Source organism: Microplitis demolitor, chromosome 7 (assembly GCF_026212275.2).
Source record: "Microplitis demolitor isolate Queensland-Clemson2020A chromosome 7, iyMicDemo2.1a, whole genome shotgun sequence".
In the NCBI taxonomy this organism is placed as follows: domain Eukaryota; kingdom Metazoa; phylum Arthropoda; class Insecta; order Hymenoptera; family Braconidae; genus Microplitis; species Microplitis demolitor.
In genome coordinates this window covers 7,140,231-7,284,409 of record NC_068551.1, presented here as the reverse complement: position 1 = coordinate 7,284,409, position 144,179 = coordinate 7,140,231, and the positions used below count along the sequence as shown (strand labels likewise).

At 30.6% G+C, this 144,179-nt stretch overlaps 3 protein-coding genes and 2 long non-coding RNA genes across 12 annotated transcripts in view; 4 read left to right on the top strand and 1 right to left on the bottom strand.

Annotated features, from left to right (window-relative positions):
* The window catches only part of LOC103571372 (uncharacterized), a 56,329-nt gene extending 4,892 nt beyond the window's left edge, over nt 1–51,437 (top strand). Inside the window, exons 2-13 of one of the 3 annotated variants that reach the window (XM_053740586.1) lie at nt 16,384–16,426; nt 30,477–30,637; nt 33,110–33,279; nt 37,567–37,672; nt 43,389–43,489; nt 45,008–45,263; nt 47,203–47,373; nt 47,511–47,632; nt 47,698–47,905; nt 47,980–48,194; nt 48,337–48,545; nt 48,657–51,437. In XM_053740586.1, coding sequence (XP_053596561.1) covers nt 30,625–30,637; nt 33,110–33,279; nt 37,567–37,672; nt 43,389–43,489; nt 45,008–45,263; nt 47,203–47,373; nt 47,511–47,632; nt 47,698–47,905; nt 47,980–48,194; nt 48,337–48,545; nt 48,657–48,852 — 1,767 coding nt within the window. In that variant the 5' untranslated portion in view covers nt 16,384–16,426; nt 30,477–30,624 and the 3' untranslated portion in view covers nt 48,853–51,437. Of the gene's footprint in view, nt 1–16,383; nt 16,427–25,229; nt 25,279–30,476; nt 30,638–33,109; nt 33,280–37,566; nt 37,673–43,388; nt 43,490–45,007; nt 45,264–47,202; nt 47,374–47,510; nt 47,633–47,697; nt 47,906–47,979; nt 48,195–48,336; nt 48,546–48,656 lie in introns of those variants that run through there. The other 2 variants (XM_053740585.1, XM_008549510.3) reach the window with 2 other exon arrangements.
* A 5,265-nt stretch (nt 51,438–56,702) lies between these two features.
* On the top strand, nt 56,703–60,662 carry LOC103571371 (serine/threonine-protein phosphatase 6 catalytic subunit). The gene is made up of 7 exons (XM_014442611.2): nt 56,703–56,829; nt 56,998–57,093; nt 57,209–57,416; nt 58,497–58,576; nt 58,652–58,757; nt 58,867–59,028; nt 59,525–60,662. Exons 1-7 carry the CDS (start codon nt 56,761–56,763, stop codon nt 59,713–59,715), a joined length of 912 nt encoding a protein of 303 aa, XP_014298097.1. The 5' UTR covers nt 56,703–56,760; the 3' UTR covers nt 59,716–60,662.
* Nucleotides 60,663–70,285: 9,623 nt separating this feature from the next.
* Nucleotides 70,286–122,062, top strand: LOC103571369 (uncharacterized). 2 transcript variants are annotated; one of them, XR_549046.2, is made up of 4 exons: nt 70,286–70,375; nt 80,055–80,102; nt 92,561–92,641; nt 121,897–122,062. It is a non-coding gene; the product is annotated as an uncharacterized LOC103571369 (long non-coding RNA). The 2 variants fall into 2 exon arrangements; XR_008403959.1 differs by lacking the exons at nt 92,561–92,641; nt 121,897–122,062 and adding an exon at nt 80,946–81,018.
* Nucleotides 70,371–132,991, bottom strand: LOC103571368 (hormone receptor 4). 4 transcript variants are annotated; one of them, XM_008549506.3, is made up of 11 exons: nt 132,902–132,991; nt 78,687–78,791; nt 76,726–77,649; nt 76,098–76,650; nt 75,807–76,017; nt 75,283–75,744; nt 73,762–73,896; nt 73,296–73,559; nt 71,064–71,256; nt 70,717–70,844; nt 70,371–70,594 (listed from the first exon to the last, which is right to left on the bottom strand). In XM_008549506.3, exons 2-11 carry the CDS (start codon nt 78,784–78,786, stop codon nt 70,514–70,516), a joined length of 3,051 nt encoding a protein of 1,016 aa, XP_008547728.1. In that variant the 5' UTR covers nt 78,787–78,791; nt 132,902–132,991; the 3' UTR covers nt 70,371–70,513. The 4 variants fall into 4 exon arrangements, with proteins under 4 accessions (XP_008547728.1, XP_008547729.1, XP_008547727.1 ...); XM_008549507.3 differs by lacking the exon at nt 132,902–132,991 and adding an exon at nt 84,679–84,775; XM_008549505.3 differs by lacking the exon at nt 132,902–132,991 and adding an exon at nt 80,742–80,965.
* On the top strand, nt 132,503–136,006 carry LOC128668203 (uncharacterized). 2 transcript variants are annotated; one of them, XR_008403957.1, is made up of 3 exons: nt 132,503–132,825; nt 132,910–133,527; nt 134,608–136,006. It is a non-coding gene; the product is annotated as an uncharacterized LOC128668203 (long non-coding RNA). The 2 variants fall into 2 exon arrangements; XR_008403958.1 differs by lacking the exon at nt 134,608–136,006 and having other exon boundaries at nt 132,506–132,825; nt 132,910–133,316; nt 133,383–133,458.
* The last annotated feature ends 8,173 nt before the right edge of the window (nt 136,007–144,179 follow it).

The window sequence follows — 144,179 nt, the reverse complement described above, 5'->3', positions numbered from 1 at the left end:
TTTCACTGATTTAACCAGTGAATTAAGGTGATCGCTTGGACCACTGATAGACTCAATGAATTTCACTGGTTAAACACTCCGGTGCAGTATATAAATATAAAGAAAATAGGTTATAAATTATTAGTTTTGATTAATTTTATTTTATTATGAACGTATTTTTAAAAAAAAAAGTGAAAAGTTGGTGTTATTAATTGAATGATTCTTAATAATAATTATATTTAATTTTAAATTATTTAGTAATTATGTAAATTATATTCAATAGGAATGATACAAATTAAAAATTTCTAGAGCTATTTACTTGTTTACATTTTTTTTTATTTACTTGCATTCACTCAGGTTACATACACTTATGTAGAGAATGCTGCTATACCTGTGTTACGTCTTGAAGTCGTGTCGGCTTGTTATCTGCCGGCGCGAATTATTTGAATTGGACGTGACTGTAGATCTTCGGATCCATGGGTACCCTGGCGGTTTAGAATCACGGTAGAAACGCCGTTTCTACCGTGATTCAAATCTGCGAAGGTAGTTCTCAAAAGATTGAAATAATTTTGTCGTTGATAAAAGAATAAATATATTTGATTTATTCATGTAAAATAGAATAGCCAAAGAATTTAGTTGAAATTACGCTTGAGTTTTATAATTACTGTTTGACAAATAACTTCGAGTCAAAAGAATACTATAATTGAATTGAACCGGGAGTTTACATGCGTGTTCAATACCGCACTGTTATTATTTTTGATGATATGAAAGAAGACCCTGTTTAAAAATATTGATTGAAAAGAATGAAAAATGATGAAATTCGAATTCTTTTCAATAATTTCAATTCTTTTGTTTCTATATACAGATACATAATTTACATGAAGTGACCGCTTCTCAATTCTTTTCAATCAGTATTTTTAATCAGGGGATGTAAACGTTAGTGTCACTGTTTGAGTTATTAGGAGTACGAGAGTGATGCATCGCGCTTCAGCTCTTTATATCATTACACTAGCCAACACTCCGGAGAAAAGAGGGATAGGATATTTGGGGCTTATTCCCAAAAGTGGGAGTTGTTATCATCGTTCGACGCTGATGCATCTCTTATTTATTTTTGTTCATCGATATTCTTCGAAAGAAATCGTCGGTGATGAATAAATATTCCAATGCATTAAAAATATCTTATTTATTTGACTATTTTTAGATGTATGCTTATTAATATACGTTTAACGAAAATGTATTATTGAATATGTCAGGTTTCAACTTGTTTGTTTACATTACATGCCATCGTACGAAAAAAATCAATTGTGAGCTCAAAAATATTTTGACACACAGTTACCTTCGAAAATTCACGGACGTTAGATAACTCTGTGCATTTATTTTTGCTTATATTTACTTGTTGTTATTTCTGTCCAAAAAAAAAAAACATCTAGAGTTGATAAAATTATAAAAAAAGTTATCAATTAGCTATTGCCGAAAGTCAGCTGTGATGATAAAAAATGAATTGAAAGAAAAATACAACGTGTATATTTACATTTCTACAGTCAAATAATGCTTAGAACTCTTCGAGTTGCATGGTCGAAAGTAAAAAAAAATATTTGATATTTAGAAAAAAATAAAAAGTCTCGACTTGCATTCCTAAAACAGTATAAATCGTGGTAAAGCTTAGACTGTTCTGAAGTTTTGTGGAATGATGAAAGTACATTTTATTTAATGTCAGATGATGGTGTTAAGTATGTTCAACGTCCTAAAATAAAAAATATGATTCGGAAAAATCAGTTTTAGAGTGGCCAAGCCAAAGTCTAGATTTTAATCCTATAGAAAATCTGTGAGAGAAGTTGGATCGAAGAATAAGAACACGAAATTATTCTTGTAAGGACGATTCATGTGAAGCTTTAAAAAATGTGTAGAAGAAAATTCCGCTGAACCGATTAGAAAAGTTTGTTGACTCGATGCTAGCGCAATGTGAGGCTATCTTAAAGGCTAAGGGATATGCTACTAAATATCGAATTTCTCATGACTCAAAGTGCTAATTCTATGTCAAAAAAAAATTTTTTTTAATGATGTCAAAATACTTATGATACACCATTTTTTTTATTTTAAAAAATTTAAACTTTATTTTGTTGTAAACTAAGGTTATTTCATCAATATTCTGTAAAACGTCAAATATCATTCAATAATATAACTTAAAGATTTTTGTGTTTTTTGTTTACTCTTAATAAATGGAATAAATATCGTTGTCAAAATATTTTTGTGCGTTGACGACACACAACCTACTGGATTTATTCCACACTTGATAATATAACTTGTTTCTTATGCAAGTAGGAAGGTCATCTTACCAAATCATGCCCTACCAAGGTTAATGAAGCTGGTGGAGCCGACGCAAGTAAAGTAGAAGAAACATTAACTAAGTCGAATCTACCAAGTATCGGAAAAACCCACAGCCTTTTTAAACATATTTCAAAGCCTGCGCTAACAAATATCATTCCTGTCTTACCTGCAAAACCTCCTCTCTCAACCTCATCCGTGAAGAACACTGAACCAACCAATACACCCGTGTTTCAAAGAACAACGCCTCTAATTGATGCTCGGACATTCAAAAAATCCAAAAGAAACGATTCAAACTCCACAGTGAAAGAACCCACTCAATTACCAACGATTGAAAAGAAGCTCTTAGTCGACCCAACGGAATACCAGTACAACTACAAACAAATCTGTGAGCTCTTGGAGAAACTGGACCAGAAAGAACGACTCGACCGAGCCGTCAATGAATTGAAATTAGACCCAGTATGTCTCACCGAGATGTTGAGGAAATTATATCCACTACTAGAAGACCGGAACCACAAGAACTCTGACTCTGACTGTAGAATGCAGACTGATTACACCAGAATCAGACTTAATTAATCTCACTAAATCTTTCCCATCAACTTATAAATAATGAACATACTCCAATCTCCAGCGAAATATTAATGGCTTCTTGGCAAAAAAGAAGTATCTGCAAATATTAATCTCTAACTATGCTCTGGACTGTATTTGCATACAAGAAATTAACTTCAAGTCAGATTATTGCTACAATTTAAGCGGATACCAATCAATCTATAAAAACAGATTAAACATTCTTCGTGTTTGTGGCAGCATTGCGATCTGTACCCGCAACAATCTGTGCTCCAAACAAATTTCCCTTCATACCAATCTCGAAGTCGTCGCTGTCTAGATCAACATATCATATAAGCTCACGATATGTAACGTATATCTTCCCAATAGCACAAATATCTGCAGTGCAGACCTTGAGCATTTCTCTGGACAACTCTTCTCCATCCATAATACTGGGAGACTTCAATAGTCATAATATAGTATGGAGATCCAACTATACAGACGTACGTGGTTCAGCAATAGAAAATTTATTCGAGAATCACGAAGACTTAATCCTATTAAACAACGGCTCATACACACATTTCAGTACTAACTCTGGGCAACAGTCTGCCATAGATCTCTCGCTAGCATCAATTTTGATAGCTCCCTACCTTAATTGGGAAGTCATCACTGACTCATGCGACAGTGACCACCACCACTACCCAGTTGTCATGAGTGACACCAAATATATCAATGTCTCCAACCACCAAACCAAATACCCTAAATGACAACTGAACCAAGCCGACTGGATATCTTACAACGAAGAAATTCTCACGAAGATGGACGCCCTTCTATAGCTTGACGGGTCTGTTGAAACACCCATAGATATCATACTTGAACAATTTACAACCATTATTACTGATGCCGTAAAGAAGTCGATTCCCAGAAATTATGGTACAAAACCATTAAAATCAGTACCTTGGTGGAATAACAATTGTAAGACAAGTATCCAAACAGTCAAGAAAGCTTTGCATAAGTACAAAAGACACCAGAATGACGTAAACAAAGTTCTCTACAAACCGAAAAAAATGTAGCAAGAAGAACAATGAAACAAAGTACGGCTGCCCAATTTCAAAACACAGTAACTGACAAATTTTTCAAAATTGATTTTTTGGTATTTTTAGTTCCAATGGAGTATCGTGAGCTTAATTTAATGCATACTGGCACAACTATACTTCATCACTAACTATAAACACCCCACTATCTCAAGTATGGCACAAGATTAGACATGTGAGTGGTGATCGCATACAGCACACAAATCCCCATCTTGTCTGACCAGATGGTAGCACCACCCTCAATACCCGTGAAACAGCCGACATCTTAGCAGACAATTTCGCAATAAACTCTGACGACCCTAACTACTCCGAAAAATTTAGAGAATACCGCGACTCCAACCACCAAAAACCAGTCATTGAAAGTCACCACATTGACCCAATCAACAAACCTTTTACAAGTAATGTACACCGTAACGATCTCGCTAGATGTGGAAACACTAATCCAGGACCTGATGATATCCCAAACGCAATGATCCGTAACCTACCCTATGAGACAGCAGAATACCCGCTAAAGTTATATAACTATATAACGCACAAGCAAATTTTCCTGAATCAGTGGAGCGAAGCAATAGTCTATCCAATACCCAAACCTAATCGAGACCAAACCCAACCCTCGAGTTACAGACCGACTGCACTAACCTGCAACTTGTGGGCGTCGAGAAAGCTTATTCTTGATCGCCATAAACGAAGCTCCATCCATCATCAGAAATCGCTGGTACAAAGGCTTTTTTTGTCGACGACTTAGCATTGGCATGTTTTGCGAAGAACATTGACCTTACCACCGTAAATACTCAGAATACCATTAATAGAATCCAAAATTGAGCAGACAAAACAGGATTTAAATTTTCAACCGACAAAATGGAATTTATCGTTGTCAGTCGCAACCATTCTGTAATTAATAAAAAACAAATTTATATAACGGGACCGTTAGGTCCACCTCCGTTTGACGGGAGGCCGATTCCTCACCCTATTGGGCACACTCGCGCTGCGTAATCGCCTATCCACTACCGTAATATTATAAAAGCGAAATATGAGCATAAGCTCACATCAGCTTACCCATTAGGCATGCAATGCATGTGGGTGCCTCACCAACAGCCACCACGAGACCGTCCTCACTTGGACCCAAACACTCCTCCCATCTCAGGAAATAGAGAGACTTTGGTTGAAGTGGGGCTTGGAATGGGTCCCCCATGGTACCAATTCCATGTATTGGTGGACATGCTGCAGATTAGTGGTGAGTCACAGCCTTCGCTCATTACCCCAAAAAGGGTTTCTTCCACATTATACTCACTCGGATTTAAGACAGCAGTTAAATAAACTTGCCCTCAATTATTATTACCGAGTGATTATCACTATATGCTAGTGATAGTATTGTGTACAAGCTATTACCCTTAGAATTTTAAGACGTTCAAAAGGGGAAGGCTTCGCCCACGCAGTGGTACCTATTGGCTTCCTGCAACCACGGAGTTGCCGCATGTTACAAGGTGCAAGACATGCGGGCACCGCTAACGGTTGGAGTACTGGTCCCAGAACCCGCGGGAGGGTGGTACTTGCTAGTTTTGACGTCCCCTAGAGGAAGCCAAAACCACTTCTGGGATCTGTAATTAATAAAAATATCAAACTCACGCTCAACAAGAAATATACGAATCGGCTAGTCTATTAAAACATAATTCCGTCTTCACATGTGAAGCTTTCGCCATCTTAAAGCTCTCCAACTTATCAACAAGAAAAAGTGCACTAAAGGTGTCATATACAGTGACTCTCTTCCCTGCCTACGATTGATCGGAAATAAATCCAATAACAATCCGTTAATCCATAGTATCCAGGAAGCAGCCCACAAGTTACAATCCCAGAATTGCGAAGTGATCCTTGTTTGGGTACCAAGCCACCAGGGCACAAAAGGAAACGAGAATGCAGACGCAGAAGCGTGGTTAGCTGCCACAAAACCTCTACATCCTGAAGCTAGATTAGCTCCTACCGAAGTCATGTATTTTATTCACCACAAAATAACTGAACACTGGAACAACATGTGGAACGTTCCGGTAACAAAACTTCACCTAGTACGCGACAACATTAAGGATAGGTCCTACAATAGGTTGGATAGAAGTGATCAATGTGTAATTAATAGCCTTCGCTTTCACCACACGAATCTCACTAATATTCATGTCATCATCAAGACCAATCCTACCAAGTGCCCCCGCTGCGACGTAGTGTAGTGGTAAAGTGTCCGTCTCTCGTGTGTAGCGTGTTAGGCATGCTGGGTTCGAATACTCTGTCGGACACTTGCGATCATTCGAATTTTAACTAAAAACTGAGCACGTTAGGATTATTTATGAAAGTTTAATAAATTTAACATAGTTATCCCAATACTTAATACAAAAAAAAAATAAAATCAAAAAATAAATATAAAGTTTTTTGAATTAATTATTAATAAAATAATTAAATGCACTATTCACTTGATACAGACTACTGTTTCTTTCGGATCGAGTTCATTAGTGACACTACTGTACTGCTAACGAGCTATTTTTTAAAGTGTTCATTTCAGTGTCTAATTTTTGACATCTGAAGTATTAATAATATTGTATTACATCACTGTAATCCTCATATTCGCGAGATGATAACATGGAAATTAAAACACATGATTTCTCACAGTCATAGATGTATTATAAAACAAGTTACTAAGAAATGCTTTGGCTTATAATTACAATATAATTATTATTTTTATAAAAATATGTTAAGATAAGCGATAGGCGAATGAATAAATCATAACTGGGAACAGAAATTCTGGAAGAAATAACAGTCTATATTAATTAAGTTATTGGATTGATTATTAGATCGACGATTAATTAAAGAAAACTGGATTAATTAGAAAAGGTGTAAAATGTGATGCGATAGGTACAAGATGTACGTGAAAACGAGAGAGATAAATATATGGAAGATGGAGAGTTCAGAGGTTTTCTGCTTACCTGTCCCCACTTGGCGGCCGTAGAAAGTAAGACGCAGAGTAGATGTGTCTGGTAAGTAAGCGAAGGCAATCTACCGTGCGGATGATCGATGATGTAGTCGATGAACGAGAGGGAGATTCGAGCATCTCATATCGGAGGCTCTCTGCTGATAATAATTAGCATTTGCCGTGCACTTGTTTTCGTGCTCTCCTTACAATAAAAGTCAATATTTGATCTGAAGAAGTTATGTGAGGGTATACTACTATCATTATGTTCAAGGCTTTGACGCCAGATAAAGATTGCAACAACAACTCCGTAGCGGTCGCTCCTGTCCAGATACACTTAACGAACCCAGAGATCGCTGTAGATCTGGTCCCTCTATCTGACAGGAGTTCGATTTTGAATTCAAATTTAAACCCAGAAGCCTTAGATTTTAACTGCTTCTCGTCCAAAACTCTGAGCCTTCACGTACTTCAGGGTCCAGCCAAGTCTAAAGGTCACCCACGTAACTCTATGTGTTTATCGAAATTGCCATCCACTTCAACTTCATCTCTGCCGAATCTCTTCAAAAAGGCCTCGCTTAAAAAATCAAGAGCCTCGCTGGTTGACAGCCAAATGCCAAGGAAAACTTCAGCGCCACAAAAGCTAAGTCGCTCTTCCTCCTCTCCACCTATTATGAACAGTCCAAAAAAATCTGTTTCAGGTAATAATAATTCATCCTCTCCTTCTGGTGTCTCGTCATTTCCGACTGCTTTAGTAAGCTGGGATCCTATGACTTCTAAAGAAACTGGAATCTTGGCGCCAAGGGGACAGATTATACTTTAAGGAAATGAAGAACGAACTGGTCCAGAAAACTGAAGACTCAAACTCCAATCACAACGCCAAGCTCAATGAGGTTAAAGCCTCTTTCTCCAAGAAAAACAATGCGATTTGAGCCGAACTTGATACCATCAAATCTCGCATAGCCAACCTAGAATCCTCATTTAAAGTCCACAGCAAGGAAGATGCTTTATCTAACGCTTTCCCAGTTGTAGCTTCTAACCTTGAGGATAAAATCGTCCATTCCAGTATCGATAAAATTGAAATGCACATTCATCGCAATGTTATCGATATTCGAGGCCTTACCAAAGAGTACGAGGATGTCATTACGAAAACAAATAAATTTCTAGAGGACAACTTTAAGCTTAAAAAGTGCATTCTCAAAGCTGAACTTGTCGCTAAAATGTGACAGAATTAAAACCACCCTTAACAATTATTTGAACAAATCTACCATCATGAGGAGAAAAAGTGAATTAAAGGTTTAGGTATACATTGATAATGATTTTACTCCTATAGAGGAAAAAATAGCCAAAAAACTAAGGAATGAGGGCAGAAGATTAAAAGCCGAGGGGAAAAATGTGAAGATTACACAAGATCAAATCATTGTCAATTGGATGCCATACTCATTCAATTTTGACCGAAATTCTATGTCACCTATCAAGCGCAAAAACGAAAACTCAGCATCAAGTCATCCGAACAATGCCGATTCTTCCTATGCCCACTCTTCTCTGAGTACCATGGATACCTCTCTTGTGCATGATATATTAAAAAACTAACTCCGGGTTCAGACAGGTTTATACTTTCTTTCTGAAACTTTCATGGTCCAGCTAATCTAACAGACTCCGTGGAGTTATCCGACTCGGCATTCATAGACATCTCCAAAACCTGAATTCATAATAAATAACCTTACATTCTTGGTCTTAATAATTAGCACAAATGCTCAGTACCAGCTGTTAAAGTTTCTGGCACCCCAGGCAGAGCAAGTGGTGGTATTCTCGCTTTAATCAATGGCGACTATAGCTGCAAGTTTCTAATGAAATCCAACGAATGAATTATTACTCTTCTTACAAGTGCAGGCTCCTCACACGTACAATATCATTATTATCGGAGGTGATTTCAGCGCGAGAGTGGGTTTCAACCCAAGATCTGTTTTATCCGTCTCCATGCTCTCAGGACAACCTTTAATTCAAGCAGACATAATTGGGTACAACAACTAAGCGAAATACTGAACTCCATAGAGAAATTTAAGCTTTTGCATAGCCTGGACGCTACCCATTGAAAAGCCGAGAAGAATAAAATCCTACAGACGATTTTCTCCATGCCAGTTAGTTTTGCCAACTCCTCTTTATAAAGCACCGCACTTTGATAGCATGCCTCAATACCTTATCAAGCCACTAATCTAGCATAAACTATCGAATATATACTCCTGTCATAATACGATCGACAAAGTAACATACAAGCTACACCCGCGTAATATCTCACTATGTCATCTGCAGGAAAATGAAGACGTTGAACATTTTCTTATACACTGCCCTTTCTTTCAAATATTAGGACCCAATTCTGGAGCACAGCCATCGTTTCAAGAGACCAACTGTGTTACCAAAAAGAGATACTCATGCGACCCGATCCAGAAAAAGTATTCGCCTATCTAAAAGCCTGTTTCAACTTCAAACAATCTTACAGCTTAATATTTTAAAATTTATGTGTATGCACTTTACTTATTTTTATAATGAATTCCAATTGCTAATTGTATTATGAATTGTATTCAATTTCAACAAATGAAGGATTAATTAATTGATTAAGTTTCTCGTGGATTAATGCAGTACAGCAATTAGAAATAACCTTTTTTTTTATTGAAACGTGATTGGAATGGGAACAGGAAGTTCCTTTCCTTTCCTCCTTGAAAGACTAGGAATGGTATCCTTTCCTCCTCCGCCAACGAAATTGAAAAAAGTATCTGCATATAATGAAAAATATATATGACCAAATATCTCTATATACTTAAAAACAAAAAATTTTTATTCCAAAATTTAATTCACATTATTATATTATTTATTAGATGTTGTTCTGGTCTGTAGAGATTAATCTTAACTTTTAGTTATTAGCATAAACTTATTTATTTATAAAACTATTTTCATTGGACAAATTAAATATGGAATGAAACCACACTAATCTTGTTCAAGCCGTTCTAAAATTTGTAAAAAAGTTGAATAAAATTGAAGATAATCCTGTAACTAATAAACCACTATTTCGTCAAATTTGTCCAAATCTCGGTGTAAGGAAAACTAATCTTCGAATATTCCGGACAAATATTTATTTTGAATGGGCGAAAAAACCACGATAATATAGTTGACGAAATAAAACAAAAATTAATTGAAAACAAAAACATCACAGAAAATACTACAAATAACTTAATTCGATGATTGAGTGGTCTAGAAGTATCCTGTAAAGAAAAAACTAATGGATCTAATCAATAGATATACACTAATACCATAGATAATAATCGATTCGAGTATATGTTCAGAAAATCGTTTGAAGTAGCCTCTACGAAAATTATAAGCAATAATTATTTGTCATCACAGTTATTGCATTTTCATCTAAGACAAATTTTACCAGAAGTAGCTGACATTAAATGCATATTAATTTTCCGTGGTGTGAAGTATGGTGACAATAATAAATTTCGCGACTATGCATTATGCAACCAAACGGACTGCGAGAACAGTTTTAAATTTGATGGCCAAGTAAAAAACATAAGTACCTACTCTATTAATCTATACTCAACAAACAATACACCAGTACATACAGAAGCGTATAGTTACCAGTTACGAAACATAAATCGCACAGCAATACAAGATCGTTTGCGAAATGTCGGTCCACGTGCCATATATAATGGGTTGGTAAATGAGTTAGACGAAAACTTGGCTATCGAACACGGTGATTATCAGTTTTCCACTCAGAGAAAACCTTACAAAAAGCTAAGTCAGAGTATTCTTGTAAGAACGATCGTCATTCAGATGATATACAAGACCTCATTATTAGACAGTCAGAATATAATTACGATCATCCTCACATAAAACAATATAAGACCCAATTTACAATTTTTTTAGGCATTAGCCAACAAATGCAATTATTAAAAAAATCTGATCTTTTAACACTTCATTTTGATGCCACTGGGTCGATTATTCGTAAGTCATATCCTGCATCTAAAAGAGATTATAATTATAGTGAAGTTGTTAATATTAATCATTAACTTTATATACTTTTAGAAATGATCTCTCACGATCATACAGTCTTATCAATATTTAATTTTTTTAATGATTTTAAAACTAGTTGCACTGAAAATCAAGTTAGGTGGCCTCCTTTTAAAGCTGTTGTCACGGATTGGTCTTGGACAAGCATAAATGCCATAATGAAAGCTTGGAATGAATGCACTGTCTGCGATTATCTAAAAATTGCTTACGATAATATAAATTGATCAAATGCATCGTTTGAAAAGCTTCCTCTTTATACGTGTTACCCATATATAATGAAAATGGTTTCGCGACAATTGAAAAAAAAAAAAAAAAAGAGTAAAAAAACAAGTAGCTTCAATAGTTTTGGAGTCTTTTGCTGTGTTAGCCCACTGTAAAGACCTTAAAAGTTTAATGCAAATGATAGTCATTTTTAATAATATTATTGTTCCCAAGACAGTGCGATAAATTTTCAGTGGCCTTGAAAAACTTGACGAATCAAAAAGCATTTAAAATTGAAGTTTCTGTTAAGGAAAATGTTGATATTCAAGATTCAATCAAGATAGAAGAAAAAAAAAGTATTTATGAGTCGAGTCTTTTCTATCATGATGTATTGTTGATTAAAAATAAAGTTAAAGCGATGGCAAAATTTTGTAACAAATCTGAGTTGTGTAATGAACTCAATTTGCCAGAAGTTGTTAATTATTTTATGAAAAAAATTTATCCATTTATACCATTTTGGTCTATAATAATGACTTCTGATAAAAAAACATCTATCAAATAATTCAGCGGAAAATTTTTTGAAACATCGTAAATCCAATATCAAAAATGATACTAAAGCTGGTCGTGTTATTGATATAACACTCTTCTATCACAGCAGAATATAAGGATCTTCAGAAACATAAAGTGCAAACTAGAAAAACGAGCCTGTAAAATTGATGAACTAGGCAATTTAAATTCTAAAATAGGATGTACATCTTGCGGGCAAAAAGGCAATAACAAAAAAAATGTGCACTGGTTTTAATGTTGTGTGTGTTAAAGGTGGACTCATTATACTTGTTTAAAATATTTGCATAAAACTATGAATGAAATGAAAGAATATTTTTATAAATGTGATTTATGTCAGAATTGGATGGAGGTGTATTTCATACGGAATATGTATTTATACTCATAAATGTATTTCTACTTGTACTAATTTTATTTTTTCGCATTTTTTTTCCAGGTCACTATAATCAAATAAGAATTTAATAACAAAAATAATTATAGGAGATAATATACATAACATATCACTGTTATTATAATCGATATTATAATTAGAATACTGAAAACAGCCGACAACTTAAAACCTTAATGTTTACAATTACACGGAAAAAAAAAATACTAGTGGCTACTTTCTGAGATAGTACTGAGTACTTTCTGTAAAAAAAAATTTTTAGACAGTACTGTATGCTATCTAGACTGTATCCACTATTATCTAGACTATACCCACTACTGTCCGGGACAGTACTCACTACTATCCCGAAAGTAGTGGATATAATCTGGATAGCATACAGTACTGTCTGAAATTTTTTTTTTTTTTTCAGAAAGTACTCAATATTCTTTCAGAGAGTAACCACTACTATTTTTTTTTCCATGTACTAAGTTAATTTTCTTCGTAAAAATTTTTATAACATATGCACAAGATAATTTTAAAAAATTCTTGACCCACTTTTTTTGATATTTTCTCCTGTTAATATTTATTTATTTATTTTTTTTTTTTTTTATTGAAAGTAGATAAAATTTTTCGACGTCTGCTACTTTCAGTATTATTTATAATTTTTGTTATAATTAAAATTATATTTTGTTACTAATTACATAGAATTATAAAAAATAAAATAAATATATGTTAAATTAATAATAATTATGCGAGTTTTTAATTTTTTCACAAATTGTAATGGTTGACTCAGTATATCGACCACTCAATTGAGAATAGAAAAAAAAATAAGATTATGCATACGTAGCTCTTGAAAAGAGGAAAAAATGTCATGTTCAGTTCTATCTTTAAAATAACTTTTCTCACTCATATGCTTTATTAAAAAATACGAAAAATTTGATTTTATCATTTTTTTCAAAATATGATAGCAATTATTGAAAACAAAAAACTCGCACCTCTAGATAATAAAAAAACGCAGAGGTCCTTTTTTTCAACGATTTTTTCAGAAGATATGACTTGCTCAAGTTTTTTTTTCGATTTTCAAAAAAAAAAAAAAAGCACCATTAGATAATAGTGCCATTAAGAAAGTAATTACTTGTATTAATACAATAAAAAGTTAATCCAATCATTTAAAATGTTACGATAAATTGTTAAAAATTTTTTTTTTTAATAACTTCAAAACAACTGAAAAAAAAAAATTCCTAACATATCTATAGTTTATTTTAGTAGAATTCTATGCAATTCAGTTAATTTCTTAAAATTCAAATTTTTCACAAGATATCAGCTGTCAAAAATTTTTCCTCTGTCTACTAACTTTAGGCTCATAACTTGGAATACATATCGTTCAAGTTAATACATAAATTTCAATAATTTATTCAAACTATTATTATTCAAATTTTCTATCATAGATTTCAATGGTGCTTACTATTTATTTTTTTTTTTTAATTGGTTCAGTGTATAGTCGCATTCGTGACTTTTTACACTTTTTGCCTTTATATTGCAACTGCTTACTTTTTCCCTCCTTCATTGTGCGGCTGTGGCTCGATTTGTGTTTATACTGTACTTGTGTCATTACGGTGATACCCTACCCCCTACCTTTTTGCTGTGGGAGTATAGCGGCAAGGGAACACTGATAGAAGTATTTGTTTGATATTAATAAATGCATTTATTTGAAATAGTTTTTCAGCCTTATTTGACTGAAATAAGCATTTATTTGCCTCAAATATAGATTTATTAATAGTTAATAAATCTCATATTTGAGTGAACATCATTGTGATTTTTTACTACAGCGCCACTTTCTGTTTACAATACCTTTCAGTATACTGTCTAGTGTAAGAAATTCAAGATATAATCAACTAAATATTATTTTATAAATAAAAAAAATGCTGAATATTTTTTAAATAAATTACTGTGTGTATTATTTTCTTTAAAAAAATAAACTTAAATGGGACTATAAATTATTTATCATAACCCTACTTAATTAGCTTCATGTGTCATTTCTTATTCAAATCTTACTCAAATAAGTCATTTATTAACTATTAAGAAATATTTATTTGGTTTGAAGAAATCTCATTTAATAAATCATTTGTTAACTATTAATAAATATTTACTTGGTTAAACTTTCAAATAAATCATTTATTAACTATTAATAAATCTTATTTGGTTCAAATAAATTCTTCTATCAGTGAAACCATAGAGAAACCCATTGCTAGTACAGTTTGGTTTGGGTGAGGCTTTAGTGATCAATAAAATTCCCATTTTACCGATCACTATATCCTCATCCCGCGCCTAACGGTCGGAGACCTCTGCTCGAGGTCAACGCGAGGCTAAACGGTCACCCAGCCAAGTAGCAATCATGCTCGATGCTGCTTATTAACTTGGGTGACCGCCTGAGCCACACGAGAACCAACCGGCTGCCTTTGCCACCTAATGGTGTTTACTATTATTAAAACTTTTAGCGGTTCAATAATGAATATATTACGAGAAATCTACTTCCATTTCGGCTGCTGAATGGCCTTTTTTTCTAATTTAAGTGTGTGCCATTAATTTTTTATAGCTTATTACGATTATATTAATACGATTGCAGAAGAATTCACAGGTCGAAGCCATAGTTATAAAAATTATTTTAATCATAAAAAAAAATCCTGACTTAGATTTAATTTATGCCAAGTGAAATGGGCGGGTAACGGCTAGTTATATATAATTATATTCAATCATGTACAATTATTTCAGTAGTGCTATATATAATTATCTATAATTATATATAAATACTCAAAAGTGTTAAATCAAGCTTCATAAAATTCTAAATAACTATATATATATATATATATATATATATATATATATATATATATATATATATATATATATATATATATATATATTGTTTACCCGGGTGAATACAAGAGAGAGACGTGCAGTTGGATTATTGAGCTAAATGGGTAGAGATGAGAGGGCATAAGCAGTAGGATGTGTTCAGGAGGGGTGAGAGGAGTACTGTTGCACAAAAAAGTCAGTGAACTCTAGGTTGATAGCCGCCACCAACCGCTAATATGTTGTCTCAGACTACAACTGATCTAACTATATTTTTATACTTAAGTGGCAGCACCAACTAGTTACAAAATTATTTTTAATGGAGCAGCAATAAATTGATAAAATCTAAATAAAAAAAATAAACTATAAAACTGTGAAAATAAATTGTTATAAATATTTTATCCATTTTAAGCCACAGATTAATCATTATCAACTTAACTTAAGACATCTAAATGGTCGCACAAGAATTTTGAGGGCAGTTTTAGAAATAACTCACAAGCTTTTTTTTACTTGTTAAACAGAAGTTTAGTCAATTTTGAGCTCTTGATATCAATTTTACGAATTAGAACAACGTCGTTGAAGTTTTTCTGTTCTAATAACATAGGAAACAAGAGATTTTGTTTTTTTTTGTTGATAAAACTCAACATTACATTAACGTATCTTATTAGTTCAAAGTTTTATTTAAAGAAAACTGTACGCTCTTTTTAAAAGCCTATATCTGTTTAGAGGTGCATTCAGCTACAGCCCGCATATAGGCCTTGAAAGTCTAATTTCTTAGGATATTGGTAGTTTTTTCTGTTTACTTGTATACAGTTTGTTTTAGCGAAAAAAAATAAGAAACATTTTTTGTAGGAAATTTAGTTTTCTACAAGACAGTTGACATAAGTCAAATCTCTAAAATTAGTATTTAAAGAGATATATGAATTTGAATCCACTTAAATTCAGAATTTTAGCCAAACGTCAAGATTAGCAGAATTATAATAAAATAATATTTACATAAGTAATGTTTTTCCGACTTTATTTATCTCTTAGGTTGAAAACTCGATTGAAACTTTTCAAAGCTATTTATTAATAATTTATTCTTTCGAAAAAATCACAGATGAATTAGTTATTTCAAAATAGTTTGGACTAACAATTACGGTTATTTTATATGCCTAGAATAATTTCATATACTAGAAAAGATAATATTTTCACCATCAGAAAATCATGTGTTATAAATATTGTCTTGAATCATTTACTGTGGTCGTGGAATTATTGTTATAAAGCAGGGTACGATTATTTACTTGATTCAATGAAGAAGTCTATTGTCTCTATATGATTAACATATTTACTTGTAACCACGATTAATTTTTTTCGTGTGAATAATACTATAATATTATAATCTTAATTTTTGCTGGTTAACGTTCAGTGATTATATTTTTCTATTTAACTGATTACAGGTAAGACGTTCTACAACACTTCTAAAACGCCGAAAAACCCAAGGTTAGCTACTGTTAACAATTTTATCATAAAATTTTCGTGCAAACAATTTATTGCTTGATAATCAGATCTAAATATTCATTCTGAGGATATACACAGTCCGTCAAAGAATAGGTAGTTTTCAAGGCTGCTGCATTGTAACTTGTGAAAATGCAAGCTAGTTCACATCTTCAAAAACGTGTTAATTAATGGCGAACGTCGTAAAAATATGAGCAATGGCTCATTCAATTCGAGATGGAAGTTAGAAACATTTGCAGGAGCTTCATATTCGCATATAAACAATCACAAAAGTAATTAACAAATTAAAATTTTTAAAATAGGGGGTCTACTTTATTGATAGTATCTTAAAAATTATGATAGTTAGAGTGAAATCCAAAATAAAAATCTTACAGAGTAGGAAATTTCAAATAAAAAGGTACTGACTCCCCCATCTCTATCTTAATTATTTAATAATGTAATTTAATGATGAAAATGGGTTTTCACGCAACACACATGTGGATCTCGGCTGCCAGAAAACAGGAGCTCGAAAACAGCGGGAAGTTTTAAAGTTGGCCCGCAGGGTCAACTGATGGACTGATTCTTAAACTGCCCGCTAAGAAAATTGAAAATTTTCAAAAATTCGGGAAGTTATTGGTTTCGGTCTGATTTTCGAAAATCGAATTTCTATCAGATCTTGAGTATTAAGGTTCTAGGCTTTGTAATTCTTGCAAACTCTGAAAAAGTGAACTTGATCGGTAGAATGCGTTTGGAGATATTTCAAAAATAAAATTTTTTCAAAATTGTTTTTTTTTGAATAACTTCTAAAGTGCTTAATGGATTGATTTTAAAATCTAATTAGCTCTAAAACTTTATAAGCCGCGTCGAATGCCAGCTCAACCGCCGAAATCGGTTTATTTGTTCAAAAGAAGAGCTCGAAAATGTATTCACCACGAATTTTTCGAGCTCAAGGAGCTCGAAAAAAGCGGGAAGTTTTGGGGCTGGCCCGTAGGGTCAACTGATAGACTGATTTTTTGATTTAATTACATATAAAATTTTATCAATATAGTTATATTGTTGTACACAGTTGAAAAATTTGTATTAAATTTAACACAACTCACATGCCCTAAGTGGTCCACTGAATTTTTTGTGTTAATTTAACACATTTCACTTGTGTCAAACAAAAATACCGGTCAAAAACTTGTTGAGATCAGATAACACATTTAACATAGTTAAATTTACACTTGATGGTATCAAAACTAATTGACACAAAATATTTAACCATTAAATTTTTATATACAAGAACGCAAAATTTTTAACTGTGTATATTTTACCATACATATTTATACATCCGGTCTAAAAATTTTTGTATTATTTTATATAATTGAGTTCTAACAAATTCTATCTGATGGAAATTTCTTCGTGAATATCATGTTGTGTGATTTCAGGAATCATAAAATTTTGTGAAATAATTTAGATACGACCAAATAACGTAAGATTATTCGAAAAAGCTGATTCTATAATGATTTATAAAATCTTATACACCTATAAAATTTTTTAATTTACCACAATCATAAATGTTATAAAGCATACCTACTTTTTTCAAATTCTTGAAAATCGACTAACGAGACCAAAAACGGTACAACTAAGGGAATTTTGAGTGGATATATTCATATTGGTCTCGTTACCCTATAAACAATCATACACGCAGAGAAAGTTATGGTAACCGTTACTAGTATGTTTATGAAATATCATCCTATACCGTTATGGTAACGATTACTCGGAATTATGCGATATAAGCCCATACTTTCTGGGAAAAATTCCCATAAATATGGGAATAATTTCCATTATTATGATAACAGTTCCCATATCGCATGTGAAATAATTATGGTTATGATTACCATAATATTATGGTAAACGTTATTGTAATATTATGGTAACGGTTACTGTAATATTATAGCAATAATAACTATAATATATATGGGTATCGTTCCTATAATCGACATTTCAAAAAAACCAATTACCATGCATTATGGGAACCATTCCCATAATATATTGTAATCGTTTCCATTAATTTCTCTCAGTGTATAATTGGATTCAATACAAATCACAGAATCAATCATTTACTAATGTCCACATAAATATAGTCAAGTACCCTTTTGTGATTTGGCACAGTGGATAACAGATCAGATTTTAGATCGGTAGGACATGGGATCGAATTCATGAGTCAGCGATTTTTTCGTTTAATTTTTTTTATCATAGCTATTCTATATAACTTTATAAAGCTATATAAAATTATATATAACTATATAAAATTAGATCAAACCGAAACATATCTAATTTTATATAACCATTATATAAAATTTTATATAATTATATATAAATTTTTGTTCCCAGGTTCCCAGTCAACTGAACCACAAACAACTTTGAATTTTCGTGAGAATATATTGTAGGGTCATTGAACGTTTACAGTCTATTTAGTATTCCCCTCTTATCATATTGAACCAGAGCCGAAGTTGTTAGTTGACTGATACAATTCAATATATACAACAAGCATGAAAGGTTTCTTCCCAATCAAGTCAAGGCCACGACCTAGTCGGGGGTCATTGTACCGGCTTCTCTTTCTTCCACTTCCAATAAATTAAGCTAGATCCTTCTTTTCGTTTTTTTTTTTTACAGTTCGTCATGCTGTTATTAATCGCCTTTTTCTCTCATTGTCGTTCTAATTCATCATTTTTGAAATTCATATATTTCTTTTTAGTAAATGAATCACGATAAAGATATGTTATTATATTATAACTCAAAAAAATAATTCAGTTCAGACCAAACTAAATCTTAGGTGATATAGAAAATAAAAATTAAATAAAATATCGATTAGACAAAAAAAAAATAAATATCAATTATCACTATGTATGATTTTTTAACGTAATTTATTAGTTTATAATGGTTGTGTTTTAATAATTAATACTTTTATTTATAAAAAATTATTCGCTATCACCGGGGCTTGATCCTTGGTTTGTTTGTATATCAGTTTAAGCTATTACGACTCTGCTGGTTCGCGTACTTAATAGTATTTATTAGACTATCGCGATAGACTATAATAATTACAAAAATACCAATAATTTGATTTATACAACCATTATTAATCGTAATAATCGAGTGATTCTGAAGTTTCCATTATGTAGAAGAGGGAAGAGTGAAACAAAATAAGGAGGTGTGGGGGGGGGGCAAAGGGGGTATTCCTAAATTTTATGAAAAAAGTTTGTTTTTGAACATTTCAAAATCACACTTTCTATATGTCATCGAGCATTATTTCCATTTTTTTTTTGCATGACTCATGATGCGAAGCATTAGAGTGTGCTTTACGATCGAAAATTTTTTTTCGCCTCACTTCGGCAACTATTTTTTTATTGTTTTCAAAAAGTTTTGTTTTTGTAAAGAAATAGAATGATATGAATTTAATTTTTCTTCTCATCAATTTTCAATAACATCACTCCCAGTGTCAAATAACTTCAAATGTATTTTAATAGTCAACTTGAAAATATTTACATTTTTTATAATTTCGAAATTTCACTGGTAAAAAAGTTTCAAACGAAAAAAATAATAATCTTTATTTCGACCGAAAGTTGGCCGATAAAAGGCCCAGGTAGTGGACACAAGGTTGAAACTTGCTAGGCCTACAAATGGCTGAAATTTGGCCGACAATGAAGAATTTAATGCTGTAAGATGGACAGTGGAGTTGCCTAAGGTCCACCAAGGTAGCACCGTTTACTGTAGATGAAAGTGCAGCTTCGTACAGTTGATGTACGTAGATTAGAGTCTAGAAAACGACAGAATATTCTTTCGCTGGGAGAATTAAATTCATTCGATTCAGGGAAGCATATTCTTGTTCAATCATAGTAAAGACATATTCTAATCAAGTTATTTTTTGTGATTATATAATTTTTATAATTAGCTCGAGAACATATTACTTGGCTAGAATATACCTTAACTATGATTAAATACATATATACTCAATAGCATAGAAGCACATATCCTTAAAAAAAATTTTTGTATCTCAGTGTAGAAGTACCTTTAGATAAAAATAGTTTGCATCTTCCTCTTTTTCGATTCCATTAAATCTATGATTTTCATTCAGTACATCTGATAACCTCAATTGAATATTTTTTCACTGCATTTCTTAGTCTTACTTCTTAGGCAACGATTGGTATATTCATTACTCTAACAATTCAGTCAGTACTGTTTAAAGACACTGGGAAAGGCAATGTGAATTCACGCAGATCCATTTTCTTTTGTTACCAGGGTAACCTCGATTTTAGATTTTTTCTTATCAGGGTCTCGACAACAGATCATCTCTTGTTACGATGCGCGTGTGCGACGGATAGAAATAAAAACGATGACAACTGCGGCTCGTTTGCGGTTTGTGAAAGTCAGATCTTCGAGATTATTTTCTCTCTCCTGAGTATGGCTATATCAGCGAACCCGTGGGGTAACCTCGATTTTATAACATTTTTTTTCGCAGAGGTCAATACGATCTTACAACGATTTCGATCACTCTTGTGAAAGGCATTGCGGAGCAGCATCCTCAAGAAATCCAGTCCAAGTTTGATGGGTACTTTCTGTCGTTGAAGAATCGAATATTTTTCATTGAGCTTTAATTGATCTTGATACTCTCAAAAATCTCTAATTAATAATCTTGATGCATTTCATATTTACACTCGTTGTTTGATTATTAGAGTAGCTGGTGACAATGCTAAAATAATGTAAGAATACTATTTATTCTTATCGAAACATCAACTAAAATTTTTGTCAAAAATAATAAAAATACGATCTTACTCATTACAATTAATTCACTGTGCATCAATTTGGATTATACATCATAAATTCTAATCTTATAAATCTTTAGATTCATTCTACAATAAGAAAAAGAATTTGAAAAATCCAAAAGCCCGGGAAAAAATGATTTTGCCTAATCATATATAGTTATATATGATCACTTATATCTGATGAGACACAAAAATTGGCCAGATCTGATTATATATAGTCATGCATGAACGAATATAGTCATTTGTAGAATCTTATTTATAGAATATCTGTAAATTATTAACTAGGTAATTTAATTAGGATTTATTGGCTCTATCAATACAAATGTCCGTTAAATTTAATTAAAAAAAAAAAATTACAATCGGTTAACTACTCTTTTACTACGGGGTCACCCGTCCAATTAATGTCTCACGTCAATGCTGCTTAATTCTGGTTATCGCTGGATTGTAGTCTGATCCTCTAGTCTGCTGTACACTTAAAATTGAGCAAAATTTACGGCATTACTTAACTCAAACAATTAAATTGATATATCCTACGTAAATAATGTACCTAATGATGAATTTGATTTTAATTTCAAGCTCTTAAAATCAATCAGAAGACTATTTTTTTTTTTTATGAGCTTGACATTGGCATCAAAATAACTAGAAAACAATGCGGAATTCGAAAAAGCTTTATGAGAATAACTTCTTGGGAATAAAATTGTCTACAAAAATGGTCCCATGATATTTTGTAATAGGTCTGATAGTTTCGCCGGAAAAGGAAAAAGATCTCAAAATTTAATATGAATTCGACTCCAACCTCAAATAACTTTTGAACAAAAGATTTATTAAAAAATGATAAGAGACTTTTTTTGTAGAGCATTTAATTACCTATAAAATTATGTCTGCCAATTATTCCTATGACGCATTGTTAGCCACTTATAAACATCAGAAGACGCAAAAAAATTTTTTTCCATGTTATTCTTATAGAAAATAGAAAAGTGCAATGCGGAACCTCTTAATGTTAATATTAAGAGCTCTAATTTTCACAGACGTCTTTTCTTAACTAAATGAAACTTATGAATCTGTTTGCGAGAAAAAAGAAAAAATTTGTTATTTTTTTAATCACCGTAATATATAATAATAGGAAAAATATTTTTTTCCCGGAAAGTTTTTATTCATTCTAATTAAACGAAAAAGAGTTGAATAATGATTCACGAAAGAGTTTTTCTAGTCACCAAACTAACGCTGACAAAAAAACAATTAGATCCGTGAGCCGTTTTATTCGGGATTTATCGTGATCATAAAAAATCATCTAATTAATTAGCATCAAGGCTCCTCTTAATTAAATTATTTATTTTTAAAATAACATATTAAGGAATTAATTTTATGTTGTATTATAATTATTTCTTAATAAATTTGCTATATTATGATACAAGTTTCAACCTATTTTGATATACTTGAAAATGTCGAAATGATTGAAAGTGAGTGAAGTACCCGAAAAAAATCGAGCGCCACTAAAGTATCCTCAGTACTTCCACGCTTGAGTTATGCAAGCATGAATACTCTAAGATCTCATGACATTCTGGCTAAGTTTTATGAGCATAATTTAAAATGATCAATAGTATTTGTTTTTTCTGCTTAGTCATAAATTGCAAATCACATTTTACGCTTACCCTAATGGTCTATATATTAGTGATCTTAAATTGACTTGTTTCTGATTGGCTGCTAATACTGAAACTAAGTTTAAATGCAGATAATAATGAAAAATATAGTGTGACACAGAATGAAACATAATATCAGACTGCAGCTGTTGTTGGTCAATCCCGAGCTGTGCTCTGTCTTTGGTTTGGTTTGAATAATTAGAGTGCCTTACAACTCGGAAAGTAAAAAATCTATCAAGGAATGAACAAGTGCATAATAGTTTGTTGGAAACCCGAAAGGTAACAAGTAGAGGAAGCCCTTCACATAGGGTATGGGGAGAAGTTGCACTCCACCACTAATCCTACGCAACCATGTTAACCGGAGTTGGGAGCCTGGTACCACGGGGGGCCATTTTCCAAGCCCACTGTGGCCAGAGTCTCTTTATTTCCAGGGATGGTATTAGTGCTTGGCCCAAAAGAGGTAGGACTCGTGGTGGCTGTAGTTAGATACCACGTGCAATAAGGATTTTCGATTATGCATTCGGTTAATGTTGACCTTAGTCGTCACTTGATTATATTTTTCGAATAAGAGTGTCGTCTAGGTGGAAAATGGGGATGACCCCGCAGCGCGTGTATGTCCAAAAGGGCGAGGAAACGGTCTCCGGTCGGCAGAGTTGGATTTAGGTTCCGTTACATTAATTATTGTTGGCCAATTTCATCCTGGTCTAAAATTGTCTCGGTTCATCCGTTATCACATAATATACTATTGGGAGCAACTACAGTGTTTCTGAAAAACAATTAAAATACGTGAATATATAAATTTTAAAGTACCCCTGATTTTGTTAACTTCCCGCTACGAAAACCGATGATTTTCAAAAAATTCGGGAAGTTATTGGTTTCACCCCAATTTTTAAAAACCGAGTTTTCAGCCGATGTCGACGTTTGAAGGTCCTAAGAAGATATTCTGATATTTTCCGAGAGATGACTGTATGCATGTGCGTTTGTGTGTATGTAGATGTAAGCTTCTCATATCTTATTAATGAATGAAACGATCTAGATGGATATCGCGGCATTCAAAAGAGTTCTTCTGAACTTAGATTTCCAGATAATTTTAGATCATTTAGTTGAACAGATTCTGAGATATTTAAGAAATACGAAAAAAAATTCTTTTTTTCGTTTTATTTGGATAATTTAGAAACTGTCAAATCGATCGATTTCAAAACCTAATCAGCTCTGGAACTTGATAAAAGCTATCGATCGCTTCCATGAACGTTTTAATCGGATAATTCGTTCGAGACGTGTCGTCGACGAAAGAATACAAAAAAAAATTTTTTTTTTTTTCGTTTTTTTCGAAGAATTCGAAAATATCAGTGAAATCGCAGATATTTTTAAGCTAAAAGAGCTCGGACATCAATTGACACTAAGATTCTCGAGCTCCTTGAGCTAGAAAACAGCGAGAAGTTTCCAGATTTTTTTTTTCTTCCAAAACGTTTTCTATATTTGTTTATTTTTATTGTAAAGTTTTAACTTAATTCATAAATTGCATAGGAGCAACTGCATACTTAAAATAAATATGAATAATATAAAAATAAATTGATGTTTCATACTGGATACCAAACATTATGCGATTAAAACTTACATTTCATGAAGTGGTACACATAATGTTATTAAATCCTATTGAATAAAATGAAATTTTCGCGAATTTTATATTATAAAATCTTTTTACAACTATTCACTCATACAATTTTTTTCTTCTTGCAATTAAGAAGTATTAACTGATATCATAAGTTAAAGTAATTTTGTTCTATCAAAAATCTTTAGTTAATATAAATAATGAAAAGGCTGAATAAGAAAGCAAAAGAGAGTAAAGAAGAGAAAGAAAAAAATTACAAAAAAAAAAGTTAAGGAGTACTAAGTTCAATGAACTTCTTGAACTTTTAATTGCACAAACCGTCAGACGAATCAGTGCTTTTCTCCTTTTCAACTCAGCATTTTATTAACAATTCTCAATGCGCCTCTGAACCAATGAATTAGGTAATATTTTGACTTAAAAAGACTTACAAGCCACAACTCTTACTAAGCCTCACCTCGAGTTCAATTTCGACAGTGACCAATAAACTTATATATATACATATATACGTATGTTTACATATATACCGACTTATATGCATACGGGTTACACATATACAATACAACATACATTCGATGTGGACAGAGATTCTTCCCGTAAGCGCAAGTTCACTGAACTTCATGACGTCGTGATACCGCCATTGCTGGGAATTTATTATCTCCTCGTGTCGATGCTTCGTCTTTTTGTGTATTGCCCTCCCGTCACGATGCGTTCTACTAGTGAGTAGTTCTTCTAATTTCATCTGCATGCTCAACGCAACGACAGTTATGTTCCAGAATCATTTGCCATGGGAACAATACCCAGGTAGGTTATACTGTCAAAATCAACTCTTCAAATTAACGATTTAAACAAAGACTATTATAATCTATTATATTGTGGTAAATCATTACTTAATTGAGATATATAAATGGTTTATACATTATCGGGTCAAGGATGATTCATTGACTTTATTGTGTATTTTTTGTGGTAAAATCATTTCCCTCTTATTCTTAAAACAGGTCTTAGTGTATTCTCAGGAATTCATTAGAAAGTTGTGTACAAATGTGACGATTATAGTCAGACGACACAAGTGAAGATGCTACCGGTTAGATAGTTTTTTGTTAGTATTTTTCTGTTCCATCTACACAACTTAACTAAATCGCACTGATTTTTCCAACATTTTTGAAATATATATCTACAGAACATGAAGAACTTTCAGTACATTCATGTTAGTATAAAGAAATACTAACGCGTTTTAAGGCAAAAAGTACAATTGAGTAATTATACATCTGTGATATTCTATTGTGTTGTAAGGAAATATTTCTCCACTCTCCGAGGCATATAAAGATTACTGTCAAACAATATTTTATTTTTATGTGTAAAACCGTAGGACTGACCACAAAGTGCTAAAACTTTTATTACAAAGTTCTTGAATCTTTTAAAAAGTTTAAAACGTTATCAAACTGTGTTAATAAATATTAGGAATCTGACACCTGCAAACATAATAGAATGAAAAATGCTATAATACATTTAGATGTGTCAAAATCTATGCGTTTCCTTAAGAATAATCGTGTATAAAAATAGAAAGTTTCATGCTATCAACTATTTCCAGTTTTTATGAATTTCCCTAGTTCAATGCAGTACATAACTTTTTTGATATTGAACTGATTGAAAAAAATAAACGCAATCAAGAGTATTTTTAAGCTTGAAGAGTTTGAAAATAAATTCACCATAACAGTGAGAAGTTTTAAGGCTAGCCCGCAGCGTCAACTGTTGTCAAGATTTTTTTTTATTATTTATTGAAAACATTTTAATATCTGAACAAATTTTCTTAACGTAATCTCTAAAGATACAGGAAAAAACCTGTGTTCGGAATAGCCTATCGTGTGACACGTTATCGTGCCGCACGCTTATCTCTCATTCTATCCTACCTATTTCTGTACACTTATACGCATTGTTTTCTTAAAGTCATGTGATCTTAGTATATGCGATGCTCATTAGTTGCTGCAATAATCGTCATAATTAGTTAATTAGTTTCGGATAGTATCGTCATCTAAAAATTACGAATTCGGATTCATAAGTGAGAAATATTAGCTTTATACCGCGAACTTTCGATTTTGAAGAGATCATGATAGCATAACCGCACAGAACAAAAGAAATATTTGTCCCAAATAAATCAATTTATTTGTGGCTTTTTCTTAATATTTCTTAATGACAAATAAATATATTTTGTACAACAAAATATGACAGTTGATTCAAATAGTTTTATAATTTGACAGAAATATATTATTTATTTGTAGTAAGTAATTGATGTATTCGTGGTAAAGATATTAAATTTGTGACAAATAACCCAAAGTTTGGCGATACTATCCATATATTTGAAGCCCTTATTTATTTGTAGTAATTGAATGATTTCTTTACCACGAATAATTCACTTATTTCACGCAATTAAATTACTCAAATATATTACATATTTCTCACAATTAAATATTTATTTGGCCATATCCAAATATACGATATCTTTGGCTCAAATAAATCTTTTTTTCAGTGCGTAATTTAAATTTCAGTATCTTGAAAACAACCAAAATTATATAATTATTTGGCACGATCAACCTATTTTTAACTTAATTAATTAGAACCAATATTTTTTGAGCTCGAAGAACCCGAACCATCGTTAAAATACTGTAGTAACCATAATGTACTGTAACGTTCACCATAATAATATGGGAATAATTACCATAGTTTTATTGGAATTATTACTATAATTTTTTAAGAACTATTTCAATTTCGCATAAGAATAAAAACCATAGAGATAGCAAGGGTCATTATAATTTGTATGAGTGCTCTTTCTGTGATAAATATCTCAAGAAAACCTGTAACCATACGATATTGGAACTAGTCCCATAATATATTGTAATTTTTACCGTAAATTTCGTCCCGTGTGGTTTAATTACAAATGTGTGTCCGTTACTTGGGGTTAGTTGTTTCTCTAATTTTTAAGGAATTCCGACGTTTCTCCATACCCTATCAAAAGAAAACCATTTAAAAATCTAGCCTCGATTCCTATGTGGATTTCCTATAGGATTCCAGCATAGATCCCGATATAGATTTTCCCATAGGTTCCTATAGGAATCCACACCATGCCAAATCTATATAGGAATCTAGTATGGATTCTCATGTGAACTTTCACCTTGATTTTTCATGGGAATCTGCACCATGTCAAAATCCACGTGGGATTCTTGTGTGGATCAGAAACTAGGAAAATCAACAAAAAACGTCACGTTATTGATACAAATACCATAAAAACTATATGTGTTTTCATAATCTTTCTTAGAGTAAAATATGTTTGGAAGACTCCTAATTAACTGTTTTATTAAAACTATTTGTAATTTTTATAAAGATGTAATTCTTCTGACTTGATGAATAAATCAATCTTCCTTATTAGAGAAAATACATGCGGGATTGTATGGGAACTCATAGGAAGCCATGTAGAAAAGTATGGATTTACGTAAGAATCTATAGAAATTAATATGGGCGTGTATGGATTCATATAAGAATCCATGTAGGAAACCGTGAGTACCTGGATTTCTATGTAGGAATTCCGCATGGGAAACTATGGGTACCTGCATCTTCATAGAGGAACTTGAATATATATGGATTTCTTTATGGGAAATTTATATAAAAATCTGGGTTTCTATGTTATTAGTTTCTATAAAATCCTGATTACTGGGTTTCCATGTCTATCGTCTATTGATGTGCATTTATGAATAAGAGAACAGATTAATATTCTAATGGTAGGATACTTTTTAACATAAAATTTATTAATTGATGCTCTTTATATCAGTATTTGTAATAATTATTAATATTGTAATTTTTACTATATTCTTTTCTCCATGTAAAACTTTTTTAAAGTTTTTGGAAATAGGCTAAAAAGACCATTAGCGGATCAGTTAAGCGAATTTCGAAGTTTCAATAATGAATTTAGTTATAAAAAACTGAGATGTAAAATTAAAAAAATTTTAGTTAAGTTTGAAAAATTTCAACTTCTCAATTATATAATTTACCAAATAAAGTACTTATTATCCCACTGTTAGTGGGTATCCAGCTATTGTTCTCGTTACCCTATAAACAATAAGATAATTGAATATAATACAAATCATAAAATCAATCATTTATTTGATATCTTTAATTTTCTTAAGTTCATTTCTGTCCAAATAAATACAATCAACCGCGACTTTGAAGTGTGTAATACGGCACAGTGGATTACAGACCAGACTCTAAATTCACAGGTCTCGGGATCGAGCCTACGAGTCGACGTTATTTATCTATTTTTTTTTTTTTTTTCATTTTTTGTGGTAAAAATTGTGGATACACCATGAAACCATGAACTCATCGTGGAAATACTGAGAATTAATGGTTGTAAAACCATCAAGACATCGGAAATCCGTTGTAAATTCACCGTGAAGACCGCTGATAGCCACTGAACCACCGTGGAAAGACTTTTAAAATGTAGCGGGAACGCGGTCGGAATATCGGGGTGTGACTGCACAAAGAATACCGTGGTTCCATTGCATTACAGCCACGTTCCCAAGGTCGTTCCACGGTGGTTCAACGGTGTTTTGACCGTGTCTTCGCCTTGGCGCTACAACCACGAGAGGGTTAATATTTGAGTTTGCTGGCACTATTAAATAATTAAGTTGTTTATCAAATATTTATTTTCTTAACTTTGCCAAATGATTTTATTATCATACTCGCTTCGCTCGGGCGCTAAGATTCTCACTCGTTCTCATGTGACACATCTCAACTAGTGGCAAATTCTGGAAAGGACCCATGCTAGATTTGTCACTTATCAGACGAATATCGTACAAAATCTTATACAATTCATGATTCAGAAGTTCAATTTAAAGAGAAATTAATTAATAATTAATATTACACGTACTTTGCCCTGTTGACACCATTAGCAGAAGTTAATAATATGCGGTACATAGAATGCGCAAGTCTTCATGAGTCCTAACTAATAACCTTCAGCATACAGGTATAAATAATTATGTCAGTCGGTAAGAGGAATTTTATTCTTTAAAGTATGTATAAAACCAAAACTAACTATAATATTTGTAAATTAGTCAAATAAGAGTATAGATCATGCAATAATGTTTTCTATTATAGAGCCGGATACAATAATAAAGTGATATAGTGTAAGCATCAGGAATTCATCGTTTCTCCCCTGCCATCCAACGCTCATAAATTGAACTTCTGAGGCAAGGATTGCTTAAAGTCTATTAAATCATTCATTAAAAATGACAAACAGATTATGTTGACGTAGTAAAATTTAGTTATCCCCAATAAATTTTGGTTTAACAGAACTTAATAAAACCCATTTAATTGTCCCAATAGAATTTTTTTCTCAGTATGACATTCTTTTTAGTCCGATTAGCTAAAAAATTATCATTTCTTTTATTTGTATCAAATACATAATAATGAACGTGTCGAACGATTTCAAAAATCATGTCAAATCTAGGTTTTAACAGAGCATTCCGTTTCCTCTAAAAATTGTTTTCAACCGGTTTTTAGTTTCAGAAATATCATAAATGGAACAACATTGAGAGAATAATTCATTTGAGCCGAATAAGATTTGTTTCAGGCAGATACATCCCAATTTTTACAACCTGATATAGTTAGACCTAACTTTATTACCAATGATTTTTAATAAAAATTTTAGAAATTCTTATTTTCTGTTCAATTTTTATTTTTTTCAGTTCAATATAAGAAAAAAACATTTTTCAAATCTGAATAAACTCGAAAATACAAGTGCTTAAAATATAATGCTTCGGCACGACGAGCTTGAAAATGTATAAACAATAATGTTTTAGCACCTTGAGCTGACTTACTACAGCTAGAAATTTTGGGGTTAGCTCGCAGAATTAATTTTTATCTAGATTATGTTGCCTGCATCATTAAAAATTTTCTAATAATTATCGAATAGTAAAGTTATAAATAGATTCTTATTTTATTCTTGTTCACAGAGTGGAAACTTCGGCGCTGCAACTGGTGTACCCCCTGGATTCGCGTCCAGTGCAACTAGTCTTCCGAGGACTGCAGGTGTTCAAAGAGAAGCGCGCCCTCCTTCGCGATATATCCGGGGTGGTTAAACCAGGCGAGCTTTTGGCTGTGATGGGACCCTCAGGTATTATTATATCTTTCTTAATGTTATTCAATTATACCCAAATATGTTTTTTTCTTCGAAAGTTCATTGAAAATCAACGGTGAAAAAACAATGATTCAGAAACAAACGCCAGTTGATGCATAAACGAACTATTTATGGCTTAAGCTAAATCGAAATCATTTGAATTCAATCCTTGTTTGGAAAACGAGATTAAAAATGACAAAGATATGATTTGAACTGATAAAATATTTAATTATTCCAATGCCACATTTCATTAGCAATGATCATTATAAATTTTTTGGAATCGTATTTTTCAGTTAGAAACATTCGACCAATTTAAAATGCATACTCGGGCTGCACTCGAGACAAGACAAAATAAGATTGGAATGATCTTGTCGCGATCTTGACACTTTCCATCTCGTCTTGATCTCGAACTCAAAATGTAAGTCTCGTATTGATCTCAAAAATCAGTCAATTGATTATATCATCTTGTGTTGTCTTGTCAAGATCTTGTCTTGGTCTTGAATTACACTGAATTTTTCTTAAATTAATTTTTAATATTTTACACAATTATATTTTATTGGTTTGTATTTTATAATTGGGATAATTTTTAAAAATGTCCTGAATTTGTTATTAAATTTTTTGTGAACACAGATTATTTTTTTTTATATTTTCTAACTATATTTTTTATAATTTGTGACATTTTAAATATAGTTTATAAGTTATAAATTAAATATCTAATATTTTTAATAACTCTTTTTCTCCACCCATATAACAATCTTTCAATTCTTGAGCAAGACTGCTCTCAAGATCGATATGCGGTAGTGTCTTTTGCTATGTGTCTTGCTGCAGATACTTGTGACCCTGACCAGAATTAAATTGTAAGCCTATCGCAAGCCTTATAAAAGAAATTCGTGCCAGATTATAATTCGATTCTGGAGGAAGATTATAGTTGAAAATAGTTGCGCATGGCTTGCTTAAGATCTGCTCAAAGCTCAAAGTTGACCTGAGGTCTTGAACTGATCTTAAGCAAGCCATGCGTAAGTACCTCTTAAGTACGAGTTACTGGTACAAGAAAAGTATCAGACATTGATTCATTACACGTGTTCAAGATATCTTTAATATTTTTGTGTACGATACCATGAGCAAGACATACACAAATCTTGACATAGGTTTTTTGATACACGATCTTGCGAAAGACACATACGTTTAACAAATTACATTTTATGTCATTTTTCACGGATAAATAACAATATAACGTATAGTGAAAAAAAGATTTATTTGAGCCAAAAATATCGTATATTTGACTGTGGCCAAATAAATATTTAATTGTGAAAAATATATAATATATTTGAGTAGTTTAGTTGCGTCAAATAAGTGATTTATTTGTAGTAAAGAATGATTCAATTGCTACAAATAAATAAGGGCTTCAAATGTATGTAGAGTATCGCCAAATTTTAGGTTATTTGTCATAAGTTTAATATCTTTACCACAAATATATCAATTACTTACTACAAATAAATGATATATTTCCATCAAATTATAAAATTATTTGAATCACCTTAGTCAAAATAATAAACGTGAATTGAACGTTTTCAACATTTTCAAAGTAAATTGAACGTTTTGAACGTAGATTTAACATTTCAGACGATGACCGGCCTATGAGGCAAGAGATCGGGAAAAGAACGCACTAAGCTTTATTGCAAAGTTCTCCAGACTGATTTGCAAAAAGATACGTAGTATTTAATATAGATAATTTAATTATCGATAGGTAAAATAATTTTTGATCGGGCAACCTTATAGCAGTGTCAATATTCAATTTAATTTTCTTCGTTTAGGTGACAGCACCATAGATTATGTCCTCGAAGAAGACCTTGAGGATACAACGTATCTTTTTCAAATCAGTCTGAAGAACTTCGCGATAAAGCTTGGAGCGTTCTTTTTCCGATCTCTTTTCTTCTTCATGGGCCGGTCATCGTCCAAAATATTCAATTTACGTTCATTACGTTTAATACGTTCAAATTACGTTTAAAACGTTTAATTTACGTTTAATATTTTGACTCGGGCAACTGTCATGTTTAGTTGTACTAACTATATTTATTAGTCATTAAAAAATATTTTTAAAAAAGCCAAAAAAAAAAATTGATTCATTGGAGATAAATATTTCTTTTTTTCCGTGTACTAAAATGTGTTCAAAATCATTCCAAATCTCCGTCTTTATGGTCTTTCTCGATCACAACATAATAGAATGGAACTCGTTCTTTAATTTAAATAATATTGTCAACAAAAACATAGAAAAAAAAAGTTTTTTCAACATTTTTACAGGATATTTCATATATTAATGCTTGTTTATGAATTATTTTCGATTCTTAAATTTTTGCCGCAGGGTCAGGTGAATTTCAGAATTTTGTTTTATTTTTCGAATCATTTTATTAGAATTATTTGTTAAGACAAACCAAATTTTATTAAATTGTTCTTTTTTTCTATTTGCAGGATGTGGGAAAACAACATTATTAAATTGTTTGTCAGGACGAGTAGACCTAGATAGTGGAGAAATTTGGTTGAATCGAGAAAGATTAACAAAAAGATGGCGCCGTCGAATTTGTTATGTTCAACAACAAGACGTTTTCTTTCCCGATCTTACTTTACGCAAAACACTGGAGGTAAATTTGAATTATAAATTATATTTGTGCTATGAAATACAGCCAGTTACTTTTTCTTTAAATTATTTTAGTCTTTTTCTCATGAGGAAGAAAAAATTGTTGATTTTAAATAGAGAATTGCGGTCAAGTAGAGATGATAAAATATTCTGACTAAATTAAGTATGTGCTAAGTTTGACGAGAGGTTTTAACTTATTATCAGGTCATGATATCTTATGCCAAACGTGTGAAAGCATTAGAAACCAGGAAGTAGACATACCAATATCTTTTCGAAATAAGTGAGATTCGTGACCTTAAAGTCTAAGTGAAAACTATCTGTCAAAATGAGGACCAGCGATAAAAGAGAATGGATTGAAATCAAATAATACTTTTTACTATAATCAAGTGCATTCCTAATATAGACATGGGTTATCCCAATGCCTTATTGAAGAACTAACTAACTAACTAATATAGACATTGCACAAAGATTTACTGGACCGTATGCTCGGGAAATCTATGTGCGTGTATGTGGGGGTCTGCACAACGTATAAGCGTTTTATGGCATCTACCGTTATAAGTAATTCTCGCTGCTGGTGGGAGAGCCTGCGCGTGTGACGTTATAACTCGGTCAGTGAACCGTGCGTTTTACATGGTTCAAAAAAGTTTGGCGCCGTCTACATTACTATATGTTACTGCATGTTTCTATACATGATACGCGCAACGATTGCATGTGAGAAAAAGAAGAAACGTCCCGACTAGATGACAAGGTCCTGAATATGCATATATATGGGGCATTCCATGCCAACTCGTCCTACCAATGGATTTTGCATTTCCGATTTCGCTGAAATTAGGGCACTTTTTTTAACCCTAAAAGAAGTTTTTTATTAATGTTTTCAAATTTTTGCATCCAGCCAATCGGGAGATATTAATTTTTTAAGATTTCGAAGAAAATTGTCTGATTCGAGTTTTTTTTTGTCAATTCTCGAATTATAATGAATTTTCTAAAAAAACTTATGCAAAAAATTATTCATTATGAATTTGATTGTTTTTTTTTTTTTTTTTTTTTTTTTTTTTTTTCTCTTTTATTTTTATTCAAAAATATTATTTCCCAAAACATGAATTTTGAGCCTATTCTCGTAATAGGGTGATGATGGATTATAATTTTTTTTTCATTCGAAATTAATTATTTTTTTTGTATGTTCTTTTTTATTATTTATGTATTATTAACGATTTCCTACTGAAATTTTGATATAAAGAATAATAACTGGTAGTTTTCTAATGTCTCAAATATGTAAGTTAATCATTTTTTTTAAGTGTATATATAGCAATAAAAATTTGTTTTTCATTCAATTTTTTTTTTTTTGGCTAGTTGGCACACTCCTAGTCAAAAATAAAACTTGATTCAGGATCGCTTCGCCTTATTTTCTTTTGAAGGTATCAATCTGCCGAAAAATTTTCGATAAAATCTCAACTTTTACGACGAAAAAAAAAGATCCAAATCGGACAATTTTTCACTGTTATGGCTATTTAAAAAAAATCCTCGAAGTCTTAAAAAATTCATATCTCCCGATTGGCTGGATGAAAAACCTGATGAAAAAAAATTTTATATAACTCTATATAGTTATATATAAATTATATACAATTGGATAGAGGTGATGCATAATTGTATAAAATTTTTATGTAATTATATATAATCGTATATAATTCTATATAAAAATGCAAAAAATGTATATATTTGTATACAATTATATATTATATACGATCGTATATGATTATGTACAATTAGATAAAATTATGTACAATTGTATACAATTGTATCGGGCCATTTTTTCTATCCAATTTTATACAATCGTACAAAATTTTTTTTGATTGGGAAATTCGTAAAAATTTTTTTTTCAGAGGTACAAAAAAAGGCCCGAATTTCAGCGAAATCGGAGATACAAAATCCATTGGCAGGACGAGTTGGCTTGGAATGTCCCATATTGAAATTCAATATCACAATGTCTAAGAAAATGATGAGAAATGATCAATTGATATTATTAAAACGAATACAAAAAGACAAATTTCATATATCTACTAAATCATTAGAAAAACAAAAATTCTTTATGTATAGAAAATCATTCAATTTAACATTGAATTAATAGAAATACCAATGTAAAGAGGTGTGCACATGTTGACATGGTTATATATTTCAATTTTCTCATTTATTAAAATGCTGCCTTCTCATTATACTTCTATTTTTTAAGTAGCAAAAGAATCAATTTTTAAATTTATGAATCGTTGCAATGTATAGCTTCTTTGGCTTGTTACACTTTTTGCCTTTATATCGCAAACTCTTTTACTTCGCTTTCTGCCTTCATTGTGCGGCTGTGGCCCAACTTGTGCTTATACTGCACCGTATCATTCCAATGATGCCCTACTACCTCTGTTGGACAATGGGCTAGGAAAACCACAGAGAAAACCTAGCCAGTACAGTTTAGGTTTGGGTGAATCTCCAGAGAACGATGAAATTCCCATTTTACTGATCACTGAATCTTCATCCCATGCCTAACGATCAGAGACCTTCGTTCAAACCCGACGTATGGCTAAACGCTCACGCAGCTAAGTAATAATCATGCTCATTGCTGCTTAACTTCGGTGATCGGTTGAGCCACGCGCGTGCCGAGCGGCTGCCTCAGCCGCATACAAAAATAATTATTAGAGGCGGGGTAGGGCACAAAAGGGAAGGGTAGGCAAAGCGAGGTACCTCAATTTTTTTTCATCTAATTACTATAAATACGATATATTTGCGTATTTTTAGCTTTACGCATGACATCTGGGGCAATATGGACCAGCCGAAAATTCTGAAATATGATTCTTCCAAATTTTATCGTTAATTTAAAAAAAATTTCCTATAGTAATTCATTTTTCGACTGATTTTTTATAGCTGGTGTTAAACTACCGGTGTAAAACCGGGGTAAACTGTGTCCGCTTGGAGTATTAACTTTATAGATTATAAAACACCAAAAATGTCAGTTCTTTATGAGCAAGTATAGTAATTAAGAAAGTAAAAATATTCACAAAGTAAAATATTTTCACACTGGTAAAGAATATCTACACTGGCGGCGGCGCTATTTTAACACTGGGAAATTTTTTTGAACACCGGTACAGAATATTTACACCGGCGGTGGCGTTATTTTCACACCGCTTTTGACGTTGAAATTGAACACCACCGATTTTAACACCTACACTGTTTGGACTTACCTCAGTGATTTTTTAGTGTAGTTTAACTAATGTAATTGGTGATAAGTTAACTTTGAGTATAATCAAATATTGTATTTAATAGGCCTTTTCAGTGTGCATATCTCAATATCTGCCATGTTTTTCGGCCTGTTTATACGTCTATAAGCAGTGTATGTGTATGTGCGCTCAGCAATTTGTATGAAAAGTGTCCAAAACTTTTAGATTGCCGCCTTTAAGACATGGTGGATGCGTTTGCGCTGAACTTGTCGTGAAAAGGCTTTTTTAACACTTTCATGAGTTGCAATAAGTTGCAACAGTCATATTGGTTAAGTGAAAATTCAGATATTGTACTGTTAGTAAATAAAACGACAAAAAAATCATATTTAAAAACCATATTTATATTCATTCACGAAATTAGGTTACAATAAGGACATCAGTCCCTTCAAAGACGTTTAGGTTTACAATTTTTGAAAAAGATCCACAACAAACAATAAACATAGACAGATAATATCTTCTTTCTATTATTTATCGCTGCCCGCAACCTCCAAATCACTCGTCTAAATTATTCTATCGCTACCAAAGGAAAAATTCTTGCATAATTAATTTAAACTTCAGCTGCGCACATAACACTAGAATAACAATCTATGGGAATAATTAAAACAGCAATAACAAGTATGGGAAATGCTACCAATTTGTATTGTCAAGACAACACTATTTCTATTCGAAATTAAAGATACTCAATGCAGCAATCTAGCATTGCCAATTCAACGATACATTTTATGACAACTATCTACCATTAGCAAATCTTCCGATGGTTAATCGTAACCACATTTTTATTAACTGCATGTATAAAGTTCGAAAAATATTTATGAAGATGAAACTTAAAAATCGTCGTATAAGTTAATGAGTATCTTAACTGACACTAAAAAATTGTTGACTTTATGGTAAATCTAAGTTACTAATTAGTTGCACGATAATCGACAATTAATTTCAATTGAAAAAAATGTTAACAAATTTTTTGTGTACTTCTTGGGTAGGGCATTAGATTATTAAAAAATTAATGATGAAATTATATGGTTTAATTTTAGTATCAGGCACGATTGAGGCTTCCGGATACACTTTTGCACTCCCAGAAAATGCAGTGCGTAGATCACATCATTGAGGTTCTTGATCTCACTGGCTGCCAAGATACGAGTAAGTATAATATGATTACTTTAATCCAGTTATAAACTAAACAAGTTACCATACTTAAATGCCCTAGGGAAAACGAATCATATACAGCCAAATATGGATATCTATAGCCACATATATAACTAAATATAGTTAATCCTAGTGAAATATAACTATCTGTAGCATGGGATGATATTTAATGTCGCGCGAAAAAACCAACTACTTAATTATTTTGAGTCTCGTATGAAAATTTGGTAATTTATCACGGTCTAAAATTCCTTTTCATAAATTAGGTCAATACTTCCTTTCTAACTTTCTGCAATAGTATATTATGTAACAAGGGATGAAACAAGACGATTTCAGACTAGGATGAGGTTGGCTGCCCGAGCAGCAGGCGAGGGCTAACATCACCCGCAGTCTGAAATCGTGTTTTATCCTGAGTCACACACTATACTTTTCATGATTACCTGATTCGGAACTTGAAGATTCAGTGTCAGTAGCCAGTAAGAAACAAGTTAATTTCAAGCTAATGATGCAGAGAACTGTTAGAGAATGAGAAGTATGTGATTTACAGTCACTTATTAAATAGTAAATAATACAAAAATATTATTTTCACTCATTTTTCAGTAATTTTATTTGGTTAATTAAAACTGTCACTTAAAAAATGAAATGAGTAAACTGAAGTGACAAGTAAACAAATGAGAGTAATAAGGCTGCAAATGAATATTAAATATAACTAACACAGGGCAGAAACAATTGTGTTTCTTCTCAAGGGAAGAAACACGCATGTTTCTGCCCGCTGTGAAGGGATTTATGAATTACAAATTTGCTAGCAGTCGTTTGCAGCATCGGCTTGAAATTAGCTTATTTCGACGGGCTGTAGAAACACTGGAACTTCAAGTTTCGTTGCTGGTATCATGAAAAGAAAATTGTAAATTCGCAAAAATTCGCGAAGTTATTGTTTTCACCCCGATTCTCGAAAATCAAGAAGACGCAAGTAAAGTTGGGCATCAAATTTATTCCGATTTTCTGCGCAATGTTGCCAGTTACTACAAGCGACTCATTTCCAGTATTTAATTCATCTCTTTCTATAATATTTTTATTTACCACCTTTTTATTTAATGCCCTTACTTCCGCCCAAAACGACACTCTTAGTCAAAAAATATAATCAAGTGACTAAGGGTAAACGTTGACCGGAGATTTAATTAAAAATCCTAACTACGCGAGGTATCCTAACCACAGCCACAATGAGTCCATACCTCTCTTGAGTCAAACACTATATATATTACCATCTCAGGAAAAAAGAGACTCCGGCCGAAGAGGGCTTGGCACGTTTTCCCGTGGCACCAGTTTCCTGTCCGAGTGAACAGATTGCTTCTTAATAAAATGGTGAGATGCAACTTCTCGTCAATAACCTAAAAAGAGTTCCTAAAAAAGTATTTCATCCGCTTGTTTACATTCAGTTTCGAACAAGCTATTATCTCACTTGATCAGTGCTTTATAGATTTGTTTTTCCGCTTTCCAAGCTCAGAAGCAATTAAAGTTTTTGAAAGCCAAATCAGAGACCGTATAAACTCGTCGATAATTCGTAGAGGCAAATGTTGGCTTCCCGCAACTTCAGCTTTGTAACTATACAGTAAGCTGTAGACAGTTAGAGCTGCTAATGGTTGGCATGCTAGTAGCGAAACTCACGAAGAGGGCGGTGCTCGCTGGCTTGGTGCCCAATATGAGGCTTGAACTCAGTGCATTTCAGCAGTAAGTGTTGAATGGTATCCCCTCCTTTGTTACATTGGGGACATTTATGATCTTTTAAAAGTCTGTACTTTAAGAGTCTATTTTTGAAACAGCCATGATCGGTTAAAATCTGAGTAAGTCAGAAATGAGGGCTGATGTGTTTGTTCGATTGACGTTTAGCAATGTCTCGGAAGAAATTAAATGTCATTCATCCTTTATTCGTTGTGGACCACTTGTCTTGCCATCTGCGAACGGTTTCTTTTTTTAGGGAGTCAAGGCCTTCTTTATAATCTGGCTGCACAGTCACGAATCCAAGGGTTACCTGTTTGCCAATGCGAGAATTGTAGCGGGTGCAACGTTCTTCAATTACAAGCCAAATGGACACTGCCCTGCAACGACACAAAGTCCCTCATACGATGCCGTCTTGTATGAAAACGCCATCGTAATCAGGGCTCGCCGTTGCAGGGCCCTGAGAGCCAATCCTCCATTCTACACAGGTCACTCCAATCTGCTGCCGCATAAGTGACAACAGGCAGGAAGTAGCCCCTGTAGATGGTGGACATAGCCAAAAGGACAGTCCCCTTCAGTCGTGCGAGACGTCGTGGACGACCAAAGATTTTATCTAATTTGGCGCGCCTTGTCTTTATGTGTGTTGTTGGTTTGCATTCCTGGTTAAAATGTACTCCTAAGTATCTAACGCTCTTTTAGAATGCTATTTTTGTTTTACCTATTACGATTTTCGATTTTGAAGTATTTCTACAAATCCTGTGTTTGAATCCAACACTTGTCCAAGTGATTATTGTTACTCCAATTTTTTTATTTAACCCTTCCCCAGTTTGGAGTTTCAGTGTGAACTGCTTGTCAATAAAACCAATCACAGCTCTTTGTAAAGCTGTGTGAGTAATGGTTCAATCGTAGTAGTGCATACATGCGCCCCCTTCTACTATTTTTTTGCCCTTTCTCTACTGAATAGGCTAGAGCTCGCTCACTTAAAGACGAAGACATGCGATTTAAAATAAGAGTAGGGATTCAAAAACAATCGGAAAATGATTAGAATTTCTATTTCATTGAGTCCATAAATTTCACGATGTTGACCACCGTACCCAGTGAACACATGATCTTGTTTTGATGTCATACGTAGGTCATCGAAATGTCACGGCATCTTATATAAATTTAATGTCAATGTGACGTTCTAAATGACTTTAATATGATGCAAAAGCTTGATATCATATTGATGTAAGCATGACTCTTGTGTAACATCACAGTTGTGACTTATGTATTACGTACGCTTGACATAAAATCTATATCACATTGTTACGTAGTAATAAAGTCATTATTGTATATCATAATGACGTAATTTTAAAATCATACATTTATGTCAGTAGCAAAGTCACTGTTATACGTATTATAGATGTCACTCTTAAATCATATCATTACATCAGTGACAAATCAATATTTTACGCAATTTTGATGTAATTTCTGAGTCATAATGTATTTATCATCTATTTATTAAAATAAAACATTCATAGAATGAATTTTCAAAAATGTGTAAATATGTAAGAATAACAACTAAATGTCGAACGTTTTTGGGGCCAATGTAATCGATAAACTCGATAATAGATTTCAGACGTTTTAGATTAAAACATTAGCGTAAGCATAAAAAAATTATCTTCATTTTTTTAGATGATATACCGAAAATATCATTGAGAATGAAAAAGAAAACGTAACAATAGTTTGAACTCTTTTGATATTAAGAATGTAAAGTGTAATATTGCAATTTGTCAATCGATTGAATTTCATACAATTTTGTGAAATTATTTAATAATTCGCAAAATTTTATATAAGATTTTGTAAATTTCACATCACAACAGAAAATTAAAAAATTTGAAGAAACTTAATAAAATGTTTTATAATTATCATCGAGGCCGACAAATGTTGTTTTTATAAAATTTTATAAGTTCATGGAGTTCTTTTAAATTTTGTTAAAATCCATTACGAAACCTTATGAACTCTGTCTTTACCGGCATTTCACTCTAAATACATCAATTAAGCACAAGACTTGAACTCTTGTGATGTGGACTAGTGATCAACGTTCAGGACTACCAGCCAAGAAGAGCCGTGTTCGAACCCAGCAGACGCCCAGAGTTTTTTCATAATTTACTGCTATTAATTCTTATATCTGATTTTGTAATGCGTTCGCGAGGTAATAAACAAATCGAATATATGGTATTTAATTTTTTTTTTTTTTTTTTTTTTTTCAAAACTATTTTTTCCGGATTGATCATTTTGACATCATCCATATGTCATACTGACATCATGGAATGTCACACAGACATCACATTTACGTCATATATACGTCATCAGTTTTACATCATAATCTTACGTAAAAAAGTGTGAAATAATGAGTCACACCTGACTCATTCATGATTTATATCTTAGGTAAATGATGATATAGCGTAACGTCACTTTGACGTCAAATTTACATCAATGTGTTTACTGGGTAGTTTATACTAAAGAGCTCAATCCTTTGTGTTATCGGTAGGTAGTATTATTTCAACGAAAATTTATAATGACTCCACCATTACGAAAACTAATAGAAAAAAATCGCGTTCAAGTGTAGGCCACATGCGATAGGGATTTGACCTTCCACTTTCGGTTAAAGCAACACCATGAAACATTTCGTACAATTGCGACACTAGATTTATACCCAATTTTCAATGTATTTGAATGATGGTTTTACAGTAGTTTTTTCTTAATTTTATGGTGATTTTAAACCAGGAAAAAATAATTCTAGATACAGTAATTATTGTCGAAAAACCAGTAAATAAATAACTTCAATTAACTGTTCGCATGGTCATCACATTATTGTTTATGTTTTCAAATTGAACGAACCATAATTCAATGATGTTGTCTCAAATTTTATGATGGTATTTTACTATCATAAAAATATTCCTCTAATTCATCAAAAAAGTTCATCTAATAAAATGATTATCAAAAAATATGTAATTTTCATTGATAAACCATATTTAGCTAAATTATTAGTTTACTTAAGTACATGTTTTACGCAAAATTTCTTTTATTTACAATTTAGACTTGCGGTATTCAACTGTTTTTCTATGATTAATAAGAATTGATTTGTATTTATATTAAACGAAATATCACTATTAATTGCAAAAAAGTTTTTGCTCGATTAAAAACAATAGTTCATAAAAACATTGTGCAAAACTGGAACACTGGAAGGGGATCACTGCAAAAATGCAGTGGAAAGGTGGTGTGAATTTAGTGTCGTAATTTCACAAAAGACACTGCGTTTCCATGGTGAAACCACTGTCAATGCAAATTGAAAACCAGACAGCATTCAAATCGGAATAAGTTTTGTAACTTCTAAATGTATTTATTTATTTAACTTCTTTATGAAGTAAAAATCAGGAGCTCCTTAAAGACGTCATGGTAAATTCATACTGAAGTCTTATTTGCGAAATCAGAAAAAAGAACTCTTTGAGAACTCTTTTCAAAGAAGTTTTAGTGAGTTCGCTAGGTGGCTCATTCAACATCTTAAAAACTTCTTAAAGACTTCTTTAAGATGTTGATGAGACGTTCAAATCATAAATAGGAACTCATTCAGAACTCCTTATGAAGTCATTTTGCTATTTGGAAACATTGCAGGCGTGTTCGAACCACAGAACCACCGTATTTTCATATTGCTTTCGCCATGGCGTTGAAACCGTAAGGGTCTGACTTTTTAAATTAAATTCTACAGATTATTAATTGTAAATAATGAAATTAAAATTTAGAAATAATATTAGCACAAGTTTATAAAAATGCCCTAAATGGTACGATTGGTACAAACAAATATCGATATTAACTTATTAACATTTATTAATTTAAAATCACAATTACATATAAAATTACTATATAAAAAGTATATTAGTTACTAAGGTCGAGTAATCAATACGAAAAAAAAAAGCATACACAAAATGAATTATATTGATATTATTTATTTTAGTTATTGGAGACTACACAAAACGAGGTCTTTCCGGAGGAGAAAAAAAGAGAACTAGTATAGCTTGCGAGTTACTCACAAATCCATCATTAATGTTGCTCGATGTAAGTTTACTATTATTTTATAACTTTTTGTTTAGTACTAATAATTTTGAATTCATCATTTTCAAAATTGATAATGAAAAATAAAATTTATTGAAATCAGTCTCAAAACTCAATAACACAATCTTAAGAGATATTTAAAGACTTTCAAATCTCATAAATGATCACATCCTGAATTCATCCAGTTAAACTAGAATGAAAATATTGGGCCCAGTCAATTCTGATTTACGGCAAGTAAGCCTCTGTTCCACTTAACTAAGACTTAAAGACATGTCGACCACAATTTTGGTTTGAAATTTTTCATGCGATTGGACAAAGAATGTACTACTTAAACCAAGAGTTAAAATTTTTTTAACCAACTACCTTCATTTTTAGTTCAGTTAATCGTTTTTATCCGGGTATTTTCTAATCAGGGTAATTCGCTACCATGATAATACTTGAATTCAAGCGTTACTTCCGCGTTACATAAATCTATAAAAAAATTTTAGCGGACAATATTCCTTTGTCCATTATATTGACTAATTTTGGTCCCTTCAGTATCCAGGATTTCGACCAATAGCCTACACAATAAATCTCTCTTTAAGTTATGAATTTTATTTAATTTAATTGAACAAAATAGTCTTTTGCTTAAATATTTAGCAGATTTGAGCCAACAGCAATTTTATTAGGCAAACTAAATCTAGTCTGCAGCACTATATTTTTTTCTCAGTCTTTAATTAAGTAAAAAATTATCAGAATATAAATAAATGGACCATTAAAATAATTAATCTGAAACTTGTTAGAATCTTGCACCAGTATGGGGTATTTATGATGCTATTTTTAAGGCAACTGATTGTTAAAAACAAGAAGACTATTTCAAAGGTTAAGATCTTGGCTGTTTAAATTGTAAACAAAGCTTTTTTTTTCAGAGAATCGGTAAAAATTAATTTATATATTGTATGTGCTTGTATGTATATGTATTAGGGTGGTCCTTAGCAGGGATGTTTTCGAATTTCTTTGCTCCCACGGGCTCGAATGCTTCCAAATGGATAAAAAAAAAAATCCCTCAAAATTTGAGCTCTTAATATTGGCTTTAAAATAGTCCGCATTCCAACCATAGTTTCTTATGGAAATAACATGGGAAAAATTTCTTTCGTTCTTCAAAATTTTATAACTTGGGAACAGCTAATTCTAAAATAATGAAACATACATATTTTTACAGAGAATTTACTGCTCTACAAAAAAGATCTCTATGATTTCTCGCTAATTTATTGGTTCAAAAGTTATTCGAGCTCAAAGTTTAATTTTTATATAATTGTCAATCTTATTAAGTATTTTTATGAGATATCTACTTGTGCTATAAAATTTATGAATTTTTTTTTTAAGTTATTTTATTTATGATCAATTCATATTCATATAATTTTTAACTTCCCGCTAAGAAAATTGTAAATTTTCAAAAATTTTAGGAAGTTATTGTTTTCACCCCGATTTTCAAAAATATATTAATATTCAAATAAAAATATATTTTTACATACTTTCAAGGAACCAACAAGCGGTTTGGATTCACACTCTGCCCAAGCCTTAATTTCAAGACTGAAAAAATATGCTGAACAAGAAGGCAAAAGTATAGTGGTAACCGTACATCAGCCAAGCTCTAGGATGTTTCATAGTTTCAGCAAACTTTTATTGCTCAGTCGTGGGCAAGTTGCATATTATGGTTCTACAACAAACATTGGAAGATTTTTTGCCACTATCGGACTAACTTTACTTCCTCATTACAATCCTGCTGATTTCATACGTAATTATGTTTTTATTTTCTAAAGTCATGTTATTGAATAAATATAGGGGAAAGCTGTTGCCACGACATCTTAACAATAAAATAGATCAACCTATTTTTTAATTTCTTATTAATTTACACACATCTTCCTTATAAACTTAAATTCGTTTCGATTGGAACTTGGGGCTGCTTGATAAGCGTTCTGATTGGTTCAATTAAAACTGATTGATTTCGATTAAAATCGGATTGACTTGAAATCGAATTTGTTTAGTTTTAATCAAAGTTTACAATCAGGGTATTAAGAATACGTTATGCTTTTTCATAGTTTCGGTTATGTTTTAACGATAAACAACGCAATAGAGTCATTTTATGTTATTGTTCTAAATTTAAGTTCCCCCGTATTGAACGCAGCCCTGATTGTTTCGTAGTCACCGTGAATTAATCATTAAATTATGGTTAATTTATAGCCAAGCACGTCAACTTTACATCACTGACATAAAATTCTCTATTCACTGTTATAAGTTGGTCATTTCACAATAAATAACTAATACACTTGCTCAAATGTAATACCATATACAATTATTTACATGGTGATTATAAGGCTTATTTATATTAAATTATTTCATCAGGTATAAAAGATGCTGAAATTTAGAAACACTGAAAATGCAGTAGGAAACGGGTAGATACTAAAGATGAGAATAGGAAACTAGACGGCGTTACTTTCACAAAACAAACAAAAGAAGCGATGGGATTCAAAACAAAAATCCTCTTGAACAAAAAATTTCATGTATATTTTGTGGAAAAAAGTTTTAAAATATGCTCTGAACAAACGCCATAAAAATAATTAACAACAAGATCAGAATTTCTAATTAATAAAGATCAAGTTTATGAAAATATTATAAGAATATAATAAATTACAAATAAATTTTCGAACAGAGAACTTGGATAGTAGTTACTTTCACGACAAAAATTCAAGCTTGTACGAATTTTCCCGAAACTCATAAATTAAATTAGAATTGTTCGAATTATAGATCAAAAACTGTTAAAATTAGTGTGCATTGAAGTTTGACGATGAATATCTTTTAAATGGTTAATTTAATCAACTAATCATAAGAAACCATTTTTATAGAGCAATGAATTTCCTATAAAGCCATGAGGTGCGCATATCATAATAATTTTTCTTTAACGAGTTATAAAACTCATAAGAAAAAAGAAATCTGCCTGAAAATAATCAAACTTTAACTTTTAATAATTTTTGAACGGTGAAGTTTACAAAAAAATTGTAAGATACCTTTTTTGTAGAGAATTCAATTTCCTATAAATATATATAACAGACATATATGTACAGCTAGAAAGAGATTAAAAATCACTTTAGCCTCAATAGCTTCATCGATAGAGAAGTTCAAACTGTTCTAGCGAAGTTATAACCAATCCCATCTGAACCTCTGAAGTACGAAAACGGATATAACTGCAATATCGAGGTTTAAATAAGGCTCTTTAATACATTTGTAATGTGTAGCATTGATCCTCAATTCAATTTCTTCAACCTTATTTATAATAGCCTGAATTGAAGATTGAAATTGAGGTTCTATTTTACGATTTAAGGCACCATATACAAATTCAATAGCAATTAGAAAATTTATTAATACAGATCATTAGCCTTTTTCCTTTACCAATAAATTAATTTGATCTACGAGTTTTTTTATTGTTAAAATATCGATCATACTATAAAAAAATTGATGATATAAAATAATCCAATTTGTGCAGTTGTCTATGTTTACACTTCGCTAAATTTTTTATCCTCGCCATGCTTAAGACATACTTATAGAGAACTTCACGTTAATACATGCGTATAATATCTCTTTAGGAATAATATAATTTATGAAAATTAAAAAAAGCTAAGGGTCAACTGAAGCAATTAGGAACACGGGTGTACTTAGTTTACTTTTGTTCGTTGCAGTGGAACAAATAAAGGGGCCGGAAGAAGTGAGAGAACGTATCATCGCAGCGGCCAAAGCAGCAAGACAGGGATCAGACTGCCCACTAGAACTTCGTGCTGACTATAATCCCAGTCGATATCCGCTATGTGACCATTTTATCCACTACCACGAACACCATATAACCCACAACGGTATTTTACATATAATTTATGCATTCATTGAATGCACAAATATATAATAATTTTTATTATTGATCTATTAAACTTAGCCAAATGATAAATGCATAACAGTTACATATTTCTTCACTTTTAATTATAATTCTAAACAGTGAAAGAAGATGAAGGCCGTACATTATGGCTGGATACACAAAGTCACGCTAGCAGTAGTGCTAGTTCAGCAGATGAAGATTATTCTTGGCAATGGCCGACAAGTTTTTGGTCTCAATTCAAAGTAAGATACATTTCTTTTTTCACTTATTTTTCAACGTTAATGAATACCAGTATTGTCTTGCATAGGTTTTATCCGAAAGAAATTTTCAAGAAGCTCGACCACGAATGTTATCGAGATTAAATTGGCTCCAAACAATTGCTCTAGGCATTTTAGCTGGGCTTCTTTGGCTTCGATTACCTAGAACTGAAGCAGCCCTCCATGATATTCAAGGATGGATGTTTTTTAGTACCACATACTGGATGCTGTTTGCACATTTTGGTGCTCTTTCTAGCTGTAAATAAACTAACTAAATATGTATTTTGACTTAATTATTAACAAATAAAACTAGAATTATTGTTCTTTTTTAGTTCCTCCTGAGCGTGAAGTTATAAATAAAGAGCGTATGTCAGGATCGTACCGACTGTCAGCTTATTATTTAGCCAAAATGGTTGGCGAACTACCACTAACGATAACTCTTCCGGCAGTATATCATATAATTAGTTATCCAATGTTAGGATTTCACAGTCCAGCAGTTTTTATGACATTACTTGCCTTTTTACTTCTGAACACTGTAGTGGCACAGGTATGAGACATTATAATTCCTATTTATTGATTGAATTCACCCTCATTAATATGCCTGTTTTATTTTTTCGAAAATAAAAAAAAATTATTTTTAGTATATTATTGCGTAAAATGACTAAAATTGATAAATTTATCAATTACAGAGTGTTGGTTTTTTTGTTGGGGCTTGTTGTTTGGATCTACAAGTAAGCATCACAGCTTCAGCACTCTACACTCTCGCTACACAATTATTAGGAGGTTACTTAGCGACTTCTGTACCACCCTGGCTTGCCTGGGCACGTTATACTAGCATGGTACATTATGCTTACCAAAATATGCAAATATTAGAATTTGGAGTTGGCGATCCTATAGCGTAAGTTTTAATGTTGATTTCAATTGCGGAGTTATACACTTTTGTTTATACAATGCAATAAATAAAATTCAAAATAGTAATTAATTCTAAGAAATCAATCCATTTAAATAGATGCTCGCAACCAAGTAAATTCCCAGAGTGCAAAAATGGAACAACGATTCCCGTGTCAGCAATACTTGAAAACCAGGGTGGTCAAAAAGGATCCAGTTTACCTTTATGGGCTAACACCGTTATTCTTTTAGCATTCTTGGTGGTGTTTCGAACGCTTGGATATCTAGTTCTTCGTTACTACCGGATACCTAAGTAATTATTCAACTTATTGGCCATATCGTATGCAGTTCTCTACTTCATTCTTCATAGAACTTCGATTAAATATAAATACTAATTTTCTGTTATTGATATTAGCTAACTCGGAAATGGAAATACTGCGAATTGTTACTTTTTTCGACTTTCGTTTATATTTTTATTATCGGATAGGAATCATTATTACATTAGGTTAGAAAATTGTGAACGAGATCAAACATTAATTGGAACCTATCATGAGGTTGATTAACGTATAGATTGAGGCGAGTTCTAATTGCTGTTTTTTTTATTATAATTATTATTATTATAATTATTATTATTATTATTATTATCATTTTTATTATTATTATTATTATTATTATTATTATTATTATTATTATTATTATTATTATTATTATTATTATTATTATTATTATTATTATTATTATTATTATTATTATTATTATTATTATTATTATTATTATTATTATTTATTTAAATATACCTTACCTTTGTTTTGTAATCTCACGAGTTCACGTTACCGATGATAAAGTAAGTAGTTTTGAATTGTTTTGTTACAAAAACTAAAATGAAAAAAAGAAAAACATATGAATATTACTGTTGTAAATTAATTTTTTTCTATTTTGTGTGAATTGCGAATTTTCGGTTCTAATACGTACATGCTATTAAATATAGTAATAGCTGAATTACTTTTCTATAAGCTCGATTGTATTTAGAAATACAAAATTAAAAGTACGATTAAAGTGCATTCATGAAGAAGACTATGATTTCTGTAGGTATTTCATGCAGAAAATATAAGCGTGGAAAAGTGGAAACAAATGCATAGCTGGATATAATAAATAGATTGAGTGTATTTATACACATACGATAATTATATCGCAAACAGCGTAATCTATCATAGCTGCATCATTAATCGAATAGATAGTTATGTTAAACTAGGAAAGAAATTGAACGAATTAATATATGATAACATAGGAAACCAATATAAGCGGAAGGAGATAACTGTGATTCCATTTATAAGGGAACGTTAATTTAATTAACATAATTTTACACTTCAAAACTGTTTGTCCAAAAACATTTGATTATATATATTTTTTTTAAAGTACATGAATAAGATAATAGTTAATTCTATTGACATCTTACAATTATATGCGTTTCAATATTCATTAATTCTAAAAACTATTGATTGACGTAAAGATCGGCTGGTTGCTTGGAGTACTTACAATCAAAATCATTAAATTGTTCTAAAACAAAATTCTAAGCAGAAAAACAAAGATGTAATGTTATGGTACATCAATGCGCTTAGAAGAACTCAAAGTAACAAGCCGATTTTGCCATGAATTTGTTCAGATCCAAAATAAGAACAGATGTGATTTAAAACTTCAAATCTATGAAGAGTGAATTAAAAAACAAGTACAATAATATCCTAAAGAATTTATAAATATTTAAAATTCAATTGATATCAAATCTATTAATGACGCCAAATTTTGAAGGATACTTACATGTATTTGTTTTCTTATTAATTAGGGTATTAGAAAAATTTGTATAAACTTTTTGATGCATTCACAAATAACTAACTCTTAAATTTATAATAAAAATTGACTGATAACTTTGTATAAATGATTTAAAAAGTATACAATAATGTCTACGTATTCGTTTTTGACATTTGAAATCGTTTTATATTTAAAACAAATGGTTTTCTAATTTTATATCTTAAAAGTTAGGTAATAAATTATATCATCTGTAATTACTGTTACGACCATTATCATCATCTCAAAATCATTATTATATCAATTATTATTAATCATAATAGAGGTACTTTTTTCAATTATGTATCCAAAAAATGATATGTATAAAATCAAAAGTAAATAAAGAATTTTTTAGTTACTTGATAAATAATATGAAACTTATTTTTAGCATTCGACTGAAACAGACTTACTGAAAAAAAATAATACTTTTATAGATTCAACTAGTAACTATTCAAAATATAATAACGATGATCGAAAAACAAAAATCTGTAACGAAATAATTAAAAAGCAAAAATATTGTAAACTAATGGATTAATCATATGTAATATTATTATAATTTCAATCAGAAAATATAAATAAAACAGAAGCTCTATCATGAATAATTTTGCATACTACTAATGCAAAGATTTGGCTATGCTCCATTACCGAATATCCATTTGACTTTTTTGTTACGATTAAAGTTAAAATATAATTGTTGAAAACTGATATATAGTTAAGACTGATAAAAAAGATACGATGTCATGATTGATGTATTTATTAAGTAAGTAAAAGTAGCTAAAACAATTCAAAGTCAAATTATAATTATAAAATAATTGACGTGCTTGTAAATTAATGAATATTATAAAACCCACGGTCAAGAATTCCGATCGAACCCACTTGAGAACAACGTAACATCGATCATTTTCCGATTCAATCTAAATTACTTCGATCGGAATTTCTAACCTAGGAAGACCGAAAAAGGTGTAAACTTTTTGCTGTATGACTGAAAATAATAATACTGAAAAATAATGTATAATGCAACTAATGAATTGAGTAATAAACAATCTCGTCACAAAACATATATATGTGAATAACGTTAACCATTTTATACATACGCTATATATATACATTGGGATGTTCGTTATTTCCCGAAAAAGATTTTTAATTTCCCGCTAAGAAAATTGTAAATTTTCAAAAATTTCAAGAAGTTATTGTTTTTACCCCGATTTTCGGAAATTGAGTTTTCATCAGATGTGGACGTTTTGAGGCTCTAGGAAGCTATTCTGACTACTTTCAGAATGATGTCGGAGTGTGTGTGTGTGTGTGTGTGTGTGTGTGTGTGTGTGTGTGTGTGTGTGTGTGTGTGTGTGTGTGTGTGTGTGTGTGTGTGTGTGTGTGTGTGAATAATTTTTTAACTAATCAACCGATTTTGATAGTTAAGGTGGCATTCGAAAGATCTTTTTGGCCATCAACTTCCCTGAGAATTTTGAAACATTTGATTAAATAGACTCGAAAATATTTGCAAATTACGAAAAAAAAAAAAAAATTTTTTTTTAGTTTTTTATTGATTTCTCAAAAACGACTTGAATGATCGGCTTCAAAATCCAATAAGCTCTAGAACTTCATAAGTCGCGTCGAATGCGATTTTAAACATCTCAATCGGTTAATTCGTTCGAGAGATATGTTGGAGAAAGACATTGTAAAAAGCGGTTTTTTTTTTATTATCTTTAAAATGACTCATCCGATCGATTTCAAAATCTAATCAGCTTAAAACTTTAAAAAATGCGTCGATTGCCACCTTAACCATCTCAATCGATTAATGCGTTCGAGAGATATCTTTGGAGAAGGAAATGGTGGAAAACGGGTTTTTCCAAATATCTTCGAAACGGCTGAACCAATCGATTTCAAATTCTAATCAGCTTTAGAACGTAATGAGACTCGCCGATTACCACCTCAAACGTCAAAATCGGTTAATTATTAGAAAAGATATCGGAGCTTGAAGCTTAAGAAAATAACATAAAATGTTATTTTTTCCGGATAAATCAAAATATAATGTGCTAAAATGTGTCTGAAATCATACTAACTTTTTCTCTTTATTGTCTCTTTCGATCGTCATATAATGTCATCTAACTTGTTAGTTTTTAATATTTTTCTCGGATTATTTCATATATTATTGCTCTGACCTAAATCAAAACTTATTCAAATCTTGATTTTCTGCTTCAATACATTTATTTCATAGAACGTAATCGGGACTAAAAATTTAAAAGCCGCTTCTTCATTAATGATTTTCGATTCTTAACTTTTCAATTTCTAGCATAAAACATAACTTGTTAAAGCTTGAGAAGGTCATAAAAAAATAATCGCATGTAATAGCATTTTCGAGCTGGAAGAGCTCGAAAATATATTCACAGTGATATTTTTAAGGTCCTTGAGCTCGAAAACAGCGGGAAGTTTTGGGGCTAGCCCGCAGGGTCAACTGACAGACCGATTTTTTTTATGTAATTTCTACGATTAATTATATATTGAGGTGTGTGTTTTCTTGAAATACGTTCATTGATTAGTCTATTTAAATTTATTTCTTGGTCAATAAGAATTTTATCTATGCCATCTATACATGAAAGAAAAATGTTATTGATAGTCAAATGTAAATAATTTATTTATTATCATAAGATAAGAGATCCAGTACCCGGCCAGGGAACTAGTACCCGATCACTCACGTATTTGTATATCTATATTTACTAGGGCGTTGAAAAAAAAAAAAAAAATAAAAAAAACAATTTTATTTTTTTATTCTAATCAGGCTCAACAGTTTGATTTAGATGCCAAAATAGGCCTCTAAAAATATGAGCCCCTAATATTATTAATATTAAAGTTGTCCGCATCGCACGTTTCGATTCCCCATAAGAATAACAGAGGAAAAAAAATTTTTTTTCTGATTTTTGTAACTAATAAACCACAAATCGCTCTGAAATTTCCATCGGATAATTTTATAGAGAATTGAACGCTCTACAAAAAAAGTCTCTTATCATTTTTTGATGAATTCATTTGTTCAAAAGTTATTACATTGTGAGAATTTTGACCTGTTACTGTATCATGAAAATCCTGTTGCTGCAACAGGATTTATCCAGTTGCCCCCTCAGAACTTCGTTCTGTTGCAGCGCCTATTTTTTTGCGTGTGAAGTGGTCGGGTACTAGTTCCCTGATTGGGTATTAGCTCTTTTACATTATTTATATTTAATTTCTATAATTACCAATAAGTTTCCATACTATTGGGTGTGGCCCACTTAGTTTGGACTTATTATGACGATGAAAACTTTCCGGACCATCGTTTGTTTTGATCAATCCATCATGAACACAGACATGGTTATCATTTTTTATCCCCATAGTTTTTACATAATTATGAAAAATTAAAATATTTACATCGGTTGCAATAAATTTATGAATTTCTTTATTCATGCAATTTTCAGCTTCTTGGAAGCGATCAGCAGGTAACAGTAGAATACTAAGGTACATTGACAGAACGGAATTCGGTACTTTTAATTTCAGCGCTTGCCATTTTCTAATCACTGCCAAAAATCAGTAATTATAAGAATATATAATTTTTAATTAAAAAATAATACGTATATTCAATATGCTCATTAGTCATCTACAATGTTCTAGATAGTTCTAAAAATTTCGTGATGCATCTGAAATGCTCTAAATTGAACTAAGTCGATTTAAATCATTTAACGTTAATTCTAATGAGTCTAGAATGTTTTAAATTGTTCTAAAAATTTTGAGACCCACCTGGAATGCTCAATATAGAATTTAGTTGATTTGAAACTCTTAAAATTAATTCTCATTAGTCTAAAATATTCTGGATTGTTCCGAATTTTTCGGGAATCAATCGGAAAGGAATTATCTTATCCGATAATTTTCAAATTTTTCAGAGCAATTCAAAAAATTGAGCACATAAGTAAATGCACCACCAAATAGTTAGATTTCCATGAAATCTACTAAAAATAACCCAGCGAAGCGGGTATACGCAGCTACTTTGGTATATAGCAGTACCTGAACGAAATGAAAAATGCAGCCGTGAATTTTCGCATTCAGAAAGCATTCCCTTAGTGCTTTTATTGTCGCTTTTTCGTAGTCTGTCATGAAGTGAATTTTTTCTCTGGTAATCCCGGTACATTATTTATATAAACAAAAATTTACACTTACATAGATCATCTTATTTGTAATTTTTTAAAATATTCATTAACGGACTGACTCTTTCTTCTGCTATGTTATATTTGCTTAATAAAATAAATAAATGAACAAATAAATTCAACAAATTCTGTGTATAACAAAGAAATAAAATAATTTTTTTTTTTAATTAAAAATTTTTAATTTACAACTTTATTATAACTATTATTTTTTTTTTTTTTAATTATTCAAAAACTGTTATTTATTTGCCATCTAGTGAATTTTTATTGAACTATCAATTGAAAAATTTGAAATCTGGGTAAAAGGAATCCGGGTTAACGGATGCCTGGGTAAAAGAAATCCTGATACCCAGAGTTTCTGATCAGAAAGTTAGTGTACATGAGTTGCGACCAACTTGTTAGCAACTTGGCGACAACTTATACTGTGACACTGTTGACGACAAATTGCTCAGCAGCTTGTCGACAATCTACTGCCGCAACCTGTCGCCAAATTTTTGAGCAACTTGTAGTCAACTTGTAGGCAACAGTTACACGAGCTGAAAATTGTCGACAAGTTTCTCCGAAAGTTGCCGTCAACTTATGGAAATGCAAACTTGGCGACAGGTTGCGGCAGTAGGTTGTCGTCAAGTTGCGGCCAACTTGGCTATCAGGGTTGTAGTTAACTTACAGTTAAGGTGGCTGTCAGGGATATCTTCTGAAATTGTTAAATCGAATCTAAAAAATTTAGGTTAACTTGAGCTACTACTGCAGTCAAATTTTGCTACTCAATTTTTTGATGTCTCGTATACGTAAAATAGCGGCTTTAATTTGACGTCAAATTTACGCTCAATTTGGTTGTTGGTTGAGCTCAACTAGCTATCAGGGTAGATAATGAAGTTTTACAAATTCCATTGCTAAATGGCGAAAGTTAGAAAAATCTAGAGATTTTAAATTGATGAATTTCATGTTCTACTATAAATAGGCATTATACCATAAGGATTATCAATTCTTTAAAAAATTATAAAATATCGCATTAACTTTTATAAAAATGTATAAAATTTCTTATGAGTTAAAAATTTTATAGCTCAATGTTCGAGCCAAGCAACCGCCAGAATAAACTCATAGATCATATAGGACTGAATCAGAGTTTTCAATTATCTTTTGCACAACTTAATATTTTTGTTTAATGATTATTGTTTGAAAAATTAAAATATATTTTATCAAGCAGTTCTCAGTGTTGAATTTTATAAAAATATATTTTCATAGTTTCTCTAACAAATTGATCTGAATAAATATTAATACATACAATAATTTATGTTAATTTTCAACACAGACTATTTGTGTTAAATTTCAACACGAAATTCGAGCAATATGAGAAGTAACTTCAACACTTTTTAAATGTTAACCCATACATTTTATTTATGTACCATTAATTTTTGTAAGTTATCAAAAGTGTTAATTATTATTTAACATTGATCTATTTTGTGATAGTAAACATGATCCTAAAGTTAACAGACAGTTAACAATTTTTTAATTTTTTCATCAACAAATCAATTACGAAAAAAGAATAAAAAATAAAAATATGCGCACGTAGAAAAGTAAAAAAGCCACAGATTCAATTTTTCAAATATTTGTTTTTTTTTTTTAAATTATACGAATTATACACTTTGTTATCTCAATTTTGTTATGTCCAATTGAAAATAAATAAAATCAATGTCACAAAAATAATAACTAACCAAGCAGAACTGATGCTTAATGGCGCTTCCCGCGTGAATAGAAGAAAGACATTTTTTTTAACACAATTCAACTGTCACTTCAACACTTTTTTGTGTTGATTTTAAAGTAACACTTAATAAATGTTGATAATATCGATATTTATACTAGGTAACACTTTTAAAGTGTTGGATAGTAAACCGATTAAAAATTTTAAAGTAATACAGAGAATTGTGTTGGTTTGACACAAAATAATCAATACAAAAAATTTAAGACTGATCGTTTTTATCACAGCTACACAATATTTTTTACTGTGTATGTTAATTTCTTAAATCTTATTGGGGATTTTCTAGTTTATAATCTTATTACCAATAGTATTATTATTAATATTCTTAAATTTGAAAGTTCCCGCTCGTACAGCCGGTTTCTTTTATACCTTATTATATAAGGAGAGGTAAAGAGCACTATGTAGTGTCGTAGTGTGTAACTCATTGGCTATACAATAGTCGTTTTTGTCAAACCAAAATGTCAGACGTCGATAATTGGATTGAGATAGCAAAACAATGCAAATATTTGCCAGAAAATGATCTCAAGGTATTTTATTAATTTAACAATAATATTTTTGTATAAATCTTAAATTTAATATTTATATAAACACTTATTTGTTTAAATTAATTAACTATAACTATTAAATTGAGGTTAGAATTATAACCCTTAATGAATCACAATAATTATTTTATCATTATTTATAATTATCAATAGAAACTCTGCGACATTGTATGTGATTTATTGCTGGAGGAGTCTAATATTCAACCAGTATCAACTCCAGTAACCGTTTGTGGTGATATTCACGGACAGGTAAACAATGAAAACACTTTGTTTGTCTAACTTTATTTTTAATATTTGTAAATTTTAATTTTTTTATTTAATTTATATCATAAATAATTATTTTTCTTATCTATTAATCTTTCAGTTTTATGATTTGGAAGAATTATTTCGCAATGGAGGTCCAGTGCCTGATACTAATTATATTTTTATGGGAGACTTTGTAGACAGAGGATACTACAGCTTAGAAACTTTTACACGATTGTTAACACTTAAAGCTAAATGGTCAGACAGAATAACATTATTACGTGGAAATCATGAATCACGACAAATTACACAAGTTTACGGATTTTATGGTATTTTTAATTAATTTTGTTTATTATTAGTTAAGCTTTTATTAAAAGCCCTTATTAAAAGAAAGGATTTAAAACGATAAGAAAAACAAAATTTTAAATACTTTTTAATGCTTTTGAATACTCCGAATACTTTTGAATCACTCTTCTTATGAGCATTGAACATTGCAAATCATTTCAAATCAAATCTTTTAATCCGGGAGGAGGATTTTGCCTTCTTTTCTTTTTTGCACTTGAATGGAACAGAGCTTTTCTTGTTGTACTTGTACACTGAATGGAAGCTTAGGCTAAATTTTTTCCAACAACCGAAAAAGAAATTTTTAATAAATTAGACCGAAAAAACAGTGGGCTGTCGATAACTGTAACCTTGTTAAGTCGAAATCTGCAGTAACTCAAAAAAAATTTGTATTCCCTTCCGCTGAACTCTTAAATACGCGATATCTTGAATTATTTAGACTCTGTAACTCGAATTTTAAAAGTGAAACTCTATAAGTCGAAGTTAGTAAAATATCAAGACGTTTTTCTCCGAACTTGGACAGTTTATAGCAATCAAATCTAAATCCCTATGGGAATGTTCAATGCTTCTTATATTCTTGTTTATAATGTATATTTCCTCTCTAAGTTATTTTCTTGCAAGGTTGTTAATTGTTAATCAGTTCGTATCTAGACATCATGAGTGCTAAACGAAAATTAACAACTTGCTTTATTACTTTATGCTTTATATAATAGAAATCAATTGTTTTCTTAATTTTTGGTCTAATCTACTTGCAAATTTCGAACATCTTGTTAAGTCAAAAACTCGGTAACTCGAAGTTTTTATCACTTCCCTTGAAGTTCGAGTTATCGAGAGTCCACTATAGTTAGATAATAAATTAGTGCATCGAGCTTTGATATGTATCTTGTGATAAGTGCTTTCATTTGAAAGAAAAACTTTGATAAATTTATCTGTGAACCCTTCTTAAGTTTTTTAAATAATTCAATTTATTGGCACAAGCTTTAAACTTAACATCTATTATTAATAAGAAATGATTCATTAAAATTTAAATTATTTATTTAATAAACATTACTATTTTTTAATAACAGATGAATGTGAAATGAAATATGGTAATGCAAATCCATGGAAATATTGTTGCAGAGTATTTGATTTACTTACAGTAGCTGCCGTATGTATATAATAATCAAAATAATAATGATTAATGTTATCTATTTTACTGTATGATGTATATTTATGTTGACAGTTAATCGATGAACAAGTACTTTGTGTACATGGTGGTCTATCTCCAGCTATCAGAACATTAGATCAAATTAGGACGATCGAAAGGAATCAAGAAATCCCTCATAAAGGTATTTATAAATCTATATCAATTTGTTTAGTATTTTATGTAATTTATTATTTTTTATTCAGGAAATTGTAGGTTCGTTGAAATTTTTTTCATTCACTTTTTTTTTGTAGGAGCGTTTTGTGATTTATTATGGTCTGATCCAGAAGATGTTGATGCGTGGGCGGTAAGTCCGCGTGGTGCTGGTTGGTTATTCGGAAGTAAAGTAACTCATAAATTTATGGAAATAAATGATTTAGAACTTATATGTAGAGCTCATCAATTAGTGCACGAAGGTAAACCATATATTTTATTAATCTTTATTTCAATAACTGGATACTCATAAATTTACACTTGCAATGTATAATGGATTTTTGAAAAAATATTTAATTCAATTAAATTATTGCTGATTAGTAAATTTTTTAACTAATGGAATTTTCATATTAGAGATTGGAAAAGAATTTCATTTTTATTAGAGTTTACAGTTGTTCAGTAGATCAAATACTTCAAAAATCAAATCCAAATTTTTAAAGTAAAAATTTTTAAACTTTAGTTTACTGTATGTACAAATTTCTGAAGTTCAAACTAACCAAAGTCCATAATTACAAAATTCGACTTTTATTACTTCGTATCAAGTTTTATATCATTGTAACTTAACATAGATTTTTATTACAGACTGATTCTTCTATTTTATATCTTTACTCAAAATAATTTATTCGTTAAAATCATTTAATATTAAAATAAGAAATGATAAATTAACAGAAAATCAAAATAAAACCATTTTAATTTTAGGATATAGGTACATGTTTGATGATAAACTTGTGACAGTATGGTCAGCACCTAATTATTGTTATCGTTGCGGAAATGTAGCTAGTATATTGCAGTTCACAACTGTTGATCAAAGAAGTACAATACTATTCCAAGCTGTGCCAGATTCTGAAAGAGTTATACCATCTTTGACTATTACTCCATATTTCTTGTGATCAATTATAGAATACTGTTTTTATATGGAATAGAAAATAATATACATACTTGGAATCATGATCTAATTCATGATCAATTCTCTAATTGATCAATGAATAGCTAATTATTCGTGGTTATTACATATTGTCGATTCTTTAGATAAAAAAAAAAGAAAACATAGAAAAGGAAAGATCACTTTAATCATGAAAAATTATATACTAATAATGAATTTCCACCGAATTTTCCATTATTTTATAATAAAAAAAAATGAAAAAATAACAAAAAAAACAATAAAAAAATAAAATTATGTAATTACATGATATACTTAGTCGAATGAACAAATCCATCCGGCATGATAATTAAATAAATAGTTGTACATTATAACGATAGTCATTGTAGACATCAATATAATAAATTGATCAGTTTTATTTTGCCTAGTATGTTGCCTGGAACTTGACACTCAGAGCTTTTGGATAAGTAGTTATTAATTTGTCGGCAATGGATTTTTAAAAGTCAGAATTATAAAAAAAAATATTTGTTAAACATTTAAACATTCCGGCAAACAAAAGGCTCTGCAACCAGTTAATGCTAGTTTTTTATTTAATATTCATACTCAATTGTATATTTTATTTAATATTATTATTATCTTAAGAAGACTACTATCTTTTAAATAATTCGAATCGAATGAGAACGTATATTGTATTCAAAATATTTTTATTTTTTTTTTTCATATTTAACGCGATGCAACTTATTAATTATAAATAGCATTCAAAATAATAAAAATCTATGTAAATTTTGAACAGGTATATTTAAATAAAAAAATTATCAAGTATTATAGATTTTTAGAGAATTAAGCTTGCAATAAATTTTCATTTGTTAGAAAATTAACAAAATTACTGACAATTAAGATCTAAAAAAATACATTATGTAATTTATAATATGAAACGTTCACAAAATAAACTCTGCATATATATTGTGTATGTATTTCGTGACGTATAACATTAATATGTATTTTTTTTTTTTTTTTTTTTTTCAGAGTTTAAAAAAGTGTAAATGTACGGAAAAATCATTACATTTTTTGTGGGTCGACATAAGCAAGAATTTATTGTAATCTTTATTCTCTGTAAATTTTTCATACATATATGATATAAAATATGCGTGTTGAAAATTAGATTTTCTACAAAAATACGAGAAAATAAAATAATGTTTTTTTTTTTAAGTTGGGTTGGTGGATACATTGGAGGCTCATTACTGGTGAATACTCCAATCAATATAATTACGATGTTTTTCCCAATCCGTCAATAGATCATTAAACTAAATGAAAAGAAATTAAATAAATTTCCGATGATCCTTTGATCAGTGCCTTTAGAAGCCTCACAAGACAGTCTATTGTTATACAAAGAAGAAAAAAAAATGCAAAACTTCATATCGATAAAAAAATGCAAACGAAAAAAAAGTTGAAATAAAAAATAAAAAAAAAAAAAATTGTCGCTAGACAATGCCTGAGCTTAAGAAGATAAAAAAAAAATCTTCGGAACATTTTTACTTTAAAATAAAAAACTTTCGATGTTTAATAATAGCAAATATTTTAATAAAAATACCATGCTGTCACATGAATAAAAGTAATTTTAACATAATGAGAAATTAATTAATTTGCTTGGTTAGACTTATCCCTTTTAGAAAGACATATCTTTATCCGTAACAATTTGTAAATAATTAATATTATATGGAATGTAAACACTTATAAAAAAAAGTTTTTAAAAATTGTTTTTAATTTTGCTATAAGATAGTAATAATTATGAAATTTGCTGCCAAGTTAAATATCTTTTTTTCTCTTTTTTGCTTTAATTTATATGTGCCTGAATGTAGATAAACTGTAAAATAATTAAATAGTTTAAAAATAATTTCTTTTCTGACAGTTTTTGAATTAGAAAAAAAATTTTCTAAAATAAATGAATAAATAAATAAGTGAGATAGTAATGTGAAATGTTTATATGGCTAAGGTAATTTAGTAAACTAAAATTATAATAAAGTATTAACCTTTATGCCAATTAAAGCATTTACAACTATTATCTCTTTAATGTTTCTACTGTGATTGATTCAATCTTATCGTAGGATCAAGTACTTGATCATACAAGTAGCTTGAAAACTTGCGCATAATTATCGAAGATCTCACAGGTTGGAAAATCATTGTAATAACCGTCATGTACCTTGAAAGTATGTTTTGGAACGTCTGTAATAAAAATACGTAAAAAAAGCAACTGTAGATATCTTAAATAACTATATGCATCGTTTTTTTTTCTTTAAACTCTTTGAGCGTTATTAAAATTTTCAGCAATCAACTTGTGAGTGATAGTAGGGACACAATTAGTCAAATTCAAGCTCGTTGTTGTATTAATGTAATCTCTCTTACTTTGACAAAGCAGGGCTTGAAATTTCTGGAATCAGTTACAGAATACACGATAATAGACGGACATTTCTACCACTTTTTTGTAAGAAATGGGGGAGATTCGAAGTTAAGGAGTGTAAAAAGTAAAGAAATTTCACTGTATTCCTCTATGTGAAAAGTTCTTCTAATTGCTGATTTGATTGTGAAAGGGATAAACTAGTTTGTTATTTAGCAGATAACTTATTCCTTTTTCAAAATTTCGACGATTGTCATTAACAGAGCGATGGGTTAGCTATCCTATGATCATGCATGTGTAGTTGTAAACTATCGTACCTACCCTGGCAGACCCAATACTACGGTAGAATTGAAATAAATTACCGTATAGTACAGTACTAGGGTAAGAAACCGCAACCGACCGTAATCGCACCGCAATTTACCGTAATCCTACGATATCATTACTACGAGTACGATAAATTTACGGTAGAACATGGTAGCCACATTTCTGGAAAACCTGAAAATGTCAGGAAATTTCGTCAGAAAACTGGAAAAATTTTCACTTTTCTTTTTCTTGACTGAAAAAATTCGACAAATTTTGTTTTCTGTCAAAACTTTTCATAAAGTGACGCGGTGCGAATGCGATTGTAATACCATCTTGAAAAAAAATTAGTAGAAATTAATTCCAATAGCGAAAAAACGAAGCAGTTAGAATTAAAAAGGCTGTTAGAAAAAAAAAATCTTAATAGTAACCAATCGTCAGGATCTTCAAGCTATTAATATCCATATTAATAAGTTAAAAAACCAACAAAATTAAGCGTATGCATAAGTATAGAACTAATAAGTTTCACTATATTTATTATTGGCGTACTTCATTAACACTTTATTAATATTCTATAAAATGTCCTTATTTCTGAAATTTATTCTAGTGAAAATGAAAAATTTATTTATATTTTATTATAGAGTAAGTTATATAAAAACACGGATTTAAAATCAAAAATAAAAAATTATTCATTTCATAAATAATAAAAAAAAAAAAAAACAATGAACATTGACAAATAATGAAATAAAGTTTAATTTAACGACAATGGATGATTATTGATTAAGCTGATTTATACTATTTTATTTTAAATTAAACAAATATTTCCAATATTTTTATATTACTAGATCCAGTCAGGGAATTTCTGAATAATTTGACTGGAATACCTGAAAAAGTCAGGAAATTTCAATCTCAAAAATCTGTGGCCACCATGTAGAACTACGATAAAAATACGATAACTATTTGTGCGATCATCAATAGCAAAGTTCTGGTTCTTGATTAAAAGTAATATCTTTAAGTATTGTTAATTACAGTAGAGTTACAGTAAAGCCTACTTTTCACCGTACACTACCATATTATATAGTGAGCTTCCCTCACGGCTTTGAACCCACTCTGTACATACTCCAGAAACATTATGTAAGCATGCTGGTTCCAGCGTGTTTACAGATTGTTTTTTTCCATTTGTGCATAAAGTTTCCAGAGTGTATCCATCAGTGAATAACTAAAAAAGTTTATCGCAAAACATATAAAGATATTAATAAAGTATGATGGTATTGGAACCAAAATCGTATAATAGGTTTTGGGAAATGTTGAGACAATGTGCTTGTCTTGGTACTTCTCAGCCCTGCAATATATTTTCGCCCGTCTCGTTACCGGCCCAAAACGCAATTTGTCATATGCCATGGTCAGATGACATGAAATCTCAAAGACGCATATGACTGTAAGATAAGTGGGGAGCAAGTCCAAAAATCGAGACCTAAGACTGCATCGATGAAACACTTCGATCTTGGATTCTACAGTGCTCACGCGCTACAAAATATTCTAGTTACCTGTTGCAAGAGATCAATTGCTATCTAAATAATTCATTAAAAACAGTGATAATTTCGCAATTATTTTCTTTTAATTAAAGAAAAATTATAAGATTTATCAGTTTAGTCTTTTCATTCTGGTTATGACATGTATCCGCTGTGGAAATGTTCTGGTTTCAACATGTATTTATTCGAGACACACCCTGAAAATATTCTGATTTCTGCAAGTATACACCCTGGAAACCTTCCGGATGTGTTCACTCTGGTTATATTATGGTTACGATATTTATACACTCTGAAAACATTCTGGTTTTGACATTTATTCACTCAGAATATACTCTGGAAACTTTATGTACAAATGGAAAAAATCAATCTGTAATTACGCTGAAACCAGTATGGTTACATAATTTTTCCACTTACCCACTAGAAACAGAGCTATAACAATTTCAAATTCACTTTTAGTCCGATTGCGGTTTTTTCCATCACCATAAATGAACTATATATGAACTTTAATTACATTCATTTTAACCGAAGTTATTAAATAGATTATTGCTTCACTTCATTCTAATATTTTTCCAATGACCAGCCGAATTTTACCATATTATAATTACTCCCCAGATAGCAAAACGTCTTGATGAGTTCTGAATGAGTTCCTATTTATAATTTGGACGTCTCATCAACAGCTTAAAGAAGTCTTTAAGAAACTCTCAAGATGTCGAATGAGCCACTTAGCGAACTCACTAAAACTTCTTTGAAAAGAGTTCTCAAAGAGTTCTTTTTTCTGACTTCGCAAATAAGACTTCAGTATGAATTTACCATGACGTCTTAAAGAACTCCTAATTTTGACTTCATAAAGAAGTTCAAAATAAGAATACGTTTAGACGTCACAAAACTAACGTCTTATTTATGGAGTCTTTAAGAACTCTTAATTAAGAGTTCTTAAAAATCACACCTTTAAGAAGTCATAATGACATTATAAGAATTCTTAAGGACGCCTTCAAAACGACGTTGTAAAGCAGTCATTCCGACTTAAATGCTGTCTGGGTCTACTATACACTGAGTAAGATTTCTTAATTCAAGTATTAGTTTACTTGAATAGTGCCAAGAAAATATATTCTTAAATGTAGTGAAAATGTATTGTCGGTAGAAATTTATGAGTAGATTGAAGCAATTGTTATAAAAAGAAGAAATATTATATTTCGATGTAGTAAATTTTTTCTTGTTTTTAGTATTATGAGTCAGTAAACATGTTTACTCGAATTTAATTTTTTTTACTCTCAGTGTAATAAAATCGTAATTGACCTCACTTTGCCGCATTTTTCTACGGTGAAAGTAACCGTACACACAAAAATTTAAACTTTCATGTTTTTTATATATCTTTATTTTTTTTTAATTTTCGTAGAGCACGGCAAGACATCACATTTTTTAAGCTCGAAAATTTATGCACAATATTGTTTTCAAGTTCAAGGAGCTAAAAAACAGCGGGAAGTTTTGGGACACCCGCGCAGGCTCAACCACTCTTCAGATTTTTTTTCACGTTCTTGCTACGAGCATAAGCCAAATGAGAAAAATTTTTTACGCTCCAAAGTTTGATTGATAGATTATAGCGTTTGGAAATTTTTGAAAAGCTCATTTACATTCAAGTTGACGACACTCTAGTGTGCGAATAATTATAATAATTATTGCCTTACAATGAATAATATTTCATAGTATACTGAGCAGGAAATAGTATATTGTGTGACAAGATATAAAACAAGACGATTTCAGTTAAAAGTAAAGATGACTATTCGAGCCGAAAGCAAGGGTTGACGTCTGAAATCGTGTTTTATCCCATGTTCGAACTATATTTTTTATATTACTAGCATTTATACTGGGAATTTGAATGTCTAATGAATTGAAACAGCATGAGTCAGTTGAAACAGGTGAATTTTTGACCGATATCGCAGCAAGATGGTGTATTTTAAATATTCGAATTTAAAGAATTTAAAAAAAAAAAAATGACTATTAATTTACAGATTTTTTCTATCGGAAGTCATATTATTTTGTTAATTTTCCAAAATTAGTGTAACGAGACCGAAGTCCGCCTCCGTTTTACAGGAGGTCGATTCCTCACCCTTTTCGGTATACTCGCGCAGCGACATCGTTACTTCCGCCCCAGACGTCATTCTTAATCGAAAAATATAATCAAGTGACTAAAGGTGAACATTAATTGGATACAGCCACCATGAGTCCATACCTCTGTAGGCCACACACTCCGGAAATCTCAATAAATAAAGAGACTGATGGTCGAAGAGGGCTTGAAGCGACCCTCCGTGGCACCAGTTTCTTGTACTGGTGAACAAGTTGCTTCGGGATAAAAAAGTAAGACGCAACCTCGCCTCAACATCTAAAAAAGGATCCCCTCCATTTATAATTACTTAGATTTCAAACATGCCACTAATACAACGTTGCCCTCATCCATCACTAGGTGATTTTCTCTGCCTTCGGTTCGGGTAGGCAATTATACATGTGGGTGAGAATGTCCTACTCTCCTCCCTTGGTGTGTTATATACTGTTTCAAGTACAATAAAGTTTTTCAATGAAAATAAAATTTTTTAAATAATACTAGAAATAAATTTTTGAGACAAAAGTATATTTTATATGATTAATAATCAAGTAAATCTTTTAATCACTAATATTCATTTTGTTAAAAGTATCTTTTCTTCGCTCAATGATATATGGGTTAAATAATAGACAGTTATTAATATTTAATCAATTTGTTTATTCGTAATAATATTATTTTCATCATATATATAATAATTCTATCAATATATAATAATATAGTGTATTTATGTTCATTATGTATAATATATTATCTACATTTATAATCCCTATTGAAAGGCATCTCCAACCAGACTTCAGATTTATTTTTTTTAAAATATCTTATTTATTCCATAAAAATACAGGGGGCTTTCACACACTTTTTAGTCAAAATAAATTCGCTTTGTTGATTTACATTATATCAATTATCTACTCATTTTTTTTGTTCCTCGGTAAATCACGTTCGTCAAATATTTATATTAATAAAATTAAAAAAATTGTTATAAAATATAATAAACAAATATCTAATAAAAAATTTCAATGCTTATTTATAATGATAAAATTACAACAAAAAAAAATTTCTTTTTCTTTGTTACATTACAATTTTTTTTTTCTTCATTTTATAACCATTTTGAATTAATTTACTTATTTTTCTTTAATACTGTTTTTGTTACTGGACTTTTGTTCTAAAATTTTTTATTCTTTTGATAATGAAATTTATTAAAATACTTTTGAATAAAAAAAATTTTTTTGTTCTTCAGACAAAGCGAATTATATCTTCTTTAGTTAAGTGCACAATCTTATTTTACAAAAGGAATAATTATTTTATTTATTTACTTATTTTTTCTTTAAAATAAACGAATAATAAAAGTATACTTTCTAAACGTAGGTAAATATTGGTAACTTTGACTCACGCATTGACAATTAATTTATGTCAACATAATTTTATTTGCAGAAACACATTTCTATATGTCTGTCGTTCCTGGGTTAAAATTTGTATTAACATTATTGTTTTTTTTATGTCCTTTAATTTTTAATAATATAAATATATTAAAAATATATATTTATTTATTTAAAGAAATACTTCTGATTAATTTTAAAAATTGTTTTTTTTTTATTTTTTTTTTTTTTTATCATTTATAATTCTAATTTTTATTAAAAAAATATAAAATTTATCGCTTTAAAAGCTTTAAATAAAAATTATGAAATACACACGAAAGCATTTAAAACAGGACTAGTACTTTCAACATAATAATTATTCATTGAATTATTGTACAATATGCACAAGGTTTAGCCCAGAAACAAGAGTCATACTTTCCTTTAGACTCTCACTCTCACTTAAATATTAAAGTTTGTGGGCATAATAATACTCTCGGTAGTATAATGCCCTAAGTCTTGCTGATCCAACGCTTTAGCCTTCCTATTGAAAGGCTGCTGTACTCCAGACATCTTTGTACATATTTATAATATACACATAAGACAGCCCAACGTGGTATTCTTTATTTTTTGTTAATTTAATTTAATTTTATTTTATTATTAACTTTATCATTCTTTGATATTTAATTAATTATTATTATTATTATTATAATTATTACTAACATTTATCATTGTTATTTAAAATTTATTTTTATTTATTTACAGAAATAGATAAGAAGAAATAACGCCAATTTTAAACAAAAAAAAAAGATTAAATAAAATAAAATATTAAAATAAATTGGGTGCTGAATATTCAACTATTTACAAATTATTATCGCTACGGTCAATTATTTTTAAGAGAAAAAGAAGTACATTCATATATATATATACATATATATATATATATATATATATATATATATATATATATATAAGAAATTAAAATAGAAAAGAGATTAGATAATTATTATAAAATTAGAAAAAAATTTAATTTATAAATTTACACGTTACCGACCGTTCGATTGAACACAAGGGTACGGCGATATCGGGTAATACAGTAGCCCTTACTGCACTCAAAAAATTTCAAATAATGTATTTTTTTTTTTTTTTTTTTTTTTTTTTTAACAACATCATAAAGTATATTCCATTGAATAAAATTAAGTCTTATAATATGGACAAGTATCCTTTGGATTGATAAGCCAAAGGTTTTGTGTGTGTGTATAGTTTGTAATAATTTTTTTTTTATCAATGTATGCTTTCAAATATGAACAAGGCAAACATAACGAATTATCATATCTATTAATTTTTTTAAATTTCTTATAAACAAATAATAACAATTTTTTTTTCGAATATAATCAAAAATTTTAAATTCTATTAACATCGACATTTTTTAAAATTTTTGATATTTAATTTAATTTTGTTTAAAAATTTCCAATTATATCAACATCTTAAATAATTGTTGATTACTATTTTTATTGTCAAAAATTTTGTTGATATAAATATCTATATATTTATTAATCCAATTATTTAAATGATTTTCATTGTATTATATATGTTTTCAAGTGTTCGCTATTAGTTGTTATTTAAAAGTATATTAATTATTTAAACCAATTAATATATCTCAATTTAAAAATTTAATACTTTATATTAAATATAACTTTTTATATAATTTTATTTAAAACGAGATAATTAGCATTGAATTTAATAAATATAAAGTTTATTATTTTCATTGTTCTACTTACAATTATTATAAATTTAATACAAATTTCATAAAACTTAGAAATAAATTATTATATTTTTCAAAATAATTTTTTTTTCAAGTTATAAAAGATTATTCTAATAATCTAATACTTCTGTAAGCAGTTGACTTTAATTATTTATTTTAATTGTTTATTAATATTATATCAACCAATAATTTACCTGTTCATTTTGCCTTAAGCATACACTGATAAAAAAATTAATTGTTCGTATTATGCGAAAATCTCTACACAGGCAAGATAAAAATCAACTAAAAAATTTAAAAAGAAATATATATATGTATATATAACTTCGTATTAAAAAAACGCTTGCTAATAATTTATGTAATAAGCAATATTTTTTTTGAAATATGATTAACTAGCATGAGCCGTGGGTATTTTGAACTTTTTTTTATTTTTTTAATTTACGTTAGGTTACTTTTTTTTATAATAATTATAATATCTCGTACTTTAATTTATTGAGCCAATTGAAGGAGGCCGAGCGTGTGCGCACTCTTAGGGAATTAATTTATCTATTTGTGTACTTTCACGTACCGACGTGCAGTCTTTACAGAATCGAATTTATGACAGAATGTCATGTATGATTTTTTTAAGGCCCTATATTAAAAAAGAATTTTTTTTTTTTAAATTATTATCTTTTATAATTTGTTATCAACCAAAAAATTTTAAGAATTAAAAAAAAAACAAATGCTATGTCGGATAATATGCGATGTTTTTCTTTTGTAAAGTCAAAAATAATTTAGTTTGTATTTATATAAAAATAAAAAAAAATGGTAAAAGCATTATTTAAGAAATAGATCAAAATGCAAAAGTTATTGTATTTCTTGTTTCTTTTTTTTGTTTTTTAAACAAATCGCGTGTTAATGTAAATATTGACGAATATATGAATGCATGTGTGATGTTGATCACGTCGGTTAGCCAATTAATTTATTTATTACGATAAAAAAAGCTGATCTGCGTTGGGCGTACGAGAGTCATTATTATATCGATTGGATTATGCAACGTGAACACACAATGACGATAATTGCGCGACTGCGTACAGAAATATAGTCTTTTAGTTTCGATATAAAAGTTCAGTTCTTGTCGATTGTTTTGTTTACTTTTTAATTTTAATTTATATAACAACGAATTGTTAAATAATTCGTTTGATTTTTTTTTGTTCTTTATTCCTACAGTATTTTTATTACTCATTATCAGGTTTGTTTCAATTTTTTTAAATGTTCTCATTGTATAATTTTCATTTAGAAAACTATAAAACGAACATTTTTTGTATAAATATATTTTATTATTTACGTTCAGATAAATCCAGCATTATTATTATTTATTTTATATTTACTATCTTTGAATTGCTGAATTTAATAAGAAAGGAACGTAGAACATTTTACTCTCGAGTAGTAATGTAGCTGCTGATTGCACCTGAAAAAACATTGAAAAAAATTTATTGCAACCTTTTTTTTAACTTTATTTATACACCCCAATGAAACGGACCAATAATCTTTTTTTTTTAATACAAGAAGTAATTAAAAACAAAATCTTACTTCGGGCAATCGAAGAAGAAGATCATGAAAACGACCAGGTTGTTGTGGCGCACTATGTTCCACGAAACTTCTCAAACAACTCATATACCGATCTTGTATTTGTTCTAATTCCATCGTACTGCCTCGAGCTATTGATAAAGAAATATATATATACATATATATAGATATATACATGGTTTATTACATAAGGCATATCATTATCATTTACAATAATGGAACTTACATTTAGTATCTTTATATTGTTAGCGAAAATTATGAATATATTTTTAAAAATTTTTTCTTCTTCCAAAGATATTTAAAAAAAAAAAATGGAATTTCATGAATATATACAAAATTATTATGTTTACCTTGAGATAACATGGTGATAACTTTCAAACAAACGTACTCTTCCATCCGTAATTTAACTCGTCGGAACATAAGTGTAACGTAAGTTATTTTTTCTACCATGAGACCCACATCCTGTCTTAATTGGTCCATGGTTATGGTTCGTCCCATCATACTCGTTAGGCACGTTTGCAGCGTATACATGTTATTTGAAACCTAAATAATTAAAATAATCATGATAATTTTTTTATTAATAACCGCACATTTAATTATATTTTAACCATATTATATATATTAGGGTGTCTCAAAAAAAACAAATACTTTTTTTTTACAGTCTTATGGGCTCAAAAGTTACTTAATATTATAAAAAAATCGTCAGCAAATTTCAGCCAGATATCTTTAAAATTGAATTATCACAAAAGAGGGTCCCCTTTCCCATTTAAAATACACGTGAAAGTTTTTCATTTTAGTTTTTCGCTATTAAGACTATGAAAAAAATTTCATTTCAAATTCCACCTGGTATGATTATGTAGAAAATAAAATAGTCTACCTGTGTTGAAGCATTATGTACGTCAAACGAACTGGGAAAAAGTTATGGAGCTTCAAAAATCAACAAAAATATAGTTTCCTCAGTTTTAAATTTTATAAAAAATTATTTTTTATTTTTATTCTATTACAAATTTTGACAAGCACGTTTTTGTAGGAAATTTAATTTGCTACAAAAAGTTTCTGATATCATATATACGTCAAATGGATGAGAAAAAAGTTACAGGGCTTTAAATGTCAACGAAAAGTGAAGTTTAAAAAATATCAATTTTTTAAACTTAAATGTCAACGAAAAGTGAACTTCATTTTTCGTTGACGTTTAGAGCCCTGTAGCTTTTCTCTCATTCATTTGACGTATATATGATATAAGATATTCTTTGAAGAGATTTTCTACGAAATTATACTGAGTAGAATTTGAAAAAAAAATTTTGTTTCATAGTTTCAATAACGAAAAACTGAAATGAAAAATTTTCACGTGTATTTTAAATAGAAAAGGGGACCCTCCTTTGTAATAGCTCAATTTTAACGATACCTGACTGAAATTTGGTGAGAATTTGTTTTTATAATATGAAGCAATTTTTAAACCCATAAGACGTTAGAAAAAATATTTATTGACACCCTAATATATATAGGGTGGTCGTTAAAAATTAAATTTTCTCAGACGCCCCATAAAAAACTTCTTTTTAGAGAAAAAAGCGGGGAATTTGGTTTTTTATTTTAAGTAACAAGAACACGTGCCTCAGGACGATCAAAATTTATTTTTCAATACCATCGTGTTTTTTTTTTAAATATCTTATGAAATATGCTGATGAAAGGAACAATTTTGTAGGAAATTAAATTCTTGACAAAAAAGGCCAAATTCATTTTTTTTTATAAAATGTGTATTTATGAAGATATTTAGGAAAACCTTTTTTAGATCTTATCAACTGAGTATTTTAAGAATTCCGAATGTTAAAAATAACGTTTTTTCTTAAATATAGACAAATTCGTAACATATCAATTATTTATGCTTGTTATAGTTTCTATATACTTAAAAAAATGTTATTTTCAACATTTGTAATTCTTAAAACGCTTGAAAGAGGTTCGTACTTCTCTCTCTATTATACTCAAGTTCACGAACAGTACTATCTTTGTTGCACTTGTGTAGTAAATGGAAATTTTGGCCGAGTTTCTCTAAAACAAACGAATATTGTTAAACAATTCAAGCGCACTTCGCTAGATTAGATAGTAGTGCATCAATGTGCGGTCTGTATTTTGTACTAAGAGATTTTGTTTCCGAAAAAAACTCAGCCGAAAATATCTGATAACCCCTGTTAATTCATACCATCTCGACAAAGTTTATTTAAAATATCTCCATGAATATACGTTTTATAAATAAAGATGAAAATATCATCTTATTTGACAAGAATTTAATTTCCTACAAAATTGTTTCAATGACTTTTTCCTTTAATCTGAATAATTCATAAGATATTTAAAAAAAAAAAAACACGATTGTATCGAAAAATGAACTTTAATCATCCTGAGGCACGTGTTCTTTTTACTTAAAAAAAAAAAATTCCCTACTTTTTTTCCTAAAAAAAGCTTTTTATGGGGCGTATGAGAAAATTTAATTTTTAACGACCACCCTAATATATATTTATATAAATTTTTTTTATTTTTCAATAAAAAAAAAGTTTAGATGTAGTGATGATAAAAAAATAAAAAATTACTTCTTGCACAAAGTCTGCACTTGTACCATCAGTCCCAACATTAGAAAATTTTTGTTGACCATGCATCGCTTGATAAGCCGAAGTCGTTAGAACTAATAGTTCATGCCACTTATGTGTAAGGAGTCTCGTGTGAACTTCAACCGGAAGTTCAAGGTAAAACGGCAATCTCTTGGTCCACTGTACCAATTTGTAGACTATACTGTCTCCTATTTGACACAGCTTTTCACTCAAGTCTGATTTGTGATCTAGCAGCTCATCCAAATTCTGTAATAACAATTAAATTTTTAATAATCATTGAATACTAAGGGTGTACGAATAATTCCAACTTGCGAACTATTCATGTCAAATTAAATAGTAATATTTGACCTGATTCGAACACTATTCGCACATCCCTATTTAAAATATCCACAAAACATGTGATTTAAAAGAAGATGACAATAACACAATAAATGTATCAAAATATTACCCGTAGTGTTGCGATATCTTGGAACTCATCACAGTCTATAAGTGTTTGGATCATGGCGAGTGTTGCGTCTAATGGGAAAGCCCGATCCCTCGAGCTACTCACAGCATTGTCTAGCCTTTGCCGTAAATGGACCACCTAAATGACAAATAAAACATGATATAATTATAACAATAACGACAATAATAATAATAATAATAATAATAATAATAATAATAATAATAATAATAATAATAATAATAATAATAATAATAATAATAATAATAAATATATATATATATATATATATATATATATATATATATATATATATATATATATATATATATATATGTATTTTTTTTATAGTGAATTTACTTAACGATCAAACTTTTTTATATTTAGATTCAAGGAATTACAACTTTACTGAAATAGATCAGTAAAACCGTAATTCTTTTAACCAAAAAATAATAATAATAATAATAAAAATAATAATAATAATATGAAAACAATAGATCGCATATCCGTGAGCCGGATGGGAATGAGAGAAAAGGAGATTCTTTCATTGCGAGACTACAAGTGAAAGTGGATGCCCACGTTTGCGTGTGATGATCCAAGAAACATTAAACAATGTTTCACAACTGAACGATGTAGACAAAACTAGTAAAAGAGTAGCTGGGGAAATTTTAAGACCAACATACTTCCTACGTTAAATTTTTAACGTGAGGCCTTTCACTGACCTTTCCGAGGCTGGTACCTAGGTCGTAGCTATTCATGACTGTGATTCAGTCTTGATATAAGTGCATGACTCGACGTCTCGTATGAACGTGATCTCAAGCAAGGGAAAGTTGTGACTTTCGCGGGACTTTTAACAACCCAACACACCGTTCAGTTTATACCAAACATTCATTGGTATGGTAATGGTGACTCGCACCAATGTAGCAGAAATGTAAGAGGGAGAGAGAGAGAGAGAGAAGAGTGAGAGGAGACGGTGGTGGAGGAGGTCAGTGTCCCCTTGTGCAAACTTTCACGAGTTACGAAAGACTTAGAGAACTGCCCGTCCTTGGCACCGGTTGTCGCTGATTTTCTATTGTCTCTAACGTTGTTTTTCTAATTTTATCGATACATTTGTTTATTATATCGTATATTATTTAAACTATAATTTAAAAATTATACAGATAAATTATTTTATTATTCTTATTATGTATACGGATGACAAATGGTATCTGTCCGTAGGGAAAGTGACCTCTTTTAATAAGAGACAAAAATATGTGATCAGAACACAGATGGAGATGTTTTCACTTTTGGCAATGGCCTTTAACCGAATTATTTTCTTATTCTTATTATCTCTAACCTGACTTAACTATATTGTCGCAATGTTTAAGTACAATAAACAACCAATGCAACAAATAAAACTTTCTTAAACTTTTATTTTAAACATATATGTCTTTTGCAATATGAGTAAAACCTTGACAGGAATTATGTAATTATTTTTAGCTTTCAAAAATGTAACTAATATTATTATTTAAAGCATAAACAACTTACTTCTGAGGGATTAGTAAGTGCTGTTTTTAGTATTGTCCCATTAACCAGATGTCCCGTATGCGAGGGATGGTTGGGATGACTTGGTGTTGGTTGTGAATTATGTTGATCCGATGATATCTTATGATGGTGTAAAAAGGATCCAGCAAGTTGAGCATGTTGTTGTTGTTGTTGCTGTTGTTGCTGCTGTTGTTGTTGTTGCTGCTGCTGTTGCTGTTGTTGCTGCTGTTGTTGTTGTTGCTGTTGGCTATGATGAGCAGCAGCAGCCGCAGCAGCAGCAACAGCCATATGCTTATCAAGCATTGTTGTTGCTGCAGCAGCCATATGTTTATCTAACATTGTTGTAGCAATATTTGTACCTTTATTGCCAACCAATGATCCTGAACCATTTACACCACTAGTAGAATTATTGTTACCACTTACACCACTTGATTTGTTCGTTTTTTTGTGTTTCTTGTACTTTACCTAAATATATTTAATCGATATTATTATTAAATAAATAAACAAATAAACATTAATTAACTAACCTTATAAAGGTTATAAACAGCTCCAGAATTTCTGCCACCGGGCATCCTATCTTCTCGGACTGCTTGAAGTACCATACCCTGTTCAATGCACTTTTTAAATCGACAATACTGACACCTATTTCTTTGAGTTTTTGTTATTTCACAACCACCTTCAGCTACACAAGTGTAGACCCTTCTATTTTGTACAGTCCTTTTAAAGAATCCTTTACATCTGTTAAATTAAATAATACTTTTATTATTATAATTTATATTAATAATAATAATGATTATGATGATGATAATAATATTAACCCTTCGCATGTAATGATGCCATAATGTAATCCAGTGGCTTTGTCTTCACAAATCATACAGATCATAGGTGTTTCATCTTCTTCATGTTCTTGCGATGGTAAAGATGTTGAAGCTGGTGTTGAATGCGATTGCATTGATTGTGTTACTGCTTCAGATTTAACTGCAGCGCCATTTCTAACCCACGGTTGATTTGAACCAGACGCTGTTAGATTAAGTGCTTGCAACTGTTGTGCAGCAGGAAGTTGACTTAAATCACCGGCCCATAACCTTTCCATATTTAATGGTGGTCCAGAAGAATATGAAATACATGGTGGTTTACCGCGTGATTCTTGGCCGAGATTCAGCAGCAATTGAGCAGCTGATTCTTCAGATGACGAACAGGATGCTGATGATGCTGTTGTCGTCCAAGATGCTGCAGGTGGTGGAACAGGTTCTAACGGAGGTGCTGACCATATCATGGTCCTAACACCACCAACCTCACCCATTATCACTGTGGGAGGAGGTCGGGGAGCTGAGGGGGCTGGTCTTTGCGCTGGTGGTTTCATACCTTCCGCTATAATTACATAAACAATTTATTACATATGTACTAACTAAAATTTTTATAAATTTACTATTTTATAATACTTACACGCAGATGATGAAGATGATGTGTTGTTGGAATTAGTACCTTGGTTATTTCCAATATTACCAGTAGATCCAGGTCCATTCCCTGACGGACTACCAGTACTACTAGGATTACCAGAAATATTTTGTCCGTAACCAACACTGCTGATAACTCCATTAAGTAATCTCTGAGCTGCAAAACTCTGGACTCCAGAATTTTGTGACCAAAACTGATGATGAGCAAGGAGATGAGCTGGAACCGAAGGAGCTCGCGACCTTGGTGGTGTTGGTGGTTGCTGTTGTGAACTGTGTGATGAGTTACTACTTGGACTGGGTGCTTGGCTAATATTGTACTGGGAGGATGGACTAGGTTGACTCGAGATATCAACTCGAGAATTTCTATCACTTCCTCCACCTCCGCCTCCACCATCAAATACCGAGTTGTCTGAATCTAATTTTGTTTGACCTGATGATAATTCACCAGCTCGCTCTGGTGTCTGACATCTACTGCCAGGTTGTTCTTCTTGGCTCATTGGTGTTGTGGATACCGCATTACTTGTTTCAACACACGGTGATAGTGGTGCCGGTGTTTGAGTTCTACCTTCTTCATTAATTCTCGTGGAACTCATCACTGGTTCTGGAAAGACCGAATCTGGTGATGCAGTCTCACGTATATTATCGTGCTGATGATAAGAAAGATTTGTCCCGCCAATTACTGAAACACTGGGACCACGTTGACCAGGACTTCGAGGACTTGGACTACCTCGAAGAAACTCGCTCTTTACTTTGACCACGGGACAGCCCGGCGAGCTGGGCATATTGACATCCGGTGAGGAGGTCGACGTATCCGCAATACTTTCCCCTGGAGCAGGAAAGGTTATGGGTGAAGGTGCATCCGTTGGTTGGATCCCAAGTGGTGATCCTGCTGATCCGAACGATACTGGCGAGTCTGAGAAAAGAATTTATATATTTCTTTTTCTACTTTTTTTTTTTTCACCGCAAATATCGCTGTAATCAGCATTTATGTTATTATAAAATTTCATAAATTAATATAAATTTAAACTTATTACCATTAAAAGACATTAATCTCAACCAAATTTGACATTGTGTCTCCCGAAGCATTAATGAATTTGTTGAATGGTCGGTCAGTAAATAAGGATTATGGTAAAAAGGGTAATGGTCATAATGATATTGAAAGAATGGTTCACCGTAAAATTGATGATAATGGCGATAATGAGGATTAAAAAATCTTTGATTTGATATACTATTAAATATTATATTAAAATCCATCTTAAATTATTTCAGTAAATCATTGTATTGTAATAACGATGATAAATAAATAAAATCAGTAAAAAAAAATGCAACTGCGCTGTTCATCAAACGTCAGAAGTTCACGTGGTACCAAGAGATCAATGATTCCCGAGTAGTGTCGTTGCACCATTATCGCCATGTTGTTAACAGTCGAATAATTATTCTATTACGTGAATTAATTAATTTTATAATTATTAATAAACATATGTATATATATTTATATGTATATATATATATTTTTTTTTTAATTGTATGGCGGTAAAATTAAATGACTAAATTTTTTATTATTGTACATCAAAATAAAAAAAAATAATAAAAATAACGTGTTAACACGAATGACGACGCAGTCAAACTACCCTAGCTAACAGTATAGTGCATAGCTGGGCTCTAGCCGCGTGGGCAGTAGTTTAACCCCCTCCTTGGTCAGCCCACGCACGTTGGAATCTCCCACCTTGATGCCGTTTGTATGTTTTGTCATATGCATAAATTAAAACCATCCCCAGTAAAATGAAAGAAGCAGCTGTCTTTAACTTTTATATATAAATTCGTATAATGGGTTATAAGATTTCAGATTGAAAGGTCAAATTTTATCACGTATTTTCATGTCTTTTATTGGTTTTATTTTTATATTATATTTAATAAAAGATATATATGTATATATATAAATCATCTCACCGTCACTACTACATCGGGAGTCGACCTTTCTCCTTTTCAACTTGAGGTCTTGAAACAAGCTCATGTTGTCTAGCTCACACGGGCTGCTCGTAAGGGTCATAATTCCTGTAATCAAAAAATGAAAAAAAAAAAATAAATAAAAATAAAACAATCATTTAATTATTCATGTTATAATCAATTTCATGTATATTTATTTAAAAATAATTTATATTATATATTTTACTTTATTTACGCCCAAATTGATTTATTTCATTTATATTTACTTTGTATTATCATATAATGTAATAAGAATAAATATATATATACTTTGACGAAAAAATAAACATCATAAATCGTATATATTAATTCATTAATAATTTGTAAAAAAAAATATCGTTATGCAATACAATGAAAGAATAAGTGTCAATTTTTTTATAAAATGAAAAAATGATTGATAAAAATAAATTAAAAATTTTTTGATGTCGCTTAGATACTATTCCTAACTAATGAACCGAAAAATCGATTTGTATCATTACATAAATCTTATAGTTTAATTAAAGAGGAAGAGAAAACCAGAGCAATGCCCGTATGTGATGTATATATGCATAATTAATGTTAGCGTAATTAATAGGGCTTTAGATTATTTCGGTAATACTCAGATCACATGTGAGTCTTGTGTCGGTTTGTATCGTCTTAATCTTCGGCTATACTCGGATTCGTTCGGTAGTTTACGCGGGCTATTATACACAACCGGCTAGTGTGTGGTGTAGTTAAGTTGGTGGAGACGTACATGGTGCAGTGGGGTCCTTGCTCTCTGTACCGTATGTGGGTCACCAGTCTCACACACGCTGCTATTCTTGCGTAACCAATGCATGCATGCATGCCACGCTCGCGCGCTTCTACTGCCGTGTCTCTTGTTGTAACTGTCGTTGTTATACTGTCGTTCGTTGATGAATTAAACTAGTATAAAACTTATTTAGTTTTTTATTATAGACTTATTACTTTATTCTATTCTATTATGTTAGATCTTCGTACTTGGAAGAGAAGGTAAAGACCTTCCTTTCCTTTCTAAACAACTTAAATAATCGATTGTTTCACTTTTTTTTCCTTTTCCTTTTCATTCTATATATTATCTTAACGATCCTTGAGAGAATCTTTATCTAGAATTCTCACACGGCCAATGGTGAAAGTTGTTCTCCCACGATTCATTTTTTTTAAACAATTTTTATTTACATCTTTTATTCAATTATTATTAGTCTCATATATTATTTATATTTTATGTTTTTAATCTTATTTAACTTCCGTATCGATTCCGTTCTTTTCTTTTTTTTTTTTTATCAAACAAATATTATTTAATTATTCATTACTAATAATTATTATTGTTTTTAGGAATCGTGTTGAAAGTTATTGCAGAGATCTACTCAACTAAAATGAGTCGTAAGTAGTAGAATAAATTAATACTCCGACATAACTGTAACTACCATCAGTAGTTCTGATTGATAGTTAACTTTTCTACTTTACAAAGAGTATTGTGTGGATCCCCTCTTTTTATTTATAATAGAGAGTGAGAATCGGCCAGTGAGAGTTAGGCTCATTCGGTACATTGAACTTTTCAGTGAAAGTTTCTATTATACCACTGGCCTTACTTTACTTTTCCTACGGCAAGTATCGCTATGTTGTGTCATAAGTCGTGGTCAGAACGAGGAAGTTTTCCCGTTATTATATTATTTATTTTTATGTACATTTTATTTTACTGTCATTTAAAAATACTCTAATAAATTAACATCACAACTTTTTTTTTTTTTTTTTTTATTTTTTTATATTGTTTGAAAACAGACGAAAAAAACAAAATTTATGATCTGCAAATAAAGCGTTTAAAGTAAGAATTCAACAGTTTTACGTAACATTTACTTGAGTAGAATGATAGCTGCATCATGTATGTGGTAGTAATCAAATCATACAATTGAGTAACGGGTTAAAGACCTCTTCTCAATAATTAAAGAAAAAATAATAAATATTTATTTTTTCATTTATTTTTTTTTTGTTTTATTAAATTATAATAGAATAATTTCATACCTAAATGACGGCCTTGAAGAACACTCATTTTTGCACACATTTTTATCTCCCAATATTATAAAATATTTTATTTAAAATAACAAAAAGGATTGATGTATATCACAGTTGTGTTTTTAAACTATATCCATAGTACTAAACTTAATAATTATTATTATTTTTTATTTTTCGATATTCACAAAATTACGTCAATTACAATCGAGATAGTTGGAGGTCAAACGAATTCTCGAGCCAACTCCATCGGCTCGAGGACACGTATAAAAGGCGGAGGCATCCTCAGAAACTTGACAGTGTGTAAATTCACTGTGACACAAATTCACAGTTGTAATAATTGTGTGAAACAAAACACAAATAAACTTATTATTGAAATGCATTAAGTCTTAGATGGTATTTATCAAATATTTATAAACTTGGTATTCACTATTATACACAGATAATTATTTATTTTATAATAAATTTGTTTCATAACTTTGAAAGTAACAAACTTTTTTTTCAAGTTTTAATAATTTATTATAATTTATTTTTTTTTATAATAAAGATGAATATGTATACATATATATTTATAAATATATATTTATATATATATGTGTATATATATATGTATATATGTATATATATAATATGTATATATATTTATATTTTGAGTGCAATGCACGGGCCTTTTCAACACAAATGTTTTTAGGACACTACGTGCGGACCACGCGCGATGACGGTGCCTCACTAAAAGTACCAATCAGCAGTGGTGGTAACAGTGACCTCGATACCGTTGTCCCCCCAATCTCAAGAAGGTGCCCAATGCCAAAAATTTAACGCCGCCCAGAACTTTCACTCTTCTCCTTTTCTCCGTAATTTTCAGTTTTTAACTATTTTTAAGTTTTTTTTTTTATCCATCCATATGTATATATTTATCATACCCATTTTACTATACTCCAATAAGAAAAAATAATTAACCTTCTAAAAATAAATTTATATTATATCATTTTTAATTTTTAAACAGAATTAATTATGATAATTGATTATTATTATATTCATTTTACATTTTGAGTGTTTCACTTTCAACTGAAAAAAAAAAAAAAAAGAAATCAATGAAGTTTATTTAATGAAAGTATAATCTACGTCATATCTATAAAAAGATTAAATTTTTTTTGGTTTTTATAAAAGTAAAGTCACTCGAAAAGTTTAAACAACGTAATATTGTTTAATTAAAAAAAAAAAAGTAATTTTGATCCAATATAGTAAAAAAACTAAAATTTCAATAAAGTATGTTTTATGTATATATATATATATATATATATATATATATATATATATATATATATATATATATATATACATATATTTATGGTTTAAGGACTTGGATATAAAAGTAACTAGCGTTTAGAATATGAGACGGCTATCGTGGGTCGCAGCAGCCGACGTTTACTGCATTTATTCTGTAGCTGCACGTTACGAACTGGTCGGCCATGGCATACTTAGTAATGTCAATCACACGGGCGAAATGGCAGTAGTGGTGTGTAAACGTTTATATATCGAGAATCACGCATACATACAAATATATATACATATTACTTGCAGGTAACATATAAAGTTTGTAGCTACATTGACCGTGCGATAGTCGACCCTCCCATCTTGCATATCGAGCTTACTAAGTCCTCGACCCTCTGACCCTCTCCCGAGCCGAATACAACACTGTTTGTCAGTCTTGATAGTCTAGGGAAGAAAGTGCTTACTTCCGGAGACCTGGATCAAACTAATACTTTCTTTTTTTTTATTTAATTTTCGTTCCTCATATTTTCACTATCGAAATATAGTTTAAATAGATATAATTATCAGTGTGTAAAATTAAAAATCTATTACCACTTGGAATTTGAAATTTTTATTAATTTTTTTTATAACAATTTACATTTCATGATAAATATGAATATACTGATATTTAAATTATATATCATAAGATTACTTTTTATTTTTTTTTACTATTTCAAATGTCAAACGATTTTTCGAATGTCAGAAAATATTTTTTAATATTGTACTATTCAAAATATCTATTTATACCTTCTAAACATGAATAAGTGAAACAGGTGAATATTCACTAATTCTGAGTGCCAATCGAAGCACTTTTTAAAATAAGTGGTTCGGTTTGAACTTGAAATTAGTAAATATTCACCTATTTCACTTATTCGTGTTTACAGAGTATATACTTAATTTTGATTATTCTAAATTCTAATAAAATTTGCATGAACATTTTTTTTTAACTTATGAAATATTTATTTTATAAAAATATGTAAGTAGAAAGATTGTTTATAAAATTGTTTTTAAGGTATTTTGCAACATTTAAAAATAAAAGTGAAATAGTTAAATTATATGAAATATATTTTGTGTTAATTAAGAATAGATTTTTTTTAAAGAAATTTAATCACAGTGTCTATGAACTATTGAATTATGCAAAATTTTTTTATAACTAACAGAAAATAACTAAATTTACTTAAAAATCATTATGTAAATATTTATCGTCGTAAAAAAATTTTAAAATACTTTTTTTTATTTAAATGATTAATCATATTTTTGATTTTCTTTATGAGTAAGATACAGAACTCATATTATTTATAATCTTATAATTTGAACGTTAATGTTTATCAAAGATTTAGATTCCTCTATATAAAATACATATTACAGTTAAAAAACCTATATATATATATATATATATATATATATATATATATATATATACATATATATATACTATGCTTAACCGCCTGTATTATGAATTTCATTGCGTAACAGTGGCCTCGAACCGTTCAAAAACCTTTTGAGTTTCCGGAGAAAACATATATTAATTTCGTCAATACTTTAACTGATAAAATATATAAATATATGTATGTATAGATCAATAACAATGCCATTGACCACTATAATTATATCTACATATTAATCTTATAGACAATTTATAATTATTATTATGAACTCCAAAGTCAGTAGCTGTCAGGGACGTATGAGATCACCGTACGCCATCAGTTTCGAATGGAAACAATCAAGGAAGAACCTCGAGAAAATTCTTTAACTTTTTTTTACAATGCCACTAGCTAAGAGCAGTATAAATACGAATATAAATCAAAGAAATATTCAAAAAATGAATTATTAATTAATAATTAGTTAAAATGAAATGAAACGGTTATAACTTTGTTTTAAAAATAATATTAAATATATTTATTTGAATAAGAAGACATAGATTTATTAGTACACAAGATCTCTGATTATGAGTTCTGCAAACTCGTGTTTATAGGTAATGCTCCCTAACCTATCCCAATAGTTTGGCGAAGACACGACACTAAGAGCGTGCGCAGTAGTGCGGAATCGACAACTTGAGTGGCCTCCGACGCGCGGATATTCATTAGATACGTCATTTATTTTAATTCTTACAACACAATTATTTATCAACATTATAATTATGTATTTCTAGCCCAATTTATATGCTTACAATCGTATGTAATCCGTTAGTACTATATTACAGAGTTTTTAATTTTTGAACCTAATTTTGATCATTAAATAAATTCATTAATTACTTTCCTTGCATTATTTAAAAAAAATCCTTTACATATGATAATTTGAAAACTAATGCGATATATAAAATGTCGACGAATATTTTTATTTATCTAAATTTATTTGTTCATGAATATCCGGAAGCTAACTAACGAAAATGGAGGTGTTGACCTAGACCTTTACAATTTATTCTTACGGATTGTACTGACCTCAAAATTTTTTTTTTTTATAATTTTTCTTTGTGATAATTCAACGAGATACACGTCTCAACTGGCGCTAAAAAATATGTAAATATATTTTTTAAATTACAAAAAAAAAAATTACTACTTATGTACTTTCCATTTCTTTCAATATTTTTAAGCAAAAAAAAAATTTGTTTTTTTTTTTAAATTATAAAACTTACATTTTTCTGCTTAAGACATCAAAAAGTTGAATTAGTTCTTGATCTATACTAATTTTTTAGCTTAATCAATAAATAAATGCGTATTAAATTCCGTTATTTTTTGTCATTAATGCACAATCCTTGTAATTGTTCGTATAAATATATATTTTAATACAATTTGAATTGTTTATAATTATCACACAATTTCTTATTTAATTCAAAAAATATATTGTAAATAATTTTTTTTTCTACTTATGAGCAGAGTGGCAGTGATAAATTTGAAGCAATAAAACAGCCTTTTAACTATTTCGTCATTCTTGTAAGTCGTTTATATTTGCACTAACAAGCATATATACATGTCCTTGTACACCAGGACACGTTTACTTCACACATTTAATATTGTAATTTAGTTTTTAAATAATTATATATATATATTTATATTATAAAAATAAAATCAGTTGGCTGCTTATTTATATTAAATTTATTCGTGGCAGTGATTATTAATTTTAAATACTTCACTTTGTTCTTTTATTAATAAATAATCTTTTAATTTTCAATGATAACAATTAATCTAATGGCACTTTAATTTAATTTTAAAATTTTTAGTTTTTTAATTAGAACACACTGGCTTGTTTTTTTTTTTATTCCTACTTTAAATTATGATAAAAAAATTCAATCACTAATAATTTTATTAAATAATTATTTAAAAAATAAATTAAAAAATGAGAAAAAATAAAATCACGTTAATAAGATGAAAGTAGAAAAAAAAGTTTATAACAACTTGAAGATGTATATTTATAAAGAATTAAGTGTCCAGTCGGTGGGCATGCTATCCAACGCACGTGGCCGCGTTTTAGTTTGGGAGTAACTCGGCACTCATCCGTGTTAGATAGACTGGATGGATTCGCGGGGGGCTAGATTTAAAACCAACGAGTTACTCCTCTGTATAGTTGCAGGCCGAGTGGAGTTGGCTTGGACAAAGTAGGGCGACGACTGGGACAGCGGCCACGGGCAAACGGTGCGCATACAGCGCACGGGGATAGCGACGACGGAGGATAGATTAAAGTAGAGGCGGTGGAAATTTTGTTCTCAGTGGAAGTGGAAATAGAGCCCTTCTCATGGGGCTTCTACGCTACTGTTAGTAGCTAGCTGTTCTAGCTTTACCTAACATTCTGTTTTTTAGTGCTAGTACAACCGCTAAGTTAGCATATACTTGCATTCTCTGTACTCTATACATGCATCATTTGTCCAGTAACACACGCAGCTTTGTAAATATACAATTACCGCTGCTGCCACCGCCATCACGAAACAACTTTACAAATAATAGATATACTATTGTTATGTGGTATTACATGGTGTACAATTGGACGAGTGCCACGTGCCCCAACTTTTTTTTTAAACCTAAATTAGGTTTTTTTTTTTTAAATATTTTAAAGATGAAATAATTTAAGAAATAAGTATTTCATCTTCTGTATATAATATCAAATAAATTACTTTGTTAAGTCACTTATAATTGTACAAATTAGTATCTTCAATTAGATGTATATTTATTTTCACAAACGACAAATTATTTCTTTTTTTTTATTTTAATTGCTTATTGAAACTGAAACAAGCTGTAAATTTGCTATCAAGATTTGAATATTGTTTCATTTTTTTACAGAAACTGATGTTTCAATGCAAGTAACTGAAGCACGTATCGGAATTTCGAAAAATTAAAAAAAAAAATTCGTAGATGAAATCGTCTACAAAAAAAGTCCTATGACATTTTGATATAAATCTAATAGGTTCACCAAAGAAGTCAAATAATATCGGAATTTATTGTACTTTAAACTTGAGAAAACTTATGAGCGGGTAGATGTTTCAAAAAATGATAAGAGACCTTTTTTGTAGAGCGTTAAATTTCTTACAAAATATGTATTAATCTATGCGATCTCTTGATATATTAATAAGTTAGAAAAACTCAAAGCTTGAAAAAAAATTTTCCTGCGATATTTAAATGGGAAATCAAATTTTTGAATGCTAGATGTGTAATCGAGATAGAATTTTTTTTCTTGCTCGAAAATTTTTCTTTTCTGGTAAACTATGATTTTTTCCACAAGGAAATGTAAATTTCTTATAAAAAAATTAAATTTAATCAAATTTGCTTAATTTTCAAAATTTTTTTTTTCATCTTTTTTAGAGGGTTCCCCATTACACCGACGAAATATGAATCTTCTCTTTTTAACGGCAGCTGAAAATTATTCCTATTTACTTTGAATATCATTGAAAAAAAAATATTTCACGTATTTAAGTCTCGAAAACTAAATATACCACGTCTTGCCCCCCCCCCCTATATATATATACTGTATAAAGTGTATAATTGGGTTAAATCGTTGTCGTCAGAATCTTTTAAATACAAGTAAACTAATCCGGTATGGTCAGACTAACTGAAAGATTACGGTCGTCAAATCTTCAGTAAAATCATTGTACGGAAAATTAATGTCGATACGCTTTCCCAAGGGGGCAAGGGTTGATCGCTTCCGTAGTGTTGACGGTGTCTGAGTAATCACTGAGTGCGTAAAAAAGTGAATTTGTTTTCGCTTTGCTAAACGCCGTCACGTTCCATTTAAAAAGCTTTGAGTACTGTATTAAAAAAAGTCTAACACTTAAGATAGAGCATATAAGAAAGCGTTCGTTTATGATTGAAACAAACTACTTCCTATTTCGATATGACTTTTCTTCGTTTCTTTAATTCTTTATTTTTATTTTTTATTTTTTAATACTTTTTTTATTTACTGATAAATTTCCACTAGCATTCATTTTTTTAATTTTATTATTATAATAATTAGTTTTACTTGCATAACCTTCGGTTTCTTACAAACCTTTCGGTTAAAAACTAATCATATTATTTATTATTATCTTAATAAAAATTTGAACACAGTTAAGAATTTAATAATTTTCAGTTAAGTTTTTAATAATATTATGAATCGAATTATTCGATATCAACAAATTTTTTTTTACTTAATCAAAAAAAAGATTGAAAAATTAAAATTAAATAATATCAAATGATTTTCCAAATCCAATATAATTTATCTTTTACCGTAATAGACATTATATCATAGCATCAAAAATTTGACAGATTACTGCATTGAAATGTTAAGTTTTACTATAAATTTCGTACTAATTAGTCAAACTCAAATTGTAAATTTTAACAAAATAGATATGTTACTGACAGAGTTATGAAAATAAAATAGAATTTTTTAACATATTTTTTTGTTGTAAGTATTACAGAATGAATTATATATAATTTTTTTTTTTAAATTATAACTATAATTATAATACTTATTTGAAGAGAATAAACATCTATAAATAATTTTATACTTGACAGAAGAGTAAATTGGAAAAATAGTTATAAGTTTATTGACCCAACGGTTACTGACGAGTCGGCATTTTTTTTTAACAATGGTGAAAGTCGCGCGGAAGCAAATGAACAAGACTATAGTGCTCTATACTACTGCTAACACTAAATATCCTTTCGTTTTCACAAAGAGAGGCTCGCGCTCTAAGCCTTTCACTCTTATATGTACGCCTTGTGCAAATCTTTTCTTAAATATACGCCATCAGACACTTCGATCATCGAGAAGGTCAAGGGCTATTATATACCTTTTTTTGTTTTTATCTTAATATCATTAACACTACACTGAAAAAAAATATAGCTGTAAGCAATACCGTTAGGTAACAATGAAAAAAAAGTGTGTGGGTATCGTAACCATCTGAAGTATTGCTAATGCACTGTAAAAAATTTTGAGTCCGCAGTGTGGTGTGAATGATTTGGTGTTAAAATTTTTAACACTGTCGATGTGAAAGTTACACAACGCACCGTGTTAAATTTTGGATAGTGTGCATTATAGAACGTTCACACCACTAATAGTGTAAATGTATAAGTTCTTTAATGAAAAATGTCGATTACTTCGACACTAGGTACATCAATATAATAATAATGATATATTATTTGCATAGCCTCCATAGTTTAAACACTCAAATGGGGGTATTTAAAAACCGAGAGACTTTTGTTCTGGGACTGAATTTGTACCACTCTTGTTTCAAGTCGGTAATATAGTTGGAATAAGAATATGAGGTTTTCTGAGCAAAATATTTTTTTTTTTTTTCAATTACACAGTATACTGAGGTCAAGGATTTAAATTTATCAATCGAAGAATTTTTTCTTGAATCGAGAATATCACTTTTGAGAAAAAAATATTCTTGAACCAAAAAAATTTTTCTTCTTAATCCTAATATTCTTTAGTCAAGTAAATTTTTCTTGATTTAAGTTAGCTTTCTTTAATGGGTGGTATTGCTGTTTTAACATCTAAAGTTTAAAAAGTTGTAGAATGTTAATATAGCAACGTTATATTTACGTAAAGTTTTGATTGCAATATCACCCAAACAGTGTTTTGTTAAATCAATTATCTACATACATGGTAGCTACAGCAATACATATTGATGTATTAACAATCCAGATTGCTATATAAAGAGGGACCATCATTGTGACCGCTTGAAAAAAGATTGTTTTTGGTAGGTTTTTTGAAGAAAACTACTGCATGGAATGTTCTGTTTTAAGGATATATTTGTTAATATATAAGAAATACCTGATAAAATTGTAGGATCAAAAAATAAAAAAAATTCAGCGAGTTATTAGCAATATTCCAAAACTTCAAAAAAAAGTCCTCCCTCTATAAAACTGAATCAGAAAAATTTACTCGCAAATAGTGAATATTCACTAATTTTCACTAATACAGTTATTTTAGAGAGCCCACTGCTGCAATGACAGCAACCTTCACAGTTCATGAAATCAAAAAAACCAATAAGTTGATTAAACTAGAAAGTATTGTCCGTACCATGACCCTCGATCGAAAAAAACATGAAATTTAACAAAATAGCGTAGTTTAAAAAAAAGTTTCAAATTCCGCGCAAAAATTTGATGATTTTTGGCCTAGCAAAATTACGTTTTTTATTCGATCAGAAAATAAAGGCTCATATCATGCAAAAACATACATAAAAGAAGCTGCAATCCGAATTAAATCGATCGGATGATTTGTCATCGAGTTACAACTACAGCAGTTTTGGAAAATATAGTTTCGAAAACCCATGAGCGACTGCTCTTCAGATGGCTGGAACTCAAAAAATGATTTGAGATATGCACTTGAAATTTTAGTATGTTATTTTTGAAGATACAACACTGAGAGAACAATTTATTTGAGCCAAATAAATAGATTTATTTGAGCCAAATAAATAGATTTATTTGAGCCAAATAAATAGATTTATTTGACTGAACAAAATCATTTATTTCATTTAAATATATATTTGTTTATAGTTAACAAATCTTGGTTGAATAAAAATACACTACGGCTGATGGCGCCACAGTGCTACCATCCAAAAACGAGTTTGTTAACTATAAACAAATCGTTACTTCATTCAAATGAACCATACATGAAAAAAAAATTTTTGTTATCCGCACTATCTATTGGATCTTTACAAAGATATTGCTACATTAACAATTTGGATTGTGACCGACTGAGAAGTATTTTGTACTTTTAACCAAACGAATATAAATACGAAATAAGCTTTGAATCCTTACGTTTAGATTATCAACTTTTATGACTACTATAATATATCTACTGAAGGATACAAAATAAATTTTGTCCTCGATAGGATTCTGTAGTTTGAGAACCCAATAAAGAATATCCTCGATCACGAGGTACGAAACTTTCTCTTTGGAAGATTCGAAACATAACTAATGCAAGTTGAAAGGATCTGTCTTGATAATATTGTACTGTACTCTTTCTTTTTTTTATTATTATTTGTTATGATAGAACTATAAGCTTTAAGTATAATGATATTTTACAAACTTACTCATGATTTCTACAAATATATAATTATTTATGTATTTACATTTTTTTACTTAATAAAATAAATAAATCTATATACTAGGGATATATATACAAAACGCTCTCCAAATTTGATAAGGAAAAAAAATTTTATCGTCAGATATTTTCTACGTTTGACATATTTTTCAAGTTTCAGATTGAGATAATCTAAGGCATGCCAGCAATTAAAAGAGTGTGAAATGATCTTGCATCAGTAAAATAGTCAAAAAAAATAAAGTGATCGTAAAGAACACTCAGCGTTTTGGCTTTAAGGTTTGCAACTCTTGAGCGTTTTTAAAAAAATTTTCAAATGAGTTAATACATGAAAAAGACACTTCAAATGCATTAAACTAACGTTTTTCCAAGTAAGCTTAAAAAAAGAAAAATGGCGGAAAAATATCGCCACTCTTATCATAAATAATATTATATATATTTAATATAGTCAATTTAATATATATAGGTTTCAAAGTGATTTATCAATGAAATTACTTACTAAATAAATAATAATACTGTAGATACTATCAATTATAAATGTAATAATGAAAAAAAAAGTAGAAAATAAAATTTTTATAAAAAATGTTTGAACGCGGAAAACCATAACACGCACACGATTATATTACAACGATAAGAGTAAAACTAGAACGCACGTAATCGGCACACGTAACTGTAAATTTCCCTTCGTTTTCACTTAACCGAGACAAAAGTCCATTGACTCTCTCCATCACACTGCACTTTATATAATACACAGCTTATATTTATATATACGGAAAAAAGAGGATTTCTTGTCGCAAAGAATTTTTACTTGCCCCGAGAAATTTTTTGCATTATGAATTGAAAACAACAATTTTCTAGGAACAAGAAAAAATTTTTTCGGGGCGAGAACAAATTTCTTGCGCCAAAAAATTTTTTCTACTTATTAGAAATATTTTTTTTTTAATTCATAATGCCAAATTTTTCTCGCGCCAAGAAATCCTTTTTTTCTGTATACATAAAAATTTATACTTATAAACAATTATTACTAAATAATTAATACCAAAAAAATTCTATTTGATTATTAAACTTGAAATAAGTGAAAATATCGCCACAAAAAATTTGTTAGTTTAGAAGCTAAAACGATAAAAAAAGTACGGTACGATGCATATGGTTCAAAAGACACTCACTAACTGACGTCATCCCCATAGGATTAGAAAAAAATAGGGGAGTATAACGAGTGGTTGATCAAGTAACAAAGAGGAAAAATAAATTGAAATACATACGTATAGTGTGTTGAACCCACCCTGAAATTACAAGAAGCCGTTGGTGAAAACACTTTTTGAATCGTCATTATTAGAGTAGGAGAGCTTACTCTCTTGTAGAGGGATGTTGGGGTGAATGACCGACCTAGACTCCTAATTCAAGCTGTGCAAAGCATCAATGCCGGGGTCGTATCGTTCAATTTTATAAATATATTGCTATCATTCTTTTAAATATATAATATTTATAAATTTTTCTATAATTATATATCTTATAAAAAAAAATTGATTTATTTTTATATTGTATCATAAAAAAAAAATAATATTTATTTTTTAATAAGTATAGTAAATATTTCAATCTACATGCTATGTTTTTGAACTTGATAAAAAAAAACATGTCCCATATGGTAACCAGGTTTTATTGTCGTTTTAGGAGTTCATTTTTGTAGTTTATTGACATTATTTTTCTATGAATTACTCACAGATGGAACAAACAAAGTTATGTAAATTTCGACAGAGTTCATCGTAATTAAATTGATAATAATATTTATTTTATTTTTAAATTAAATATAGATATATATTGAATAAAATGAAAAGAAAGTTGTGATAAACCACGTGGTCTGTATTGATCCTCTCGGTTGCCGTGACACTCGGCGTATTTTTTTTGTTCCTTCTTTCTTGCCACTCAAACATCTCTTTCGAATCTACTCTTTTTGCTTTTCCATCCCTCACTTACTCTAACTCTCTAACATCTTTACTCTACAGTAAAACCGTTCAATAAGTCTCTCTCACTTGGTTCTGTGGAGGGTGGCAGCCCAGTGCCCCTGCCGAGAGGTCGTTCACCTTGTAAGTAACGTATAACACAACTTCTTTCGTTATTTTTAAACTTTTCTGAAATACAGTTTATTTTGAACATTTATATTACTGCTATAATTATATATATTAAGTTTATAAATTATTAATTTTTTTGAAGTTATTCTCATTAATTAAAAAAAATATTTATTAATTTTTCAATTTTTTTATTAAAAATTGAATTCAAACCCTAGTAGAAATGAAATCGAGTTTTTGTCAAGTAACTGGCCAGTTTTACTAGAGATCCAAGAAAAACATGGCGGCTTTGAAAAAACTGTCACTTTAAAATTTTAAGTTTTGATGTTATTAAATTACCAGTTTCTCGGAAAAATAAAACTATTTTCTAACAAATACCCAGACAAATTAAAAATTAGTTCAAATTAATTTATCTTTCTCCAAATTACTCCAAAAATTTATATGTGATAGATAAATCTAACCTAAAGCATAGATATATATAGATCAATAAATAAATATTGACCTGCATTGACAGACATTAAAAATTAATTAATTTAAATAAATAAATTATAACTTATAATAAAAATAATGATTGACAAACAAAATTATTATAAAATTTATTTATTAAGTCTTTAATTGACTTAAAAAATCAAAGTTTAATTTATGAATGTTAAACTATAAAGCCGGCAACATCATTATATTTTAAAAATAAATGTAATCATTAAATCGTACTATCAAAAATTAACTATAATTAAAATTTTATTATTAATAATATCTAACATTTTTTCTTTTTAATTATTCCTTTTTTCGACTTCCTTCTTCCCAGTTTTTAATAATTTGTCTAAAGGACAATTTACAATATTTGTTTCTATTGCCCATAGTCGCAATTCACTTATTGTATTCATTTTTTTCATTGATTCCATTTTTCATGTGTATATTAATTATTTATCATAAAATTATTTACATATTAATGTACACATTAAAAAATAGAGGTTAAACAGAAAAAAAATAAACACACACATACACACTAGTACAGAAAATACATTAGTGTGACCAATGTGTAGGTCTTAGTTGTAGGTGGCGGGATTTCTAGTTTTTTGCCGGGATCGCTGGCCAGTTACCGGTCTGAAATCGAGTAAAGTCTAGATTATTTCTACTAGGGAAAGACCAAAAACTAACTGAATATGATAGTAATCGTTTTCACAGTTTTTGCTTTTAATATTTGAATTATAGATATTTGGGAGAAACAAAAACAGAAAAAAACAATTTCACATAGCAACGCGGTGCTATGAACGAAAAACGATAAATTTAACAAAATTCTGTAAGAAGTATAGTTTTAAATAATCATTTTTTACTTCCCGCTAAGAAAATTGAAAATTTTAAAAAATTTGGGAAGTTATTGGTTTCACTCCGATTTTCGAAAATCGAATTTCTATCAAATCTTTACGTTTTGAGGTTCTAAGAAACTATTTTGACTAATTTCAAGATGATGTCCGAGTGTATATGTGTGTATGTACGTACGTACGTATGAAAATGTCTGTAACTTTTGAATGGATGAACCGATTTTGATCGTCAATGTAGCATTCGACGCGGCTTGTCAATATCTAAACGTTGTAAAAAATTGAAGTTGATCGGTAGATTGCGTTCGGAGATATTCCAAAAATAAAATTTTTTCAAAAATGTTTTTTTGAATAACTTGTAATGTGCTCAATGAATTGATTCCAAAATCTAATCAGCTCTAAAATTTTAAAAGCCGCGTCGAATGCCACCTTAACCTTCAAAATCGGTTCATTCTCTCTAAAAACGAATTAGTGAAAATCGCTATTTGGTAGTGAATAGTCACTTATTGCTAGTGCAAAGTATACCACTATTTGAATTAGTAATATACTTTTCACCAGCAAATAGTGAATAGTCACTATTTTCACTATTTCAGATTTAAGAGAGTTTGTTCAAGAGAAACTCTTGTCGAGAAATGTCGTTGAAGAAAAAATGGTAAAAAAACGTTTTTTTTTTTTTTTCGAAAATAACGGCATCAAAAAGTATTTTCGAGCTCACAGGGCTCGAAAATGTATTCACAATCATTTTTTCGAGCTCAAGGAGGTTTTGGGGCTAGCCCGCAGGGTCAACCGATAGGCCGATTTTTTAAATATAATTCTCCGCAATTTGAAGTAATAGTGAAGGAAAATCAGTCATAATTTTTCAACAAAAAAATAAATTTTGTATTTTTGTAAATGTTTGATTACAGTGGTTAGAAAAAAAAATATGGGATCGAATGGTTACCTCAACTAATGTGACCATTTTAGAATTTTATCCAAAAATAGCTATTTTCGATACATAGGATTAAAACGAAGGTTTGCAATATGCTTGTATTAGCGACACAAGTCTTAGGTTATGACGCTTCTCAACGAGAACGAGTACATACTTCGATTCGCACGAGCGCAGCGAGTCCCCCTTCCCAAGTATCATTTTAACATCACATTCAGCCTAAACGATGTTTGAAAAGGGGAACTTTTCGTCCGCGTTTTGGCAGCAGTGTCATAATGTAACATAACCTAAGACGAGTGTTGAAACAACAAGTATACCGGATTTCTCGTTTGAATCATACGTGTCGAACAATAGTTTTTATAACGACTGTGTTTAAAGTTCAATTGAGAGAAATTTAAATAATTAAACAAAAAAAAAATTAATTAATTATTATTTTACCAAAAAAATGTAAAATTTTACAATGGAATATATAAATGTATTTGTGTAACAACTTATTCACATGTTTTGTTTTTCAATTCAGTGCCACCTTTTTTTATTTATTTATGAATGACATTTAATTAAAAATTTAGTAACATCAACTTTTAAAAATTTAAATAATACAATTAAAGCAATATTTTTATTTTAGTTTATTTTTGAGTTACATATGCGAGGGTAAATAAACATGACGTTCGTTACGAGTAAAATACTTTTCAGCATAGTAAAATCATGCTGAAAAGTAAAACAGCTGATTTTTTGACATCTTTCTATAGTTTCGTCGAGTGCTCGAGAGAAAGACCTATTTTGCTCACGCCACACGACGCTCAAATATTGAACTTTAAACACAAGAGTTATAAAAAAAATTTTTCGTGTTTACTAAAATTGAAAATAGTCGAGGATTTATCACTACTCAATAAATTTTATCTTTCGATACTAATCGTGATCAATCATATTATTACCTTTATTATTTTTACTAAATGTATCATAATAATAAATTACAAATAGTTTTTTAGAGAGTCAATAAACTAATCATAAATTTATAAAAAATTATATGAAAAAATAAAAAAATTGTTCTTGAGTTTATTTTACCCTTATGTCTGCTTTTTTACCAATTTGTAATAAAATGAATTAGATAATGAACACAAAAAAAATTTTTTTTTTTTTTCAAAATTTTGAAATGGGTATTCTACACATTTGAGATAACCAAAATACCTCGTATTTTTTTTAGAAACTATAAATAAAAATTAAAAAAAAAAAAAAACATTTTTGCTGTATGAAGTGGTGTCTTATATTGCCACACACTCCCCTCTATAGAGGAGGGTGAGGCACCCCTGGGGCATGACGGCCCTCCTCAAAGATTTGTTAAAATTTTTTTTTCATTTTTGGTCAAATCATGATATCTCTGACGTTTTAAAAATATTTTAGGCTGATCTGCAATATCTGCGGCATAATGGACCACCTGAAAAAAACTTCGCTACAGGAAGATTATTTTTTTTTCTAAGCTAAAATGAATTTGAAAATTTTATTGATTAAAGTTCTTTCAGGTCAATAGATTATATTGTGATTGAAATCGAAAAATGAAAATTTCAATACAACTGGTTATATCAGCAAAATAAAATTTATTTTTAATAATTTTGAAGTCCATGGGATTATAAAGGTACATAAATAGTAAATTTGTGCTTAAAATCTTTTTTTTTTATTAAGAAAAAGAGAAAAAAAAAAACTATTTACAAGTTTTTTTGGGAGGGGGCCGTCGTGCCCCAGAGGAAAAAAAATTTTTGTTGAGTTTTGGTAAAATCTTAATGGCTTTGCTTAAGATAGGACCAAATTAGGTTGACCTAGAGATTAAAAGTCATAAAAAATTATTACTAGCTCAAGGGGTCGTCATGCCCCGCCCTCCCCTAATCTAAAATATATTAATAGCTCAATAATTAATAAAATTTTTGAATGTTTTTATTAAAAACTATAATTATTTCAGTTTTTTTTCTGTATTCGAATTTCTACTTTTAAATTAGAGGCATAATTTTTTTTTTTAGTTTTAAAGTTTTTGAAATATAACAAAACAAACAGAGACTAAGATATGGAATAAATAAACTTACGACGTTTAAAATCTCTTTTTTGGGTGATATAAAAGTATTACGTCGAAAGGAATGGAAAATGATGATAATGAAAATAAAAAAAAAATGATAAGATAAGATAGGAGAGTAAAACAAAAATATGACATGTAGCCTACATTCAAGAGTGCATTGACCCCCAATAAAAATTATATATATATATATATATGTATATATATATATACGCACAAAAATCAATTTTCTATCACCGTTATATACTTTAGCTTATTCTACACCTGCGTATAAATTTACCACGTGGTCGCGTCTCACCACGTGGTGTATATACGTATAACAAACCCGAGAAAAGCCTCGAGGGCCAGCAGCAAGATTTAAGGGGGATGGCTATCGATCAAGGGCAAGGCCGAGGGCATGCGTAAACCTCTCCTTTTATCCCCCATTCTCTGCGCATTCTCTTTATCACTCCCTCGTCTTGAATCCTTACTTTATAAATTTTGTTGAATTATTTTTCTTTTTTATTAATAATTACACAATAAAAAAATGTATATGTATTTATATATATATATATGTAAATAAACGACAAAAAATGTTTTAGTTATATATGTTTGTATTCAAGTTATTAAAAATAATTAATTTCATTAAATTTCGACAAAATACGTTACTAAAATTCCATATTGTTCCGGATGTTTTGGACAGCCCTGGATGCTCGTATTGAGCGACAATGCCAAGGGCAAGGGCGTCCTTTCCAATCCCTCATCTCGCACCCTTTCAATTTCGCTTCCTCTTTCTGTCTTTCTTCTTTTCATCCGTCTCGTCAAATGGGGACAATGACCCCGTAGACAGGATAAAAATCTTTGTATTAAAATATCGATTTTATTTTTTTTTTATATGAAGCTAACAAAATTTTTATAATCAATAAAAATATATATTAATACAATATTGATATAAATATTAATTTTAGTAAATAAAAATTAAAAAAAAATAAAAATAAATCGATATTACTATTTAGTGTTGATATATTTTTATTATTACAGTAGAAATGATTTTAATGAGTTATGGTACTGTTGGCATGATTATTATAAATAATCAAATAGGATGTAATAGATGGAGAAAAAAAAAATGCGTCGGTGTCACATCACAAATAAATAGAGAAAGCTATGATTGGTTGTAGTAGTACCGCTTGCGCAGCAGCACGAGGTTAACACACCCGATCGTTTTTACTCTTTGTACACCGTTAACGATCGTTGTTCTAGTGTTACGTAAAAGCATGATCTACTCTACGTCGACGACCATCATCACGATGAATTTCATGTCGTACTTTAAGTTCATATCTATACCTACTTTTTATTATGATAATAATAATAATGATAATCAAATTCATTAAATATAATAAATAATTTAGGAGAGTAAAGTAATGAATTATCATATTTTAACTTTCACTAAAACTTTTATTTCTGTTGAAATTATTAATTTTTTATTGATAGTTTAAACGTACAATGGAAATAGTATGACGATTTATACGAATGATCAAATAGATTAAGGTCGATCATTGGATTAGGTAAGGGATAAAACAGGAAATGAGGTTGAGAGACACTGATGAGAAGAGAAAGTTTCTCTTGGCTTCTCGCCACCGGCATTTTATTATTCTTTTTAATAATATTATCACACAATAAAGTTGTAGTCGATAATAATCATAAAACACTGAAATTAATTATTATTATTTAATTAAATTTTTTATTATTTTATCAACTTTTTCACTTTCCTCTAAGAAAATAGTAAATTTTCAAAAATTCGGGAAGTTATTGTATTTACCCCAATTTTCGAGAACCGAGTTTTCATCAAAAGCTCGGACAAAAAAAAGTTTTCAGAAGTCTGCTGTATAGTTACAGTAACAATACGCATTACTTATCTACTACATGGAGAGAAAATTATGGTAACTGTTCCTAGTACGTTTATGAAATATCATCCCATACCGTTATGGTAATGATTACTTGGGATTATAGGATATAGACCCATACTTTCTGGGAATAGTTTCCATAAGTATAGGAACAACTCCTATGATTATGGTAACATTTTTCATATCGCATGTGAAAGAATCATGGTAATGATTACCATACTCATAGGAATAGTTTCCACAAGCAAATAGTAACCGAACCTATAACCACATTGTAATGGTTGCTAAATGTATATGGGAAAAAGCCCTATATATTATGGTAACTATTCCTATAATATTATTGTAAACATAACCACCACATTATGGTAATGGTACCATAATATTATGGTAATCATTCCCATAATGCATGGAAATTATTATCATGATATTATGGTAACGATTACCATAATATTATGGTATTCATTACCATAATATTATGGTAACGATTACCATAATATTATGGTAATCATTACCATAATATGATGGTTATGTTTACAATGATATCATAGGAATAGTTACCATAATATTTAGAAATTATAATTTTTTTTTTGTAAGAAGCGTTTTTTTTTGTATATTACAAAATTTTAAGTATACAAGAAAAACGCTTATTACAAAAAAAAATTTATTATAATTTCTAAATATTATGGTAACAATTACCATAATATTATAGTAATGGTTACCATAATATTATGGTAATGATTACCATAATGTATGGGAATTATTACCATAATGTATGGGAATTATTACCATAATATTATGGTAACCATTATCATAGTGGCATGGTAACGATTACCATGATTCCATAGGAACTATTCCGATACCATATGGGAATTATACCCATAATTCTAGGAATGATTACCATAATATATATGGGTGCCTTTCCTATAGTCAACATTTGAAAAAAACCGGTTACCATGCAGTATGGGAACTATTCCCATAACATATAGTAACTGTTACCATAATTATCTCTCCGTATAGATTGTTACTGCAACGATCTACTGTATCGTTGCAGTAACAATACGTTAGATAACTCTGAGACCTATACGGTATCTTTCTGAGCCCTATTTGACGTCACGCGCGTTGCAAATTATATGAGATATTTAAAAACCTTTATCATTCATAAATAAATGATAGAAAAATAACTTTGATTTAATAAAATAATTTATAAAATTAATTTATTAGTAAGTTATAGTCTAAATAAAGTTTGAATATAAAAATGTCTTTTAATTTTTTGAGTTTATTTATTAGTAATTCAATTTTAAGTTAAATAATAATTTAGTTATCATTTTTTTTTATATACATATATTTAAATTATAAAACATCGACTACATCTAATACTTAGATTTTTGATTATGAATGTGTATTTGATTATAAAAAACATGAAAAAAACACTTATCAATAAATGTATCAACATAGGTATGGAGATTCTACTCTGTTAATTTATTAATAACCCGTGGGTCCATATTTCAACATTACAATTTTTTATTACACTTTTTTTTTATCAAACATCTGCTAGCAACAATTATACAATATTCAAAACAGTTGGCATGAAAATGGATGTTTAGTTAGGTTAGACGGTGCCGTGTGGGGTAATGACTACGGAAAGACTCGTATGGTGCTCATAGCTATTTAATAGATAGTTACAGGAACGATACGGCATTGTTACCATAAGTATACCTATCGTTGTGGTAACGACCTACGAGTTGCTATACTTTAGATCGTTCGAGGAGCTATACTTTTTTTTCCGTGTGTCAACGTTTTGAGGTCCTAGGAAGCTATTCCGACCAAAATGATATTCAATTGTTCGCACACACGTGTGCGTGCATATGTGTGTGTGCGCTTTTGTGTGTGTGGATCTCATCAGCTTTTAGAACTCAATAAAATGCATCGATTAGCACATCGAATATCAAAATATGTTGATTAGTTCAAACGATATCGCCGTCGAGAAGTTTTAAAAGTGCCATTTTATGTTATTATTCCCGGATAAATCATAATATAATGTTTTAAAATGTGTTCAAAATCATAACAAATCTTCGTATTCATATGGTCTCCTTCGATCACCACATAACGCAATGTTCTTTAGTTGAAAATAATATTATCAACATCCCATTCAGGAGCTGTCAGAGTTGAACGACGAGGCCCTACTTGGCCTAGCACTGGGGAACCTAACTTCGGCACACCTATATTGGCTCATGCTCGACTCAAGGTTGAGTACTCAGTCCTGGCCATCCCAATCATTACCCGAGTCTGGGCCAAGACTGGGTAACCTAGTCTTGGCCCTTCAATGGCGATCCAGACTTGGGCCAAGGAAGGATTACCCAAGTTTGACTATACCTATGACTTAATAAGTAGATCATATAAAAGTATCAGTTCAATATAAGTAGGTGTGTCCAGTAGCCAACGTTCAGACCCAGCAATCAGAAGGATGGCAGTTCGCGCCCGAAGCCCAGCAGAATTTTCACCGAGTTTTTTTCACATCATTTACCTCTCTTAGATAGTTTAAACGTTAATGAAGACAAACGCTATTAGGATAATAATAATAAAATTTTTTTTCAATCAAATTTATTTGTTTTGTCCATGCATGGGCTAAGTCTGGCAACTAAGCATAGGCCAGAACTGGCAACAACGCCTTGGCCAGATCTGGCAACGAATCCTGGGTCAGGTCTGGCAACTAGGGTTGGCCCTGAGTTATCATTCCGGGCTTCTACGAAGGCTAGGCCATGACTGGTTCACAAGCTTGTCCCAAGGTCCTACATACTTGAACCAAACCTGGACTCGTCTTACTTCCCTCTCTGGGATAAAACGTAATTTATTTGAGCTAGAGAAGTTCATAAAAAACAATTGCCTGCGAGAGTATTTTCGAGCTCGAAGAGCTTAAAAATGTATTCACATTAATGTTTTCGAGCTCCTTGAACTTTTGTTATTCTCTACTCTCTTAAAATAAATCCGTGATGAGTAATACAAATCAGTGAATATTCGCCGCGAATCAGACCTAAGTATGTATATCACTTATTGATTTAGTGATATACTTTTAGGACTATTTATGCAGTGGATATTCACTGAATGGAATAATTATCACTGATTCATTTTAAGAACGTATGGATTGATTGAAAAGTTTTCGAATAATACCAGATTTGTTGAACTAATTGATTGTAATGTTTTTCGCCGTTAGAAGCTGGAATAATGCGTTCAATACCGCATTAAACTTCAAAATCGGTTGGTTAGTTCAATAGATATCGGCGACGAAATATTTAAAAAAAAAACAATTTACCTTATTTTTCCCGAATAACTTATATTGTAATTTACTAAATAATTCAAAAATTATACCGGTTTTTTGTCTTAACAGTCTCTTTCAATCGCTACATAATTTATTGTATGTATATAGTCAGTCAATTAGTTTAAATAATATTGTCAAGGAATTAAACAAAGCAAAATGGAACACCCTTTAAAAAAAGTCGAAAATTTTTGTTTATTTTAACGTCGGGTTTTCCCACTTAGGTCCCACATAGAACCCAATTGGGAAAATGACAATAATTTTTGTTATTTTCACGTTGGGTTTTCTCACTTAGGTTCCCACAGAACCCAGTTGGAAAAAATGACAATAATTTTTTTTATTTTTAGGTTGGGTCTTCCCACTTAAGTCCCACTCATGTCCCAATTGGGAAATATTGACGATTATTTTATATTTTTACATTGAGATTTCCTCCTTCTCAACTAGAAATTATCCCCACGCATACATTGGGACCCTATTGGGTATTGATGGGGCAAGCCCGATAGGGTTATCCCTATTGGGTTATGGTTGGGAACATATCGGGTAAGCCTAATATTAAAATAAAAAATTGCGATTGGCTTCACCCAATTGGGACAGGATTGGGAACATGTTTGGTAAACCCAATGCTAAAATTAATAACTCGATAATGGGTTTTCTCGATTGGGATATTTTTGGGAACTTGTTGTGGTGACACAACGTCAGAATTAATAATTGGCTGATGGGCTTATCCGATTGGGAATTAATTAGGAACACGTTGGGAAAACTAAACATGAAATTTATGAAAAAACAATTTTTTACTTTTAAAATTAAAAATAATTTAAAAATGCAAAATATTTACGTTTTATTATGTGTTTTTATAGATAAAAAAAAAATGATTAAACCTTAAAAAAAAAAAAACTAAACAATGGTAAAACATATTTTTCATCTCTTGCAGTTTATAAATATAATTATAAGCTAAAAAAAAGTAACACTTTAAGGGAAAAATAATCCATATAAAATATCTTCTTTCACATGCTTATATATTATTATATGTGAAGATAAAAATCAAATAGTTGTGTTTGTTAACACCAGTGATGCACGTGGTGACAAAATCTTGTGACTATAATACAAGCGTAGACAAGTTCAGACAGGTTCGCACATAATACAGATAACTAGTGAACAAAACTCATATACACGTGACTATTGCATTAGAAAACGTTCTAAGTAACTCATCAAGGCGTAATTTTTTGAATTCTCTACAATATCGTGCAATAGAATTGATCGGAATAATAATAAAAAAAGTGCGAGTACAGTGCAATATAATTGATTAAAATAATAAAGTGCTAGTATAGCGGATATAGATGACATTGATTTCTTCATCAATATATTTAGTTTATTGAACATAATCGGGAATTAAAATTTAAAAACCGCTTGTTCATTAATTATTTTCGATTCTTAAACTTTTAAACTTTAGCATAAAGCGTAACTTGTTAGAGCTTGCAAAACTCATAAAAAGCAATCGCATGCAATAAGATGTTCGAGTTCGAAGAGCTCGAAAATATAGTCACATCAATATTTTCGATTTCCTTGCTCGAATACAGCGGGAAGTTTTGGGGCTGGCCCGCAGGGTTAACCGACAGACCGATTTTTTTTGTTAGTTGACACTAATATAAATTAACAGTAATAACGAAAATTGAATAAATAAAAACAAATTTGTACTAGAATAAGACGATTTAAATAAAAAATTTACTTAACCAAATTTTTTTTATGTTAGGATTTTAAAGAGATTATATTGGGTTGGCCTAAAGTTTTTGTAGGGTCTACCCAATTGAAACCATATAGGGTATGTCTAGTTGAAATACAGATGGGTATACCCAATTGGGGCCCAATAGGGATAACCCGATTGGTACCATCTTGGGCTATGCGTTACGTCCAAACGTTAGGTTCCCTTCCCTATTAGGAACCTAAATTAATACCAATAGGTCTTCAATTTTTTTTCTAGTCGGGTTAGGCTCCACTTAGGACTCAGTTGAGAAATACTGACCATAAATTATTTAATTTTTGTTTGGGATTTTCCGATTGGGTTCTGATTGGGCCCTCATAAGGATTTCCCTATTGGAAATGTCCCATTTGGACCCAATGAGGTCCAGATATTCACGGGGCGATCCCAAAGTAATTTCTAGTCGGGTAACGGTTGGTGGGGTGTCATGAGAATTAAACGGTACATGAACAGAGTAGTCAGACAAGTTTTTAACCTTTACGTCAAGCCACTTTCACTGACACTTAGTTTACGTACAGTATTAAACTCTCGATTTCTCGCCGACAATTTATATATATATATTAAAGTGTTTAAAAAAGAAACGAAATTTTTTTTTTCTCAGAAACTGTAGTTTAAAAGTTCAAATGTTGTGCCCGGTGGATTGATTCCAAAATCTAATTAGCTCCAAAACTTCATAAGCTGCAACGAATGTCGCTTTAACCATAAAAATCGGTTCATTCGTTCAAGAGAAACCGTTAACGACAGAATTTTAAAAAAAATTTGTTTTTGGCTTTTTTGAAATTTCTCAAAAATGACTAAATGAATCAATCTCAAAATCTGATCAGTTCTAGAACTCAACGAAACGCGTCGATCGCCACTTCAACCGTCTCAATCGGTCTATTCGTTTGAGAGATATTGTTTGAAAAACAATGGTAAAAAAACGGTTCCGAAAACAATGGTACACAAAAATATCTTCGAGCTCGAAGAGCTCTAAAATGTGTTCACGACAATGTCTTCGAGCTCGAGGAGCTAGAAAACAGCGGGAAGTTTTGAGATTGACTCGCAGGGTCAACTGATAGACCGATTCCTTGACATTAAAATGAAAATAACTAAAAAACAATGCGGAATTTCGAAAAATTTCATGACAGGTTATTTCTGAGAAAAAAAAATTATTTACAAAAAAGATCCCATGACATTTTCTGATAAGTCTGATAGTTTAGCCGGAAAAATAAAAAGATCTCAAAATTTACTATAAATTTAACTTTTCAAACTCAAATAACGTTTGAACAGATAAATTCATCAAAAAACGATAAGACATTTATCGTAAAGCATTCAATTATCAACAAATGAGGTAAAGATTTTGGAATTGACCCATCGAGCACGTTAACAATTATTTAAAAAAAAAACATTTTTGAAAAAATTCTATTTTTGGAATATTTTGAACGTACTCTACCGATCAAGCTCAATTTCTCACAATTTTTAGATATTGATAAGCCGCGTCGAATGCTACCTTGACAATCAAAATCGGTTCATCCGTTCAAAAGTTACAGATATTTGCATACGTACGTACGTACATATACACATACATACATTCGGACATCTTTAAATTAATCAAAATAGTTTCTCAGAACTTCAAAAGATCTGTTAGAAATTCGATTTTCGAAAATCGGACCGAAACCAATAACTTCCCAAATTTTAAAAAATTTTCAATTTTCTTTGCGGGAAGTCAAAAAATTTGTTTTGATGTTGAAACACGCTTATATATATGTATATAAATCATTATCGTTATAAGTTTGAACTGTACAAAATATTTATAGTTTAGTTGTGAACGTAGCTTTAGCCTAATCGTTAAATATCATATACGTATAAATATATATACATACATATATGCGTGTGTGTGTGTGTGTGTGTGTGTGTTCGTCGAGTTGCAATGGCCCAGAAGCGGTAGCTAGGCAAAGGGTCAAAAACACGAAGCGGCCACATAATGGTTTCTAGGCCATGAGTTGCTATCTATAAACCCCCTAGCGAGGCTGCTAATCGGCGAGCCAGGAGTCCCCACTATATTCTATGACGCGCCCTCACCCTCGCCCTCGCCCTCGACAACTGACTATATAGAACCTAGACATATAGAAAACTACATACTAGACAGCGATATACACTTTAAATAGATGCCTGCCTGTCGACATCGTCAGTACTTATACACATTAAATTATATTTTATTATTATTGCCATCACTTATTATCCAAGCAAATTATAAATATTATTCGTTTATAAACTCGTTAATAAAAAATTATTTAAAAATTAAAATAAATTATTTTTGTGTTATTTATTAATAATTACGTAATCATTATGATCATAGTTTAATTGACACTTTAGGCGTCTTATTTATAATACATACATACATATATATATATATATATATATATATATATATATATATATATATATATATATATATATAATAAAACCAACTGACTTTCACTGGCGGTTGTGAGCCATTTCCTGGACACGAAGCTCACGAACCAGATGGGAAATTGGCTGAGACCCTGGGTAATACGATCGCTCTATTTTAGTTGTGCATTTCCGCCTTCCTCAAGTCTTTACTTTACGAAAAAGATGACAGTAATAGATTTAGAATGGGACAAATGATCGTATGATACACACATTAGTGTACGTAGGACTAAAATATCATCGCATAGGTCATTTCCTCGTACATAACCCAATTAAATAATTATTTAACATTTGTCATAAGATTTAAAAAAAAATTTTTTTTTTTTTCTTGTTTCCCTTTTCATTCTATTTTCTTTAGCAGTTATCACATAGTCAAAAGTCAGTGGTTTGTAATTCCTTTAATTTGCCTTCGTGCCTACTTTCTCACCTACTTTCATATGAGCCAACGTAAATATAGTGATACTTATAAAATACTAAAGGTAAAATATTGAAGATTTTGCTTGGTTATAATCGTGTTATATTACAATATGTGTGTATCGCGCACTGTTTGTGTTTATGTGCACTCTTTAAATGTGTGCGATTGCCACATACACACATGCGCAGAGCTATAAATGCTATATATCGTTGATTATGTTAGGGACAGGGTTATATGCGGTCATTGGGCTCGAAAACTTTGGCAATAAACTTACACTCACACGCAGGCCAACGCAATCTGGATAGTTTCACTAGTTGCATAATCATCAGTAAAAATATCCCCTGCAACTCTACTCCCCTTTCCTTTCCTCCTCTTTTTATTCAACACTTATAATACATTTCATTGTGCGTAAGCATATAATAAATCATTGAAAAACTAAATATATATATATATATATATATATATATATATATATATATATATATATATATATATATGTGTGTGTGAATTAATTAATTAAATTTTTTTTCTTAATTATTAATTAATGAGTAATGATGTATTATGAGTGGACGGTTATACAGAAGTTAATAAATAATTAAAAATATATTGTAAAAGTTTTTTGTTGAAACGCGGAAAGCGTAGGCGACGTAATATAGTTGCATCGGAGATTGAAAAAGAGTTCATGATACAAAGTCACGTTCGTGACACCAGAGATACATATAATACAATATATTATATCCAGCTCGATTATTTATTTTTTAGCTATATATTGCTGCAAGTTTAAATTCAAGGAGTCACGAGTCCTTGAGAAGATTAGGTGTTTAGAGTATATGATATATATATATATATATATATATATATATATATATATATATATATATATATATATATATATATTCACCGTCGATTCTCCACGAGTGGCCTAAATAAACAACCGAGAATACATCGACCTGTGAGACAGCTATATACATAACTCGATGTTTATAAGTAGTAGTTTAAAGAGTGGTTAACACATATCTGTATATACAAATATATATGTATTTCTGAGTATTTATAATATGCTAAAGTAATTGCACTAGTAACAGGTCGCGTGGTTGACATTTTGTTTTAAAAATTATTATAAATTATATGGTAGTGTTGATATATTGTATAAGTATTTTTCTGTTTTTTAATAAATTCTCTTTAATATTGACAATATTATAATTTTATTTATTAAATAACGAAGAAGTAAAATATTTTGTCTGATATCCATCTTTTTATTTATTACTTATTTTTTTTCAATTCTAAAAAATAAAAAAAGTATTTTAATAAAATTATTAAACTTGCAAAAAAAGTTAAATTATAGATTTTTGATAAGTCAAGATTTTGAGTTGTTTGAAAACTATTTTGATGGTTTTGAAAGCTTTTCATAAAAACTGAAAAATTACAAAAACATGTTAGTATAGATACTTTTATAGATACATATACAGATATATTTATAGAGTAAAGTCAAAGCTCTTTATTTAATCTTTCAAGGCCTTTTTTTTCGCCCAGTTATAATAGAAGCTATCGAGTAGTTTTTGTCGGCCTAGTTTGTTATCAAGAATGACTGACAATCAACCGCTTATTATATTTGTTTCACCATCGCGTCTGCAAATTAACATTTTTGTTTTCATTCAGGCATTTGTGTTTGCATATCCATACATAAATAGAGATACAATAAACATGTATATTTGTATGTTAAAACTGTATTAGATACATTAGTGAGTGTTAATAAGAGCCAACAGGGCGACGCAATAGAAGAAACTTGACTCTGACCTACAAAATAAAATTGCAAGTGCAACGTGTGAGGACTGTGAGATACTTAATGTCACTATTCTCAGCTTCAACAAACCGTAAATTTTGTTATATGTATTAATGTTTAGTTAAAATAATTATTGAGTATGGAAAATAAATGTATTTTATATATTATAAACTATTTAATAATAAGATATGAATCATCGAGGTCATATGCATTTGTGACTTCTTCAAGATTTTATTTACAATATATATATATATGTTTATATCTCGGATCATTTTTTTTCACTCGCCCAGATTCAAGGATTCTAAACATCACTTGACCCAGATCTTGGCAATTTCCACAGCACAGTCTACTCATATTCCAATGCACTTTACATTTATTTCGTCAATAGTATAATAATAATTATTATTATTTTTAAAAATTTTCTATTTTAATTTAATGACATAATCTATAATTCGATTTAAAAATTTACGTACCACGTTAAAAAATGTAATTTGAAGTTAAAAAAAAAAAAGTGAAAAAAAAAAAAAAAATGAGATGTATACTATTGCTTCTTCACCTTGTTGATCACGCGACGAGAAGGAAGGAAAAGGAAGGGTAATATAACAAAGGCATAGAGCAAGAGAGGCGGAGCACTGAATGTTCCAGGAGGGTTTGGTGCAGTATCGGTCATTACCTCCGCAGAGTAACTAGGTCAGTCGTCACGGAGCGCCTAGGCACGCTTCACTGCCTCACCCCACCGACCGACCAATCCTCTTCTACATAATACTATACTGTTATTATATTGTATATATACATATACATATACATATATATTATATACATATATTATAAAAATAAATATTTGTTGCTTAGAATAGAGTATTATTTATAAGCATAAATATAATATTTATAATACCTCATGTGTACTATTGAATTAAAAAAAAATAATATAATTATTCATTATTTAAAAAAAATATTTTTTAGTTATATAATCAAGGACAAATGATGCAATTCAACGTGTTAGTGCAACGAGTCAAGGATTTATCGTGGTAATAAAAAGACTTGTATGCAATAAATTTTTTAATTGTTCCTTGTCTTTTATGATACATTGGAATTTAAACATGAGAGTAAAAGGTATATAGAGGGAGTATAATAGTAACTAGAATAAACGGTGCATATGCAACTATATATATACATATATAAATAAGAGCGGGGCATTCTAGGGCAAAGGTTGAAGAACGCTGCAAGCTCACTTGGCACTCCCGCCTTCCATTACCCTTCTATCCTCCCACTCTTTCTCGCTCTTGGTTTCTCTATCCCCCATTCTTGTCTTTTTTCCCCTCACCAATTAAATGCTTTTTTCTTTCTTCTCTCTCTTTCTCTATCTTCGTTCTCTAGCACTGTCCTCTACTGAATATCCAAGCGCAGTGCTTTCGCCCGACCTACCCTAAATATTGTTTGAATTAACTTTGTACCCTTGTTTTTATTTAATACTTAATAATGTCTAAGTTAAGTAATTTTATTTACTAAAAGAAAAAAAAATGTAAAAAGTCAAAGGTGCATGTCTATAAAAAAATCTGAAATCTCAGAGAGCTTGAAAACGTTATTATTTGTTAATTTTTACGCTCTTCGAACTTAAAACGCTTAGACAAGAAAAACATACATTTCGCTAAAAAAAAAGTATGTTTTGTCGGACGATATCTTTGGAACAAATCGACAGATTTGCATGCCCTTTGCGGTGGTCAAAAGGATTTTTTGAGACTTAGCTTTCTTGGGTCAAGAATAAAACTTGATTCAGGCTCGTTTCACTTTATTTTCTTTTTAAGTTATCGATTTGCCAATGATTTTCCGATAAGGTCTCGACTTTTTCGACTTAAATTGAATTTTTGTACACTTTTAAAGCTTTTTCCATCTTAGTTTCAACTTATTCGTCTTCACTTCGAACACGATAGTCTTTCACCTCACTTTTGAATTGCTAAACCAAATCGAAAAAAAGTTATTTATTCCCCTTACTTTAGACTTGCTCAACAAAGTCAAAAGCAAGCAGTATTTTTTAATGTAAAATTTGTTTTTCACGTTTCACTTTAGTTTTGACTTTTTCGCCTCATAATTTGAGTCGGATAAGTCCAAATTAAGTGGATTTCGAGTTGATTTAGATTGTTCGTCTTAAATCGTGTCTAAGTAAGCCAATTAAGTCTAAACCAGAGCGAAAACTCAATGTATTTCATATCTCCGTAAAAAAAAGTCGAGTTTTCCATGTGAAAAAGGCTCCAAATTTCAACTTGGTAAACCAAGTCTAAATGCAGTTTCATTTTTGAACCGGGGGTTGATGTAATTTTGATGTAAATCGGTTGAGCGGTGTACGAGTTATGCAACTAAAACCTAAAAAGAAAAATTTTAAGATTTTTCTTTTTCAAATAATTCAGAAACTACTTGGCCGATCAGTGTTAAATTCTACTTAACGTTATAAGAATTGATGAATTTTTCGATTACCACGAAGAACTTTCAAATCAGTTGATTCGCCCCGAAGATATTGGACGACAAAAAAGCGTTTACTTACACATACATGCGCGTGCGCGGACGTCCATCTAAAAATAATTAGAATAGCTTTCTAGGATCTCGAAACGTCGACACCTGATGAAAACTCGATTTCCGAAAAGCGGACCGAAACCAATAATTTCTCGTTTTTCAAAAATTTTCTATTTTCATAGAAGGAAGTTAAAAAGAAGTATTAGGTAGAATATATAATTATTTTTTGACACAAATGCTTACGGTTAAAGTAAAGTTGCGTGAAGAGGGTCGTGCTACAATGCACGTTGACCCATATTCGGGTCGTTGCTATTTCAGATTTATCTTTTTCATAGAGGAAGGTCGTATAGTTAGCGTTGTCATCGCGCCGTATACCGACACTTATTACTTAATGCAGTCTTTTTCCTTGCAATTTTTTGTAATGTTTAAAAGTTAAACAAATGTATGATTATTCAAAAGCAAAAAGAAAAAAAAACAAGTCATTTTATAAATACTGTTCTTATTATTAAATTATTGAAAACTTATATAATTTTTTCTTATAATTTTATTAAAATTTCAATTAAAGCTATCAAAAATTTTTTTTTCGTGGTGAATTAAATAAAAATTTATTTGTGACGACATGAGAAAGAATAAGGGTAGTACATCATTTCGTTACAAGAAAATTTAAAAAAAACTAGAGAAACGTAAAATAGGGGAAGAGATTTAATAGATGACAAAATCCAAAAGTGGGAGAGATTCTCCCACCTGAAAATGCACCTCATTGCACCGTCTCTTACTATGACCATTCACGCGTCGTAGAGCCCCACTACATTTGTATTTATCCTCTATCATCCCCACCGCTCTTAAAATCGTCACATGTACAAGAGGGAGGGAAGCAATGACGTTTCCAAAGGGTGAGAATTGCGCATGCGCTAAAATTGTAAATACTCCTTGACTCTGCGCACAGTGGAACGTCTTGTGGCAGGTCCGGGACGCTAGAATTCTCTGGTTATACTATATGTATGTATATGAACTAATGAATAAAAAGAGTTTAACGTGTCCGAGTATCAGGGGTAGTGGCTCGATACTGCTCCGGGTTCAATAAACAGAAACTCTCCCCTCTTGTACTAACTCTTTCACCCTCTAATACTCCTCCTGTCACTCTGACGCTCGTCTATTTTTCATGAGCAGTGCACTTTGTCGCATCGTCAAACACTTTTAAGTAGATTTTTCTGAAATCTAACTATTGTATTTATCCTCATGGTAAATTTTTCAAGGAATTTTGCCATAACCCATCATAATTGATCGAGTAGATTCCAAAAATACAACTCGTTAAAAAGTGTATGTATGTATGTAAACACATAATGAACACCCTAATGTATATATATATTATATATATACATTAGGGTGGTTCATTTGAAACTTTTTTTTTCACTCCTAATTCAAAGCGTTGCTGTAAAAATTGAAAAAAATGTCCCCTGCAAGTTTCAGCCCTTAATTTTAATTTTAAGTACTTTACAATTGATTTTGAAGTTTTCCCGTTTGGAATACATGGGAAAGTTAGGATTTTTTTTTTCAATTCTCTAAAGCTCAGCCACTCGCTAAAAAATTAATCAGTGAAATTCACTTCGAATTAGTAAATATTCACTGGGAACCAGCTATAAGTATACACTGTAAAAAATAAGGTACTGACATCAAACTCACTAAGAGTTTGACAAATTTCCTCTTTAGTGAAACCAAATTCGTTTGAACCAACGAAAACTAGTTTGTCTCAAGAAAATCATTTTTATTAAATTAAAATCTCTACTCGATTATGAGAAATTGCGTAAGCGTTTATGTTAAAGTTTTTAAGTTTGACCGCAATGAAACTAACATTTGATTGAATAGTAAAATATATTTTAATTAGAGTTTGAATGTACTTGATTTAAAAATAAAAACGTTGAAACAAACTTTTTAATATTGGGAAATTTAACTGAAACTCTTGAAACGTTTAGTTTGACAACTTTACATGTTTTAATGAAAAGAAAGTAGTTTCCTATAATACCGAACGTGTTGTATCAACCGACGAGTTTCTTGAGAAGAGAATCCGATGAGGTTGTAGGAATAATTTCACACACTTACATTGAAACTGAAAAATATTTGACAAGAATATAAATGTATTTGTTACAAAATATCGAACTATATTTAAATTAAAGTCTTTATATTATCGATTCAATAAAAAAAGTTATTTATAAAAAGAGTCACACATTTAATTCATTTAGATCAATGTATGAGCGATTGATTGTATATATCTATTCAAGATGAAACAAAGTACTAGAAGCACAATTAAACTAAAACTTTCCTACTGGTTCCGTAGCGTAGCGGTATACCCCTTATAGGAAAAAACAATAGGCTCAAGCTTGGCCGAGGCTTGGCGAAAGATTTATTAACTCTGGGGAAAGCTTGAAATCTAAGTTTAGTCCAAGTCTGTCTAAGCGTCAAAATGATAACACTGAGCCAACCTTGGATGACAGTATTGTGCCAAGACTGCATCTAAGTATTGGCCCAATATTCAGTGCCAGTATTGTGCCACGACTGTTGCTAAATAAGCACCTATGCTTATTAAAAATAAATTTAAAAAAAAATATATCAGACATGTGCGTGATGGTAACATATGGATACAAATTGGTATACAGAGAAATCAGGTGGATCGATGAAACTAATTTTTTTTTGCATTTGCTGGGTCTCGAACTTGGTCCTTCAAAGCTGGTAGACAAGCGTCTTATCCACTAGGCTGCTACGTTATTCACAGAAACCAGAGGTTTTTAAGTACCATTTGTTATTTCTTCTGGTAAACCGAAGCTTGTCACTTAAGTATTGAATGAATCTTGGCCCAAGGCTGGCAAGCCAAGGCTTGTTACTTGAGTATTGGCCCAAGGCTGGTGAACCGAGGCTCGTCACTTGAACGTTGGTCGGATCTTGGACCAGCCTTGGGAGGCCGAGTCTCGGTAGCCCAGTATTGTGCCAAGCCCGGCCCCGTTGTCAATATTTTTTTTCCTACAAGGGTATTGCAATATAATAATTTTATCTTAGTGTTCTGAACTACACGTTTGTCTTCAAACTTTTGACAATCGTTAATACATTAGGCGAATTGTTTAATAATGGTTATATTAATCACCATTTTAATGTTAATCGAAATATCATATCACAGTTCAATAGATCTGCCTATTAGTAGTTGGAGGAACTATTTAGGTGTAATTAAATACGGTGGCTACATTGTCAGAGTCGTTGCGTTGACTATTAAAAGTAGTTACAGGAACTATTGCATGATAAACAAACTAAAATAGTCACTGTTACATTCTCTCTTTGTAGGGGTGAACTAAAAAAGTATTATTATTAATATTTTTGAAATACAAGCTCTGAAAAATAATATTAAATAGTTAACATAACAAAACAAAAAATGTTAGTTATGCTTAGTTGATATTACTACTTTAAAATAGGTTCGAGCACTATGATAGAGTACAAGAAACTATAAATATTAGTTAAGATTACCATTTTTTCATACTCATCCCTTTGTAGTTACCACAATCATACTCTTTTCTCTCAGTCCCATGCAGGAGCTGCCAGAGTTAAACGACGGGGCCCTACTTGGCTCAGCACTGGGGAACCTAGCTTTGGCACACCTATGTTGGCCCATGCTTGGCTCAAGATTGGGTACTCAGTCCTAGCCGTTACAATGATTACCCAGGCTTGGACTAAGACTGGGTGCCCCTGCCTTGGTCGTCCGATGTCAATCCAGACTGGGACCAAGGTAGGATTACTTAAGTTTGGCTATACCTATGGTTTAATAAGTAAATCATATAAAAGTATCAGCTCAATATAAGTAGGTTTGTCCAGTAGCTATCGTTCAGACCCAGTGATCAAAAGGACGGTAGTTCGTGCCCAGAGCCCAGCAGAATTTTTCATCTAGGTTTTTCAACATCATTTACCTCACTTAAATAATTTAAACGTTAATGATCATGAACTTCTACTATGATAATAATAAAAATTTTTTTTTTAATTGAATTTATTTGCATGCTTGGCCGATTGCCGGCTGCCATTAATCGGCCGATAGTTGAGCGTCAATAATGGGCCGGGGTTATCATTTGTATATTCAGTCGTTCATGGGCCATTAAAAGTTGTCAATGACTGGCCGTTAATCATCATACATCGCCCGGTGATGGGCCATTGAAGGGCCAGTTTCGGAACTTTCAAAAGAATGACCCATTGATGATTCAGACTCTTAATATTAAGTACTTTTGTATTAGTATTGATTTTTTTAATTTCTGTACTTTTTTATTTTTAACGTTTTCATAAATAATCTTTCTAAAAAAAAAAAAAAAAAAAAAAAAAAAAATCGATGAAATTCATAAAATCGTTACTTTGAAAATTTTACTTAAATTTTACTTGAATTTTAAAGGTCAATTTTCAGTGAGTTATTATTTCGATGCAAAGAATAACTCCACAAAATATGAGAAAGATCCACGGGGATCATATACTTTAAAAAAATATTATTTGATGGGATATCCCATACATTTCATTAAATATAACTTATTTTCTTTTATAGGTTGTATTTTCTTCTTCACTATTACCATCATGATCAGCAAGAATCATTAGGTGTAAACAAAGTTTATTAAAACAAAATAAATATACTACTTTTGTTCAATATATGTATAGTTTATTTTGTGAGATGACAAGATTCAAAGGTTATTATCAAATGTTGACAATAGACAACGCGTTGTCGTTTTGAGGGTCACGTTCACAGTACCGTAGTCTCCTTTGAAAACGACGCGTCGATTTGGTGGTTGCGCGAGGTCCGGGCACGGCTGCAAAAGGGGCAAAAGGTGGTAGACGGAGTAGAGAGGATACGATAGTCAAGGAACATAGGAGAAAAGTGGAAAGGGTTGTGCACAGCTGAGCCGGTCGATGCAACTGCACATCCCTTCTCACTCGGTGTTTCTCGTTGTATCCTCTCGGCTCTCATCTCATTCCCCACCCTGTTCTATTCCCTCTTATACCTTTTTTTCTGACACTCTTGACGCCCGAGGTCAGTGACCCCGCGAACTAACCCCAGTGTAGTTTCATGTCGTTTGTGTACATACTTTATATACTTAACCATTTTTTTGGTCATAGAATATAATTATGATTTTATGCAGCTATACTGATTATTATTTTTTTGCTGATTGATTTATATATTTATTCTTATCATTTCAAAAATCCTTTAAGTTTACGTACACGGAAAAAAGAGCAATTGAAAAATTGAACGCATGTCTAAGTATTTATTACAGTTTCGTATAGTAGTAAAGTGCTGCGACTCTGAAACTGTAAAAATTACATTTTTATCCAGGCATAACAAATATTATAGTTTCAAACTCGATATTGTCCAGCTCTCGTTAGTAAACAGATTTTATAATTTTTAATTTTATATTAAAAATTACAATCTTACATTGTAATTTATTATACAAATTCTTCAAATTATATTTCCTGAGACAAAAAAATTTTATTATTACAGTTTCATTCGACGAAAGAGATTCTTTTTTTTTTTTTTATTTAATATTTAAAATAATGGTAACTAAAGTTTAAAATTAAAAAATTTACAGTTTGATTAAGTAAAATTTATTTTTTTTTTCTTGAATTTATACAATAAAAATTTTTATATCTGTAGTATAATGATTTTTTTTTTTTTAGTTATTATTGGATTTAATTGTGTTGATAAATATTCATACCTTTCAATAGAAGTTGCAACAGAATTAGTTAATCCCATGCCCTTGTAGGAAAAAAAATATTGACAACGGGGCCGGTCTTGGCATAATGCTGGGCTACTCAGGCTCGGCCTCCAAAGGTTGGTTCGACATCCGACCGACGTTTAAGTGACAAGCCTTGGCTTGTCTTGAGACAATGTTCAGCCAATATTCAATTGACAAGCCTTGGTTTACCATTCTAAATAACAAATGGTACCTAAAACCTCTGGCTTCTATGTATAGCGTAACAGCCTTAGTGGATAAGACATTTGCCCAGCAGCCATGAAGGACCAGGTTCGAGACCCAGCAAATGCAAAGAATATTAGTTTCATCGATCTACCCAATTTCTCTATTGTACAAATTTATTTCAATATGTTACCATCACGCACATGTCTACTAATATTTGTTTTTTTAAAATTTATTTTTAATAAGCGTAGGTAATTCTTTAGCTACAGTTTGGTACAATACTGGCACTGAATATTGGGCCAATACGTAGATGCAGTCGTGGCACAATACTGTCATCCAAGGTTGGCTCAGTGTTATCATTTTGACGCTTAGACAGTCTTGGACCAAACTTAGATTTCAAGTTTTTCCCAGAGTTAATAAATCTTTCGCCAAGTCTCGGCCAAGCTTGAGCCTATTGTTTTTTCCTATAAGGGTATCTGGTTCATAAATATTGTCTGGATATGACGAAAAGTATTGATATTGGCGTACTTGATATTGCAAAGCGACAATATAAGGCAAATTTTTCTTACTATAATATAAGTTTGCAAAAGCTTTTAGACTTTGATATTTAGTTTCCTCTTGCATTGAGTTTCTTCGTCTATATATTAATCAGCAATATTGACTATTTCAGATGAACAGTACCACAAAAACACCAATAGAAAAACAATTTTAACGATATAAAATTTTATTTAAAAAATCTAAATAATGACATAAAATTTATGACGACGCAATCACGTCTAATAAAGAACTGATTATAAAACTGAAGCACAAAACACAAGTTCAAGTTTGTTTGTAGCCGTTTGTTACTCGAGCTATGGGCAAGATGCCTTCCTGACGCTACTCGGCTGGAAATATTTCAAACTGAAAAAATAATAATTTTTTTTTTCGGTCGAAAAAAGGTCCAGGTAGTGACTACGAGGCCAAAACTCGCTTGGCCGAAACTCGTTAGGCCTAAAAATAGCCGAAAAAAGGCCGACAATGAAGCTTAAAAATGGCTGACGTTAGTTTTCAAGGGGAAACGCGAAGCTTATTAATGACCGCTGTTGTGGGATTCGAACCCGGGACCCTACGCACGAAAGATCGACCCTTTAACTACTACGCTACTCTACCGATTTTGCCTCTTAAGTTTAGTTACGGTATTAGAATATTATTCGGCACCAGCCAGGAATTCCAAAAATTTACCTAACTTAGGCAATGACGAAGACTTTCCTAATAATAGCCAAATTTGGCATACCTAATTTTAGCAAGCTTTCGGTCACCCCATCCGATTTTAGTCAGGAATCTCAAAGATTCACTAAACTTTTACGCCGTGCCGAAAACTCCTAGTAACAAACACGTTTGGAAAAGTTTTGGTATATCGAGTTTTGGTTTTCCTTATAAGGACGGGACAAGTTTCAAATTGGGTTTGCTGTATTTCGGAAAGCCTCATTCGTCCCGAATTAGTACTTTAGCATGCCGCAGTGAAATTTTAGTCAGGCGCTGATTTGGCATACCAGACTTCGGCAAGCTTTTGGTAACCACCATAAGGCAGCATTATCAATTTTTGAAGATACGCCGAAGTTAACTTAGCCATTCACTTTCCTACTAACTACCTAATTTGGCATACCAGACTTCGGTAAGCATTTGGTCACCACTATTAAATATCCGTCCAGAATTCCAAAAATATTCCGAACTAACGCCTTGCCACACCTTTCCCCAATAACAACCAAGTTGGGAATGTTTTTGGCATTTCCAGCTTTGATTTTCGTTATGCAAGTTTCATAAGGGTCGAATTTGGCTTGCCGTAATTTGGTTTTTATTTTAAGGCCGAAGTAAGGGCCGAAGTAAGGTCCGAATCAGGCTTGCCGTATTTCGAAAAGCCTCATTCGGTTCAAATTGGTCTTTCGGCAAGTCTAACTGGAATTTTTAGTCGAGTAGGCTACACTACCGACAGTAACTACTAAGTTTACTTGTACTATATGAGATTGAAAGAATACATCACTTTTAAAACAGCAAAATATAATTGAAAATCTATTATTAGTAATAACAAAAAAATTTTATATTTTTTTTTTTTTGTGCGGTATAAAGTCCTGTATGTAAATAACTATAATATATGTCATTTTGGTTATATAGTTATGTATAAAATTGTTTAAAAAGTATATAGGCTCTATATACAGCCAGGTATGGTCATATGTAACTCGTTTTTCGTAGATGATTAATTACTATGCCTACACTATAAAAAATCTGTCTATCGGTTGATCCTGCGTGCCAGCCCTAAAACTTCCCACTGTTTTCGAGCCCCTTGAGCATGAAAACATTGTTGCGAATATATTTTCGAGCTCGAAAATACTATTGTATGTCATTGTTTTCGGAAAAAACCGTTTTTTTGCATTTCTTTTTGCATTGAGTTCTAGAGCTGATCAAATTTTGAAATTGATTGAATGAGTCGCTTCGAAGATAATCGAAGAAAACCGTTTTTCACCATTTCTTTCTCAATCAACTTCTCTCGAACAAATAAACCGATTGAGATGGTTGAGGCGGCAATCGACGCATTTTATTGAATTCTTGTGCTGATTAGATTTTGAAATTGATCGATCGAGCTATTTTTGAAAAATTTGAAAAAATATTTTTTTTTGTTTTTTTTTTTTTTCTATATATTAGAGTCTATTTGATCGATCGATTTGAAATTTTCAGAAAAGTTGACGGCCAACAAACTCTATTGATTGCCACCTCAAACATTTAAATCGGCCAGTTCATTAAAAAGATATTAAGATTTTACATCCACACACACAAACACACACATACAGACACTTGGTCATCCACAACTTGCCGAATTTTTGAAGATTAATAATTTTCTTAGCGGGAAGTTAAAAATTTGCGGCGTAAACGCGGAATGAATATGGACTAAATAATTTTCTATTTCTTTAAACCCCCGGAGTGAATTTCATTCCAAGGAAGGTTTTAGAACATATTAATTACCAAAAAAATGACTAATGCATAGTAAAGATAGGTCTTCTATATTTAGATATTTATATTGACTACAGAATGATTACGAACTCCCTTTACATATATTCCTAAGAAATAATTGTTTAGAAGTATAATCTGTTAATAATGAAAAATTTTGGTCTTATAAAGTTAAAAAAATCGATTTTTCATTTTTGGTTATTAATATATTTTCACTCAGCCACGAACTGTCATATAACTTATATCAATGATTCCACAAACGAAAATTTTGCATTATACCAGAATATATGCTAATTCCCATAAAAATTATGGCACTATAACTATTGAATAATTAAATGTTTTTACTATGTCTCATATAAAATTGTAACTTACTAAGTTGCTAAAACATTTTATAAATTGAAAACATAATTTTTCTCAAATTTTCGAAATATTATCCTAAGTTCTACAATTTGAAAATTTTTTATGTTTTACTTTGAGTTGCATGAAATTTCTTTTAAACACCATAATTTTATTTCAAAGAAAATACTATGGCCAAAAACAGACCGAATTCAACTGTCGGCCGAATATTAGCCTGTTTTCCGCCAAAGATTTTTACTTGCGATAATTTTATTTAAAAAAAAATATATTCTGGCCGAAAACCGACTGATTCATTTGTCGACCTCTTCAAGGAGAATAAAATTTTTTCGGCCGGCTTTCAATCCATTTCATAACATCATAAATTTTTCGGCGTGTTTTCGACTTATTTCAATAAAATTTTACAGTTTCGGTGTGATTTCGGCCAAATATTTTCACCAGGGTAAATGGGAAAAATTCAAAATGAAAAAGGTAGTATACTTAAAATTAATATTAAGGGCTGAAACTTTAAAGGAATTTTTTTTTGTTGTGTAGAATAATATTTAGGTGTCACCGAAAAAAAGTCGGTTTTTTCTAAAGCTCCTTAATATATATATATAGATGTCGAGAATCAGGGCATTAAGAACAAAATAGATTATAATAGAGGAGAAAAATTATGACACGTATTTTGTATAGATCGGAATACGTGTAGTTGGTAAAGGAAAGCAAATCAGAGGTCAACAACCCGTCTACTCTACACTAATACAACGATAGTTTCAAATATGTTGCCACATAGTGATATGCACATACATATTTATATATACTCATCCACATACAGACACACACACTTACACACGCTATTTCACTCCATCAGATGGAGCTGGATCTCTCTGTATGCTCTGGGTTCAGAGCCTAGCCTAGACGATAAGCCACTATGGCGCACAAAAGATGGCACCATCACGATAATTCTACATCTATAACAAGTACAAAAAATAACCAAGATCTTCCTATCATCGACATTGCTCTTTCAATGATATTTTTTTATCAAATATTATCGGTTTATTATTTGAGGGGAATACTAAAGTTTATACAGGGAGTATATAATTAAAGTTAGATTGTAAAAAACCTTTATAGATAATCTATACATACATACACACACATATTCACATATATATATATATATATATATATATATATATCAAAGTTGATATCCAATGAGAGCGTAGGAGCGCTGCTGCACATTTCCCGCATTTTCACGGTCAGGTGCTATCGATCGGTTTGTCGGAGAGAAAATGGAGGGAGATGTAATAGCGGTAGGGGAAAGAAGAAGCGTCTTGGAGTGCATCTAGAGGTTGTTGAACTCTTTTTGGCAACTCCAGTACGATAAAGTTCAATAACTATTGGTATTGTTATGCCGAATTTTCATTCAATTGTTTCCTTATCGATAAAGAAGAAAATAGGATTAATTTTTTTTTAAATTAATTTTCATTAAGAAAACATTGTTGACGTATTAATTATATTCTACTTAGGAGTTTCATAAATTGACTATTAAATTTAAATTATATTGATTTTATTTTTAAGATTGTTGTATTATTTATTTAATTCATAATATTCACGCCCTTCATAGTTTTATCCTATTCTAGTCAACAGTATTTTGTCAAGAGACGATACATCCGTAGCAGCGCGTGCAATGTATTTCGGTGCAATATGACGCCGTCGAGGTCAATGCCCGTCCTTACTCCGGACTCAAGGAAGAAAAGGAAAAAAAATAAAAGGACGAAGGTGAAGAAGAATTATTGATGATAAAAAGAACAATAAAGAAAATGTCAAAGATATATATAGATAGATGTACATTTGGATGAAAAAATGAAAATCATAATATTCTGAATAAAAATATTAATCAAATGATATCTTTAAGATTCTAGTGACTTGACTGTTAGATATATGTAATCATAAAGCTGGTTATGATATACCAGGAAGTACGAGAATGTTCGGAGTTACCCCCTCTTCTCTTTAGATGTTTTACAGCTGCAATCATGCTGCTGCTGCTTCTGGGCACTTTCACTGCTGACCTACTAGCTGTTACGGTGACTCCCGCAAAATAGGCTTCCTTCATCCTTAACGATAATTGACATCATACGCATTTTATCTAATAATTTTAAAATTCAAATATGCAATAAAATCAAAAGTTATATTAAAAAATTCTAATTGCTATATTGACCATGTATGTATTCAATTGTTTGTCTAAAAACAACATTATCTAATATCTAGTGACAATTAGCTATACGGAGAGAAATTTATGGTAACCGTTCCTAATACATGTATGAAATACCATCCCATGTGTTCTGGGAAAAGTTCCCATAACTATGGGAACAATTTCGATGGTTATCAGTTCCCATCTTGCATGGTAATAGGACTAGTGTAATGATTGCCATACTCATAGGAATAGGAACAAATCCTGTGACCACGGGGAGAAATTTCAAGTAAATATGCCTATGCAGCACAATAATAATTACATTATACTCTATAGTTTGTGAATAAGAGCGGCAGGACACAAAGTATAAAGTAATAATGTAAATGTTACTGTGCTGCATAGGCATGTACACTTGACATTTTTCTCCGTGCAGGTTGTAACGGTTCCTGAGTGCATATGGGGATAAACCCTATATAGTATGGTAATTATGCCCAAACAGCTAAAAATTTTGTATATTTGTGTTAAAAAATAATTAGGTTAAATTTTTTGTGTTAATTTTCAACACAGAAATCGGTTAATTCAACAAAAACCGTTTGTAATATTTTACTTTAACATATTTTTTATGTTAAATGATTAGAAAATCTAGAATGTAACACGTTTCTTGTATTATTCGAAAATTAACACTAAATTTGTGTTGTTTAACTAAACACTCCCGTTCGACTCTTCATCTCTATATAACTAAACAAATCACTGCAGTAGTCCTGATTAGAAAAAACGATTCAAATCGATTCGAAAAAATCGGTCTGTCAGTTGACCCTGCAGGCCAGCTCCAAAACTTCCCGCCGTTTTTGAGCTCGAACAATTGTTGTGGGACCATTTTCGAGCTCGAAATTACTTTTATGTGCCATTGTTTTCGAAAAAAAAAAAACGTTTTTTACGATTTTTTCTCAAACGATAGCTCTTGAACGAATAAACCGATTGAGACAGTTAAGGTGACAATCGACGCGTTTTATCGAGTCATTTTTGAGAAATTTTGAAAATATTAAAAAAAAATTTTTTTTTAATTCTTTCGACAACGGTTTCTCTTAAAAGAATTAACCGATTTCGATGGTTAAGGTGGCATTCGACGCGGCTTATGAAGCTTCAGAGCCCAGTTGATTTTGGAATTAATTCATCAAGAACATAAAAAGTAACCAAAAGAAAACATTTTTGAAAAAAGTTTATTTTTGGAATATGTCTGAAGGAGGCCTACCGATCAAGCTCAACTTTTTCAGCTTTTAGATATTGACAAGCCGCATCGAATGACACCTTGACGATCAAAACCGGTTCATTCGTTCAAAAGTTATAGATATTTACATATGTACGTACATACATTCATACGTACATACATACATACATACACTCGAACATCATCGTGAAATAAGTCAAAATAGCTTCCTAGAACCTCAAAATGTCAAGATCTCTTAGAAATTCGGTTTTCGAAAATCGGACTGAAACCAATAACTTCCCGAATTTTTGCCGAATTTTTACGGCCCGATTTGGCAAATCTGGCTAGGCAAAATTTTCGCGGCCCTGACTAGTGCAATCAGAGATACGCCTGATTAAATTTAACGAAGTTATTGATACTCATCGAGTGGTATAAATACTTTAACGCTAGTGTAGAGCTAAATATTCTGTGTATAAAGAATTTTCAACTCCTAACTTAGTGTTTTAGATATTTATGCATTTTTTCTCAAAATTCAAGATCTATAAATAAATTAATTAAGTACTTACTGTACTATAAGCTCTTATTAAGCTCTAAAAATTCTTAAAAATGTGAAATTTTGAAATAAATACAAAATATGTGTTAAAAATAAAAATTCTATCAACTGTCGATGAGCGCCACTTGCATTACTTGTGATCAGTTGTGTCTTAGCCTTGATAGTTTTAAGTTGTGTTGCACTGCTTTCATAAGCACTAAATGCAATTGATTTATAACTGTATTTTTATCATCAAAAGTGTCAAGGAGTTTACCCACAAATAATATTTTTTTTCATACCGGTGAAAAATATTTAGTTCTCATTATGAATTATTTCGTGTAACATAAAAATTATTTTGCTGCTAAATAAAAATCTGTTTTTTAAAAAAATTTAAATGGTTATTATTTATAACTGATATAAAATACTAGGTGGTTGTTTTTCGATTTTTGATGCTTACAACAATACATTATTGCAAATTTAAAAAAATAGTTTAATCCTGAAAAAAAAAAGAATTAATAATCTCAAAATAAGAGATGAATTATATAGAATACACATCAAAGCTATAACAATAATATGTCAAAGTTGATTTTTTTAAATCATGAATGACGTCCAAAGATTATTGAATTTACTTTTTTTATTTAGAAAATTTCGTGTACAAATACTTTTTATTGTTCACATCTGGATATTAAAAACAGTTACAGGTGTCCGGGGATCAAAACGCATGGTACCATTAAAAACTGCAGATATCTTTTCTCTTTTTTAGAAAAATAATTAAATTTTGACTCGGGAAGTAATTGAATATTTTTTTTTTACACAATTTCATATTAAAAGTATATTCAGTATACAATCTTGTATATTTAGAATAAAAAAAAAAAATACACAAATTTAATTTTTATTTTTGTAAAAAAATCAATTAATAGTCACCGGGAAAGATTTAATTACGCAGCCAGAACCTTCCGTGATGCTGGTTGGGGAAATTCGGAGTTCTGACCAATTTTACTACCATAGCCCGGTCAGGTCTCCGAATCGGGAACATATCAAAATGTGTGACATCCCAACCGGGAACCGACTGGATCTTCCAGCTAAGGCCCGCTAATTATCGAGGCAATATCGCCGGGTGCCAGCTTTTTGCCCGAGTATCATTTTTACCATTTTAGTAATAAATGCATTGTTTTTATTATCTACTACTAAATGTACATAGAAAATTACGAAATGGTCTTTAATATCATGAAAGATGGTAATAATATTTTATTGATATTCTTTATTGATCAAATATCAATTTATATAAGGAGAATATTCAATTATTACTAAACGTTGAGTAATACATTTCATTAAACGATTTAACAATTTTTATTCTGTAAAAATATAAAAATTAAGTGAAAATCTTCATTAGATACTTTACAGGATGCAAAAATAACAATCTGTTTAGTGATTTCCGTAAATCAGATAAATAGCGTAGTACATATCAAGTATTATTCAGCAACTAGAAAATTACTAAACGGTTGATAATTTTTCCAAAGTAGACCGATTGAATGAAAAATTAGTAGGAAGAGCGTATATGAATTATGTATTACAAGTTCAGATGCCTTCATTCAAAGGAAACATTGGACCGGCAGTCTGAGGACAGAATTCGCACGCGGAAGATCTGAGTTCAAATCACGGTCAAACCATGTGTTTTTGAAATATTGAAATTGACACTCATAATACAAATGCCATAAATAATAACAATAATAATAATAATAAAAAATTTAAAAACTAATAAAAATTTTAGTTTTTTTAATTCCATTATAATATAGTACGATTCACTAAACATATAGTCAAGTTTACTGTTGCCGTTTTTATTTATTTGAATACTCAAATAATAAAAATTAATAAATATAAAGGAAATTAATTTCTTATGATAGTAAAAAATCACACCATACACTGAGAAAAAAAATACTTGTATTACGAATATTTACTTGATACAAGAACATATGGTCTTGATAATTATCAAGAATATATAATTTTGTCTCAAGAATTCGCAGAATTGATAGAAATAATTTTTATTTAATTCGAGTAAAGCTATTTTTTTGTTTACTTAAAATATAATATCAAATTCACACAATAACAAAAATAAATTTGATACTCTTTTCTCAAGAAATTGATAATTAATAATAATAAAATAAATACTTTGAATGGAATACTTGAACCAAGAAATTCTTGTTTAAACAATAGTATTTTATTTTCTCAGTGTAGCGTTTCAAGTTTACAATATAAATTTAGTAATTTTAACTCATATTTTTAAGTTAAGTTCCCTATATTTTTTTCTCTGCTTTTATAAATATATATATATATATATATATATATATATATATATATATATATATATATGTATATATATATATATATATATATATATATATATACGTGTAAGTACGAACGGAGCGTGTCGTCTCTCTCCCGCTCCAGTCATTGACCCTGCCCCATGCCCATAGTAATGTCGTATGCCCGCGAGTTTGCGCGCGGACCTGATGTGACGAGAGTCATTACTACTATACTATATACTAGTTGTATCTGTATATAGATATATATATATATATATACATATATATATATATGTGTGTAGAGTATAAGTGTAAGCAGGACACGAGACGATCAACGGGCCATGGATCACATCGAGAGGCGTATTATAATAGAGTGATGTTGATGATAGAACGAATCGCATATACGAACACGTATAATACAGCCGCCATCGATTTTACTTATATTGACCTCTGCTTTACCACAAGTACCTACATTTATATATATATATATATATTTGTACATGTTTTACGGTCGATTATATATATATATATATATATATATATATATATATATATAGGTTCAATAGTTTGTCAATATTTAATCATTAGTTATGGACAATTTGAAGAAAAAAAAAAAAAAAAACAAATTATTTTCATAAATAGTTCAGGAATTCCTTTCCAAAATAATTTATAAATTTTTGAAATTTCGTATAGCAGAAGAAAAAACGATTGCATTTTCATGTATTTTTACGGCTGAGACACAACTCCCACGACGTATTTTTACCGGCGAATAGAGATGTTACTCATAGTGGAGATCCAGTGCTGTATCATAAAAATTAAGAACCACCAAGTCTTTTATTCATTTCTTCATTGTGCTTAGTATTAATTAGTAAAGATTAAATTTCATAATTAACCAAGGCATTCGAGATGATGATTTATATAATAATAATATATACTTTATTTAATGAAGATAACGAAGTGCTTTATACAGTTACTACATGAAATAGGTACGTTATATATATATATATATATATATATATGTGTGTGTGTGTGTTTATATACAATTCATCCGTATCCAGGAATTTTGTAAATTGTATAATGTCTACTTACAAATCAGTTTCAGATTCATAAAAAAAAACTTCTAAAATTTTCAATTGTTTATTTTGACAGAAAATGTTATCAGTAAATTTGCTATGACCATAGTAAAATTCACAAGGATTACAGTTATTTGTGTTATAATCATTGATAATCTCCCTATGCCGTAGTAATTGCTTCATCTGTTTATTTCAATTTTTGCAGATGGCTAACGTGGTCCGGCTTTACTATGACTGCTATGACACCATAGCATTTCAAATCGAAAATAATTTCTCCATACGATTGGTCCGAACAACTTTTGCTTAGGTTAAGAGATTTTTTAAAAATGTGTATTAAGGAAGTTCGAGCGAAACTAATGAGTCAAAGTAGTGTTGGAATTTGTTTGTTTGCTAAATTCTCCTTATAGTTATTAAAATTCATTATTTTAATTTATAATAACATAACGAATCAATAAATTAATAATTATTACTTTTTTAATGAAAAGAAGTAATGAAATGACTGCGTTATTTTGAACTCATATGGTTTTATAAAAAGTTGTGGCAAAAGCGCGTTCTAACTTCTGAAACATCGATGTTCAAATTAAAGCGGTAAAAATTGATTTATAATCTCATCTTTCTTTTTAATATATTTCTATCTTTGTTTTTCCTCTAAGCTGCTTCCACGACATTGCCAAACCCTCAATAATATGCATCTCTGTCAATGGAAGAGATTAAAAAATAAAGTTTAACTATAATTATTTGAATAACTACAATGATAACACTATATTGTTAAAATCTTATCATATTTTTAAAAAATTCAAGTTTATGACATGTGGTTTTTTATTTCTTAAACCTGGGAGGTTAATAATAAAAAAAATCTAACAAGTCATGACGGAAGCTTGACCGCCATAAGAGCCTGTGTATAAGAACTTTAAAAACGTCATTTTTAAATCTTTTTTTTCTAAGAAATTAGACGGTAGATCATATTCAAATTTTTAGAATACATCGATAAAGTACTTGTTTATATATATATATATATATATATATATATATATATATATATATATATATATATATATATATATAGTTTCAAATCTTAAAGTTGGAAAATCCTTTTTACATTAGATTCGCTTGAACCTCTTTAAATTAATTCAATATCGAGTTAATCCTTGTCATAATAAATTAACTCATATAAGTTCCTGCCAAAAATATGGGCTAAAAAATTAATATTTTGTTTTTTGTATCCAGAAATGGTTAAAAAATAGATATTATTACCCCCTCCCCCTTCCGACTCCCGATTGTAACCAATATATACTTACATAAGCAAAGATTGGTTAATATGAAAGGTATAATAGAGAAGAAGGGGTATCCGTGAACAGTGCATCGTCCACGTCAAGAGAAAGTTTCTTAATGACCGTGTAATAGATGAACAAATGTGTCTGGTTTTAATACCAGTATCTGCAGCAAGATTCATAGTTATTTAAAGGCGCAGACAACTACCCAGAGAGGAAAGTACGAAGGGCCCAGGCTTAGAACAAGTTTGTAGAACCCTGGGCCAAGCTTATAAGCCAGTCTTGGCCCAGCCTTGATAGAAGTCTGGAATGATAATTTCGGCCCATGCGTCGTTGCCAGATCTCGTCCATGCATCGACGAAACAAATTTAAATTTAAAAAAATTTTATTATTATTGACCGAGTAGAGTTCATTGATCATTAACGTTTAAACTATTTAAGTGAGGTAAATAATGTTAAAAAACTTGGTGACAATTCTGCTGGTCTCTGGGCGCGAACTGCCGTCTTTTTGATTGCCGGGTATTAACGGTAGCTACTAGACGAACCTACTAATGTTGAACTAGAACTTTTATATGCTATTTATTCATTTTACTACAACCACTCGGTTTTATGGAATATAAAGAGCCATTTAATTAATATTTTTGATTCAGAAAAAAAATCTTTGTGCTATTTTTATTATAATTACCTAATTTTAAAAAATAAAACATATTAAATTTAATTAATTATTTATCAAAAACCCAGTTGAATTATCTTGCTCTACTACCATTGTAAAAAATAACATTTATCATAAAAATTTATGAGTTATTTCTTAATTAAATTAATTTTTACCAGTAAAGTTATAAAATTATGGTTGTTGATTACAAATAATAACGAACTAAAAATTGTTTTAATTATTAGTTGTAGGTATTTTTAATTGAAAAGTTGAAATTTTTATTAATTAAAACTAATTTTAATTCAAAAATAAATAATTATTTATTGAAATAACTCCAATAATAAGTGATTTGAATAATTAATTAAAAAACCTGGGTTAGCCAGTTTTGGCCCAAAGATGGGTAACCATAGCTATAGGGGTTTAAACATCAACGAACAATAAACTTCACTTTTCGTTGACATATAAAGCCCTGTAACTTTTTTCTTATTCATTTGACGTACATATGACATCACATACTTTTTGTAGGATAATTAAGTTTCCTATAAGAATGTACTTATCAAGATTTAAAAAAAATTTTATTAATAGAATAAAAATGAAACATAATAAAAAAAAAATTTAACACTGAGGAATCTAAAATTTGTTGATCTTTGAATCCCCGTAACTTTTCCCCAGTTAGTTTGATATCTATAATGCTTAAATTTTTTTTGTAGAGAATTTAATTTCCTATGAAGTTAGACTGGGTGGAATTTGAAATAAATTTTTTTCATAGTCTTAATAACGAAAAACTAAAATGAAAAACTTCCACGTGTATTTTAAATGGCAAAGGGGGCTCCTCTGTATGATAGCTCAATTTTAAAGATATCTGGATGAAATTTGGTAAGGATTTTTTTCATAATAAAAAGTAACTTTTGAGCCCATAAGACGAAAAAAAAAAATTTTTTTTTTTTTTGGGACACCCTAATATATATTAGGGTGTATTAAAAATATCGAATATTTTTTTTTACTCGATACTCTAAAAAATTTGTTACTAAACACCTCTAGAAAATTTTCACCAAAAATGAGTTCTTAATTTCAATAGGAAGTTCCTTCGCATTGCAGTTTTTGATTTTTTCCTCAGTCTATTAGATAAAAATTCATATCTCACTCATTAATTGTTTGTACAACAAAACATTATGTATTTTTGTGGGAAATTAAATGCTCCACAGAAAGTTTTCTTATATTTTCATCGTAAATTTCACGATTTAAAAAATATTAAAGATTGAAGTTTGATTATTTTAAGACCCATTTGTTTTTTTCTTAATAATTTTTTGACTCCTGAACAAATAAGGATTATGAAATGGACAATGCATAACTTCGAGGTAATTAAACGCTCTTCAAAAAAAGTCTCTTATCATTTTTTGATAAAACTATCTGTTTAAAAGTTTTTTGAGCTTGAACTCAAATTTATAGTAAATTTCAAGATCTTTTTACTTTTTCAACAAAACTATCAGACTTATCATAAAATTTCATAAGATCTTTGCATCGATATCACCCAGAGAAATTTTGAAGAGGACTACAAAACGAGCCCAAAAACGAGTCAATTGCTTAAAAACCGCCTGAGTAGGATTTTTTTTTTGAAAAAAGTGATATCGTTCCCATGCTTTTTAAATGAGAAAACTTTAAAAATTGATCGCGACCTGTCAAAATTAAATTAAGGGCTCAAACTTTCAGGAAAATTTTTTTTTTGTCGTCTACAATAAATTTTTATGTAGGCTAAGAAAAAAAACGTTAAAAAAAACACCTTTATATATATGTCTATTTCAAAATTAATAAGCCAAAAATTATTTTTTGTTCAAGTATTGGTGGAGCGACGTTTATAAATCCTTAATATATGCTCCAATTCTAGAAAAATCAATGAATGGTCTTTAGCTGATGCGTAATGGAAGTGAAAGCGCGGCGTCTGGACGATCGCTTGCTCGCTCGTTTATCCGACAGTCGCGAAGAGGTGAAAGTCTAGTGCAAACAAGTTAATGTAATGTAAGTAAAGCTAGAAGATTATATATAAGGAAGAAGAAAAGAGAAAGAATAAGAAATACGGAAGAGTCATTCTATCCATAGTTAAATAGCGGCGTTCGTTGTAGCCTACAACTCAGACTAGTACGCTCCGTAGATTTACTCACGATACCGCTATATATATACTATTCAGTAAATCCTTTACATTAGTATAACTTATAATTGAGTTAAAACAATTATTTATTTTTTTTATCATTCCTAATATATTTACCTTTCAATTTCTCTCTCTCTCTCTCTCTCTCTCTCTCTCTCTCTCTCTCTCTCTCTCTCTCTCTCTCTCTCTCTCTCTCTATATATATATATATATATATATATATATATATATATATATATATATAAATATATATATATATATATATATGTATATATATATGTGAGTGTATGTGTAAAGATAAATACCATAAATAATTTTTAACAGTCAAAGTTACGTGAGCGTTTGTTATCGTGACCTTTTATTTTTCTTTTCCTGTTTTAAACATGTATATATATATATATATATATATATATATATATAATAGGCAGTATGTAAAATTAAATTTTTCAAGATCAATATAAAGAGACGGAAGAGTAGATAAAAAATTATAAATGAGTTTATATATGGTATGAAGTAAAGAATAGAAAGAATGAAATGAAACAGAATAAAAGAGTAAGAATGAGAATGAAAAAGAAGACAAGTCTCTTGTTGATATGAGGGCGGACGTCATGTTAGTCTTTTAGTGTGTTCGTCAACACTAGTTTGTAAGTATGGTTACATACTAGCGGTAGGAGGTATCGGTGGGGATAGAAAGAGAAATAAGTAGTAAGTAATAAGTAATAAGTAGAGAGTAGAGGGGAGTGATCGGCCCTATACTCGAGTCAGCTCTGCTTGTTCTATTCTACGTTCTGTTCGTTCGTTCTGCTCGGTGTCATTGCCTCGACGCTTACGGCGGCCAGTGACTCCATCACTGACCTAGTGCCGACGTGAGACGGAGCTTGACGAAGTCGCTCGAACTTACGGCCATTGACCTCAAACAACCGCGCGTTGCTGGCTTTAGTTCGTTTTAACACTCATACATATGTACTTACACATACACATATATACACCACTTCTCTCTGTATACTCTATTTAACACAATACATACATTTTATCATACTATATAACAACTATACTCTTTACTCTATCAGTATATTTCACTTACGCTACACATCCAATAAAAATACCTAACCTAACACCACCATACAGTATCAAGATCTGAGGGTCGTACATGTTCGAAGCAACGTGTTAATGTCATATCACTACATTGCTAATCGTTGGTATACCAAATAATTAAATATTGGAAATTATCAATTATAATAAATAATATATTAAACAAGTAATTTACTTACATTTTTAGGTAATCGATAATCTGCCATGAATGCTAATGTCAGCGATACACAAGAAGTGCTGTCCTACGTTCAAGCTCACCTGCTGACACGTAGGAAATGTAGAAAAAAAAAAAAAAGAAAAAAAAAATTTTGAACTGTTCAAAATAATTTTTCTTTGTGTTTTAGTTCACAACACTGAAAATCATCACTGAACTGACAACAGTTAGACGATTATGATGAGTTGTAATGATAATGATGCTGAGAAATTTTTTGTTTAAGAACGTCATCCTGTGTGCCTAAAATAAGAAACAAAATATTTGTGACACTCCCGTTTAAACTTATTATAATAAATTACATCACCCAGAGAAGATAACATTGAATTAAAAAATTTACAAGAGGGAAATTTAATCACGGAAATAAAATAATAAATATACTAGTAATAATAATAATAATATTTAGTTTTCACTTTTAAATTCTTCCTGCACTCACTCTCAATTCTCAGTTGCCGTCTAGGTCGTGTTCATTCCCGTTCTCATTCCCGTTAGTGTTACCGTAGCCACTCGCTGCCGTATCGCCACGGTAACATGTTTTCTCGGACGGCACGTGCAACCGGCTTCTCTTTTATACATTCACGAGACGCCTTCAACGTAAGATGTTACTTCTTATTTTTATACCTAACTTATTTTTCTTATTTTATAGATATACTCATCTATATGTTATATATTTATTACTAGACGTTATCACGTATGAGGTCCACGTTAGCGAAAAAAAAAAAATAAATAAATAAATAAAACATAAAAGGGAAAGGAATTCAACCCTATACCTTTTATTAATTTACATGGTATCATTAATATTTTTAAATAAAATTTAATTATCGGGTAAAATAAATATTTATTATGTAAAAATGAAAAAGTGGAAAGCTATATATGGAACTAGACTAAGATACACTTTCGCTTCTGCCTTGAATTATTACGGTTAAATCAATCTTACGAACATTTATATACAAACTTGAATAAATAATTAATTAATTATATATATATGTACATGTAATTCAGAATATGTTTTGTTTCCCCTTGGGCTCTCTTTTTCATTGACAGAAATGAACGTCGGGTGAGAGGAGAGTCGGTATAGTATGGGCAGTCCAGGCCGGAACGTAACTCTCACAGAAGGATATATTTACACGGAGAAACGGGCCTGTTACGACGTCGACCATACATCACGCGTGTCTTTATCGCTTTTACATTTACATGCACTCGGCTCGGGTTTAAACTCAACTTGATTTCATTAAAATTAAAATTTAAAAAAAAACTACTGTTTTTAAATAATTCCCATAGAATCTAATAAATATTAATTAATAATAAAAGACATTTATACTTAAATTTCGTCATTTCAACGATGATACGCAAGACGGCAGGCTTGGCAAAAGAGTTAATGATTTTTAAATTCCTTAAAACTGCCCAGAAATACCATAATTATTTAGTATATTTTTTATACCATTAAATTTATTAATAGACTTAAAAAATATATAACACAATCACAAAACCCACATCTAAACACCCATAAGTTTGATTATTATGGATTTTATTTTAATCCACTTGATCTTAATCATCACTTTTAAATAACATTTAAAATTTAAACACCACGTAAAATATATATATTCCACAGTATTGTATTTTAAATCGAATTATAATTTTTATTTATTATTTTTTTTTCTATATACTCCATAGCTCTACACAGATTTAATGATGGTTAGTGGATAGTGACACAAACGAGATCGACATATCTACGGTGTAATTATTTTATGTTCACCACGATTGTCATCAACGAATTTTATTCAATAATAATAACTCTCAGAAGAGATTCACTAGTGTAACATCATCAGTAATATCAGGAACAGCAGTAAAACATTGTACACATTAATCGGAGTCACCACCGCGAGCACCTTGGCCACCTCCACGGTACCGCGTGCAAAAAAAAGAAAGAAAAGGTAAAAAGAGAGAGACTATTATATCACATTGTTCACCGTACGACAACGTCAGGAAAGATTTCACTATTACAAACTTACTATACAGGGAAAGCTGTGTACTCACACGTTATATCAAAGTAGTGACTTTCGTCTAACACACAACTACTTCAAGGTGGGAAAGTGAAAAAAGAACACTGTTTATTACACTGTGATAGTTGTCGCGGTATCAAGTTAAGAAACGCACACGAGGTACGAACGCGGAACGAGCAGCCTAGCGTTCTAGCAGCCGGCAGCGAGCCGCTGAGGTCAATGACCTCTCCTTGCCGTCGTCGAGCTCTCCTCCGCTGGCTCGCCCCACTCTAGCAAATAACCATCTGCCCCACCTCGTGAAACCCACCCGCGGAGCGCCCTCTTTGTACATCATCGTTGTTACCCTACGTCGATCCTGCTTCAATCGCCCTTGCCCTTTATCCCCCATTGAAATCTATAAATTTATTAACATTATTTCTCAATTACATCAACTTATAATTTTAACATTATTTCAATTCATTACTATACATTTCATTAATAGATTGCAATATCTTTAAATTTATTAAAAAATAAATACTCAAATAAAAGTTGGAAAAGAATTTTGTTTTTTAAAATTAAACGGGTGATAAATGATAAAGATACGGTCCTGTCTCCCACCCTTGGATGTCACTGCTCCCACTGTTACTGGCGTTCCTCCCCACCAGTCAATATGTCTCATCCCCTCGCGTGTATCCGTTATCCCTGCTACGCTGATAATATACCCAAAGACCCGGAGGGGTGCTATTGCGCAGGGTGTAGTGGGGAATCTAACGGCGGGTTCACTAGTACAGTGTACCCTTGCGGTGCAATGCTCTCTTCCTGATTTCACTATCCACCCCCTTTACTGCTTATTTCCTTTACTCATCTGTTTCTCCTCACATACGGATTTTAAATAGATTATTTCAACGTTGACAATTGTCATTGAAAGTATTTACGATCGTTAAAAACATACTGATGTAAACTGACCTATGCTATAGCCATTGGCATCCATACTATAAGCTGCATGTTGCAATCGATTCACTTAATTTTAGAAAATATCTGCATCTATTTAGATTTCTTCATTTTATTTTACTTTCTATTAATATATTGCAGTTAAAAAAATAAATTAGTTGGCAATTAACTTCATTTTTTTGTTTTTGCTATACTTCAATTTGTTATTTAGAAATATTTATCATAGTTTCTACATTTATTTAATATTTGTATGTAAATAATATATGATTTAGAAATGTATTATACACTGAGTAATAAGTCCTTCATAGGACATTGACTTTGAGATATGCTCGACAGTGTTGATGACTGAGTCTTATCACACTTGTTCGCTTTACCTTATCATCACCGACTTCTGAAGTCACTTGGTAGGCTTAGGCATGTGATATATATGTACATGCACCAACTTTAAGACTAACTGTATACATATATAAGAGCAAAAATTAAATTAAAACCAACGGGGCATGATTACAATTAATCTATAATCGTAAAATAAATTAAAGTCTTTAAACATAATATGTAATATTAAATGATGATTATATGGATTTTATATGACACGAATATTTTGTTTACATAATATAATCCTATTCTTAATTCAAGTGTTTTGTTATCGTTTAATTTTTGATAAATATTATATATATTTAATTTTTTTATGAATGTTATTAAGATGGCAAATTATGATTAAAGTCTTGTATCAAGGCCAGTTTATTCCTAAATGACAATGAAATAGAGGCTATATTTGATTGATATTTTAAATTAATGTATGTCATTATTAAATATTTTCAAGTTTAATTTTTTTTTTTTTTTTTTTTTTTATTTTATAAATTTCATTGGTATTATGTAATTCGATTATCAGATGATTTTTGTATGCTTGATAGTAAGACAAAAAAAAGAATAAAGCAATAACATCATTAATGAATAATACGAATTTAATGTTTTCATTACAACATATCGGATACTATATACATATATATGTGTCTCACCATTATTTATCCCACACTAATATTGTTTTACCTGAAATATATCTAAAGACTATTAGTTACCTGTGTGTGTACATTGTATATATTCTATACATATATCCCCGATTAAAAAAAGCGATTAGAAGCAGTTCAAAAATTTCAAATTGTTTCGAACCAAATTAAATCCTTATACGGTATTTAAAAGTATTTAATAAGATTTGAAATTTCAAAATTTGAATACTTTTAAATCGCCTCGGCGATTATAAAGTATTTAAAGTGATTCAGAATTATAAAATTCAAATACCTTTAAATTCACTTTTGATATTAGAAAATATTCAAACCGATTTAAAATTTTAACTTTCTAATACTTTTTAATTTACCTCAACGATTATAAAGTATTTAAAGCGATTTAAAGTGGAAAGGATTGGCAGGTACTCAAAAAATCGAATCTCCGAATTTTCTCCAACCACCCAATGAACCATCAGAAATGAAACAATCATTTAGCGATTGAAAAGGATTCAAAAGTATTCAAAAAATCGAATCTCTCCGAATTGTCTCTCATTCCCCGAGTGAACCAGAAATTAGACTATTATTTGGGTCCACTGCGTTTTGGGACCAAGACAATTCAACCTCGACAACTCATTTCCCCGATAATTCATCCCCGCGACAATTCATACCTGCGACAAGTGATTCCTCCGACAATTGCTCCCAATCATATAATTTTATACCCAATATACACGGAGAAAAATGTCAAGTGAATATGCCTATGCAGCACAGTAATATTTATATTCCTCTATAGTTTGTGTCACGTCGCTCTTATACATAAACTATAGAGTAATGTAATTATTATTGTGAGGCATAGGCATATTTACTTGATATTTCTCTCCGTGTAATATAAAAAATAGTAAAATATGAAAAAAAGAAAGGAGAAAAACATGCCTTTTGTTCTTTTTTTATATTTAAAAAAAAAATTGGCGTTACACAACAATACTTCAATAGCGCAAATTTTCAAATCGTCATAATTGCAATGATATTTGACGAAGCCAATTACAGTTAAAAAATAATTAAAAAATATATTCGTAATCTAGGGAACACATAATTTTTTTTTCATCGTTTAACACAGACAACAAAATCGGAAAAAAATATAATATTCGTGGATACGATTTTATGTATTTTGTGTATGTGTATAACTGTAGAAATAGGCCCACACACAAAGAAGTGTGAAAAACATGCGCTTCTTTCACGAATTTCGTGTGGGCTTCGCTCCTGGACCCCCCTATGCAGATGCTCTTTTTTCACGGAAAAAAAAACAAAGAGATTTTTTACTCCGTTCTATTTTTTCACAATTGTATTTTATTAAAAATTTCCTAAATTCTATTAGGAATGTTAAAATTAACAGACAAATTGTCGAGGATGAGTTGTCAAAGGATGAACTGTCACAGGTATGAATTATCACGAGGATGAACTGTCAGAGATGAGTTGTCTGGGGATGAATTGTCGCGGGGTTGAATTGTCGCGGGGTTGAATTTTCGAGGGTTAATGGTTTTGGTCCCAAAAAGCGTCACATCATTATTTGGCGATTAAAAATAGGGCTGCATCCAAGATCGAGATTATATTGATCTTGTCTTGATCTCGTCTCAACTTATCAAGACGAGACCAAGACGATACTATAGATTGCAATATCGAGACCAAGACCATCGAAAATCTTGCAATGTCTTGACAAGAACCAATGCAATCTAATAAATATATGTGGAATAGTTTTATCAAGATTTTGTGTTTACACATGACTTTAATTCGACAGTAAATTTGGGTCTATTGATTTTTTTGAAATACTTTAATTTAAAGTAGAGATAAAACTTATTCTTAGTACAATTATTTATACTTCTATGGATAGAAAGTGTCTGATTGGGAAGTATCAAATAGATATTTTAGTTTTGATTTCTGAATTTTTCGCATTAAATAAATCAGAATTTGATCTTACGATGTATTAGAAATACCCTAATAACACGTGTTTAAGCAAGATTCTGGAATAAGTATCTTGAGTATGACCTCTACCCATATAACAATCTTGTTCAAAACTTGAGCAAGTCTGGTCTCAAGGTCGATAGGTTCTAGTGTCTTACTCTACGTATGTGTCTTGCTGCAGATACTTGTGACCAGATTTGAATTGCAAGCTTAGTGCAAGCCTTACACAAGAAATTCGTGCCAGATTATAACTCTATTCTGGAGGAAGACTAGTTGAAAAAAGTTGCAAGTGGCTTGCTTGAGATTTGTTCAAGGCACAAAACTGACCTTGAGTCTTGAGCAGATCTTGAGCAAGCCATGTGTAAGTTAGTGGTGCAAGTACCTGCCGTAAGTTAGTGGTGCAAGAAATGCAACAGAATCTTTTCAAATGCACCGTATCTAAGTTATCTACAATATTCTTGTGTACAATGCCTTGAGTAAGTCGTGCACAAGTTTTGATGACGATTTCTTGCTACATAATCTTGCGCAAGACCCATAAGTAGAAAATACACTAGTGACTAGGGGTTTTGTTTAACCCTAGCGGTTTTGAAGACAGCGTAGAAACTTGGTAAACACACGGAGTTTCTACGGTCTTAACTCCCTTACAGTGTTTCCACAGTACATCAACCAAGTTACGACGGTGTTTTGATGGTAGAAAGGCGGTGTTTCTTGTGCAGTTATGAGACAAGGTTTCTCTCGTATTTTCTTGGAGTTTTGTGGTCTACTGTTAATATATTCTTGAAATTTTTCTGATAGATTCGCGGCTTTCCAACGGTATTAAATATATAATGTATCGTATACTAAAATTTTATTATGAAAAACGTTGTTCCAAAGTAAATGATATTTTGTTTTTAATTGAAAAATTTATTTCAAATAAGAATAAAGCACCTATTATAAAATGCGTATCTCTGTAATTATAAGTAAATCAATTTTTTTAATTGAATTATTGATCAAATTGGTTTGTCTTAAATAATTTATTTGATTAAAGAATAATCGATGACTTAGAAATGATACCCTCATTAAACATTGCATATACCTATGTACTGTCTTCGTCAAGGTATAATTAAATTTATACAATATACTCAGTAACCTTAAATTCCTGATAAAAATTTGCTAAGTAGAGGGTTGTGTAATTAAACATAATAATAACTACATAATACAAATAATTTTATATGAATTCGTTCATATATGATCAAGGTGGCCACAATGAAATGATTACAAAATTCCCTGATATTTCCCGATTTTCCATTACCCATACAGGAGCTGCCAGAGTTGAACGAAGGGGCCCTCCTTGGCTCAGCACTAGGGAACCTAGCTTTGGCACGTCTATATTGGTCCATGCTTGGGTCAAGAATTGGTACCGAATCCTGGCCATTCCAGCCATTACATGAGCCGGGGCCAAGACTGGGTAACCTAGCTTTAGCCGTTATAATGATTACCCGAGCTTGGACCAAGACTGGGCTCCTCTATCTTGGCCATTCAGTGGAAACCCACACTTGGGCCAGGACTGGGTTCCCCTATCTTGGCTATTCAATGGCAACCCAGATTTGAGCCAGAACTGGGTAATCTAGCCTTGGCCATTCAATGGCAACCTAGATTTGGACCAAGGTAGAATTATCGAAGTTCGGCTATACCTATAGTTATCCATCCTTAGGCCAGAATTGGCTAATCCAGGTTTTTTATTAATTTTTCAATCGACTTATTATTATGGTTTTTTAAATTAATAATTATTTATTTTTGAATTAAATTAAGTTTTAATGAATAAATATTTAAACATTCCGATTAACATTATTTACAACTAATAATTAATACATTTTTCAGTTCGTTATTATTTGCAATCAACAACTGTAATTTTATAATTTTACTTATAAAAATTAATTTAATTAAAAAATAACTCATGAATTTTTATAATAAATGTTTATAGTAAGATAATTACGATGGGTTCTTGATAAATAATCAGTTCAATTTAATAAACTTTATTTTAAAAAATTATGTAATTATAATATAAATAATACAAAATTATTTTTTTTTCTTAATCGAAAATATTAATTAAATCGCTCTTTATATTTTATAAAATCGAGAGGTTGTAGTAAAATGAAAAAGTAGATCACATAAAAATCTCAGTTCAACGTTAGTAGGTTTCGTCCAGTACCGTTCAAACCCAGCAATCAGAAGGACGGCAGTTCGCGCCCAGAGCCCAGCAGAATTTTAACCGGATTTTTTCACGTCATTTACCTCACTTAAATAGTTTTAACGTTAATGATCCCAAACTCTAGTACGTTAATAATAATAAAAATTTTTTTAAATTAAATTTATTTGTTTTATCAATGTATGGGCCAAGTCTGGCAACTAAACATCGGCCAGGTCTGGTAAGCAAGCTTGGCATGATGTTATCATTCCAGACTTGTAACAAGGCTAGAACAAGGCTGGCTTACAAATTCGACATAGTTGAACCAAGCCTGGACCTGTCGTAATTTCCTGTCTGAGTTGGCCCAGAGAGGAAAGTACGAAGGGCCATGCCTTGGCCCAAGTATATAGAACCTTGGCACAAGCTTGTAAGCCAGCCCTCGGCCAGCCTTGATAGGACTCTGGAATGATAACACGGGGCCAGACTTGGTTGCTAGACTTGGCCCAGACTTTGTTGCCAGACCTTGCCCATGCATTGAGGAAACGGAAGAATTTAATAAAAAAAAATCTTATTATTATTAACTTTGTAGAATTTATGATTATTAACGTTTAAACTATCTAAAAGAGGTAAATGATGTGAATAAAACTCGGTAAAAATTCTGCTGGGCTCCGGGTGCGAACTGCCGTTCTTCTGATTGCTGGGTCCGAACAATAGCTATTGGACGAACGTACTAATGTTGAACTGATACATTTATATGATCTGCTTATTAAACTATAGGTATAACCAAACTTGGGTAATCCTACCTTGGCCTAAGTCTAGGTTGCTATTGGACCGCCAAGGCACGGGCACCCAGTATTGGCCCAAGCTCGGGTAATCATTGTAACGGTCAAGACTGACCCGCACGAAAAAATATATATCCCGGCAAAATAGTATATATCCGGCTTATATCTTTAGTATTGTCGTATGTATGTTTTTTTGCCGGCATATATTCTCGGATATATCTTTTTCCGTGTGGGGAGTACCCAATCTTAAGCCAAGCATGGACCAATATAGGTGTGCTAAAGCTAGGTTCCTCAGTGCTGGACCAAGTAGGGGCCCACCATTCAACTCTAGCAGCTCCTGCATGAGATCCAGAAATTTGTTAACTTCCCGCTAAGAAAATTGCAAATTTTCAAAAAAAGCGAAGTTATCGGGAGTTATTGAGTAAATCATATGATTGACTCAACACTATAATATATTAAGGAAAATAAAAAGTAAGTTAAGATCATTGCATAAAACTTTTTATCAACAACATTTGCAAAATTGATTGAAAAAAATTAATATTTCCATCAACTCAAAACAGAATTTTTTTCAAATTCATGGTGGTTTTTATCACATACATAGATGACTACAGCTCCATCTCTTATTTTTTACTGCAATCTCACCCTGATAAAAAAGTTGACTTGATTTAAGAGAAAAAATCTTGAACCATGAATTCCATTTTGAAGAAAATGATTTTCTTGAGCAATAGAAAAAATTCTTGAGCCAAGAAATTATTCTTGAGTCAACTTTCTTATCAATGCACATTCCATTTCATCAAATACATCGTTTTTGATAGAAATATTTCTACAGTAAGCCTAAAACTGTAAAGTCTTTTATTCAAACCTCCCTATGAACTTGTTTCAATTCACGTGTTTTTGAATCAATTGAAATTCAGTTGATTTAAGTGCGGATAGGCCAAGTACGTAGCGTATTTCGGAAGAAAACACGATTTTTATCAGTATATATGCCCAAGTACTTGCTAAACTTACAATTCTAATAAAATTTCTGAAATAATTTTAAGACAAAAATAGAGTACTCAAAAAATAGTGGAGAACCTCTGCGTGAATCCACCCTAGTAACACGACTTTGAGCAAGATTATGAAGTAAGTATCTTGAGCAAGACCCCTAGCTGCTAGTGTCTTTTTCTGCGTATGTGTCTTTCGCGAGATCGTGTATCAAGAAACATGTAAAGATTTGTGTATGTCTTGCTCATAGTATCGTACGCAAGAATATTAAAGATATATATCTTGAACACATGTAATGAAACTGTGTCTAACACATTCTTTGCACCAGTAACTTACAGTAGGTACTTACGCATAGCGTGCTCAAGATCTGCTCAAGTCCCAAGGTCAATTTCAAGCCTTGAACAGATCTTGAGCAAGCCATGCGCAAATATTTAGAACCATAGTCTTCCTCCAGAATTGAGTTATAATCTGGCACAAATTTCTTGTGTAAGGCTTGCACTGCGCTTGTAATTTAAATCTGGTCACAAGTATCTGCAGCAAGACGCATACGTAGATAAAGGCACTAGTATCTATCAATCTTGAGAGCCAGACTTGCTCAAGAATTGAAAAAGATTGTTATACGGGTGGAGAAAAAGATTTATCATAAATACTAGTTATTTAATTTATTACTTATAAACTATATTTAACATGTCCCGGCGTAAAAAATCCGATAAATTCTTATAGCTGTATAAATAAGGCCCTATACTTAACTATAGCACTTCTCATAAAGCTCATTCATTCTTATAAAATCTCTATAAGGATTTATGAGCATCTATTGGATTCTATAAGATTTTCTAAACAGGGGTTATAACTCACAAAAAATACAGTTCGAAAATATAAAAAAAAAAATCTGTATTCGGAAAAAATTTAATAAGAAATACAAGACATTTTTAAAAATTATCCCAATTATAAAATACAAGCCAGTGAAATATAATTGTGTAAACTTTTCAAATTCACAGAGATTCACATTTTGAGTTCGAGATCAAGACGAGAAGAAAAGTATCAAGATCGCAACAAGATCGTTCCAATCTTGTCTTGTCTCGGCTCGAAAGCATGTCCTAATTGAAACAAATGAATTTCGATTAAAAGTCTATCGAATTTCAATCGGAACCAATCAGAATTTTCAATAAGGAAATTATATTGTTACGATTAACAAGCAAGTTGCTTACAATTGTTTCATAATTATAAAATTATAATTTGTTTCAATGCAACTGCAACTTATATATATTATTTCGACGATTTATTTGATTCCTCTCCTCCTTACAAAAATATTTACAAACGAACCTAATTGATAATTAACAAAATTTAACATCTTCTGAAAGGCCGAGTCCATCTTCCAGTGGCGCCCTAATATTCGACTATAATACTTCAGTGCAACCAG

Coding starts and splice junctions, on each gene's coding strand:
- LOC103571371 (XM_014442611.2), top strand. CDS start 56,761: ATGTCAGACGTCGATAATTGGATTGAGATAGCAAAACAATGCAAATAT. Junction 58,758..58,866: donor TCAAGAAATCCCTCATAAAG/GTATTTATAAAT, acceptor TTTTTTTTGTAG/GAGCGTTTTGTGATTTATTA. Junction 59,029..59,524: donor TCATCAATTAGTGCACGAAG/GTAAACCATATA, acceptor TTTTAATTTTAG/GATATAGGTACATGTTTGAT.
- LOC103571368 (XM_008549505.3), bottom strand. CDS start 80,781: ATGTGTGCAAAAATGAGTGTTCTTCAAGGCCGTCATTTAG. Junction 78,792..80,741: donor TCTTCAAGGCCGTCATTTAG/GTATGAAATTAT, acceptor TTTTGATTACAG/GAATTATGACCCTTACGAGC. Junction 73,560..73,761: donor AAGATATCGCAACACTACGG/GTAATATTTTGA, acceptor TTGTTATTACAG/AATTTGGATGAGCTGCTAGA.